Source organism: Mesoplodon bidens, assembly GCF_964165515.1.
Source record: "Mesoplodon bidens genome assembly, chromosome: 7".
Taxonomy (NCBI): Eukaryota; Metazoa; Chordata; class Mammalia; order Artiodactyla; family Ziphiidae; genus Mesoplodon; species Mesoplodon bidens.
Window position 1 is genome coordinate 92,384,613 of NC_138164.1, and position 144,179 is coordinate 92,528,791.

At 37.9% G+C, this 144,179-nt stretch overlaps 2 protein-coding genes across 3 annotated transcripts; one reads left to right on the plus strand and one right to left on the minus strand.

Annotated features, from left to right (window-relative positions):
- Positions 1–961: 961 nt before the first annotated feature.
- Positions 962–19,757, minus strand: APIP (APAF1 interacting protein). The gene is made up of 7 exons (XM_081239136.1): positions 19,686–19,757; positions 12,586–12,686; positions 8,027–8,075; positions 6,678–6,795; positions 5,099–5,234; positions 2,231–2,398; positions 962–1,607 (listed from the first exon to the last, which is right to left on the minus strand). The coding sequence occupies exons 1-7, from the start codon at positions 19,740–19,742 to the stop codon at positions 1,508–1,510; spliced, it is 729 nt and encodes a 242-aa protein (XP_081095262.1). The 5' UTR covers positions 19,743–19,757; the 3' UTR covers positions 962–1,507.
- A 306-nt stretch (positions 19,758–20,063) lies between these two features.
- On the plus strand, positions 20,064–93,255 carry PDHX (pyruvate dehydrogenase complex component X). Of its 2 annotated transcripts, none has more exons than XM_081239742.1 (11): positions 20,064–20,271; positions 32,590–32,670; positions 55,321–55,421; positions 62,258–62,457; positions 65,099–65,197; positions 72,125–72,299; positions 73,916–74,063; positions 83,755–83,813; positions 87,007–87,165; positions 89,561–89,625; positions 92,122–93,255. In XM_081239742.1, the coding sequence occupies exons 1-11, from the start codon at positions 20,112–20,114 to the stop codon at positions 92,378–92,380; spliced, it is 1,506 nt and encodes a 501-aa protein (XP_081095868.1). In that variant the 5' UTR covers positions 20,064–20,111; the 3' UTR covers positions 92,381–93,255. The 2 variants fall into 2 exon arrangements, with proteins under 2 accessions (XP_081095868.1, XP_081095869.1); XM_081239743.1 differs by having other exon boundaries at positions 20,067–20,265.
- The last annotated feature ends 50,924 nt before the right edge of the window (positions 93,256–144,179 follow it).

Genomic DNA, 144,179 nt, shown 5'->3' on the forward strand with positions numbered 1-144,179 from the left:
ACGTGAAAGGTATTACAGCATGTTTTTATACCAGTGGAAGAGGGTAAACAATAAACAATGCAAAAAAGAAATGGGGTACATGTGGGGATCTTTGCAGAAAGCAAAGCCCTTGAGATGGTCAGCGGACATTGGATCCAAGGCATAAGTGGAAGAACGAACTTAGAATTCGGTAGAAGGAAAGAGGCAAAGGCTGAAAGCAGGAAGGTTGATGGAAACGTGAAATGGGAAGATTTGTTAGTTCTTGGGAATGAATCTACTAATCTCTGAAAGTATGAGGAGGTTACCATCTGAGAAGTGATGGGGGGAGGAAGATTGGGTATTTGATGTCAGATAAATAAAGCTGTGAGGAGAAATGGTCACCAGGTAGGGAAAACGAACTTACTAGGGAAGTGTAGTAGGTTTGTTTGGCAGCATGGAGTGCCCACCTGAGCGGTGTGGTCATAAATCTGAAGTGAGATCAGTCAACATAGTTGTGTACTTTTCCCCATCAGGCCTTGCTGCTTTGGTACAGGTGCCAAGTAACTGGCTCACAAGGACTGTGGGTTTTGCCAGGTGAGTATGATGGGGGCTAAGATACAAGGGGGTTAGGATGTTTCCAATAAAGTGGTGAAAATGCTGGGCCATCATCTACGCTTCATAAGGAAGCAAGGATATGAAAGGAGTCATGGACAATGACAAATGGTAAAATCAAGGGACTGGAAGTCTGGATGAGGTTAAAGACTTGCTGGAGTGAAAGAACTGGGGTAAATGAACTCAAATGGTTCAAGACGATAAACCAAGAAGGGGGTGTATGAGGTTATAATTCAGGAGATGGTGTATTATTTTCTCTCCCAATTAAATAAAAGCATTAACCAAATAAAACCTTAAGATCAAGATGATGTTGCTTTTGGCTACATTAAAAAAAAAAGCACTTTCTGATTACATCTCTGGGTTGGTCACAGTTTATTTGGCTAGGAGAGTTTGAGTTAATATCACTTGATTTGGATTTTACAACCAATCCCAATATAAGATGAGTGCCCTGTGCTACAATATAGGGAAGCACTACAGAATATAGGGGAAATCTATAAAATTGTTTTGACATCAACATTGAGGGATATGTATGTCCTTGACTTTTCATGTAAATTTATGATACCAATATTAAAATAAGAAAATGCTCATTCTGTAATTAAGTGGACATTTTCCAATGAATTCTATTATCCTAACAACTTTAAAGAGTAATAGGAATTCTCTGGGAGTATATCTAAAAAAATTAAAGGAAAATATTTTGCTGTTAAGGGGTTTAGAAATAAACACAAAAAGCATTCACTATAAAATTTTTACTCCATTGTATTGCCATTTAAAATACAAGAATATAAGCAAATATCATCCAGTGTCAGAAGATCTGCAGCATTTAGTGACAAATCAATAGCTTTATGGAAATTTTCAATTCATTTAAAAAAATACCTGAGTCATTTAAGTAACAATTAAGATGAGCTTTGTCTCTACATATAATAAACTTCCACTTGGCTTATACAATTCCATTTTCTCCAACGGGAAGCTGTGTAGGATCCAGTCCTACCTTCTTCATTGATACGGCAACATCAAATAAATAGTCATAACACTCACACCTGTTAAAAAATAAATAAATAAAAGCAAAAAGAACTAAAAGTGTTCAGTGAAAAGAGAGTTCTCCAATCCTAACAATCACATTTTTCTTCTGCATCAAGTTAACCCTGTTCCTAGCAGATTTTTTTTTTCTTTCCTCAATTCTAGGCAAAGTTTCTTAGTTTGTCTCCAACATTATTAAAACACGGAATCACACTGAATCATGCCACCATAGTATACACTTCTCAGGAAATAAAAGGGAGTTTAAAATATACTACTTATGTAAATTAAAATTTTTTATTATGTGCCATTTTTTGAAATAAATACAGCAAATCTTTATGTGACTTGGGTTAGCTTTATTCTAGCCCTCAACTCAGAGAACAAGATCTGTATCTCCTTCTTTGTATCAAAGAGCACAGTGCCTTGCCAACTAACAGCTAATCTGAAAAATATTTCTTAACAAAAGAATATATAATACAAATAAAATATCTAGAAATAATTAATGATAAACTATTTAAATTTAAACCAATTTGACCAGTAACACACAAAAAAATCATACTCCGTTTTCAATCATAAAACATATTTCATTCTCTTTTAGAGTGTGGTGACTTGCCCCAGATGTTCTTTGGTTTCGGTTTACACTTACATGCTTTTAGCCTTCTCCCACGTCTCTCCCCAGACGTAGACTCCATGCCGTCTGACTAGTACTGCACAGGAGTCTGGGTAATCATTCATTGCTCGGGCCATTCGCTCTTCGAGGTCTTTCTCCTCAGGTGTATTCTCAATAATGGGTACTACTAACATATCATCATATCTATTAAGACAAAACAAGTCATTTGCTTTCCTTTTTAAAACAAATAAAGACATTCATATATAAAATTTATAATTTTTTCAAATAACAAGTTAGACGTTCTCTTTATATCTGAAAAGCCACTCCAAATTAGGAACAAGACGTTGCATGTTATTCTGTGTATCTTGTATAAACAAATGTATCAAGAGACGCCTTGGGAATTTGGCAGGCATTGTTCCAATCCTAAGTATAAGTGGCAGAAATTTGTACAGGATACCAAAACCTAACAAAGAAATTATCAAGATCATACAAGTATTTCCCTGAAGGATAGAGAATCACAGTAGTTTTAACAGGAGATAAGAAATGATAAATTTCAGAATTAGAAGCATAGGAAGGATTAACAATTGAACTACTTATTAAAGCAGGAATTTCCCAACGTTACAAAATCATTCTATGCTATCTCTGCAGGACCCAAAAGTGTCTTGGATAGACAAATAAATAAATGCAGGTGTGGTTTATGGCCCTGGGATAGCAAAAACCTTTTGGAGCTAACTATTAAAGGTATGACAATATTTTCAGAACGTTCTCAAATCTGTGACATTAGAACCTCTTTACCTTATTTTTAGTAAGTACATGTGATGAAATCAGAATATGCATTTTTCATTTTTGCTTCTGCAGTAATATTTAAGCTTGTTACTGGTAAAACTATGTCTATTTGTGAGGTCATTTACAGCCAATCAAAACTCAGACATGTTTTCCTTTTAACATGAATTTCTCTTGCCTTGTTAATATTACATCTGCTTTTTCACTATCTTTGTGATGGCTAAACTTAACCAAAATAAGTTCTATCCATATATTATCAGAGGTTACTACTTTAGGGAAGGTACCGACTGAGTAGCTGTCATGTGATAAAGAACCTGGCCAACCATTATCAGGAACAGTATGAGGTTGCCCATTATTTCACTTAAGTAAAACAGAGGTAATTATAAAATATCCTTAAATGTGGAAGGAATAAATTGCTAGTCCCAAACCTTTCCTAGTATTGGCGAGGAGAACCACAAACTTATATTTTCCTCTACCATGTACCGAACAGTCAGAAATATCTCCAGGTGCAAAATAATTCACAGCAAAATAAGACCTGAGGAACAGAGCCAGGGTAGTCCTTTGACCATCAAATAGTATTCTTTTCACTCTACCATAGGCGTGTTGCATCCAAAAGGTACAACAACTATATTTAACATGGTAACCTCCCCCGATAAGAATTAGGCATTTGAAAGTTATTATAATTTTTTTTAAGATGGACTTAAAAATTTAAAAAGTAGAATAAAAAATGTAAAAACTCCATCCTTTCTTACTCATCCACCTTTTATTGCCCCTTCTTTTAACTGGACACTTAGGATTCTCCCCAAATACTGACGAAGTATCACTGCCCCTGAGCTGTGATAATGACCCTGTTACTGATTTCCCAGCCAGGTTCAAACAGAATTACAAAAGCATGTCAAAAAACTTTGTACTCTTTAAATTCTGAGACATTCAAAATAATATATAAAGTGTATACGTTGTGATGCATAACAAATGACATCTTTTCATTCATGTCATTTGTTTTTCCACAAAATTCCAAAGGCTCTCTATTGTGCTCCGCTCCTCTACCCACCATCTCCCACGTTCTTCTGACCTATTTTTATTTCTTCACCAAAGCAATCAAATGCCGATGAAACTGATAGCACACATAATGCCTCTCCTTCAAGACCCAGATATGGAAAAGGCAATATGCGGCTATGCTTTTTTTAGTATGTACACTTTCATAATTTAAATATTTAACTTTTGTAAATAGGTGTTTCCCAGCACTGAGGAATGCTTTAGGCACACAATAAATATTAACTAAAATCAAGTCCAATTAACTTCTCAGCACACTAGTTTAAACACATACAGTCTATTATGTGCAGCAACAGTAAGATATTGCTGCAAGAACACTTTAGAAAAACTGGCACCCTTTTCCTCTAAACAAGGCAAAGTGGATTCAGCCCCTTTAGGAAACTGGGAAGGGTGAAGGCTCAGGAACAAGAATGCCTGTATATTCAAACAAAATGCCGAGCCTGTCCCTGAGCCCTGGGAACGTGTTTCTTCATGTCACTGTATTCTAGATTGACGAATAATTGCTACATTTTTGTGGGCTGGTGGGTTTAGCTGATTTTATCCAGAAGGCCTCTGTTCTATACTATCTATGCCAGTTTCCACACTGAAAAATTATAAACGTATAGAGATCTACTTAATTAAAATAATTATAAAACTTTTTTAAAAATGAACATATTCCAGAAATACTACATGAGATCAAAATGAAGCATAAGACTTAGTCAGAGCTGAAACTTCCTGAAGACAAAGTGAAGGTGAGGAGAGCTGGCTCTTGGGGTTCTTCAATAAAGGAACACACTCTTTCCATCTCTGTAGATATCTCAGCCAGGATTTTTGCATTTTACTCTGACAAACATTTAATTATTCATGTTGGCAATAACCTACCAAGGCTGGGTTAGGGATGGGGAAAAGAAGGGAAGGCATCTGATTTGTGTCACTGAGAATAGATCTGGAAGTATAATATTAAGGGGGGGTACTATCTAACACAGATCTACAACATCTCATTAACTACATAAAAAGATCAGTATCCTGTTTATTATAAGAAGGAGAAATACTGTTCAAATTATTTAAGCAAAAAATAGGGGAAAATACCTGTAATACCCTCCCGAGATACATTTCTTTATTCCTTTGATCATCTCTTGATGTGTAATTTTAAACTCCCTTCCTGGGAAGAGAAGGGTGGCCATGACAGCAGCTTTAGAGTGGGTATGAATCACAGCACCTGCTCCTGGAGGGGGAAGAATACAGTTACATGCTCAGTGAAAACTAAATTGCACCTTTTAAAGAAAAAAATATATACACATAAACACACACACTTATTTGTATATGGCTTTGGACTTGTTTTTCTTGGCATGGAATAATAAGTTGGCAGCGGGTAGGAGGGGAGAAAGGAAGATAGGAAAGAGAACTACTGATAGAGAAGTCAGAAAGCAAAAGGAAAAAAAATTAAGCTTTATCCAGCATCAGGACAATGCACGATACTTTATACATGCTCAAGAAATATCCTTTAGATAGTCTGAAGTACAACTATAATGACTGTGGAGATCATAATCATACTACTACTACCACTCAATTAGGGATTCCTATGTGCCAGGCACTGGGCAAATCCCCTTTATAGATGTTATCTCTTCGTATCATCACAACAACCATCTCCCCCATTTAATGGTCAAGGACATGAGGTTCAGAGATGTTAAATAATTTGTCCATAGTTATTTAACTACGTTGTCCAACTGCAGATAGTAGTTGAAGAACTTGGATTTGAAGCCAGTTTAGTCTGACCCTTAATCACCAAGATATGCTTCAGTGTAGGCCATATCTTAATAACATAAGGGGATGGTAGGGATTTTAAGATACAGATGCAAGGGATTTACCTAAAAAATAACTTGTATGCTATAAAACTCAGTAATGGCTATTTTTGCAATGGGAAGTTTATTTAGCTTTTTGCTAGGAAAGATTCATCATGCTGTTAGAACCTGTTGCTGAAGTTTCATCCCTTCAGTAGTAGCTGATAATGTCTGGGAACAGCACATGGCATGATTACTAACTCTATATTGATTCTATTCAGGGGCTATACTAAAGCATGGTTCTAATGACTCCATTGCTAAGGCTGAGCCAGTACTTCAGTTATACTTTCCTATTCTTACATTGTCCTCTAGGATCAACCTTTCCAGGTTGGTATTCTACCACAATTTCTGGGAATTAAAGTAAGAGTCCTATTTTTATCATGAAGTAAATTTTTCAAAAAAGAGGATCACTCCCACTGAAGTGAAGGGCATGATTTTCCCTCATTTGTATTTTGATTAACTTCTACTACAAGTTCCCAGAGATATAACTCTGAACTAAGAGTAGGAATTGGATTGTAAATATAATATTTAGTTGGCTAATTTGACAATCTAGTGGAATCATATTGATCTAGGTTGGAATTTTGGCCCCAATACTCACTGGCTGGTTATTTTGGGAAAATCTTCCCAGAGCCTCTGTCCTCTCATATATAAAATGAAGTAATAATGGACCTCCCACAGAGGCTGATGTGAGGACTGAATGAGTTAACATATTTAAAGCCCTTGCACATAGCAGGTATTCAAGAACTGTGAACTACAACAATAATTGCCATTATTTACAGGAGCCTACTCTGCAAATATTCTTTACGTTGAATACATTTTCTGCCTACCTCTCATTGTGTAAGCATTCATGAAAAGAGGAGTACACTGGCTTTTCTTAAGATTCTTATATGGCGGAGGTCCACTTATGTCCTGTTCATTGATGTCACAAACAAACATGTCTTCAGGCTATTTAGAGGGGGAAAAAGAAAAAAAGAAGGCTTATACAATATCAATTAGAAATGTCCCCTTTCTTGTGTGTGTGTATATATATATACATATATATATATATGTATATATATATACACACACATATATATATATACACAATTCCATTTATATATAGTATATATAAACAGTGCTAATATATATACATATTTAACTATATTTTAAATATTTATATAATTATAGTTTCTCTCTCAAAATTTTTTAGCCATTTTGAGAAATAAAAAAATGTTTTCTACTAATAAAAATCATCTCAAGAAAGCTAAAAAAATCGACCTTTACAATTTGAAGAAAAAAGTGATATGGAAAATTTAATATGCATGTAATGATGTTGATGTCATTTTATCAACTTAGTTTCTCAGCTTTGCCATGTAATTTCACAACTATATTTCAGAGAGACTATATAATCATCATTTTATATGATGGGTGTTATAATTTTTTTCACATTTCATAATATAAGAGGAAAAATACAGAGTAAAAAAATACAGAGTAAAATTTTCTTATCCCTTGAGAAACTTAACTGGTACTCAGAAATGTTAATCTCGATGACATACTCTATTTTTAAAGTTCTAAGGAATTATGTAGATCCACAGGTTCTTCCTAGTAATACATGCATATCTCTGACGTGTAACTTTCGTTTGCCAGGGTTTATTACAAACTACAATATAAATGTTTTATTAATGAAGCACTATGCCTTAGACAGAATTAAGTATTATGTGCTTGTTTTAACTCTATTCTGGGTATTATTCTAGCATTAATACAGAATGGGTCTTCTCAAAATGTTGAAACAAAGTTTTATAACTTTAAATTGAAAGAGCTTTGCCATTATTAAGTATGAATCAGTTTGGTCCATCTGAGACCACCAATCTGATTACCCTATTAGCCTGATAAAGGTGGTGTTATAATGCTGCAAAGTTAGAATCATTTTTTATTATGACTTAAGATTGCACTGTTCACTTTTGCCCTCTAGAGGCTGAATGAGAATTCAAAACACAGGGTTGCAAGCAGGATACCTACCACCTTAAAAAAATTTAATAGTTACTTAACAAATGTTTGTTGATTAGTTATTTAAATTATCACAATATAACCTCCCTTCAAAACTAAGATTTCTTTTAATATTAATTCCATTTCACAAAACAATAATCAAGTAGAGAAGAACAGACATTTGGGTTTAAGAAGTATCCCTTTACCATACCTGAATCCGTTCCTTTTGCACTCCTGAAGGAGCAATGTAGATTTCATTGCTGGTAACACAAAATACAGAAATTGGTATTTATTTAACTCGAATGTTCTGCTTTTGCAAAAAGACAAGTGTACCCTTGCAGTCCAATCATTAATTATCTTTATAAATCAAGTCATACAAATAGCTGCTTTATTTAATTAATGGTGTAGGCTGTATAGAAAGAATACCAAATTAATTTCTTTATAATGCTGGTGACACAGTAAAATGTTGATAGTTGCTTTTGTTACATTTTCATATGTATTTCTTTATTTCCTTTTATGGTGCAAAATCAATGGTAACCAGGCTTTTATCTGGTTAGGGGAAATAAAAATCTGAAAACATGAGTCTTTAGCATCCTTAAGCATGAATAAGCAGAGTTTATCTTACTATACATGGAACACAGTTATTCTAAAGTCCAATCAGCGGAAATATGCTCACTTGGAGTAGATCTCTGCTTGCAAGAAATCAGGGTTAATTTTATTGTTTGAAATGCTCTTACTATAAAACATGACGCTCAGAGACCTCTGCTGGATGGTTTGTTAAATTACAGCATTAACACTGAGCTACTTTTTGGGTGGAACAGTATATGCTTCCTAATTGAAAAACACTTCTATCTTGTGAAAATATTTGCTAACAAAGCCAGAACAATTGCAGAAAGTTAGAAATATAAAAGGCATGGCTACATCTGGAGATCTCTCTGTTACACAGCACATTGTGCTAAGGGAGACGCTATAGCAGTACCACTTACCACAAGGTGCTTTCAAACTTGCTTTGGAAATTAATCTAAAATCTTCTCTAAATTGTCTCCACCCTCAACAAAGGTCCTTTGGCTCACGTATCAGTTTCAGTTGCTGACAGAGGGTGTTAAAGAACTGCCACATAATGCAAATGAATGAAATACCAGCACCTGCACGCTCCAGCTTCTGCCACTGAGGCATGGACGTAGGGACACTGAATAAATATTGTTTCCCAGTGAAAATGAGGATGACTGCCTATATTGAATTGAGCTGTCAAAGTTGGGGTTACTAATAAACCTATAGACTTGGAACTGACAAAAATTTAAGAAAGTTCCTTTAAGGATCTATTGGTAAATTAAGGTCTAGAAAATAAATGCCTGATAATGGGAGTGAAATCCAAAGCAGTAAGCTTTGTTCAAGCATTCATTTTCGCAAAGTAGCTATTGCTTTAGAACTTTGTTGCATAAGAAAACCGTAAAGTGGCACTCCTCTGGAACCAGTGGGAATGCATAGGGATCATTACCGTTAAAACGGCCCCTTATAAATACCAGGGATCCAAATGTTTTGTCCTCATGTAACATGGTAACCTGAAAGAGACTCTAGAATCATGTGTGGTACCTAGTCCAGTCACCTCCGCTGGTAGGTCTTCTTGTGTGCGGAGATATTTATGCAGTCCTGGGAACAGACTCAAATAAAGTTCGAAACAGTCTGCTGGTAAATAAACTCCACCTACAAAGTGGGAAAATCCAGGGTTTTTATTCAGTTTGTTCAAATAATTTGGTACGCTAAATGTCTTTTCTTTTTTTTTTTGGCCTTGCTGCATGGCTTGTGGGATCTTAGTTCCTCGACCAGGGATTGAACCTGTGCCCTCAGCAGTGAAATAGTGGAGTCCTAACCATTGGACCGCTAGGGAATTCCCTGGTATGCTAAACCTATTTTTATTACTGCCTTTATAAAATGGAAATCAGTTGAGACTTTGATCAACTTTGAGTAATGAAAAGATTAGCCAAACAGGTTTTAGAAAAAACTATACCTACAAAGAAGGAGATACGTGGATAAAAATATTAATACAAAGGTGACAGAGCTTTTATTTTAGGAGGGAAACATGCCAAAGACTAAAAGTGAAGTATTTACTTGGTACTCTAAGCCACAAACAAAAGCATTTTGAGTTTCAAGGTATTAAGTTTTAGAATTTATTTTCTCCATACTCCCTGATCTTTCACAATGTGGTGAGCAGGGGAACAAAACAGAAGAGTTTATAATAGGGCTTCCCTGGTGGCGCAGTGGTTGAGAGTCTGCCTGCCGATGCAGGGGACGCGGGTTCGTGCCCCGGTCCGGGAGGATCCCATATACCATGGAGCGGCTGGGCCTGTGAGCCATGGCCGCTGAGCCTGCGCATCCGGAGCCTGTGCTCTGCAACGGGAGAGGCCACAACAGTGAGAGGCCCGCGTACCACAAAAAAAAAAAAAAAAAAAAAAAAGAAGAGTTTATAATACCTGTTCTATTTTTATTTACTTAAAAAAATCCTTTAAACCTTACTATGATTCAATTAACTTGTCTATAATATAGACTTATTAATTTTAATTCTAATAGCATACAACAGGATTAGTGTCTCTGACACATAAAACTATAATGCCGTGCAAGACAGGAATCTAGCCTAAGCACAATGGCTGCTCAGTATCCTGGAATGGCCTTGAGTGCTGTTATTTTCTTGGTCTCCCATTTCTTCCGTCTGATTTAACTCTTGTATGTGTCTTAAGCTATATCTTTTATTATGTGCACTTTGGGCACCACATACACCAGTAGCATAAGCTGAACTGATAGTAGCCAAGCCTTGGAATCAGCCCTAAAGGGCTTAATGTCAGAATTATTCTGGAAACGCAACCTATTGGGTTTGTGCTTCATTCCAAGTTTATCCGCTCTAAGCATCAGATAAAGCAAACCAAACTTTCACTAACATGAGAATAATATTGCTGATAAAATTACCGATATGGGTCTATGAAGTCATTTAAATATTAGGGAGAAAATTCAACATGTTACTACAAATTACCCATTGTACTCCGTAAAGCAAAAATTTAGTAAGATTCCGGATACAGTGCCATAAAACTGTGGCTGTTTTCACCTGTGACCTCCAGGAGGCTCCACACCAATTAAGAAGCTGAGGAAAAAGCATTTTACAAACACAATGCAACTTCCCTATAAATTGACTGCAGTGCCATAAAGCCAATTAATTTTAAGAGGTGCCAGTGAGTGTTTTAGGGTGACCACACATAAGTTTAGTGCATGGTGCTACAAAGAATTTTAGTTTTACAAAGAACATAGTCTTTTATGTCTTTATGATCAAAAAAATTCCGTCTTGAGATCTGCAGTGGTCCCTTACCTGCATTCTATTTTTAACTTAGCTGTTTTTTTGAGCCAGTTGGAAAAGTTATTTTAACTCAGTTTGCTAGAAAGCTCTCTTTTGTACATATACAAACTATTTCTGCAAATGCAAAAAAAAAAAAAGCAGTTAACCGAAGGCAATATTTAGAATATAATTTATTATAAGTAATACAGGTGAGAAACCAAATTACTAGGACTCAACTCCTAAATGAATAAATGAAACGATAACAAGTGTTGTTATTATAGGACTTTGCTGTGAACAGATCAACTTGAAAGTTTTGGCAAGATAACTTGAAAACCTGCAAAATGCTGATTGACACATTAGCACTGGGTTGATGGTAAGAGAGGATGCACGTGACGGATGTCCCATGTATTGATACCATGTGGAACAGGACGTTTCCAGACTGAGAGCCTCCCTACACATGAACTGTGACATTTGTTGACTAAGGGCTCTCCTGTCATTTCCCACAGTTTAATTAATATTTCATGAATTCCTTGGTAATTTGAAGCAGATGAAATTTCAATGGCATCATCTTGTGGTATGTTATAAAATCCCCTTTGTTCAAAATGTTCTGATTACATTCCATTCTTTTCTAAACAATTCAACATTACATAAATATTGTAGCAATCCAATTTTGTTAAAGAAAGTGAATTAGGATAAAGAAATAAATCAAGTTACTCAGTTTTAACATTCAGCCTCCAGACAATATTATTCCTAAAATATTTCAGGAGCAAATACATTAATCCTGTTCCAGAAACACTTAAGAGAGTGAGATTCTACAACCTCTATTTTCATTGTTAGTAGGTTACTTATTTCTTCACCCTCTTAAAGGAAAGACAGTGAGTAAGTCTAAAGAACAATTAACTACTATTCATTCCTTCTGTTTCAAGGCCAGTACCTCTTGTTTTGTCCTGTGAACAACATGGACCTGCAGGTGCTATGTCCATTAATAATGATACATGTATTTAGAAAGGCATATTGCCTTTTTTTGGACTCAAAAAAATGTAATTTTTAGAATTTTAGGTGGTTAGTCATCTGTATTTAAGTGACCTTAAAATATGTATCTGAACCTTTGAAACAAATCCTGTCTATCTAGAGGGGACCCTTCGTAGTTCCAGACATATGAACATACCCAGCAACATGTTATTTAACTTTGGTACTCCATGGACTGGGGACCAAATTATTCTGAGTAGAAATTATGGTTCTTAAATCCTTAGATATTTATTATATCTGCAACATCTGCACACTTATTCCATTCAGTTATGCAAATACCTATTTCTCTATTTAGAAACTAAATACCTTCAGTATCATAAAACTGATCATCGGTTGTTCTTTGTACATAATACATGTTAGGCTTTCTGTGGTCTACTTATATGGAGAATTCTCAGAAATGAAATCAGCCAGAAACTTACCCATGCTTCACGCTAATTCCTCCTCCAGTCCCAGTGACCCAGCCCAAATGATAAAACTGTTTGCAGAGCTCTGGGATCAGGTATTTTGGATGTTCCTTGTCCTTAAAAAGAAGATAATGATTTCTAAAATAGACATTATTTTATCAAATGACTACTCTAGATGCTATCTCTATTAAGAAACCAATTTAAGGAAGGTTAAGAAAATCTACCATAGAGAGGGTACGTACGGTGAGGGAGAAAATTATTACAAAATATATTTTGTTTTTAATGTTTGGAATGTGGATCTACTATATTATTTTGCAACCAGAATTATTCAGGGCCATACAGTCTAATATTATGGAACAGACTGCAAGAACAAGGTGGAGAAATGCCCAGATTATATTACAAAGTATCTACTGAAATGGCTGAAATAAAATAGGATCTAGTGCTGAAAGGAACATGCTTCAGTCTGTCCAGAAAATTTCTTTACACATAACATCTTATTCAATTAAGGCATGATATACATGATATACTATCATAGTTATTTGTTTATTATCTGCGTTGGTTCAATTTTATTTTTATTCTAAAAATGTCCTTTGTTTCATAGCACTTGTATTGTTTTCTCTTATTACAAAAGCAATATATACTTATTATGGAATTATAAAGTCAAGAAAATAATATAAAAAGCACTCAGAAACAATCATAATACTTTCTAGGCCCAATCCTATGAAGATAGATGTTGGGATAAACACTGAGCCTTATTTATTTATTTATTTATACTGAGGTATAATTGACATAGAACATTATATTAGTTTCAGGTGTACAATATAATGATTCCATCTTTGTATAGATGGTGAAATGATCAGTACGATAAATCTAGTTGAAATAAGAGCCTTACTTTTAAATGTCTAATGATTACTTCTTTAGAAAACAAAACGAGGCATTTCCCCCTCTTTTATAAAGCTAAAATTAATGAAAACAAAAAGTATAATAAAGAAATACAATGAATTCCATTTTGGCAGTATAATATACAACCCTTACCTTGAAAACAAGTAAATCTGTTGAATAAGTCATTCAAAAAATATTTCAAAATATACTGCTGAGCTGGCAAGAAAATAAGGTTTCACAGCCATAAAAGAAACAACAGTGAGTCTACCTGGGAGGGAAGTGAGATCCAAAGCCCTAATTTCCCTGAAGGTATTTGCAAATCTCTGGTGACCTCTTCAATTTTGATCGCTATGCATGTCACTAGAAACACAAGATAAAACCTAGGGTGTGCTCAAAATAGGGCATCTAATAGAAAATCCCTACATATGCATGGGACCCCAAGGGGCTATACCCTCCAGGTGAAAGTGAACAAGTAGTCACACTGTGCAGAGAAGCACAGCTAGCAAACCTGCATATATAAATCTTGGCACTGGGTAAAGGGGAAAAAAACATCTTTGAGTCCAAAGAGGGATTATTATTGAACAGACTAAATTTTCAGCTATTTAATTGGATTTCTGAAGTTATGATATTTTCCCAAATTCACTGTTAATATTTTACATAGACATTTTATTTTAGATAAGTACTACGAATGATCATTTGATGGAGTAGACTTAAAAATATAAAATTAAAAACATGGGAATGTTGACATTTTTTAAAAGTTCTGATTGAACACAGGCTTAGGAGTTAATGGGCACAAAGGCAAATCCATATTACACCATTTATTGCTTACGTGACCTTGGGCCTCAGTTTACTCATCCATTAAATAAGAACATTATGAGGATTAAAATGAGATATAATGGATACAAAGCATGAAGCACAATGTGTGACACAGTCAACATTCGTTTCCTTCCCATTTTAACGAGTTAAAAATTCCTGAATTAAAATTAAAAATAAAGTTATATTGGTCTTTATTATATCTTTCCTTATGAAATCTAGCCAAAATTACCCATGCCCTGTATAATTTGCTATTTCCTTTTTTAGGGATACGATATTTAATTACATATTAAATTACAGCTAATGAATGAGAAGACTCCTGCAGATTTCCAACCCTTAACCATCAACTTGCAGGGCACGTTGCAAACATTATAGAAAACAGTCTGTTATTAAGGGCCTCCCCTTTCCCTTTTGTCTTTCCAGTACTGAGGTATTAGAACAATTAGCCTGCTTCATGCTACAGGAATAACAATAGTAAGGCAGCTGTGGTTAGTAAAGTTTCATTCAATCGTTCAAACCCACAAAATTACAATTTCAAGAAAAATAATCACTTAGCAGCAGGAACCAACAGAGATATATTTAGTAAAAATGCAGTCATTTAAGTTATCCAGAATGATAAGAAAAATAAAAATTAAAATATGTATTTTAATAAGAATTCACAAGAAAGAAAAGGTTTAGTTAGTATTTAGCTCTTCCCTGAATATCAATATTACTTGTCTGTTATTGTTAGGTCTGCTAGAATAAGACTTTTGAAAGACATATCTAAAGATGGATTACAATCAACTTCTTACAGTAGAGGTTCCATACAGTGAGGAAGAAACATTTAACAGTATTTTGAATATACTTTCAAAACACTAAAGCCTAAACAGTTTTTGAATCAATACTTCATTTCCCCAATTTTTCAATCTAGTTATTTTAAGGAAATCAGCCTCGAATGTCACTGAGATACCTGCTCACAGCCAACAATGGCTCTAATCCCCTCCCCCACCTTTTCTTTCAATTTAAGCGTAATAGAGGCATTATTCCTCAGAGGTTTTCCCAAGGGACTCTTACAAACATAAAATGAACACGTGTCAAATGTATTTAGCCCATCAGCTAAATGAGGGAACCAAAAAGATGACACAACGGTGTCCAAAGAGAATTCAAAACACACACATAAAACTAATCAGGAATCCTGGATTTACAAATAAATGATATAGAAAAACTGGACAATATCCGCTGCAGCAATAAGTTGAATCTCTATAACACGACTTGCATTTCTATGAAAAATAATCATCTGCATTACTGTCAGCATTCTACAATTCACAGACCTGTAAAATAGCGTAAAGATAGCCCCAAGACACCTAGTAGTCTTTTTTGATCATTTCAGTCTTGCAGAATTTTTCCTCGCCCTGGCCTAAGAATGGACTGGATACAGGCACAGTCAAGGTGTCAGCATTTTCTCTGTCTCTGGTCTTTGTTTCCTTCTGCACTTCTGATTCATTCTCCTTTCTGCACACTGGTTTTCTTTGCAACTTCACCTCCACTCAAAGCCCTATTTCTCCCTCCTACCTTCATTACATTTAAAAACTCTTCTTACAGGGCTTCCCTGGTGGCGCAGTGGTTGAGAGTCCGCCTGCCGATGCAGGGAACACGGGTTCGTGCCCCGGTCCGGGAAGATCCCACATGTCTCGAAGTGGCTGGGCCCGTGAGCCATGGCCTCTGAGCCTACGCGTCCGGAGCCTGTGCTCCGCAACGGGAGAGGCCACAACAGTGAGAGGCCCGCGTACCGCAAAAAAACAAAAAAACCAAAAACTCTTAACCAGTTAAGCACTGACTAGAAATCAGAAGACAAGGAGGCTGGCTTTAGCTTTGACCCCCACTACAGCGAGTCTGTGACCCTTTCTGGCTATCAGTGTCCTTATTTTAATAATCTGGATCCGTGATGCCTAGACTTCTGAATTTCAAGACCGGTAGTTTTTGTTGCTGTTTTTTAAATTTTAGGGACTGACATAAGGTTACCAGTTAATGACATTGGTTATATTTAACCATCCATTATCACATTTTTCAAAAAGGAAAGTGCATTTTTTACCTAAAAAGAGCAGGAAGGATAAGGTCGGAATGAAACATAGTCCTTTAAATGAATGCAATTAATTCTGTGAAATTCAACTTACCATCCTCCTGATTTTTCTTATTTTGCCAGAATTGAGTAAAAGCTCTCACGGACACATATTTGGGGAGGATTAAGGTTATTTTTTCCTATTTGGTCTCCTTGCCTACAATTTCTCCTTTTTCTTCTCTCTCTTCTCCAGCTTACCCTTCACTCTATTATTAGTACTAAAATAATAACACACTTTGATGGCTGAACTCCCTTCCTCAAATCATTTAATGTTCAAGTATCACCCCCGGGTCTCTTATTTAAGTCCATCTGCATTCTTGCTCCAATTTAATTTTTCACATATTTTCTTGCACTTTTTTACATACAGCTCTCAGTTCTAGTCAACCTAGTTGTGGTAATCAACGCCAGGATGGCTCTTAATGATCCCTGCTTCCTGGTATTCGCATCCTCGTGTAGAGTTCCCTCCCACATTGTACCAGGCTGGTCTGTGTGAAGACAGACTAAGACGTGGCAGTATGTCACTTCTGATGGCAGGTTACTAAAGCCTACAGCTTCTGTCTTGGTTGCTCTCTCTTGGATCACCTGCTCCGGGGGAATCCAGCTGCCATGATGTAAGGGTACTCAGCCTATGCAGAAGGCCACAGAGCGAAGAACTGAGGCCTCCAGCCAATAAAATGTGAGGAACAGAGGCCTGCCAATAACTTTGTGAGCTTGGAAGCAGATCCCAGCTGCAGTCAAGCTTTCAGATGCCTGCAGCTCCAGCTGACAGCTTGACGGCCAACTCATGAGAAACCTTGAGCCAGAACCCTGAGCTAAACTCTCCTGGATTCCTAATCATCAGAAACTGTGAGACAATGATTGTGCATTAAGCCTAAGTTTTGGGATACTAGCTGTGCAGCAATAGATGACTAAGACACATTTTCTTGCCAGCCAAGAATACATCTTTTTCTCTTTGCACTGTTAATGCTCATGCTGGATCTCCAATTATCCCACCTCTAGCTATCAAACTCTTGCTTGTCAGTCTTTACACCAGGCTTCCTACCCACTTCCCCTATGATTCCTTCTCTCATCTCCACAGGAAGTGATCCTTCCTCAAACTCTGTGCCATGGCATTTGCACTGTGTACCTTTTTTGGGTATCTATTATATAGCCCTCTCATTCATTCATTCATTCAACAAACCTTTACTGAAGGCCCTGAAGAAATAAATACGAGTAAGAGAAAATCCTTACCCTTGAGGGCTCAAACTCTAGTAAAGAAGTTAACAGCTGTGAAACGACAAAGCAATATATAAAACAAGATGATCCAGGGCATTATGGTAACAGAAGCTACTGGTGGGAGGGGGCGGGAGTTGGGAAAAGCTTCATAGAGGAAGGGATGCTGAGCTAAGTTTTAATGAAGGATGGCCAAGCATGCAGGTAGGTGAAGAGGAGAAAGGGCATTTCAGTCAGAGAGAACTCTGAGTAGCTGGAACCGGAATTAGGTTCTATGGGATGGAGGGGGGAAGGAAAAAGACTGTAAGGACCTTTCATGCCATGCACAGGAGTTTGCACTTCATGCTATAGATGGTTGATAACTGCTGAGTAGTTTTAAGTAGAAGATGATAGGATCATACTTTGTTTTTGAAACGTATCTACAGTGGCAATAAAGAGGCTGAAGCATGACAACCAAGGAAGCAAAAGACCAGACCAGAAGAACGCTGTGGAAATAATTTCAAAATGAAATTGTAAGGTGGTGATGGATTTGGAAGATAATTAAGAAGTTAAAAAGAAAGGATGGGCTTTGGGTAAGAAGACTGAAAAAAAGGAAGGCTTAGAGGAATTCTAAGTTTCAGTTGGCTGAGTAGCTAAGTGGGTAGTGATATCAGTCATAAGTATTCCTTGAGTGTCGATGTACCAAGCACTTCCTGGGAATTCAGCCATGAACAAGACAAAGTCTCTGCACTAAAGGAGTTTATACGCTAGGGGGTAGTTTAAAAAAAAACGATGTCGACTGAAAAAAAATGCACAATGTGACAGTTAAGTTTAATTGGGGGCAAATTGAGGACCATAACCCGGGAGGAAGCCTCTCAGCTCTGAGGAACTGCTCTAAAGCGGTGGGGTGGTGGGGAGGTCAGTAGAGACGTGGTTTTAGTGAAGGGGGGTTACATGGAATCAAGCACACATTTTGGCAGATGCCTGCTGTTAATCACAAGAAGTCTGCCGCTGGTCACGAGATGTCTCCTTTAATCCTTTTAGTGCTTTTCTAGATATAAGATGCAAGAAATTGGGCTCATAATATGTTCTCTTAAAAATAACTATCTGAAGTCCTGTTCTTCCTCGAATATCTCATTCCTACCTCCTCTCTGAACTCCTTTCAGGGTGTGTTGAAGGTCAACCACTCCAGTAGATAGTGACCTAAACCTTGTAGAGGCAAACAGTGTGCGACAATTTTTAGTTGGCAGTGAAAAGAGGAAAAAATAAATAAGCTGTAATAAGTGGGAAAAAGGAAACAAACAAGGGACCTTGCTAATCTGTGTTGTCACTTATTCACACAAGATAGTGGTTGACAAGTATTTCCCAATAAAATCTGTCATGTTACTACTTTTTAATTGGGGCGTTCAGCCCCGAAAGAGAATAACAGGAGGAATAAGGACTCTCCCTGTCTCCTAAGCAAGGCTTCTCACATTGTAATTGTTTATTCGTCTAGCTCTCCTCCAGACCCCAGGCCATTGTCTTAATCACCACCCTGAGCACGTGGGTGTTCCATAAAATTCTTAGAGCGCAGAAGTGAATGAAAAGTTATGTGCAGCCAGAGGGTGGATTTTCCTTTGACTTCTGCTTAAGGAAAAATCCTTTTTACGATCATCCCATAATCAATCTAAACCGAGACAGGCAAAGAGCAACTGTGCAGATGAAAGGTGCCGGCTACAGTCCGCAGATCTGGCTCGGCGTACGTTTCCGAGTATCTACTAGGCGGCAAACGTCGGGCTGGTCGCCAGGGCGCAGAAAAGAAGCTCGAGAGCACAGTCTTAGCTTCATTTCCACTCCAGAGCTTCACGTTTCCCAGCTTGGTCTGTCTTCATGTTAAGTTGTTTTGAAACACACACGAAAGACGCCCGACGCTCTCTTCCGTTATTTTTCCCTTTTCAAAGTCTGGTGCCCAACCCCCGCCATCAAAGAATCCCAGCGCTGGAAGGAGGCCCGCCTCGGGGCCCGGGGCCTCAGGTCTGCACGAGGAACGGGAGCGGCGGCGCGCGGCGGTCGCACCCGGACCGGCCTGAAGCCCCACCCGACCTGCACCTCGTCTCCTGGGAATAGAGTGCATCGGTGGCCCCGCCCCTACCTGCGCGCGACACTGCAGTGAGCAACAGCCTCCCTCCGGAGCGTGACAGCTAGACATGGCCCGGACGAGGGGTACCCGCGCCCTCCAACCTTCTCACGGCTTTGCTTCTGGCGCTCCGCCTGGGCTGACGCGGCAGGGGCCGAATTGCAATCAGGCGGCCCTGAGGGCACCCCGGGGGCGGGGCGGACAAGGCGAAAGGCGGGTCTGGGAGGGCCTCGCTGCCTGGAGACCCAACCGCGGAGCCGCCTGACCGGGAGGCGGGGCCAAGCGGTTGGAGGCGGGGCTAGAAGAGCTTGATTCCAAGGCTCAGAGGGGCGGCTGGAGTCCAGGGGGCGCGTCCAACAGGGTGGGAGGCGGGGCCTGAGAGGGCCTTGATGGCTGGGCGATCAGGCAGTGCAGAGGGCAGCCCGGGAGAAGGCCGGGAAGATGGCGGCCTCCTGGAGGCTAGGCTGTGATCAGCGGTTGCTGCGTTGCCTCCTGGGCTTCTGCCGAAGCCCAAGGCTGGTTAAGGGGGCTTCTGGGTGGTCTGCCGGCCGTGGAGCTAGTTGGAGATGGTTTCACAGCACGCAGTGGCTGCGGGGTGAGTGTCTGGGGCTCGCTCAGCTTCTGTGTATCTGAGCAATGGGGCTGGGGCTGGAGCTTTTTGATTGAAGGCCTGTATCTGAGTGTGAGTTGCCAGGGGCTCACTGTTCCCTTGGCTTTTTCTTGGGGAGGAGTCTGCTGACTTGGCCTACTGCATGCCGCAAAGGGCTTTTGGGGAAAGTAGGAGAACTTGATTCCGTCCCTGTCCACCTTGGTTGATACGGCTTCTCTGTGACCTTGCCTTGGAATTTGGGTTTTGAGGCATCTCTTAGGCCTTTTCCCAGTCACATTTCAGGTTTCTTTAGAGTTGTTAGGTTGACCAAGTTTGTTGAGATTCAGACGTCACCGTTAGCAGTTTTTATTCATTCTCCTGACCTGTCTTTGTTGGAGACCTTCGAGGCCACTTGGGTTGCTCCACGCGACCACTATGGTAAAGGACCCAATTTGTAAATGTCCAGCCATTAGACATAGGTCGGGAAGAATGTTTAACCAAAACATGAGCCTGAAAGAGTGAAAATTTAGGAGGGGAATCTTACCAAGAAGGTGTCGACTTAAAGACATACAACATAAGAGTTGTGAGTTTAAGTTTTATTCAGCGGCTTACTGACGGTTATAGCACGAGAGGCAGCCACTCAGGTCCGAGGCACTGCTCTGCAGAGGTAGGGGGGAAGCCAGATTGTATATGAATTTTTTTTGTCTAGGAAATACATACAGTCAAGCATATATCTTGGTAAAAGATTACTGCTAATCACAAAGAACAGATAACTCATGTTAATGGTTTTAGTATATTTCTACGAATAGGAAGATGTAAGAATCCAGGGTCATTGAAGTTCTTCCTGAGATATGCTTCGAACTATCTAAGGGCCTGTTTATCCAAAGCAGAGTGCTTCATCCTGAATTCCTCTCGGGTCGCACTGTGGCTGGGCAACTTGAGTGGGTTATGACTTAACCCTTGTAGAACTGGATAGTCATTGAAATTCTTGTTTGTTCACAAAATTTATTATAGAAAGTCGTCATTAAAGAGTGGTATTGACACAATTAACATAATTCTTACAGTGTTTGATACCATGTAATATAGTGTGCCCGGCATTATTTTTCTTCACATGGGTGGCGGGCAGGTACTGAGTATTATTACCTGCGCATCATTCAGTCACTCCACAGGATGAATTGTAATATAAAAAATTAGGTGCAGTAGGCATTGCCTACATATTCTGAGCTACTTTAGGCTCAGAAAAAAATGTTACACGAAGTTAATGTTAAGATGCGTGCACAGAGATTTTACGATCCAGTGATGAAACTTCTTTTTTTTTTAAGAGGTGATATTTTCTGGTAATATCTACATTGTGAAATGGTATTTCAGCGACAGTCATGATCTCATTATTTTAAATAAGATACTAAAATTCCAGACTGTGTATAAAGGATGGTAAGACCATTTAAGAGTTAAAGTATATGTCACTGACCTCTCTGTAAGTTTCTAAGATGATATACTCTTAAATACACCTTATTGTTGTCTTGAGCATCATTTGCCTTTACGAAAAAATGTATAAATCCCCAAACTGTTATGCACGTGTTCATTCTTTTCCTACACTCTTGAGTGGTGATTTCTTTTTGCCCTTGTTCCAAGATTGCAGAATAAACTGGGATTCATGTAGAATTTAAATTTTATAGTTTAATACCAAGAAGACTGATATTGCAAGCCGAAACCTCTTCTGAAGTGTTTGGTTTATTTCACCCAGAGAAAATAGTTCCGCAGCCATTCTGACATACCTTACAATTCCAGCAGGGTCTTTGTAAATGTATCATTCAGTACTAAGTGTATGAAGGAATCAACAGATTCTGTAAACAAAATGGAGTGTATGGTGACTCTTTTTATTTTTTGTACTTGGTAAGCAGTTTACTATAGCTGGTGATCTACTGGATACTTTTTTTCAATCAAGGTCCTTCTTGTGTTAATGAAACTAGGGAAGAATTAAGGTTGGTAAATTTAAATTCAGGAGAGTTTCTTTGGGAATCTACTAGCACTGACTTTTAGAGAGGCATAAACCTATTTGAAAACTGATAAAAACTATACCACTTCTTCAGAAAAATGCATACATGCAAAATTTTGTATGTGATTCCAGGGAACTTGTAGATCTCCCTGTAATTTATCTATAAATGCCACCTAGTCTCCAGGCTATTACCATGAACATTTTGGTCATTTCCTACAGAAAATAATTGTGCTACTTTGCAAGGGTATTTGCCATATCTGAGAACAAGAAAGGTGCATTTTAATATAGGGGTTCGAACTATAAACAAATGACTCTTGGATACATTTACCCAAGTGACTACAACAAAGGCAGTAATTTGGAAATTTTGATTCAGATCTGGGTTTGGGCTAAGCTTGTGCATTTAGGCCCATCCGATCATTCACCTTTACCTAAACATCTGTACTTATCTTTCCTTTCTTTGCTCATGTTGTTCCTTCAAATGGAGTGACCTTCCTTGTGGTTTGAAATTTTTCTTGTTACTTCAATGCCACCCTCTTAAATCTTTTTACAGGCTCCTGGCAAGGGAATCAATGACACTCTAGAAAGGGGTAATTTGACGAGAGTTTTATAAGTGACTATTTTTGTGAATTTAGGGTGTAGAGATGGTGCTGTACTAATGGGCTGTTTTTTGTTTTTTGCTTTTTGCGGTAGGCGGGCCTCTCTCTGTTGCGGCCTCTCCCGTTGCGGAGCACAGGCTCCGGACGCGCAAGCACAGCGGCCATGGCTCACGGGCCCCGCCGCTCTGCGGCATGTGGGATCTTCCCGGACTGGGGCATGAACCCGTGTCCCCTGCGTCTGCAGGCGGACTCTCAACTACTGCGCCACCAGGGAAGCCCCTGGGGCACTTTTTATAGAAAGAAAAATGTTCCTTTTGGAGCTATGGCATCTAATTTGGATTTTTGGGTTTTTTCTACTTGTACTCCTAACTCAAGTCATCCTTGACTCCTGACTTTCATATGCCACATCCAAACTATCAGAAATTCTTGTTGACTCTACCTTTTTTTTTTTTTTTTTTTTTTTTTTTTTTTGTGGTACGCGGGCCTCTCACTGTTGTGGCCTCTCCCGTTGCGGAGCACAGGCTCCGGATGCGCAGGCCCAGCGGCCACGGCTCACGGGCCCAGCCGCTCCGCGGCACATGGGATCCTCCCAGACCGGGGCACGAACCCGTATCCCCTGCATCGGCAGGCGGACTCTCAACCACTGCGCCACCAGGGAGGCCCGACTCTACCTTTTAAATGTAATCTGACCACTCCTCACCACTTCTGCTACCAACTAGACTGGTGCAAGCTACCACCACCTCCAATCTAGATTATTGCAGGAGTGTCCCAATAGATGTCTCTACCACCACCCTTGGCCCAGTACAGGCCATTCTCCGTGCAGCTTTCAGAGTGCTGCTTTTAAATTATAAATCAGATCATGTTACTCCTCTGCTGAAAACCCTCCAAGAGCTTCTCATTAAACTCAGAATGAAATCTGAAGTCCTTAACTGTGGTTTACAAAGCACAATATGATATGAATCCTCCACCTCTCTGAGTTCAGCTCTGACCATGCCTCACCTCACACTCACTCCACTCCAGCACACAGGCTCCCTGGGTGAGTTCTGAACATACCAAGCATGCTCTCTGCACATTCTTTTTTTTTTTTTTAAACTTAAAAAAAATTATCTATTTTTAATTTATTTTTCTTATGTGGGTAATCATACAATTTATTTTTTCTATGTTCTTATTTTTTAATATTTTTAATTTATTTATTTTTGGCTGCATTGGGTCTTCGTTGCTGCATGTGGGCATTCTCTAGTTGTGGCGAGCAGGGGCTACTCTTCATTGCGGTGTGCAGGCTTCTCATTACGGTGGCTTCTCTTGTTGTGGAGCATGGGCCCTAGGTGTGTGGGCTTCAGTAGTTGTAGCACGTGGACTCAGTAGTTGTGGCTTGTGGGCTCTAGAGCACGGGCTCAGTAGTTGTGGCACACGGGCTTAGCTGCTCTGCAGCATGTGGGATCATCCCGGACCAGGGCTTGAACCTGTGTCCCCTGCATTGGCAGGCGGATTCTCAACCACTGCACCACCAGGGAAGCCCTCTGCTCATTCTTGTGCTTGCTGTTTCCTCCGTTTCTAAGGCTCTCCATCAGAGATTTGCATGGCTACCTCCATTCAGCTCTACTCACTTTGTCAGAGGACGCCTTCTCTGATCAAACAATAAAATAGTTCCTCTACTGCAACTAGGTCCCCTTCCTTTCCTTTCTTTTCTTAGAAGGATCTGGTCCTTACGTGCCTTTTTAGTCTCTCAGGACAAGTGTTCTAAGTCAGTAAAGGAGAACAGGTAACATGTTCATGGGTATCTTCACTTTGTATTTAAAATCCCATTATTTTAGCTTTTCTGCAGGGTTTATAGTTGTGACCGTCTCAAAGCATGTGCAGTTTTTCTTCGTTTCTTTTTTGTAAATTATAGCCTTGTGAACATGGCTATGTCTGTGGAACTGCAAACAAATTCAATTTTTTTATTGTTATTATTTCTTCTACTTGCTCGAAATTTTTTTCATGTCTTTCCATTGGTATTTAAATAATGTCAAACCCATTAACTAGGTGTTAGAGTGTACTAGAAGGTACTATGGCTACCTACTATAAGGCAGTAGTCCCAACATACTTTTTCTAACTTACATGGCCTACTTTTCATTTTCATTACGTTCTACTCTTTAGCCAGACTAAGCTGTAATTCCCACCTCTTTATTAGCATATGATGTCTCCCTCACCTGGAATATCTCTGCTGGTCCCTCACCTTGTTTTATTTGCTCAGCAGATTTTTAAAATTAAAAGTTATTTTTTATTGTAAAATATATATAAAATCTACCATTTTAACTATTTTTAAGTGTTTAGTTCCAGGGCATTAAGAGTGCTCACATTGTGTGCAGCTATTACCACTGTCTCCAGAACTTTTTCATAATCCCAAACTGAAACTCTGTACCCATTAAACAACAACTCCCCATTCTGCCCTCTCCCTAGCCCCTGGTAACCACTGTTCTACTTTCTCTGTGAATTTGCCTCTTCTAGGTACCTCATAAAAGCAGAACCATAAAATATTTGTCTTTTTGTGTCTGGCTTATTTCACTTAGCATAATGTCTTCAAGTTTCATCCATGTTGTTGCAGATATCTGAATCTCATCCCTTTTTAAGGCCGAATCACATTTTATTGGATGTATATACCACAATATTTTGTCTATGCATTCATCTATCCACGGACACTTGGGCTGTTTTCACCTTTTGGCCATTGTGAATAATGCTGCCGTGAACATGGTTGTGCAAACTCCTGTTCGAGTTCCCGCTTTCAGTTATTTTGGGTGTATACCCAGAAGTGAGGTGGCCTGATCAAATAAATGGTCATTCAGTGTTTAATTTTTTGAGGAACCATTGGGTTGTTTTTCCACAGAAGCTGCATTGTTTTACTTTTCCACCAACAGTGCACAAGGGCTCTAATTTCTCCACATCTTGCCAACACCTTGTTTTTTTGATAATAGCCATTCTAATGAGTATAAAGTGGTACTAGCACACAAATCAAGATTTCCTTTTTTGAACAGCTAGAATCTCGACTCTCAGCTCTTTGGCATTCTCACGGCATGTTTATATGCTACCGTCTAGTACTTGTGTATTTGTCTTGACTTCCCATTTAAAACTATAATCCTTTGAGGTCAAGATTCTGGTCTTATGTGGGTCTAAGGCTAGGATAGCAGGAGCTCAGAAAGCATTTGCTGAATGCCTACATTTACCCTTTAGCTTTGGTAGTCAATATGACAGTACCACAGAAAGTAAAACATTTGCCAATGACATTAATGAGAGTTTGGTTTTCAAATGTGCAATACAGTTAAAAGAGAGTTCAAGAGTTAGTGTACTTTAGCAATGAGGACAAGGCTGGATAAGGTAAAGAGTAGAAAGGAAACTTTCATGTTTAGATTGGGAAGGTGAAAGGAACCTGTGAATCCATCGCTCATTACCTGAGGAAGGAATTGTAAAGTAGGATATTTTGCAATTCTTAATTAAATCTATATTCAGTGCTTACACCAAACAAATAATGCTTAACTGAGAATTGTCCTATATCGTCCCATATTATGATTGTTACCTTTCTTACTTTTTGCTTTTTTCAAGTCGTTGCCTTTAAAATTTTGCCTTCAGTTTTCTCTGTAACTATTACTAATTCATCCCACACCATCTAATATCTTTTTAGCACAATTTCTGGTATTGTCAGTCACTTCAGCTGATCTCTCAGTTAACTTACTTTTGCAGTTTCTATATACAGTATCTCCAGGTGTGTAGGTTCACCCTCTGTTCCAAAGGTCTTCTCTTTTACCTCTGCAGAGGAAACAACCTCCAGTCTTCGGTTGAATGAGGGTGGTGTTACCCAGCACTTAAATAGCATTCACCCAAACCTCCCACTGCACCGCCCCCAGTATTTCCAGAGGTCCTCCGTACTGCCAGTTCTTGGGCCTTTGGGAAATTCTTGTATAAACCAGGTTGATTATCTCAGCTTTCTCCACTTCTAGTTTAGCATTCAGCTTTCTAGTCTCTCTTTAGTCAATTATTACTATCTACATTATTTACTTTTCTGCTTCCAAAATTGTGTTCTATTGTTCCTTCTTTTCTCCCTGTTCTTGTGGGTTTTTGTTTAAAAGTAACAAGAAACAAAGAAATAAAAAGCAGGTATAATAAAACCATCAACTAGAGATAGGTACTATTGTCATTTTGGAGTATATCCTTTCAGTCTTTGTGTACATACAAGCTAAGCAGGTAGAAATTGGATTATGCCATGTATACTGTTTGTGGGCATCTTTCATTACATTTATTACTCTAAATGCTATTTTCTCACAAACTACTATGCATACATTTTCTATTGTTGTTCTTTGACATTTTCAATGTATTCTTATACCAAAATGTATTTGTGACATTTTCAATCTATTCTTATACCAAAGTAAGTATTTGTGACATTTTCAATCTATTCTTATGCCAAAATAAGTATTTGAACAAAGAAGACCCATATGACAAGCACTTATCTTTTAAAAAATTGCTTTACCTTTATTCAAAACTGCAGTATTAATATTATTCTATGCCCTGGTATTGATTTTGAAATTACCTTTACGTCTTATGGCTTTATTTCATCCAGCCTGCAGATGGCAGAATTGTTTAATTTAAGCAGAAATTTTAAAGGTCAATTTTATTTAATGAGTTCTTGCATTGGAAAGAGAGGTGATTAAATGAGCAGCATCTCTTCCTATTTAAAAAGAAGCAAATTAATGTAAGGAACAGAGAGCTGCACTAAAAAAGTACAGGGTAATTTATTTCTTCAATTTGTCTGTCTTCATTTCATGATTTTTGTGTTTGGATTATAGTCGTATTAATGGACTAGAGCATGACGTCCAAGCAGTACCATAAGTAAATTGTGGAATTTCCTTAATTACTTCAGTCAGAGTAATGGAGCTTAGATCTGCTTCATTATTAGCCACAAAGCTGTTTGTTCTGCATTTGTATTTTAAGAGTTTGCTTATATTAATCTTTTTTTTAAAAAAATCTGGAAACCTTTTAGAATTGATGTATACATCATCAATTTAAAGCTTTTATAGGTTTTGCTAAAGTACCAGTGTTTTGAGATAAAAGAAATACTCTAGAGAACAAGAAATTAGATTAGTGTAGGTTGCTGTAAGATTCGCTGATTGATCAATTGCTCATGTGCCTGATAAGGAAGGTAAAGCAGCAATATACTGAGTGAAAAATTTCAACTTATTGTGTCATTATATTGAGGCAAAAAAAAAAAAGAGATTAAGACAGTTGTGATGGATTTGTGAGACTCTGCTGTTAAAATCAGTATATTTAAATATAAACTGGAACAATGTACATTACGGTAGTTACCTTAAAAGTTTTTAAGTATGGTTTTTAACTGCTATAGAAGGGCAGACTTTATAGGTATACTTAGACCATTAGGTATACTTTGTTAGCTTGATGAAAAGAAATAGAACACTAAAATGACTACAAAAGGGTTAAAGTCTAACAAAATTTGGGGTATTTTTTGAGTACTAATTGAAATAACCTGTATGACCAGTGGAGTAAAAAACCGCATTTCCTTTATTCTTACTATAGTTGTGCCCAGTTACGAGTAGGAACTGTAATTGGTGCCCATTTCAAGGCCTCCTCAGTTTGACAGGAAAAAGGTAGAATGTACTGCTTATTGGAATGAGAAGGGAAGCTACATATAATTCCTAATGAAATTAAACAACATTATGTGTAGGTTAAAATTCCAAGGAGTCTAGAAAAGCCAACACTATCTTCAGTAGAATTGATGGCAGCCATAAAGGCCAGATATTAGTTATATGCAGCCCTGTCATTCAAAACTGATATTATGATTATATAATTACCTTCCCACTGGAAAAAATATATTTGGAAAAGATGTATGTAATGTTCAGGTTGAAAGAGGATCCACTAGAATGAAATATGCATTATTATTAATAAATTAATGCTTCCTTTTAAAAATCATTTTCTAGCATGAGCATCTGAGGATAGGTTAGTTAGATTAATCAGAAAATACATTGCAGGGCTTCCCTGGTGGCGCAGTGGTTGAGAGTCCGCCTGCCGATGCAGGGGACACGGGTTCGTGCCCCGGTCCGGGAAGATCCCACAGGCCTCGGAGCGGCTGGACCCGTGAGCCATGGCCGCGGAGCCTGTGCTCCGCAACGGGAGAGGCCACAGCAGTGAGAGGCCCGCGTATCGCAAAAAAAAAAAAAAGAAAAAGAAAATACATTGCACATTGTACTCTCCATATAAGTCAGTATAAGCAATCAAGAGATAGTACCAAATAATGGAAATGTCCAAAATGTCTGTCTCTGGTTTTTGTCACCTTCATTTCGGAGTAAGGATAGTGATCTATTACAGAATTTTTATATTTTTCAGTCATTATTCAGAGAAGCGATTTCAGTTCATCTATGAAGGGTGGCTGTATGAGGAGTGATTATGTTCTTTTTATTTTTAAAATATGAAAAATTTTAAGGTTCTTGATGTGGTAATTCATAAAACGCAAAAAGTTTCATAATGAAGTACTTAGTGTCAGGAAAAACGTGAAGGTCTCGTAGGTGAGAGATTATAATAGGAGAGAGAATCATAAAATAAATATTAATTGTATCATGGTAACTAGAACCAAGGTATAAACATATTGAAGAGAGACTTTGTTTTGAGAGAACTGAGTTGATATTTGTCATAAATTGGAATCTGGACATAGAATCATAGAAGTTCATTTATTTTGCTTCTTTGTAGTGGAACTCTATTTGATGTATAAATTTACTGTGTATATGATTTTGAAATATTGCATCTCGTAATGCCAGGCTTGAACTTTTTGATAGAGAGGGATTGTTAGGCTGCTTGATTGGACACGTGAAGAATGCTCACATAGATTTGATATGTCTGGTTTGTTCTGTATGAATTTCTGGATGAATAGGCTATAAATAACCAATGATTAATTAGTTGATAATCCATAATGGTAAGGATCATCAATTATTGATGAGCAGTAGTACAGTGTAGGAGAGGACAGCCTTGAGAGTTAGGCAGAATTCAAATCCCGTAATCAGTGGATTGTAGTTTTCTCATTGATGAAATGGGCATGTTGACTTAGAATTTTGTTCGGGCTCTATCATTGTTGGGGTATTGAGAGTGATGATTCTACATTTCTATCCTTGTAGATTGGTACCAATTGAGAAGGCAAAAACCAGACAGATGGAGATCAAAGTAACAGTTTTAATGTTGATGGTTTTGTTGTATTGGAAAATGTGACTTAAATCTGTGGCCTTTTACAGTTGGACTCCTGAGTACAACCCCTGTTTAGACTTTGGGCTTTTGTTTGAGAGAGACAGTTTGTGTATACAAAGCAAACACACATCCTGAATTGCTTCCCAGCACCCACTGGGCCCTGATGGCAGGAATAGAGAGAGGTGGGCTTACTACCTGCCTTTGAAAGGCAGGTCCATTTATGCCTAGTGCATAGAAGAACTGAAAGGAAAATACAGGTTCCCTATAGGCAGGCAGGTCTTAAAATGAGGAAAAGGCTGAGGCAGATGAATTGCCTGGATCCTTTTCCCAGTCCTTTAGAGGGGAGTGAATGAACAGTGATGGGAGGATAGAAGCTTCCTTCCAAATGCTTCAGAAATGGCACTTCTTTACCATGAAGCCATAGGAACTCTCCATTTGAAATTACAATAACATTAGTTCAGTTTCCCAAAGGAAATATTTAACTACATTTAACATTAGTATTCAATTCCTTTATTTTTTAACACATCTTTATTGGAGTATAATTGCTTTACAATTGTGTTAGTTTCTGCTGTATAACAAAGTGAATCAGCTATATGTATACGTATATCCCCTTATCTCCTCCCTCTTGCGTCTCCCTCCCACCCTCCCTATCCCACCCCTCCAGGCGGTCACAAAGCACCGAGCTGATCTCCCTGTGTTATGGGGCTGCTTCCCACTAGCTATCGATTTTACATTGGGTAGTGTATGTATGTCCATGCTGCTGTCTCACTTCCTCCCAGCTTACCCTCCCCCCCACCCCCATGTCCTCAAGTCCATTCTCTACGTCTGCGTCTTTATTCCTGTCCTACCCCTAGGTTCATCAGAACCTTTTTTTGTTTTAGATTCCATATATATGTGTTAGCATACGGTTTTTGTTTTTCTCTTTCTGACTTACTTCACTCTGTATGACAGTCTGTAGGTCCATCCACCTCACTACAAATAACTCAATTTCGTTTCTTTTTATGGCTGAGTAATATTCCATTGTATATATGTGCCACATCTTCTTTATCCATTCATTTGTCGATGGACACTTAGGTCGCTTCCATGTTCTGGCTATTGTAAATAGTGCTGCATTGAACATTGTGATACATGTCTCTTTTTGAACTATGGTTTTCTCAGGGTATATGCCCAGTAGTGGGATTACTGGGTCATATGGTAGTTCTATTTTTAGTTTTTTAAGGAACCTCCATACTGTTCTCCATAGTGGCTGCATCAATTTACATTCCCACCAACAGTGCAAGAGGGTTCCTTTTTCTCCATACCCTCTCCAACATTTATTGTCTGTAGATATTTTGATGATGGCCATTCTGACCAGTGTGAGGTGATACCTCATTGGGTTTTGATTTGCATTTCTCTAATGATTAGTGATGTTCAGCATCCTTTCATGTGTTTGTTGGCAATCTGTATATCTTCTTTGGAGAAATGTCTGTTTAGGTCTTCTGCCCATTTTTGGATTAGGTTGTTTGTTTTTTTGATATCAATTCCCTTATTTTTAACCCTAAAACATCAATGGGAAAAAAAAAGCCTTATTCTACCCTTTTCCACATTTGAATTATGTCAGATGTGGTGTGTTTTGCTTTTTTGGGTCAGAGAGTTTAATAATCTGAGGAGAGAATAGGTTTTGTGGAAGATTTCAGGCAATGTAATTTGTTACTATGGCTACTGCTAAATAAGCACTGGAGCACTCTGTGAACTATTTTATTAGTATAAACTTTATGTAAATTGTAATCTAACAGCTGTGCGCTCTTTAAGTATGGTCCTGGACAGTGGAATTATCGGGAAGCACATCTGGCCAAATATATAGCGTGTCTCCTTTTTTGATATCTAAGGGAAAAGTAGCTATGCTTTATTGAGAGGTCACCTGATTTGAGTCTATCTTTTTGGATCCCTAGCTGAATTGTGGTATGAAACACAATCTGAGATTAATTTAACTACTTAAGTTCACTTGCCCTGTCATTCTTGACAAAGCAAACCTCTGCTTTTCACACTTAGCAGCAAGAACCTTTGATTTCTGAATAGTGTAATATTAGATTAAAGTAAAAACACAACAAGTTTCTAAAGTTTAATCTTGATTATTCTGTTGTAAGTCTAATCTTAATTCTTCTGTTGTCGTTTATCAGAACTCTAGTTTTTTTGTTTTTTTTTTTTGTCTTTTCCTTTGGTCATTCTACTTGTAAATATTTTTTGCAGCAACAAAAGGGGAAGGAAAAGAAGATGAAACATAAATCAGCTTTTCTTTTTTTTAATCCTGTAAGCACCTGGCTTGAAAATATGCATAGAGGGCTTGGGGAACTATGAAAAAGGAGTTGAAAATATTCCAGAAAAGATTACTGAACACTTAGTTTGACCAGTTGGGTGTCTTTCAGACTGGAATATTTTTTTTCTCAAATTGAATTCGATATTAATTTACTTGAACTTTTTGTTGCTGCCTCATGAGGTGCATTATTTTTTGTGTTTAATCTTTCCTTTTTTCAATTTCAGCTGATCCTATTACGATACTAATGCCATCACTGTCTCCTACAATGGAAGAAGGGAACATTGTGAAATGGCTGAAAAAGGAAGGTGAGCAATGCATTTCTAATACCTGTGTTATTTGATCATTTTGTTTTTTTCCTAATCAGCTGGTTTACACAATACATGATATACATGAAATGATTGGTTCCTTTGCTTATTAATCTTAATTGTTTAAATAAAAATTTCTCATGGTAATGTAGCAAAGGTTTTCTGGGTTCAGCCTGTATCTTTTCACAAGCAGAGAATGGTAAACTATTTTAATGCTTTTTTCCAAGTTTTAGTTCTTATTCGTAGCTTTTAGTTTCAACATCATAAATTTGTCAATCCCCTAAAGTTAATTTGTGACTTTATAATGATTCTTTGTGTGTGCTTCCTGTAACTAGGCAAGCTGATTATAAATTTCATTGGAAAGAATAAATAAGTAAGGATAATAAGAAAAACTCTCATTAAAGAAGAGCAGCAGAGGAGAGTTGTAGACCTACTAGATATTGAAACATTTTATTAAGCCTTTATAATAAAAACTGTGGTATTGGTGCTTGAAAAGACAGACTAACAGAACTGAATGGAAAATGAAGAAATAGACATGAATAGTGTTTAAATAATGAAGGAAGATGATATTAGATTTAGTCTTTGTGCTATCCCAATGATAAATTACAAGTGAATCAGTCACTTAATATACAAAAATGAAACCAGACAAGTACTAGGAAAAAGGCTGGTGAATTCCTCTGAACCTGGAAGTGGATAAACACTCTATAACTCAAAATCCAGATGCAATAAGGGAAATATAGATAAATTTTATGGTAAAAATAATAACTTTATTATAGCTGAAAACATAATAAATAAAGTAAAAAAGATGACAAATTGGAGAAGGATATTTTCAGTTTTTAATCACAAAGGGTTAGTATTTCTAAAAAATAGGGAATAAGAAAACTATCAACTCAGCAAGAAAATGGGCAAGATATAAGAAGATATAAGATGGTTTGCAGAAAAAGAACTGCAAATTGCCTCTAACATATGAAAAGCTATTCAATATTTGTACTAATAAATATGCAGATTAATACTACACTGATACATCATTTTTTACCAATCATATTGACAGAAATTAAAAAGTTTGACAAGTTATTCTGTTGATGAGACTGTGGAGGGAATGGGGGGAAGCAGGCACTCTCAAACATTGCTGTAGGAAATGCAAAATGATATAAGCCCTAGGGGAGAGAATTTGTCAATACCTAGAAAAATTACATTTCTATTTACCCTTTCGCCAGGCAGTTCTATTTCTAGAGATCCTATCTCAAGGCAAAAATAAGAAAAGATGCACGTATGAGGCTATTTATTGCAGTGGTGTTTGTAATAGCAAAAGTTAGAAACAATCCATCTGTTGGTCAGTACACAATTTGATGAATAACATATACTACATCCACAACTATAGAAAGGAATGGAGAGTGTCTCTATACTGTTGTAGAGTGACTTTCAGGGGAAAAAAGCAGGGTGGTGACTAATAGATATAGTGTGTATCATTCATTGAAGAAAGGAATGGGAATACTAATATTTGGAAATTTTTTTTAAAAAAGGATAAAACAAAAATTTAACAACAAAAAAATGGTTATTTGTAGTGTGATGGAGGAAACAGTGTGGTGGGTGGAGAGAGGAGTAGAAGCTAGACTTCTCTGAATACATCTTGTTTTGTCTCCTTAACTTGGAACCATATACATATTTTGCATAATTTTAACACAGAATTTAATTTTCAAAGATCCCTAAAAATGGAAACCAATTGAAACAGAAGCACCTAATTATAATTGAGTTGCTGATATAACAACCATGCAGGGAGGGGCTATTTCAAATGTCAACAAACTTGACTATCTATCGCTACTAGATTGTTATTAAAGGACAATGACATCTCTAAAAATATCTTAAACTGTTTAGAGTAATAGTATTATAGTGGTTATGTTGGTATTGTTATTCTAAGGTTTTTTAAAAATGTATTTTATGGGCTAAAGCAAATGAGTGATTAAGATATTGGGAATCCAGCCTTTGAGTGTGGTTTAAAGGAAAAACAGATGAAAGATAGCTAAGGTTAAGGAAAGATCCTGTGATGGTAAATTTTCTAGCTCTTCTTCATGGCAGGGCCTGGAAAAATGACAAACCCACTAGCAATGAGCACCCCTAACAATGAGACTATAGTATCTAAATACCATTTCCTACTAAAGTAAACCAAAGCTCCTTGGAAAATAGCTACTTCCAGGTCTGGGGCAGGAAATGTACAAGATGAGCTTGGAACATCTTGTCAATTTAGAAAGGAAAACAGTTATAAAAACTCCTAAGGGTGTCTTAAAGGACTCAGGAGCCAAAAATGGGACAATTTGAGGATCAGTAAGAATAATATCTACAGTGTATTGAAACATATTAAATATATTTAAATTTGAAGCTCACAATACTAAAGAAAAATACTAATAGTTGGTCTGCTTTGGGGGATGCTAGTAAATTAACTCATTTTGAAAACTGGTAATAAGTGGAAAGACTCAAGTATTTTTCCCTACCTTTCCTATATGAACTGTAGCTTAGAGTAACCAAGTAGTTGGTGATGATAAGTTTCTAATTATTGGCATATTCCAACTCTTAAAAGATGGAGGAATGATAGAATGTCACTGTCTCACAATTTTGCAATCTCTAATGAATTAAGGGATATAGCCAGTGACCATCAATGGTTGCTAATATCACAAAAAGAGAGAAAACCAGATAGTACCACCAGCTATAAGGTTGTGTTGCCGGAAAATGGAGCTGAATTGATCAAGCCTGTAGTTCTTGCTACCAATTTCCAGGAAATATAGGGGAAAGAGGCACGTATCCAATGACACCATGAGGAGTATATCAGCATAACCCAGACGGTGGGGATTTCTACAGGCCAATTTCATCAACAAATAAATGTCAAGGAATGGGAAGATGGGGAAAGGAAGAGGTAGGGGAACCCGTAGCTTCAAGGAGATTTAAGAGACTGGTTCCAATGTAGGGACCTTATTTTGTTTATGATTCAAGCAAATAAAAACATTTGGGGAATTTGAAAATTATATGTTTAATTACATTAAGGAATTAATCATTTTAGGTGTTTAATGATACTAGGCTAATAATTTTTAAAATCTTATCTATAAGAGAGGTGAATTGACGTATTTATGTATGACGTGATACAGTGCGTCTGGCCTTCACTTCACAGTACCTCTGGTGGGAGGATGAGAGTGTAAGTATTCATGAGTGAGTTGACAGTTGTAATAGTTGTAAACGTTGGTTCCTTAACTTTCCTTATAACTTGTGTGTATCTTTGAACTTTCTGTACTAATATATATTTGGTGAAGTTGTCCAATCAGTAGCCTTTGGGATGTAACTTGGAGTGAGAAACTACTCTTTCCTCAGCGTTTTATAAGCTCCCAAGTGAATTTGAATCTTGCTGTTACTAAGAAAATACTTGCTACAATACTACCTACAAAGCTATATTAATCTATTGTTTATAGCAACCATTTTGCCAGTTTTTTTTAAATTAATTTTTTTACTGAGGCAACGTGGGTTTATAACATTGTCTGTTTCATGTGTACAACCTTATATTTCTACTTCTGTATATGCTATAGCATGCTCACCACCAAAAACTTAGCTTCCGTCTATCACCATACAGTTGATCCTCTTTGCCCATTTTGTCCTCCCCTCCTTCCCCTGGCCCTTCTGCTCTGGTAACCACTACTCTGTTCTCTGTAGCTATGTGTTTGTTTCTGTTTGGTTTGCTTTGTTCATTTCTTTTGTTTTGTTTGTTCTATTCTACATATCGTGAAATTCTACAGTATTTGTCTTTCTTTGACTTATGTCATCTAGCATAAGACCCTCAAGGTCCATCCATGTCTTTGCAAATAGCGAAATTTTCATCTTTTTTATGGCTGAGTAGTATTCCATTATATATATGCATATATCTCACATCTTTATCCATTTATCCATTGATGGACACTTAGGTTGTTTCCATACCTATTATATGTAAATTGTATGCTATTGTAAATACTTATTTTGCCAGATTTTAATACTTAGTATGGTGCTTAAAAAATAAGACTAAGGATATGAAGGCCAAAGACAAGGATGCTACAGCGCTCATGGTACAGAATGAGGACAGAGGAAAAATTACTGTGAAGGAAGCTGGAGAAGGAGACTTTTTATTTTTCTGGCAACTGCTTTCTTTTCCTTTTTCCGTCCTCTGGTCATTGCCATATGTGTCTGTAGAGTAACCAGGTACTGACTGTGGGATGGATTCTTTTAGCCATCTCCCTATGCTTTACTCATTCTGCAACATGTTAAACTTTTGGGGAGATGAATCTCCAGTCCCTTATTAGGGCTTGTTGGACAGATGCACAGAGAAATTGACCAGATGAGTTCCCCATAGCCATTATTATGCTTCAGCGTGAGAAATGGTAAACCAAGTGTTAAAAATGGAAAGAGAAGAGGGAAGAGTGAGTTGAGAATGAAGGACATGGTCTGGGAGGATTTGACTGATTTCAGAGACTAGCCCTGGCAAGGACTTCTGGGGTCTCTATATGTGATTCGGTGGGCATGGGGGGTCATCCAGGCAAATGTTGGTATTGAGTGGTCCAGGCTAGCGCTTATAAAATTGTATAGATTAAAAGCTTTTGCACAGCAAAGGAAACCATAAACAAGATGAAAAGACAACCCTCAGAATGGGAGAAAATATTTTCAAACGAAGGAACTGACAAGGATTAATCTCAAAAATTCACAAGCAGCTCATGCAGCTCAATATCAAAAAAACAAACAACCCAATCAAAAAATGGGCAGAAGATTAAATAGACATTTCTCCAAAGAAGATATACAGATTGCCAACAAACACACAAAAGCATGTTCAACATCACTAATCATTAGAGAAATACAAATGTAAACTACAATGAGGTATCACCTCACACCAGTCAGAATGGCCATCATCAAAAAATCTACAAAGAATACATGCTGGAGAGGGTGTGGAGAAAAGGGAACCCTCTTGCACTGTTGTTGGGAATGTAAATTGATATAGCCGCTATGGAAAACAGTATGAAGTTTCCTTAAAAAACTACAAATAGAACTACCATACGACCCAGCAATCCCACTACTGTGCATATATCCTGAGAAAACCATAGTTCAAGAAGAGACATTTACCACAATGTTCATTGCAGCACTATTTACAATAGCCAGGACATGGAAGCAACTTAAGTGTCCATTGGCAGATGAATGAATAAAGAAGTTGTGGCACATATATACAATGGAATATTACTCAGCCATAAAAAGAAACTAAATTGAGTTATTTGTAGTGAGGTGGGTGGACCTACAGACTGTCATACAGAGTGAAGTAAGTCAGAAAGAGAAAAACAAATACCATATGCTAACACATATATAGGGAATCTAAAAAACAAACAAAAAAAGTGGTTCTGATGAACCTAGGGGCAGGACAGGAATAAAGACGCAGACGTAGAGAATGGATCTGAGGACACGGGGAGGGGGAAGGGTAAGCTGGGACAAAGTGAGAGAGTAGCATGGACATATATACACTACCAAATGTAAAATCGATAGCTAGTGGGAAGCAACCACGTAGCACAGGGAGATCAGCTCGGTGCTTTGTGACCACCTAGAGGGGTGGGATAGGGAGGGTGGGAGGGAGGCTCAAGAGGGAGGGGATATGGGGATATATGTATGCATATAGCTGATTCACTTTGTTATGTAGCAGAAACTAACACAACGTTGTAAAGCCATTATACTCCAATAAAGATGTTTTAAAAATTGTATAGAAAGAACTTAGGCAGTGAGTAAGAGTTCAGAGTCTGACACAGTTATGCTGTGATTCTACGAGATGAGCCATTCATGGCAGTGAGGACAGGTGTTGGGCGTCGGGAAGAAGGCTGCAAGTATTTAGTAGCTTGGGAGTTTGAGAGAAGGCCTCAGTTCTTGCAGGTGGGGTGGGCAGGGCTGGGGTGCTAGGAAAGTCAACAAGAGAAATTACAGAATGGGCCTCACAGCAGGAGTTTGGGACTGTGGATTGGGCCAATTTAGAGGATAGGACGTATGGCACAATGAGGCTATCCAGATGACCATGACTGGTCCTTGATGTGCTATGTACCACCTCTGATTGGAAGCACAACTTAATTCTGTTCCTTAGTGGCAAACATGTTGATATGTTTCCTTTTGTGGTTATGACTAGCATAGTAATAATCAATAGAACAGACCCAGCAGCACTGTATGTGGCTGATCAGTAAATATATTGGCAGAGGGGAGAGTAAGGCAAGAGCAGGAGATGTGACAGGCATCGAGAAGGCTTTACAGATGGGGTACTATTTGAGTTGGTCCTTATATAATACATGGGCTTTTTTAAAAAAAAAAAGAAAGAAGGACATTATAAGTAATGTAAACAATTTGTCAAAATCTTGGAAGTGAGATGTCATGACATGTATTTTGGCAACCGTAGGTAGTTCTGGCTACATTAAGGGCATGGTGGATGTGAGATAAGATAGGTTACAGGAAGGGTCTTGAATATCAAGCTGCAGTTTATCAGTCTGTGAGTGTCCTTATCCTAAAGCCAAGAGGTAACGACACTCATGGTTATTTTGTAGGAAGTGGTCTTTACATGCTTTCTTGAGCCCTGACAGTAGCCATGCACTGAATGGAACAGGCCCTAGGAGTGCTCTGGTATCAAGAGCTAACTGTAGGCAATTTAAATAGCTCCCTTTACAGGCTCACATTGGAAAGGCCAGTCCTGAGGACTTCTAGTCAGTATGACCATCTAAACAGATGCGGTCAGGGTTCTCCTCACTTCTGGGTAGAAAATTATAAGACAGATTTTTTAAATGTAAGTTGAGCTTAAACACAGGAAAGAGGAATCACCAAATCCAACAATATCCAGAATGGTGAGCAGGAGTTGACTACATGCCCTGCTGGGCCTGAGCTGGAAGGGTAGAATAACTGAGATTGGGAAACAGGGGTGTTTTTTTGTGGGCAGGCGGGGAAATTGAGAATTAGGTTCAGGAGGAAACTTGCACAAGCCTCTTAGCCTCATCCACCAGAGGGCAGAGAGCAGAAGAAAGAAGAACTCAAATTCTGCAGCCTGGGGAACAAAAACCACATTCACAGAAAGATAGACAAGGTGAAAAGGCAGAGGGCTATGTACCAGATGAAGGAACAAGATAAAACCCCAGAAAAACAACTAAATGAAGTGGAGATAGGCAACCTTCCAGAAAAAGAATTCAGAATAATGATAGTGAAGATGATCCAGGACCTCAGAAAAAGAATGGAGGCAAAGATCGAGAAGATACAAGAATTGTTTAACAAAGACCTAGAAGAAATAAAGAACAAACAGAGATGAACAATACAATAACTGAAATAAAAAATACACTAGAAGGAATCAAGAGCAGAATCACTGAGGCAGAAGAACAGATAAATGACCTGGAAGACAGAATGGTGGAATTTACTGCTGTGGAACAGAATAAAGAAAAAAGAATGGAAAGTAATGAAGACAGCCTAAGAGACTTCTGAGACAACATTAAACGCAACAACATTCGCATTATAGGGGTCCCAGAAGGAGAAGAGAGAGAGAAAGGACCCGAGAAAATATTTGAAGAGATTATAGTCAAAAACTTTCCTAACATGGGAAAGGAAATAGCCACCCAAGTCCAGGAAGCACAGAGAGTCCCATACAGGATAAACCCAAGGGGAAACACACTGAGACACATAGTAATCAAATTGACAAAAACTAAAGACAAAGAAAAATTATTGAAAGCAACAAGGGAAAAACAACAAATAACATACAAGGGAACTCCCATATGGTTAACAGCTGATTTCTCAGCAGAAACTCTACAAGCCAGAAGAGGGTGGCATAATATACTTAAAGTGATGAAAGGGAAGAACCTACAACCAAGATTACTCTACCCGACAAGGATCTCATTCATATACGATGGAGAAATCAAAAGCTTTACAGAGAAGCAAAAACTAAGAGAATTCAGCACCACCAAACCAGCTCTACAACAAATACTAAAGGAACTTCTCTAAGTGGGAAACACAAGAGAAGAAAAGGACCTACAAAATAAACCCAAAACAATTAAGAAAATGGTCACAGGAACATACATATCGATAATTACCCTAAACGTGAATGGATTAAATGCTCCAACCAAAAGACAGAGGTTCACTGAATGGATACAAAAACAAGACCCATATATATGCTGTCTACAAGACACCCACTTCAGACCTAGGGACACATTCAGACTGGAAGTGAGGGGATGGAAAAAGATATTCCATGCAAATGGAAATCAAAAGAAAGCTGGAGTAGCAATACTCATATCAGATAAAATAAACTTTAAAATAAAGAATGTTATAAGAGACAAGGAAGGACGCTACATAATGATCAAGGGATCAATCCAAGAAGAAGATACAACAATTATAAGTATATATGCACCCAACATAGAAGCACCTCAATACATAAGGCAACTGCTAAGAGCTCTAAAAGAGGAAATAGATAGTAACACAAGACTTTAACACCTCACTTACACCAATGGACAGATCATCCAAACAGAAAATTAATAAGAAACAAGCTTTAAATGACACAATAGACCAGATAGATTTAGTTGATATTTATAGGACATTCCATCCAAGAACAGCAGATTACACTTTCTTCCTAAGTGTGCACGGAACATTCTCCAGGATAGATCACATCCTGGGTCACAAATCAAGCCTCAGTAAATTTAAGAAAATTGAAATTGTATCAAGGATCTTTTCTGACCGCATTGCTATGAGATTAGAAATCAGGTATGGGGTAAAAAACGTAAAAAACACAAACACATTGAGGCTAAACAATATGTTACTAAATAAGAGATCACTGAGGAAATCAAAGTGGAAATTAAATACCTAGAGACAAATGATAATGAAAACACGGTGACACAAAACCTGTGGGATGCAGCAAAAGCAGTTCTAAGAGGGAAGTTTATAGCTGTACAAGCCTACCTCAAGAAACAAGAAAAATCTCAAACAATCTAACCTTACATCTAAAGGAACTAGAGAAATAAGAAGAAACAAAACCCAAAGTTAGCAGAAGGAAAGAAATCATAAAGATCAGAGCAGAAATAAATGAAATAGAAACAAAGAAAACAGTAGCAAAGATCAGTTAAACTAAAAGCTGGTTCTTTGAGAGGATAAACAAAATTGATAAACTATTAGCCAGACTCATCAAGAAAAAGAGGGAGAGGACTCAAATCATTAAAATTAGAAATGAAAAAGAAGTTACAACAGACAACGCAGAAATACAAAGCATCTTAAGAGACTACTACAAGCAACTCTATGCCAATAAAATGGACAACCTGGAAGAAATGGACAAATTCTTAGAAAGGTATAACCTTCCAAGACTGAACCAGGAAGAAATAGAAAATATGAACAGACCAATCACAAGTAATGAAATTGAAACTGTGATTAAAAATCTTCCAACAAACAAAAGTCCAGGACCAGATGGCTTCACAGATCAATTCTGTCAAACATTTAGAGAAGAGCTAACACCCATCCTTCTCAAACTCTTCCAAAAATTGCAGAGGAAGGAACACTCCCAAACTCATTCTATGAGGCCACCATCACTTGATACCAAAACCAAAGATACTACAAAAAAGAAAATTACACGCCAGTATCACTGATGAATGTAGATGCAAAAATCCTCAACAAGATACTAGCAAACAGAATCCAATGACACATTAAAAGGATCATACACCATGATCAAGTGGGATTTATCCCAGGGATGCAAACATTCTTCAATATATGCAAATCAATCAATGTGATACACCATATTAACAAATTGAAGAAGAAAAACCATATGATCCTCTCAATAGATGCAGAAAAACGTTTTGACAAAATTCAACACCCATTTATGATTAAAAAAAAAAAAACTCTCCCGAAAGTGGGCATAGAGGGAACCTACCTCAACATAATAAAGGCCATATACGAAAAATCCACAGCAACCATCATTCTCAATGGTGAAAAACTGAAAGCATTTCCTCTAAGATCAGGAACAAGACAAGGATGTCCCCTCTAGCCACTGTTATTCAGCATAGTTTTGGAAGTCCTAGCCACGGCAGTCAAAGAAGGAAAAGAAATAAAAGGAATACAAATTGGAAAAGAAAAAGTAAAACTGTCACTGTTTGCAGATGATATGATACTATACATAGAGAATCCTAAAGATTTCCACCAGAAAACTACTAGAGCTAATCAATGAATTTGGTAGAGTTGCAGGGTATAAAATTAATGCACAGAACTCTCTTGCATTCCTATACACTAATAATGAAAAATCTGAAAGGAAAATTATGGAAACACTCCCATTTACCATTGCAACAAAAAGAATAAAATACCTGGGAATAAACCTATCTGAGGAGACAAAAGATCTGTATTCAGAAAACTATTAGACACTGTTGAAAGAAATTAAAGATGATACCAACAGATAGATATACCATGTTCTTGGATTGGAAGAATCAATATTGTGAGTATGACTATACTACCCAAAGCAATCTACAGGTTCAATGCAATCCCTATCAAAGTACCAATGGCATTTTTTACAGAACTAGAACAAAAAATCTTAAAATTTGTGTGGAGACACAGAAGACCCCAAATAGCCAAAGCAGTCTTGAGGGAAAAAAACAGAGTTGGAGGAATCAGACTCCCTGGCTTCAGACTATACTACAAAGCTAAAGTAATCAAGACAATATGGTAGTGGCACAAAAACAGAAATATGAATCAATGGAACAGGATAGAAAGCCCAGAGATAAACCCACGCACCTATGGTCATTCAATCTATGACAAAGGATGCAAAGTTATACAATGGAGAAAAGACAGTCTCTTCAGTAAGTGTTGCTGGGAAAACTGGATAGCTACATGTAAAAGATTGAAATTAGAACACTCCTTAACACCATACACAAAAATAAACTCAAAATGGATTAGAGACCTAAATGTAAGACTGGACACCATAAAGCTCTTAGAGGAAAACATAGGAAGAACACTCTTTGACATAAATCACAGCAAGATCTTTTTTGATCCACCTCCTAGAGTAATGGAAATAAAAACAAAAATAAACAGATGGGAACTAATGAAACTTAAAATCTTTTGCAAAACGAAGGAAACTACAAACAAGACGAAAAGACACCCCTCAGAATGGAAAAAAATATTTGCAAACAAATCAATGGACAAAGGTTTAATCTCCAAAATATATAAATAGCTCATGTGGCTTAATATTCAGAAAACAAACAATGCAATCAAAAAATGGGCAGAAGACCTAAATAGACATTTCTCCAAAGAGGACATACAGATGGTCAAGAAGCACATTAAATGCTGCTCAACATCACTAATTATTAGAGAAATGCAAATCAAAACTACAATAAGGGGGCTTCCCTGGTGGCGCAGTGGTTGAGAGTCCGCCTGCTGATGCAGGGGACATGGGTTCGTGCCCCGGTCCAGGAGGATCCCGCATGCCGCAGAGAGGCTGGGCCCGTGGGCAATGGCCGCTGGGCCTGTGCCTCCGGAGCCTGTGCTCCGTGACAGGAGAGGCCACGTCAGTGAGATGCCCGCGTACCGGAAAAAAAAAAAAAAAAACTACAATGAGGTATCACCTCACACCAGTTAGAATGGCCATCATCAGAAAATCTGCAAACAACAAATTCTGGAGAGGGTGTGGAGAAAAGGGAACCCTCTTGCACTGTTTGTGAGAATGTAAATTCATACAGCCACTATGGAGAACAGTATGAAGGTTCCTTAAAGAACTAAAAATGGAATTACCATATGATCCAGCAATCCCACTACTGGGCATATACCCAGAGAAAACCATAATTCAAAAAGACACATGCACCCCCATGTTCATTGCAGCACTATTTACAATAGCCAGGTCATGGAAGCAACCTAAATGCCCATCGACAGATGAATGGATAAAGAAGATGTGGTACATATGTACAATGGAATTTTACTCATCCATAAAAAGGAACGAAATTGGGTCATTTGTAGAGACGTGGATAAATCTAGAGACTGTCATACAGAGTGAAGTAAGTGAGAGAGAGAAAAACAAATATTGCATATTAGTGCGTATATGTGGAACCTAGGAAAATGGTACAGATGAACCAATTTGCAGAGTAGAAATTGAGAAACCGATGTAGAGAACAAACGTATGGACACCAGGAGGGGAAAGCGGCAGGGGGTGGTGGTGGTGGTGGGATGAATTGGGCGATTAGTATTGACATGTATACACTGATGTGTATCAAATGGGTGACTAATAAGAACCTGCTGTATATTAAAAAAAAAAAACAAAGCTGGAGAAAAAAAAGAATTAGGTTCAGGTTTGGATGTGGTAAAGTTTGAGTTCCTTATTAGATATTCAAGGGAATGTATTCAATAGACGGTTATAGGAGTTAAAGTTTAGGAGTGAAGTCTGACTTGATAGACATTTTAGAGTCACCACCATATAGATGGAATTTAATGCCATAAAAGGGCTAACAGACAAATATATTTATTTTTCTTGGAATAAAAATGCTTACCTTGTTGAAAATGTTCTCTCATAGGCATTTCTTCATGAGGCTTTGGGGTTCAGATTTGTAGTATTTGCATTTTCTGGGAACCCATATGTAGAGGTAAAGTGGTCCTGGGCTGATAATCTCTTCCTTGGTTACTTGGCAGAAGCCATTATTCTGGAAGAACATAGTCTCTAATCCAACTCACACAAGATTCCCAGATAAAGTCCCACTTAACCACAAATTCACAGTTCCAAATTTAATAATTGACATGGAAGCTGCCCTTTAGGGGCAAACGTTATTAGGCCTAACAAGCAACAGGATTAGACCTCCAGGAACTTCAGCTAGTTGGAATTACTAGATACATAAAAACGTATGTTTGAAACGACAAAACGTGTAAGAGAAGGAACTGAAAATATGAAAAAAGACAAACGCTGTCCAAAAAGTCCGACAGATTTGAAAAGAACAAATAGAACTTCTAGGAATGAAAAATGTTGTCTCTAAAATTAGAAAATGAAAAACTCAAGGTTGGGTTAAGGTGTGATTAGACGTGTCTTACCAAAGGATTTGTGAAGTCCAACCTGTTAGCCTGCATGCAGTAGCAATAGATAAAGCAGTAGAGGATATAAAAGAGGAGCTAAGACACGAAGAATAAAATGAGAATCCTCTACTAACCCAATAGGAAGAATTCCAGAAGGAGAAAAAAGAGAGAATGAGGAAGAGGTAATATTCAACAAAAAAAAAAATGGCAGAGTTTTCTAGAATTTGAGAAAGACATATGTCATATAAATGAAAGAGACAGTGCTTCATTAGGAAGCATTTTGAGTAATCGGCTCTGCATGGCTGCTGCCGTCTTCTAAAATAATTATCAGTATCTAAGAAAGTTTCACCTTTATAAATAATGCAGTCAGTTGGAATCTATTTTTAAGTTTCTTTTTCCTGATGAATTACAGAGCTTTGGCTTTTTCCATATCCGGTATGACAGAGTGTTGGTGTCATTAAAGAATGATTCAGACACAGACCAGCCTTTTAGGATTATTATAAAAAGATTAAATTTCTTCACACTTTGAGACCTTGATAGGCAAGTAGATAGGAGGATTCTCTGGACCACATTTATCTCTCAGACTTCTAGCTCGCTGACAGTCTGATAAGTTATTCACACCCATTAGAATATGGTGAGTATAATGCAGAACCAGGAGACAAATGGTTTCATCATTCTGTTCTTTTTCCTTTTGATTACATGTGCTATTTTCATGCAGGACAAGCCAGGGTGTACTTTAAGGCCCTGGAGCCTGTTTCCTTGAAGGTTGCTTTTAAAATTCTGTGTTCTGCCAACTCAGAAGAAATGTTGTTTACCAGTACACATAAGTAATTGAGAGCAATCTAAATCGTTAGCTGTCCGTAATTCACTGGCTTCGTTTTTAGTTCATCACCTTTGTGATTTTTTTGAGCACAATTTAGTTTTTTTTAAGAATTTTAAAAAATTTATTTATTTATTTATTTATTTGGCTGCGCTGGGTCTTAGTGCCGCATACGGCATCTTTGTAGTGGCGTGTGGGATCTTTAGTTGCAGCATGCGGGAATCTTTTAGTTGCAGGATCTAGTTCCCTGACCAGGGATCGAACCCGGGCCCCCTGCATTGGGAGTCTTAACTACTGGACCACCAGGCACGTCCCTCGTAATTTAGTTCTTTAACATTTATGTATTGTACACATGGGTATGACTATATATGTCTAAGTATGTTTGGTGCTTGGTACATAACTTGGTTCAGTCGTTATGTATTAAAAACATTTATATTCTACAAGAAAACTTTTTATATACTTTTTTCTTATTAGCTATGTTTTTAAAATTTTTTATCTTGAGATCTTTATTGTATGGTCACTGTTAGACCTTCAAACATTAAGGGGATTGAAATTTTTTTCATGAAAAAGAATAGTGTTGTATCTGATTTTGAATCTAGTTTATTTTTAAGCTAATGCTAATGATCTGATAACCTTTAGTGGATGGCAGTTTGGTCTTACAAACCTTTAAGGCTTCTTGAAAATCTGAGACTCTGTAATTCACAGCTGTTACTAATGTGTGCGTGTGTGTGTGTCTGTTTTAAGCCAAGGCAATAAGGGTGCAGTGAAAAGAACTCTAGTCTAGGTTTGTCCTTTGGTGTTCCCACTCTGTCGTGAAATATCTGGGAGTGAGTTGAATTAGATGATTTCTGAGATATATCCTTGACTTTAGAATTCTGTGATAACTCAGTTTCCTTTTCTTTTTTGAAGTCATAGCATTGTATCACAACCTCCTCAGGAGCTTCCTGGGTGTAATCTGAAATCAGCCCCATACATGGAGGGTAGGGAGAGATGGAAGAAAGAGGCTCCAGGTTGGTAGGTGGCAGGTTTAATAAGCTAGGGGACTTTCATGTGAGGCTTGCCTCTGGCAGCCACAAGATGGGTAGATCCCCACACTGCCTGCCAGAATCTTAAAAGTGTACAGAGGCCTTAACTGGGCTTGATCACGTATTCTGTCCAGGTGGTCTCAGCACCACAGTACTATCTCAAGGCTATGTCCTTGGGCAGCTTCCAGCACTGGGAAGGCAAGCGGAGCACACATTTCACGGATGGGGAGGGGTGAGTGACCTCCAGTTACTCTTGCCCAGCTAAGTGGTCACGTCCTCTTGATAACCTGTCTCATCACATGGAAACATGCAATAATACAGCATATAAATTATTCCCATCTTTGTTGATCTAATGAATGTTAGAAAAGTAGTTTTTTAATGAATATTAGAATACTTAATTTCAGTCTGAGGATTAAGTAAAGAATATGCGTTATTAAGTTAGTAGGGAAAACAGTTCAAAAGTGCCAGATAACATGTACAGTTTCAAAACCTGAAAGGTGAATTGAGCCACATTCCACAATTTTATTACAAACTTGTTATTTGGTGGGGGAAGTATGTGTCAGATTATTTTTAGTTTAATTAAAGTGTATATAGATTGTTTTTTTTATCAGTTGTAAGGTCATATCTGTTAAAATAACAAAAAGGAAGAAAATACTCTTGTTCTACCCTTTTGTGAGAGAATATTTGAGGGTATGAAAAACATTGTTTTCTTTCTTGAGATATTTAAGAGCTTATCCTGAAACACTGGAACAAAACTAGACTGAGATAGTTACCTGAGGTACTTGGCCACACATTGTCTGGAACAGACGTAGAACTTGCTTCCTTAGCCGTGTTACCGCTCTTGGTGTTTGTTATCCTTCAGAGACTGTCACTTTATGTGGGCTTTCCTTTTTTCATGGGACTGGGAATCTTGAATATTTAAAACAATTTTTGTGTAAATCTTAGATTGTATTTAATTATACAGTGTGTAAAATTCAGAAGTAAAACTGTCTTAAAGGTGTTGATCGCTATTTGAATTGTTATCACCAGGTGCTACTAGAGAGTTAAATGGGTCTCTGGCTTCTATTGTAGATGAGGCTTTGGTTTCTGTTATATCTGGGGATTTGTATACATGTTTGGATGCTAAAATGGAAAACTTCTGAAGTGTGCATTTCACAAATAACTTCAGTGTTTTTTCAGTACACTACTATTTTAACAGCTTTTGAGGTATAATTTACACACTATAACATTCACCTATTTTAAGTGCTCAATTCAGTGATTTTTTAGTGAATATATAGAGTTCTTCAGCCATCACCAAAATACAACTTTAGAACATTTCTATCACCCCCAAAACTCCCTACTGCTTGATTGCAGTCACTTTTTCTCTTATCCCTGTCTTGATCTGCTTTCTATCTCTAAAAATTTGCCTTTTCTGGGCATTTAATGTAAATAGAATCATGTATTATGAACTCTTTTGTGACTGGCTTCTTTGATTTAGCGTGATTTTGCAGTTGATCCATGTTGTAGCATGTATCAACAGCTCATTCCTTTTGTTGCTGAATAGCATTCCATCATTAGGCTTTTTTACATTTATTGTTAATATTTCTATTATGTCAGAATTATAGAATTGGTGAGTGGAATTGGTGAGATTACAGTATTATTCAATAGAGCTTCCTGTAGTGATCGAAATGTTCCATGTCTGCACTGTCCAGTGTAGTAACCACTAGCCACATGTGTGTTGCGCACTTGAAATGGGTAATGCAGTGAAATTTAAGAGCCAGAAGGATGTAAGGGAGGTTAACTTTGCCTAGCAGTTTCCTTCTCAAACAACTACTCCTGCCTTGAGTCCTCAGAGCAGAATGCCCTCGGAGCCGGGTCGCCTGGGGTCTTGGGCCATGCAAGTAATATCTTTTCATGTGTGATGAAAAGAGTTGGCAAACACTGACTCGGGCCCCCTTCTCTATCCTCCCACGCTGCCGTAGGCACTGACTGGATGAGATTGGCATTGCCAGCTTGTTTGTACTCTTCCTCAGTCAGACTCTGTCTTATTTTATTATTATTTTTGCCATAGGGTCTTGCACAGTGTCGTGCACATAGGGGCAGCCAGTAAATATTTGTTGATATATGATTGAATTATCTTTGTCTCTAATCATAGGTGTCATTATGGTTCACCTTAGCACTGAGAAGAGGTTTCTTCCATTAACGTTCATGTAGATGTGACTTGGCCTCCCACCATTACCACCACACACACCTTTTAAATAAAGACTTTTATTCTTAACTTTCGACAGGACAAGATTATTTTGTGAAAGTCATAGGATGTGTTTAGTTGATAAACATCACCATTAACTGTGTTTGATCAAGACTACATTTCATACCCAGAATTTAAAAGAGAAAGGGAAGCCTCTGTATACTCCAGTCCTCAGCTCTGGCAGCTGCCCACCTGGACAAAGGCACAGGATGATGATGATGCTGGCTTCGGTGCTGGGGAGCGGCCCCCGGGCGGGCCTCTGCTCTGGCCCCTCCTGGGGCCCGCACTCTCGCTCCGGGCCCGCTCCACCTCGGCTGCTGACACGCACCACGAGGAGATGGCACAGGGACACGCAGGAACACGGCAAGGCTGCCATCTCCTTCTACAACCAGTCGGCCCTCAACGTGGCAGCTGAGGAGCCGTCTGTCACCTCACACCAGCCATGATGCTCTGTGCTATAGCTTCTAAGTCTTCTCCTCTAGACTCTGAACTTGTTGGGAACAGAACCCTATCTTATTTTGTTGATACCCAGTGCTTACTTATAAATGCCTTATATACTAATGTATGATGAATGATCTGTCTGAGATGATGGCGTATGGAGTAGGGAGCTAGAATGAGTCTTGGTTCTTAATAACATACCTAACTTGTTAATCTAAAGATGTTGTGAAGTGTTATTTGAAGAGGTTTGTGAAGAGTTAACATTTGCAGTTCCATGATTTTTTTTTTTTTAATAATAGCTGCACATTCAAAACTTTCCTTAGAGTCAGAGAGATTAAGTAACTTGGTCAAGATTACCAGTAAGTGTCAGAGCTTGGGATAAACCTGTGTCTGAGTTGGAAGAGCTCCTTGTAACTACTGTGCCTTGCAGGTTTTCCAAGTTACAGCACTAAATTGTTGACCAGGGCTGAAACTGTGTATATTTGGGATCTTCATGGCTCGTTATGTCTCAAAATTTTTCTTTGACATTCACATTATGTTTGATTGTTGATAGATAGAACCCTAGTTTTGTGATATTAGGGGTAATGTGCCTTATATAATAATACAATGTTTTAAACCTTGCTGTGGTTTCTGGGGAAGGTTCACCACACAATAGATGCTTTTCTCTATGTTTCTTTACATTTTATCTCTCTCTCAGGATTCTCATATAGCTAATACATATATATGTTTTGTGAATAGGTGTACCTTTAATTAAAACAAAATAAAAAGGAAACAGGATACCTAAGTTTTTAAATGTCAGAAACATGCTACAAATCGAATGTTAGAACTGAAAGAAGCATAAAGGACAGTTTGATGTATACCTTATGAGGAAATGAGGACTTGTGATATTATTGCAATTTTTTTCTGAAGTGTTTTAATCTCAAACTCATTATGTATGAGGCAATAGCTGGAGTCCTGGGGAATGAGGTAGAATGTAAAACACTTAAACTGTGTCCTGTTCCTATTATGAAGAAGCTCATAGTTTGGTAAATAGAAGAAAACCAATTTTTAAAAAAGTAATTAATGGAAGTTAACATAACATTTCATAGTACAATTTGTGATTCATTTCAAATTAATTACAATTACTATAGGAATTCAGGAATAGGAACAAAATCATCTAGGTTGATCTATGGCTGAGGAAGAATTTGTGAATCGTTCTCAAAGGGTGTTTGGAATTTGAAATAGGCAAGCACAAGTGATAAAACATTATTTTATTGTTTTCCTATGGCCAGAATTTCTTTTCTAGGTGTCTAAAAGAGGTATTTAATTGCTAGGTTGCCTGGTTCAGTTGTTTTTTCCATGGTTACAGCAGAAACATATTAGGGTGTGATTCCTTTCCTTTTGAAATATAATCTGTCTTCACTGCCCTAGGACATCTGTCATATAAAGAAGTGATGTGAGATTGTATAATCTGGCACCGTAGCTTTCTCTGTATGACAGACAAGTTTCCCTTTTGGGTGGGATTTCTGCTTACCTCACCAGCCTAATCTCTCATCACTTCTCTCAGGTAGTATTAACCACATCCTCCAAAGTTTCCTGTTTTCTTTCTTGAGAGCTTTGGGTGTGTTGTGCCTTCTGCCTGGATCACTTGCCCCTTTATTTGATTGTCTCCTCCTCATCTTTTCAGGCTCAGACTAGATGTCTTTTTTTTTTTTTTTTTTTTTTTTAAGGAAGGCTGCTCTCACCTTTCAAAAACTGAATTAGAGGGCCTCCCTGGTGGCGCAGTGGTTGAGAGTCCGCCTGCCGATGCAGGGGATACGGGTTCGTGCCCCGGTCTGGGAGGATCTCATATGCCGCGGAGCGGCTGGGCCCGTGAGCCATGGCCGCTGGGCCTGCGCATCCGGAGCCTGTGCTCCGCAACGGGAGAGGCCACAACAGTGAGAGGCCCGCATACCGCAAAAAGAAAAAAAAAAAAAAAAAAAAAACTGAATTAGATACCCCTGCTGAGTGTTCCCATACCATCCTGACTTCACCTAATTCCACTGTTATTTCCAATTAATTTATCACAAGATAGTAAGGATGCTTCTTGAGGTCAGAAATCTTAACCACTTTTTTCCTCCCACCGCTGTATCCTCAGTGTTCTAATACATTTTCAATAAATATTGGTTGAGTAGGAAAATCTCTTTGGGGTTAGACTGAGCACCTTTCAGGTGTTTGATAAATATCTAACAGATAAGTTTATTTCATTAAAATAGTTTGTATTGGTGGTTCTGAACTATTTTAACTGAGATATAGTATAACCTTCTGTGTGAAAATCTTGATATACAGTGAAGGAGTTTCAGTACAGTGAACTTTTAGAGCATATTTGTTATGTCAGTGTTTTAGATTTTCCTTCATGTTCTTTTATTGAGTGTGCTTATTCATATTGCTGTACCAGCTGTTTTTGGTGTGTATATGTGAGGGGGTGTATTTGTATGCTTCACATTTTTCTATATCTTACTTTTTATTCTGTTTTTGTTTATGTCTGTCTCTTATAAGCAACATTTAACTAGATTTTATTTTTTTACTCATTTTGATAATCTCTTACTTTTAGTTGGTGGTTTTAATCCATTTATGTTCATTGTAATTACTGATATGTTTGGACTTCTACCATTTTTGTGTTTTCTGTTTTTATCCTTTGCTTTTTTCTTTTCATGCATCTGCCTTCAATTGGATAATAGTTTTTGTTATTTTCTGTATTTCCTGCTTTTATGAATGCTGTAGGTTATGTTTCCATTTTTATATTTTTTGGTATACACCATTAAGTTTTTAGGATACATATTTAATTATATTTTGCCAGTGCAGTCTAGAGTTACCCAGTATTTTTTCCTCCTATCTGTATCAAAGTTCTTAGCATGTTTTATCACCTAAAAATATCCTTATCCGTCTTATTGTTTTTTTTAATGTTTGAGTTGTAAACTTTTTTAACTACTCAGAAGTTACCTTTTAAATGATTAATAGTTAACCCTTTATCAGTTTCTGTGGTAACTTGTTTTGTGTAGCCCATGGGTCCCCTCTGCGTCTACCTTTCTTTTTGATAAACTGCATTTTGTAATAGCTCATCAATAAGTGGTAAATTTTCTTAGCTTTTATATGTCTGAACTTTTCCTTCGTTCTTGAATGATGGTTTGGCTGCATATAAAATTCTAGACAGTTATTTTTCCTCAGCTTTTTGAAGATATTACTCCGTTGTCTTCTGACCTCTATTGCAGCTGCTGAGAAGTGTGCTCTCAGTCTGTCATTCCATTGAGGTAATCTATTTTTTTCCCTCTGATAGCTTTTAAGATTGTGTTTCAGTTGTTGAAAGTATGTAATTTCTATACAGTGTATGATGTGGAGTCATGTTTATACAGTCTAATACTCTTTTTTTCTGTTTAATTCTTTTTATCAAGGTATTACCTGCACAAAGTGTAAGCTCAATTAATTTTTACATACACATATATCCAGGTTACCAATACTTAGTCAAGATACAGAATATTTCGAGCAAGTTCCAAGGCTCCCTGTGCCCCCTCCTAGTCAATACGCTATAGATAACCACACTCTAAACTCGTTCAGTACTCTTTCATTTTGAGGATATATATATATCTCTTTTCAACTCTGGGACATTCTCAGCAATTATCTCTTCAAGTATTGCTTGTCCACTATTCTTTCCCATCTCTTCCCTTGGAACTCCATCGGACAAACACTGCAGCCTCAATTTATGTCCCTTAACTGCTCTTTTCTGCTTGTCCTTTTGTCTGCCCATATTAAGTTCCAGGTAGTTCATTGAAGCTATCTTTAATTTACTAAATTATTCTTTCGCTATGTCGACTGTAGAATATATCCCATTGATTGTTTCTTATTATTTCATTCATTGTATCTTTCATTTCCAAGATTTCTAATTAGTTTTTTTCCTTTCAACCTGATGGTGCTTTATGTCTGTACATTATTTTTCTTTTTTATCTCTTGTTCTTGTGATGGATCTTATACCTTCATTTCGATATCTGAACATCCTTAAGATACTTATTTTAAAATCTTTGGTGGGTTGCACTAAATAGATTGCATCTGAAATGCATTTCTGTTCCAATTACTGATTTTTGTGGTTTTCTTTCCTAGCATTAAATTTCTTCATCTTTTGGAACTTTGTTTTGCAATTTACTTTTGAGTGGAATGTTTCTGTTTTAGTTTTGATGTCTTCCCACCTGTCCCCTGAGTCTCCCTTTCCCCACCCCTCAATCTGGGGATTTTGCTATTGATATTTGGGATATTGGCAGATAAAGTAATGGAACCAGAGGGTGGCTTGACTCTGTTCTGGTATTGAGGTAGTGTTTTTGTTCCCTACCTTCTTAGACCCGCATTTCTGATATAAAGCCATAGTTCTGGTCAAAGGGTTTGGTTGCAGCCAGCCCTAGCTTTAAGCAGAGAATCGATTTGAGTCCCCTGCTTCACCAGGCCACTTTTAGTTCCCTTTGCTCCAAAGGAAACTACTGTACTTCACCCTTCCTCCCCACAACCTGCTTTTAGCTCCAGAAACCAGCAAGTCAGGTCCTGCTCAGCATTTTTGAATATCTATACTGTTTCTGTTGCACAGAAATATTTATTTGACCTTGGCTGTGTCTTTGATTTTCTCTCTTTATGCTTAATATGTTTTTATTCATTTGTGCTCTGTGGTGCCGACAGGGTTTCTGAACTCGCCTACAGTGTTAACCCAGAGGTGTTATTAATTGTAGAACTGTCTTCTTAAGGAATAATAATGAAAATATATTAAAAAGGAAGAAATATGGGGTCTGGAATTGATTTGTTTGGAGGAAGATACACATCCCTTGCTATTCTCTATAAAATGTGATTTCATTTTTAATGTTTGCTTAATAATCTCTATAATCACTTTTTTATTATAACAGATATAATTTAGGTCCATTATTGAGCTTTTGGAAAATGCAACAAAGCATACACATATACACCACAGAAACACACACGCAATATGAGAATTACTTGTAATTCTACAGCCCAGAAATAGCTATTGAGTGTTTTGGTACTTATTATCATGTTTTACGCACTTTCCACACACCATCTCACATAACTAATATTCATATTTTAAAAAACAAAACAAACCCAGTCTTGTTTTCTAGGTGAAGCTGTGAGTACTGGAGATGCCTTATGTGAAATAGAGACTGACAAAGCTGTGGTTACCTTGGATGCAAGTGATGATGGCATCTTGGCCAAAATAGTGGTAAGTTTTTATTTTGATTGTCTTCAACAGGATGAAGATTTCTTAAATGTAAAGTTCCTTGAAATTGAGTTACTGTTTATTTTTACCTCTTTCTTTATAGTGTTATAGTATACATAATACATTTTAAATTCAGATGTTTAAAATCTTTTAGTGTTAAGGTCTAATAGTAGCCAGTAATGATCAAACAACATAGAACTATTTCAACCATGGTAAAGATACTCAGTGTTTTGGGTTCCCTAGTGGAAAATGAGAAGCATTCTGGCCTGAGGGATGAGAGAAGTCTATTTGAGGTGGAATTTGAAGACAAAGAAAGCAATAGGTTAAAGCTTAGAGCTAGTAATTTCCAAGTTTATAGTTGGTAAAATTTTAAAAAAGAAATGTTTTACTCTAATCTCATGAAAGCAAGAAACCCTGTCTTCATCTATCCCCAGGACTCCGAAACCTGGAAAGTGTGTAAAGTGACTGTCTGCTCAGCTCCTTTCTCTAGATGAGACTATCTGGAGTCGTCCTATGCATAGTCTTGCTTGTGGGTTTCATAGCCACACTCAGTGTCCTGGTCTACTTCTTACTCTTTCTTACAGTTTTATTCATCCTTTACATTTTTATAATTATTTAAAAATACAATTATATAAAAAGATATGTGTATGGAATATTTCATATACTTGAATGTAGTTGACAGTCTTATCTTTTGATAGCATATTTTCTGTTTCATGAGCAAAAGAAATATACTTGTGGGTCTAGCAAAACCAAAGTCATTTCCTTTTAGATCTAAATTTTAATACATTGCAGTAATTTTGAAGGCTCTTCTCTGAACAAACTTTGCTTTATAACTAATTAAAAATGTGAAGCTGTAACTTGGATACTTTAGTGGCATTATTACAAGCTGAAGTTAGTACAACCCTTCAACCAAAATGTGTAGCAATACAAGAGAGGTTACTTAATTAATGGAAGGAAATACAGAATATCATGTAGCCAATGAAAAATTGTTTCTAGGAAAAAAATGTGATTTCTTTATAAGTTAACAAAAATTCAAAAAATGTTTGGAAAAATGCTTTTACAATTGTGTGTGGACAGTGATTACAATCTTGTAGAACTTTAAATAAAAACATAAATACAGAAAAGATTAGAAAGAAGTGTTACAAAAATTTGAGTATTTGTGTTTGGGTAGTGGAACTAAGTGATTCTCCTGCTCTGTTTTTTTCTGTTTTTCTCTATATTCTACATTTTCTATAATAGGCATGTTATTTTTATAATGGAATATTAGAATTTATGTGAAAAGTAAAGTAAAATAAAATGCTTAAAGCCTGTTTAAGGTTACATGGTATACTCACTGATGGAGCATGTTTGTTTCTTAACGTGTAGGACATTTAATAGACAGCATGGTATAGCAGCTAAGATTGTAAGCTCTGGAGTCACACTGCTGCCTGATTCATATAGCTAGTAAGTTCTGTGGGTTACTAGTTCTGTCGTGATTGGCAAATTCTTTAACCTTCATAATAAAGTGGAGATAACTATAATACCTAGGTCATGGGGTAGTAGTAGAGATTGAGTGAGATAATGCATATACACTCGTCACAAGACCTATCACCCACCAGGTGTCAATAAATATCACTGTTCCCATTATTATTACAGTTATTCATTCAGTCTTGGTGACCATAAGCCCCCATTTCAGTCTGTATATTTGTCTAATAATTTGTGTTGGTTGTGACTAGACAGTAAGCATCCATTTATGCCTCTGTAGTTTGATTCGTACAGATAAACTGCACGTCTATTAGTAGTCCATTGTTGATGTGGTTTTAATTCTGGGCTACCAGCTTACCTCTGCTTTGACCATGCATATAATGCCTTCCTTCATACATTCTATTCAAATACCATACCTTGGGATGTCATACTTGATGTTCTATTTTTTTACATTCTAATTTGTCAAACTTCCTTTACTTGTCATCTTCAATATTAATAGCCATGTTAAAACACATTGTTGAACATACTTCCTAGGAGGAAATGTGAATGGAAGGCTAAAATTTCTGTACCTTTATAGCTAGGAAAAAATAAATGTTCGTACCAGAGGTAGTTTCTTTCACTAATTTATGCAGCATTTTGAAACGGAAAAAGGTTGTTGGAGTTACCATATGTAATAAACGCAAGTACATCTTATTGTGTGTGCTTTTGGCAAGCTGTGTCTTTGGCCCTGGTTCTGGATTGTTTGGCTGTGAACGTCTTCCAGAGTTGACAGCATTTCCCACTCAGGTACTTAGTAATGCATTTCAGATTACTAATGATGTCATAGGTCGGTAGTGACTGTTCATCTGGCCCCAGAGCTCTGAAGCGGTGTGGGGGGTGTGATTGACAGCAGCTTGAGCGGCACAAATAGCTATTTCCTTGCCAAAGACTGTATGTAGTTTAGGGCTTTGTGCTTTATTATTATTCCACATGCATTTTGGATAATAGGAATAGGAGTATGTTCATGTCACAGTGTGTGCAATTTTATGGGGAAAAAATGGAGAAAAAAATTATGGTGGTTTTACTGATAGTGTTTTGTCTTTGTCTTTTTTTTTAGCCTTCCACCCCACTCCATTCTCAACCACCCCACTAGCAAGTTACAACTTTGTCTTTCATTGTGGAATAATTCTCATATTTTAGCACACATAATAAATGATTCTTAAAGGGATACATATAAGAGATCTTTACTTTCAGAATCAAGGAGTTGGATAATTGAGCTTGTTAAAAGGCAAGTGATGATATAAAACTCTAGTTTTTAGTTTGCCCACATTTTGAAAGATTAGGAATTATAACCTATTTTGCTCTTCATAGGGATTTATTTCCGTAGTCTGTGAGAGGTTTTTATACTCTCCCTCTCCTCCCAATTTTATTCTTTTCTTTGTACTCATAATTTTTACATCTGAATTCCATTTTAAATGTAAAATAATATTATTACATTTCAGTTAGAGCCAGAAAAAAAGCTTAGAAGCTCTTAATAATATTAATAAAGAATAATTGGTATCAGTGTAGATAATTTTATGATTTATTTCCAATTAAGTTAATTGGAGAGTTGTTAAATTCTCATTTAATCACTAGTAACTTGTCATGCAAAAACCTTAAATCATTACACATATATCAGTTCATAAGTTTAGTCTTAAATTTATTCAGCAAATTGGATAGCAGGTGTTTTAAATGGTAATATAGAATATTAGGATGACATTTTTGGAGAGTTTATTAGAGATTGTGTAGTTTGGCGTCAAATGTATTTAGGGTTACTATATAATTTGTCATACAAGTCAGGATACTTTTGAGGGTGAGGAGGGCGTAGGATGTTAGGATTATTTAAACTTATATAATTAAAAAAATTTAAACTTACATAATTTTAGAAAATTTTAGTTTATTGACTGGCAATGCATTCACTGATAGAGTTTTATTTTATTGGTAGGCCGTTACTCTTCAAAACAATTTTCAAAAACAGAATTCTTTCTAAAACCTACCATCCATGGATATTAAAACAGATTTTTAAAAAACTATTGATCATCTGAATATTACAAAAACAACAGATCATAATTATTTTTGGTATTGTTCATCAAATTCAATCAATTTCTTGATTGTTTCTCACTCCAGTACTGTGTCACTGGTGTTTTCGAAAGAATGGATTTTTTCAATAAGGTTTTATTTTTTGTTAGATTCCCTCCTCCCCTCCATTATTTTTTATTAAATTGCCTGCAGTCTCCTTCAGCGTTGTATTTTGTAGTTTGAAAGTTAATGGTTGAAATTTGAAGTTGTAAGACCTTCAGTTGATTCTTCTCTGTAGACTATAATGTTTTTAACTAAGAAAATATCCTCTCAAAGCTCAGAGCAAATTCTACTAATTGGGAGATACTCTCAGTTCTAATTTTTTTATACTGAAATGGGTAAAGGACATTGAAGTAGTAAATGAGTCTATGTTCCCCATGAATTAAAAACTAAATCATTTATAATCTACTCTTCTTTTTTAAGCTTCTTTGTAAAAATAGTAGCACTGTCTTGAGGTGCTGTATGATCATTTTGATTGAGCGAATATAATTTACAGATTTGGTACTGATCGTATTGAATGTTGTCTCTAGTGTCACACTGCATTGACTCCTTGCTAACTAGCCCTGTGATCTTGAGCAAGTTATTTAACCTTTCTCTGCCTCAGTTTCCTTATCTGTAAATGGGAATAATAATAGCACTTCATAAGGTTTATAAGATAATTAAATGAGTTAATACTGTGCTAGAATAGTGCCTGGCACTTGAGTACCAGTCAAACTCGTATTCAAGGACTTAGTGGATGTCTCTTCTCCCCTCTGCATTGTAGCTTATCATTGATTTGTTTTCTGCTTCATTGTTTCTATGTGTCTTCCTTTTAAACCAAAGTTCATTGTGTATATAAGTTAAATATATATATTAAAGAATAAAAACAAGTTAAAACTGTATAATGGTTCAAACTATGATGGAAAATCTGTACTGTTTGCAAACCAACTAAGCCAGTCATGTGACTCAGCTTATCTCCACTAACCATTGTGCATGCTCCTTCAGTACTCACTTAGCAGCTCTCAAACTGTTCTGTTTTAAAGAAGAAAAATATTTAAATAATTTATTAACTTACTGATTATTATTATTATTATTATTATTATTTTGCGGTACGCGGGCCTCTCACTGCTGTGGCCTCTACCGTTGCGGAGCACAGGCTCCGGATGCGCAGGCTCAGCGGCCACGGCTCACGGGCCTAGCCGCTCCGCGGCATGTGGGATCTTCCCGGACCGAGGCATGAACCCGTGTCCCCTGCATCGGCAGGTGGACTCTCAACCACTGCACCACCAGGGAAGCCCCTAAAAATAAAATTTACTTGATATTTAGATATGGTAAAAATGGAAATGATACTAAATGCTCATTATTGCCCACTTGTGAAGGTGTCAATAAGTAGGGTATATATGGAATCATTTATATGATTTATTGTAGTAAATGAAACAAGGTGAGGTGTCAGTTTCCGATTCTATATAGTATCTGATTCAGGTTTTAGAAACCTATTGATATTTTTAAAATAAAACTTTCCTTTTTTTTAAAGAATGCTTTTTATTTGAGTGAGGTTCTTTGAACTTGGATATTGATCCTATTTCTGGTTCAATTTTGATAGGAATTAACATCAAGTGTACTTCATATCACTTAATGCTTTTTTCTATCAATTTTTTAAGAAAATTGATCATTTTACTTTGTGATTTTGAGTTACCAGTTCATAAGCAGGTAAATAGACATTTTCAGAAGAAGAAAAAGTGTTAACCCATTAGTAATCTTAACTCATTTTTTTGACATAGTAAAGAAAAATGAGCAGACCACAGAAGTGAAACTTTTTAGTATGTGACAAACAACTAAACAAATTGTTCTTGGGTTGTTTAGCATTTTTCTTTCCTCAGCCGCAATTCATTAAACATCCTTATTTAGTTTTTTTTTTTTTTTTTTTTTTGCGGTACGTGGGCCTCTCACTGTTGTGGCCTCTCCCGTTGTGGAGCACAGGCTCCGGACGCACAGGCTCAGCGGCCATGGCTCACGGGCCTAGCCGCTCCGCGGCATGTGGGATCCTCCCGGACCGGGGCACGAACCCGTGTCCCCTGCATCGGCAGGCGGACTCTCAACCACTGCGCCACCAGGAAAGCCCCTTATTTAGTTTTATATACCCATTTCTTATATATATTTACTGTTCTTCTCCATCAGTAGTTAGTAAACTTAGAAAGCTTCCTAACTCTCAGAATTTATGGCTTATTATTTTAATAGTGCACATAGTAATAAGCATGAAAATTACTGTTACTTAGAAAATGTCAAACCCATTCTAAGAGTTACGCTTTTACTTATAATTACTATATTAGTGACTGTCCTGCAGTCTGTCATTCTATTATTCATTAGATTACATCTCTAATGAACCTTATTTAAAGTCATTGAAAGGGAACAATAGAAAACTTTGAAGGAATGACATTTTCTTCCAGTACTGAACTTATATTATCATCTGAAGGTTCTCTAGGGACTTCTTTTAATAAGTAAATAAGAATCAACTCTTTCTTTATAAATTAATGCTGCTGAAATGCTTAAAATATATTTGAGTTTAAAAAAATCATCTTCGATTTTATTTATGTTTTTAGTTAGCATTATCTATGAAAAACTAGTCCGCTGAGACACCACCATGTTTCTCATGTACTTACAGAAAATTCATGAGGTTTTTATTTCTTAGGTCTTGCAAATATAAATACAAGGAAGAAATTAAATATAGAGAAATGTGGAAAGTATATTTAACATTATTAACCACAGTAGTTAACCAATTCTGTCTATACAGTGGGACGTCCTTTTTTCCAGAGACTAAGTTTACTGAAAAGATCTTACTTTAAATTAATTTTCATAAATATGACTTATTTGAAGGAGTTAATCCCTTATGAAATCTTGGAATTCTCTAAGCCATTGTGGAAACTGTCTGGGAAAGACAAATAGTTAAGATATGTTACTACAACTCCTGTTTTGGATTTGTACTGAATGACATCAAAAGGAAGATAGTAATGGTAGCTCTTATATATTTGAAGCCTGTCAGAAAGAGGAGAGATTCTAGGTTTTTTTTTTTTTTTTCAGGAGGTAGAATCAGTAACTGGAAGGAGGAGAGTAGTGAAGAAAGGGGTAAGTGCGGGAAGGTAGGCGGGGCACATGGAAGGCGGAGGCAGGCTAGCTCAGATGTAGAATTTAGCTCACGTTAAGAGAGATTTCTGACTGGTACAGAATTATCCAAGGAATAAACTACTTCATGAAGTCATGAGTCTTTCCATCTCTGCAATTATTTTCTTTTTAAAATATAGGTTGCTGAAGGATCTAAAAATATACGGCTAGGTACACTAATTGGTTTGCTGGTTGAAGAAGGAGAAGATTGGAAACATGTTGAAATTCCCAAAGATATAGGTCCTTCGTCACCAGCTTCAAAACCATCAGTGCCTTGCCCTTCACCAGAACCACAGATTTCTACCCCTGTCAAAAAGGAACACACACCGGGAAAACTGCAGTGAGTATGTTTATTCGAATGATGTTATTAAAAAAAAAAAAAAAGTTACAGCAACTTTTTGAGTATTTTAATCATTATCCTTTTTAAAACACCTTTGTACATTAAGTAGGAAGTTGCTGCTCTTCCCTTTTTTTCTCTTAGGAAACTGAGGTCTAGGAATGATTATTTTACCATCATTGTTTATTCCACAGACAAATAGTATTGAATACCTACTATATTCCAGGTACTGTGAAGGCCCTGGACACCTTGTGGAGAAAAAGACAAATAGTCTGTGTCCCCACTGAGCTTGAGTTAGGTTTTAGGATTCCAGAATGGAATTCAGTGTACCAAACTTCATACTGTGTTCCCATTCATGGAATCCTAATTACTGTAATGTGAATTACAGTTTCAAATGTATAGCTGATATAAAATGAAATTAGCATTTTAATATGCATTCCTTTTCTAACTACCCTGCATTTGAGTTTCTGACATGTATTAGAGCTCAGTTTTGTCCAGTTGTTCTGTAACAACACAGATACTTTGTAAACATCGTTTCACTTTAGCTTTCCATAACTTTAATCGATGGACTCTGAAAATTATGTTTTATTTTAATATTCTCTATAATTATATGAAATTCCTTTTTTTTGTAAAAAAAGTTCTTTTTGAAAAATGGTCCTGTTAAGAACGCTTTTGAGCGTAAATAAAAATGCAGACACTTTCATTTTTATACTTTTTTCCAGTCGTTTACCATTGTCAGTTCTTGTTAGAAGTTGCCAGTGTATTTGAAGTACTGAGTTTTAACTTTCCATTATCATACAGTATTTCTGACTCCATTGCCTTGACTCCTCTTTATTTTCCATGAAAATCACAAGGTAGGCTCATGGATGCTTTGTACTTAATGCTCTTTTCCCTTTTGCAAAGGTAGTATACTCTGTGATTTTGCTAATATCCAATGTTAGAAATTTACATGGGTCTGAAACCCCATGGTGTAGTTTAAAAACCAGCTGACCTGTGAACCTGCACAGTGTTGGCCCATGTAGTGATTTAAAAATTTTTTTTTCAGTTTGTTTGTTACTAGTTAATCTTACATTAAAATCTAAAATTTCAGTTTCTCTTGAAAAATCTGAAGATTTGGTACCACTGAGCCCATATCAGCTAGAGCTGTTTCCCAGAAATGCAGAAAATGCCACATTTGTTCCTCTCCTTTTTGGAGTTATAAACTTCTGGATCTAGCCCGTTTTACTTATTTTTAAAAATCTGACTGTGTAGTTATTTGTGTTTGCTATTAGGCTTAAAGGTCTTATTTGAAGAGTAGACACTTAGTCATGTGACCTTTTGGTGTGTGTCTCAGTTTCCTTGTCTATAGAATCAACATAATTATGTTTGCCTCTCCTCTTTTTATATGAAGTAAAAATGCTTGCGTGTAAATACTAAGGACTTGAAAAAATATGTTAAGATGTAATTCAGCAACAACAACAAAACAACCCAATTTAAATGGGCAGAGGACTCAAGTGTGCATTTCTTCCAAAGAAGATGTACAGATGGTCAGTAAACACATAAAAAGATGTTAGGGAACTGCAAATCAAAACCACAGTGAGATATCACTTCGCACTAATTAAAATGGCAGTTATCTAAAAACAAGAAAAAAAAACCCAAAACAGAAAATAACAAGTGTTGCTGAGGATATAGAGAAATTACTATTTCTGTGCACTGTTGGTGGGAATGTAAAATGGTGCAGTCACTCTGGAAAACAGAATTGCAGTTCCTCAAAATATTAAAAATAGAATTACCATATTATCCAGCACTTCCTTTTCTGGATATAATCAAAAGAATTAAAAGCAGGGACTTGAAGAGATATTTATATACCCATGCTCATAGCATCAGCATTCACAATTGCCAAAAGATGGAAACATCCCATATGTCTAAAATGTGCTATATATATACAAGGGAATGTTAGTCTTAAACAGGAAGGAAATGCTGACACATACTGTAACATGGATGAACCTTGAAGATATGCTAGGTAAGATAAACCAATCACAAAAGGACACATGATGAATGATTTCACTTATATGAGTTACCTAGAGTAGTCAAATTAGTAAGGACAGAGAGTAGAATGAATGATGGTTGCCAGGGGCCGGGAGGAGGGAGGGATGGGGAGTTACTGTTTAATTGGTACAGAGCTTCATTTTGGGAGAATGATAAAGTTCTGGAGATGGGTGGTGGTGATGGTTGTACAACATTGTAATTGTACTTAATCCCACTCAGTTCTAACACCTAGAAATGCTTAAAATGGTAAATTTTACATATATTTTACTATAATAAAAAACCATGAAGGAACAACATAGTTTCTTATTGATGTATGTGGTGAGGAGCCATGTGACAAGTGATTAGTCAAAATAGAAGCTTTCTCCCTATGAATATTTATTCTTATTAAAAGAGTGTTTTGAAATAATAACTAGTTAAATTTTTATGAAAATGTTTTCATAGTAAAGTAAACCAGGTTAGTACAGATTCATTTATTTGACTGTCACTATCTATGGGAGTCATTTTAGCTCTATTATGTTTTAATTTTTCTAATTATCAGCAAAACTGTGGACATTTAGAGATATTTGAATGAAATATAAGTGTTAATTGGTTCCATTAATTTTCATGTTTTCTTTAGGTTCCGTTTAAGTCCAGCTGCCCGCAATATTCTGGAAAAACACTCACTGGATGCTAACCAGGGCACAGCCACTGGCCCTCGGGGGATATTCACTAAAGAGTATGTGTGTACTTTTTGTAATAACCAGTTCCATTATTTATCATGATCATCTTTTTCTGAAAGTATTTAAAGAAGGGCTTATTCACTGTTAAGATTTAAAAGGAAATACACTGTTCTTTTGTACTTTTAATTGCTTTTGTCGGCATAAAATGTATTTTATGCAAGGGTTGTTTTTTGAATAATTGCAGCGTTTCTGAAAAACAGTTCTAATTTGATAACTAAGCCAGAACCTTAGAAATGATGATAAATGGAGAAAATTAGAGTGCAGAATGGTGAATCTTTATATTGTTTTTAAGTTTGTATGAAATAATCATGCAATCACATTTAAATTTCTGAAGCATAGTTTAAGAAAAAATTTCATTCTTAACCCATTTGGATTTTGCTCATGTGTATGATTAAAGCAATTTCCATATGCAGTTGGGTCTCATTTTAGATTTTCTTTTCTATTCCGTTGATCAGTCTGTCTGTGAATTAGTACCTCACTTTTTTAGGACCACACTCCTAATTAGAAATATTTTATAGTAAGCTTTAAAGTCTGATAGAGCTATGCTTGCTCTTCTTTTTCAGTAAACCAGTTTTCTTGGTTTATTTTTATTGTACTATTCTTCCAAATGAATTTTAAACAATTTGTCTAGCCCTACTGGTGGGGTTGGGCAGGAAGACTATGTTCTTTTTATTGGGATTGTATCACATTTTAAATTAACTTTGGGAGAAGTGACATCTTTATGATGTTGAGTCTTCCTATTCAAGAAGGCTATGTGTTTCTATTTGTTTAACTTTTGTGTCTTTCAAGAATATGTTAAAACAGATGACCCCTGCTCTATTGAAAATTAGTCTGGTGAGGAAGACAAAGGTTAATCAAATAGGCATATGAACTAATGTGAAATTGCTATAGTGGTGTCTGCCACATTTCTACTAGAGTAATATTAAATTTTCTAATTGAGTTAATGTTTTAAAGCAATATGCTTATTCCCTGTTTATCTACTATTGATAAAAGTGATCAGTAGTATTGGCCAGAAATTTTTACAAGTTGAGGTAGAGCTAAGTTATGAAATTATTAAGCGGCAGACCAGGTGACTTTTCTCTCTTTTCATTGGATTATTTTACTCTTCATTAAAGCATTGGTTTATTGTTGGATATTTCTTTTAACGGAAGCAATACACTTTAATTCTTAGATATCCTCATTTATCTGTACTTCAGCCTTACTGATTTGTTAATCAGACAGGTGTGTGTGGTTTTCTTAAACATATACTGTGAAGTTTGTGCCAACATACTCACATGAGTTGGAAATCAGCCATTCTGACCCCTGGCTGAAAGGCAACATCCTGGACTGGATTTTTAATTAAAAGACTTAAAAGTTTCACTTAGCCATAAAAAATTAAAGTAAAGAATCCTGATAGGTAGTTAAGCCTAGTTTTTTCCCCACATTAATCCTTATTTAGTATATACCACTTGTATCTTAATTTTGTTAATCTTCTACCAGTCCATACCTTATGAAAAAGTCTCTGTAAAAGTGGGAGAAAGCAACTTTCTTTATATCATGGTAGACTTACCCATATATATCTGAGGGATAAGATAAAGAGTCTATATTTAATTCATTAATTGTTGAAGATTTGGTGAAATGTAAAATAATCATAGATGTAACTTAGAAAGATCAATTTTGCAAATTTGTGAAAGATAAATTGGAGCAGAAAAAGACTTGAGGCAAGGAGGTAAATTAATAGGCTCATAAGGTAGTCTAGCTAAGAGAGAATGAATACTCGAATGTGGGTAGGAACGTAAAAGAGAGATCACTGATGGATACCGCATTATAAGGAGAAAATCCAGAAGCCTGTAAAGGATAGAATGTAGAGCACAGACCAGGATAGCAACGAGTCAAGGGAAGAACTTGGGATTCTGTTCCAGGTGATGACATTTTGGCCCCATAAATAGAAATAAGGGATTTGCGGAAGCATTTGTCTTGGTGGAATAACTAATGTGTTTGGTTTGAAGCTTATTGTCAGTGCTGACAAACCAGATTCCAAATATTAGAAGCAGTGAGGTGAAGATGCATCTTGGGAGATAGTTTGGTCCTAGAGAGGTGGGTTTGATAGATAATAAAGTGATAGTTCCAGTTGAGACCATCAGCAGGTAAACATTTCAGAAGGCCAACATTTCTGTGTTGGAGGCTATCTAGGAGATGGGTGTAAGCCCAGGAGGAAGGGATCTGAGGAAAGGCTCTTGAAGTTGGTGAGTAGTGACCGTTTAGAGGGCACACCAGTGGTGTGACAGCAGTGGGGTGAAGACGTAGAGTTTTCCTTTTCTTTCCCTGCTCTTCCTGCGTGTGCTTAATACATACACGGTGAGCAAGTATCTGTTTTAAACCCACGTTGAAAGTGGTCATAGTAGTCTGGCATCTCCTAAGGAGGACAGAGTGGTGTTCTCTTCTTGGATACCCCAAGGAAGCACTATTACAGAGTTATGTTTCTGACATCTTTGCTATCTTTGTCTGCCTATTACCCAGTCCTTTAACTCCCTACCATAAGAGGGTCAACCTTCGGTCTTTAAAGTATGACGTATTACAAAAGATTTCATGAGGAAAGTGGATCCTGGAAGCATGCGTTATTGAGAATATTTACTTTGTATACTACTAAAGATACCTTGTTTTAAGGTAAACACTGAGGTGAGCTTTGGAGAAAAATTTGTCCTCGTGTCATCTACAGAAATGTCATCTTCTGGTAAGATTGACAAATGGCAGCCTTCAGCATAAGCTGTGCCCCAAATACCTTAGCACACATTCTTGAAATAATGAGGGACATCCTTCCTTCTTACCTTGTCAACTAAATGTGCAAGTAGAAGAGAAAAGTCAGTTGCAACAGCTGAGGAGGTGTCTCTGACCCATTGTGTTTATGAAGAAAACCATAAGTGTCATGTTTGCTATTTTAATGTTGCATGAAAGCAAGCATATTGCTCAGAGTGTATGTTGTGCAAAAACATGTAGACTTTGCTTTGCCTGTACATGTAACTGTTTTAGGAAAACAAGTGCCAGGGACACTGTTGGAGGTTCTTGGCCTATAGCCTAACTTCTTTGGCATACCTACGTCTTAAGTCATACTTGTAGCTAATGCTTGTGTTCGTATCACAGCATCACAAATATAGTAGGCATGACAGTCATGTCTAGGATGTTTTCAGTGTTACTTCTTTTTAAAACTACTTCGTAGCACACCCAAATGACTTAAGGGATCTGGTAGAGAAGGTTCTGCCTTAAGTGAATACCCAAAGCAGAAGTGAATGGTGTATCAGATTTTCTCTAATTTTTATAGCTTTTAATATCTACCTGATTCTTCAAGCTTAGACTGATTAATTACTTAATGGACAGAAATCATTAAAAATCATTCTCTGCATTACAGAAACTAAATTATTGGCTGTTATTAAACAATAATTAACATTCATACTTTATGAGGTATATAAGTGTAAAATCAGCAATAAAAGTTTACTGTGAGCCCATGGCCAGAATTGATTTTCTGCTTGTTTATGATTGATGACTCCTACATACTTTTAGGGATGAACCTAAACTGCCTTTTCTTGATAAAAATAGTAAGTAATAGTAATGCTGATAGTGAAATAAGAATATGTCTATTTAGTGTGACCAACCTTTAAGTAGAATGTATTCAGGCATTATTTTAGATTTTTTTACTCTCCTCAAGTGTTCATTGTTTTCTGCTGTTGTTTGTTGGTTTGTTTGTTTTTAACCGATTACTGAGGGTACACTAGTGATCCCTGTATAAAGAAATCAATGTGTTTTGTATATGCCACTCTGATGCTAAACTTTAAAACCCAGATTAATAATAGATTTTGTTAGAGAGGTGTATTTAATTACCTTATATGATGAAAGGGGACTAGTAATGTTAGATTGTGGCTTGTAACAGCTCTTAAACGCTAAATATCTTCTGTTGAAGGCATTTTTCTAAAACAAAAGGCCTTATCTTATATCAGTGCTCACACTTTTATCTATGTGGCCAAGGTTTTGACTCATGACATAAATCCCCAGGAATTGTAAGGCAGTCATTTACTTCACATGTAAATGTTATCGCAGTTAACTGGAAAAATGGTGCTTTGGGTTATAAATGTCATAAGTAAATTTAAAATTAACTTCCAAATAGGAGTAAGCTTGCTGTTAAAAAGCCTTAAGAGCACATAAGCTCATTCCCCAGGACACTCAGTCTTTCTGCCGTTACCATCAGGTTTGTGGCTCATCCTTAGAGAACCAGCCTTGCCTCCAGTTATGTTCCTGTTACTTTTTGTGCGGTGGGTGAAGGGCCTTTGTCTGGAGGTCCTACTTTTAGCTACTTCAAACTGGGTAGATAACTATTCTTCATTCAATCACGGAATTGCTGTTAATCTGAGATAATGTTAATCTAATAGAATAGATAAATTCTATTCTAGCCTTTTCGTCTGAGAAAAAATTGTTCCGACTCTGCATAGTTTAATTGGCATACTCTGCACAGGTATTAGAAGGGTAGTAGGAAATACACAGGCTTTGGAGTTGGCCATACCCAGGTTTGGTCCCAGCCCTGGCAGCTCCTAGCTGTCTACCTCTTCAGCTTCATCTTTAAACCCTCTCCACTTTGTTCACTGCCCTCCTTCTATGCTGGGCTTCCTTCTGTTCTTAGAAGCCCTAATTTCCCTGCCTTTACACTTGCTGTTCTCTGCTTAGAAACATGCTTTTCCCAGCTGTTCTTGAGACTTGCTCCTTCATGTCCGTCCACAGAAATATTATTTCTTCAGGCCTTCCCTCACCGCCCTGTTTTAAAGTAACACCTCCTCTCACTCATGGCTCTCAATCTCATTACTCTGCTTTATTTTCTTCACTATCTATTCATTTGTTTACTTAATTAATGTATGACTCTCCTATAGAATAACACTCCTTGTTGGGAAGTGTTTTAACATTATATTTTCAACACCTACAGTAGAGTAGGTGCTTGAGGACTACTGACTTAGAAATGGAATTTAACCTCTTTGAACCTACTTACTCATTTATAAAGTGGGAGTAATAATACCTCCCTCACATGGCTGGTGTAAGATTACATTAACATAACCACAGTACATACACAAGAGGCTCACTTTGCCACTTTTATTCCCTCTTTTAGTAATTAAAGATCAAGGATGATACAACCTTTAAGATTTCTTTGTCAGTCTGACCTCTTATCTTAAATGTCAGATCTTTAATTTTGAAACAAGTGACTTACTTGCACTTAATGTTAAGTTCATGTATCCCTTTCTGGACCTGATATAGAAATCATAGACTCTCCTTCCTTAAAAATGCACCAGTACACATTGGGAGAGCCCTCCCATGATGCCTCGCCAAGCTAGAGCGTTCCTGCCTGTGTCAATTTTCTACTGCTGCATGACAAATTGCAACAAACTTAGTAGCTTAAAACAACACCCACTTATTATCTAACAGTGCTGTGGGTCAGAAGTCCTGGTCCAGCATGGCTGGGTTTCCAGCTCATGGTCTCACAAGGCTGAAATCAAGGTGTCAGCCAGGGCTAGGGTCTCCTCTGAAGATTGGAGCACTCTTCCAGGTTCACATGGTTGTTGGCAGAATTCAGTTCCTTGGGGTAGTAGGACTCTGAGCCCTGTTTTCTTGCTTTGCTGTCATCCGAGGATTGCTGTCACCTCCTGGAGGCCTCCTTCAGGTCTTTGCCACGAGGTCACCTCCATAGACAGTTCATAAATGCCTGTTTGTTTCTCCAATGCAAGCAGGAGAATCGCCATTCAAACTTCTTCTTTTAGGGATTCCCTGTTCCTTTTAAAGAACTTATCTGATGTGTCTGACCCTTTCAGGATAGTTTGCCTTTTGATTAACTCAGTGTCAACTGCTTTGGGACCTTAATTAGGTCTACAAAATCCATCACCTTTGTCATGTAATGTCACCTAATCATGGGAGTGACATCCATCATATTCACAGGCCCACCCACACTCAAGAGAGATGATATGGGGTATGTACACCAGGAACAGGAATATTGGGGCCATCTCAGAGTTCTGCCTGGTATGTGATAACATCAAATCATTAACTGTGTTTAAGAAATTTAAAAAATATAATTTGCCTTTAGATTTGTGTTACCCTGAAGTTGTTTTTAGACTATGTAAAACCTTTTTCATTTGAAAAATTTTTAGATTTAAAACATTTTTAATAGAAAACATTTTTAAGTACTTTAGAACTGTCAGATTAAAATTTTTGAAGAAGCTGTTTTGTTTAAGGAAGTACATGACTTTATACCACTGTAACTTCGAATGGATTGAGAGTTTGAATAGTAGTCTAATTATATCCTTTTAATAAACAAAGACACCTTTGTTTTGCAGAGTAATACAAAGGCAAGTCTGTTACTTGTTTAGTTTTCATTCTAAATGCTGCTATGGGTTAGGTTTATTACATTAGATTGTGCTGATAGCATTTGAGGTATGATTTTCTGGCCATAAACAAGCTAATTTACACCAGGATAAACAATGCTTTAGTAAATATTCTAATGAAAGTCATAGGTACAGTAAGCTTGACACTTTCTGAATGCTATATGAAAATTATTTCACAAATACCATGAATGAGGGTATGGCTTAATTTATGAATTGCTCATCTACCAAAAGACACCGCCCCCAGAAAAAAAGACTGATTTTCCTTTAAAAAATAACTGTCTACACCCAATGCTTTGATAAAATCTGTGTGTTGTTTTGTTTTTAAAATGTGCAAATATTGTAGCCATTGGACAAATACGAATCAGTAGAACAGGTAAGAGACAAGATATTCTTGTCTAGCTCAAATCGTTTTGCGTTACAGCCGTGACATTAGTATATTTCTTCATTTCCCCTTCACATCTGGCCTCCATTTTCTGAAAGTTCTTATATTCCTGGTTGCTAATCATGGTTATCTAACTCCCTTCTTATCTCCAGGGATGCTCTCAAACTGGTCCAGTTGAAACAGATGGGCAAGATCACTGAATCCAGACCCACCCCAGCCCTGCCAGCCATTCCCACAGCATCTTTACCCCCACCGGCCACAGCCAGGCCATCTTATCCCCGGCCAATGATCCCTCCAGTATCAACTCCTGGACAGCCTAATGTAGCGGTAATGTCATCTGAGTAGATTTTTATTTTTCAGATTTAAGTGAGAGAGGAAATAAGAACCATTACTCTCTGTTTCATGAGTTCTTTTACCAGTCCATTGTAGTAGTAGCTCAAAGTGATGAAGACAGAAATTCTCTAAATGTTTTGTTTTGCATATTTCCATAAACCAGATTTGTTTGTACAGTGCTAACTTCCAAATAGAATTATGATTCAATTTAAATTTGCCACAGGTTCCACAATGTCAGTGCCATGTATACATGCTCTATAATCGTGATACTTTTCATGTCTTTTTTTTCTTGGGTGTGATACTAATAATTGGTAGCTGACACCAGCTCCCTTTTGTGGATATGTTTTATTTTTTGACTAAGGGAGTTGATAGTCTTACTGTGAAGAACTATGGAGATTGTATAGCTAATCATTCTTTCCTTCTTGGATACACATAATAGCCCTTTTTTGTTTTCAAATTACTCCATTTTGCCTCTGTCTCCCTTTCTTAGTACCTTTTATGTCATTTGCTTCCCATCAGAAGAAATGCAGGATAATCAGGTTTGTTTAAAGCTGAATGGGCACTGAAATAAATAAATAAATAAACCTACACTGCTTTTTCTGATGGAGAAATATATTCCAATATAGTATTTTAAAAGAATTAAAAACAGTACAAGTTTCATGAGAAACAGATTTTTTAAATGTAGATTAATGATTTGTGGCTACATACACAAAAGTTTATGAGTAATCAGATCTTATTTCTTTAAAAAGTAAGTTATTCAAATTTGAAAGATAAACCTTTAAAATTCTTACAGTATGTAGACAGCATTTATTTTATTTGATCAAGTATTTTGCTAACATAAGATGTTTAATTCCCACAGAAAGCATTTATAAAAAAAGAAGTCAGCTGTACTTTTGGCTGATTTGTATTATCCTAAGTGATTGTAATCCAGTCCCAGAATGGAGTGAAGGACAAAGAAGGAATTAGACGTAATTTAAGGTCCATCATGTTTTTGTTAGAGGTTCAGGGAACAGAATGGAGAAGCTACAGTAAAGTTACAGGAAGATTTTATTATCCTGTTCATACTTTATGAGTTTCTTGGAAATAAGATGCTCATGTGATTTTTTATTTTTAATTACAAACCAAAATAGAAATAATTTGGCAGATTATCTAGTATTTTGGATTACCTTTTTCTCATGTATGCCATTTTTATAAGTAAAAATTGCCTGTAATTGTTGATTTATTGATTGCTTTGAGTTTTATTAAGAAGTGATGTTTGTAACAGAAGCTACTTACAGGCTTGTAGGTGATATCTCAATAAGCACACCCATGAGGGGTTTATTCATGATTTGGTACATTTCTTTTTAATCATCTTAAACATGGTAACATAGATGTTCCATTCACAACTGAAACATGAATTTTTCTGCTTTTTTTCTACAGGCATATACTATAAAGTTAAAATTCCTCAGATTTCTTATATTTCTTCTTATACTAAGAATTTTTCATAACAGTTTTACTGTATTAATCTTTATTTTCATAAGTTAGGTCATTGAGACTAGATTTCAGTTACAGTTTGTTTGCTTTTTTTTCCAATTCTATTTATGGTTTAATAGACATGTTATTCTTTGCAGGGCACGTTCACTGAAATCCCTACTAGCAATATTAGAAGAGTTATTGCCAAGAGGTTAACTGAATCTAAACGTACTGTACCTCATGCATATGCTACTACTGACTGTGACCTTGGAGCTGTTTTAAAGGTTAGGCAAAATCTGGTCAGAGGTTAGTAAAGTTGAGTTTATTTAATGTAATACACATGCTAAACTAACTATTATGAGATCCTTTATTTATGAAAGGCACATTGTGTAGCTTTTTCCGTCAGTTTCATCATCTGGGCAGGTTTTAGCACTAGAAGAGAATTGGTTCTCTCTTCCTATAAGAAATAACTTGGTTCCATAGTATTGAATACGTCATACTTTTTGGTATGATATCTGAAGAAGCAGTTCTTAACATTTTAGAAAGCATAAAATCCAAAACTGATTTAAGAATGTTTTAGATTGTAAATATATCTTAGATATCACTCTTTATACATTTTAATGTTTAGTTCCTCTTCAAAATGTACTTTCATGTTATTAAATTTGTAATGTTCCTTCTCCACATCTATTAAAATTAAGGTTGCTAAGAGACATACGAATTTTTAGAATGATCTGATGTTTTATTTTTTCTTTCCAATCTGTATGGCTTTATTTCATTTTCTTGCCTTATTGCACTGTCTAGGACCTCTGTTACAGTGATCAGTATGTGATAAAAGCAAACATTCTTGCCTTGTTCTTGATCTTGGGGGAAAGCATTCAGTCTTTAACGTTAGCTGTTGATTTTTTGGAAGATTCCCTTCTTCATGTTGAAGAAATTTGTATTCCTAATTTGCCAAGAACTTTAAGCATGAATGGATGTTAAGTTTTTTAAAATACTTTTTGTGTATCCTTTGAAATAATCTTTTCTTTCCTTGTTAATATGATGAATTACATTGGTTGATTTCAAATGTTGAATCACCTTTGTTTACATGAGTGATTCCTCATTAGTAAGTGAGATTAAAATTCATTTAATCATTAAAAATTTTCTCATATATTGCTTGATCCCGTTTTCTAGAATTTAGCTAAGAATCTTTACACCTGTGCACATGAGAAATACTGATCTGTCGTTTTTCTTTTATTGAGTTTTTTTTTTTACTGGGTTTGTTATCACAGAATAAGTTGGGAAATGTTTCTTACTCCTTTATTTTCTGGAAGAGTTAGTAGAATTGGTTTTACTTGTTTTTTAATTGTTCGGTAGAATTTACCAATGAGGCTTTTTAGGGCTGCCATTTTCTTTATGGGGATTTTTAACTACAAATTCAACTTTTAAAATAGATTAAGAGTTATTATTTTTTCCTGAATGACCTTTGGTAGTTTGCGTTTTTCAAGGAATTTGTTTATGTCTTCTAAGTTATCAAATTTATTGCATTAAGTTGATCATATTACCTTATTATACATTTAACATTTATGTATACAGTTGGCCGTTCATATTCACAGCTTCTGCATCTGTGAATTAAACCAACCATATATTTTTTAAATTCCTGAAAGTTCCACAAAGCAGAACCTGAATTTGCCATGCGCTGGTAACTGTTTACATAGCATTTACATCATATTAAGTATTACCAGTATTCTAGAGATTTAAAGTTTACGGGAGGATGCATGTAGGCTATATGCAAATACTACACCATTTCATGCAAGGGACTTGAACATTCTTGGATTTTGGTATCCAAGTGGTGTCCTGAAACCAGTTCCCCTCGGATACGGAGGGATGACTGTAAATGAAGTGAGATTACCATTTTTTATATTAGTAAATTGTCTTCTAACTTTCTTGGTCAGTCTGGCTAGAGGTTTATCAATTTTATTGATCTCTTCAAAGAATCAGTTATTTGATTTTACTAACTTTTTCTATTTCTATAGTTTTGTTTTTATTGATTTTTACACATCTTTATTATTTCATTTTTTCTGTTTGCTTTGGGTTTAATTTGCCCTTTTTTTCCCAAGTTTCTTAAGGTGAAAATCGATGTCAATATAATATAATAAACTTTATTTCTAATGTAAGCATATGATACTTTTAAGTTCCCTTTAAGCAGTGCTTCAGCTGTATCCCATAAATTTTGGCATGTTTTATTTTCCTTCCTACTCAATTGAAGATGTTTTCGAATTTCCCTTGTGATTTCTTCTTTAATTAATCAGTTATTTAGAAGTATAAGTTTAATTTCCAAATATTTAGGGACTTTTCAAAGTTTTCTTTCTTTTATGATTTCTAGTTTAACTCCACTGGGTTTAGAGAACACACTTTGTATGATTTAAATCTTTTTAAGTTTGTTGAGACTTATTTTATAGTCATAATGTTACCTGGTCCAAGCTCATACTGCTCACTGCACAACAGGCCAATAAATTGAGAGAAGAGATGTTAGGGCAAGTAATAGCACTTTATTCAGAAAGCCAGCAGACCAAGAAGATGGCAGACTGTGTCCCAAAGAACCATCTTACCCGAGTTAGAATTCAGGCTTCTTTTATACTAAAAGGATCAGGGGATGTGACTGGTTGTTGCAGTCTTTTTGGTGCTGGAATCCTTTGTTCTTACAGTACCAGGGTGGGTCTGGTCACAATGTTTCTGTAAACCTCCAACAAGGCAGTTGCTTTCTGCTCTGCAACTTTTTATCTCTATGTGAATGAAAAAGTGTTACACCTTTAAAAGGTCAAGCCTCTGGGGGCAGAGCATTAAGAAAGGGCTATTATGTATATTTCAGGCTATAGGCAGTATTCTTTTACAAAGGTGCAGAGCCAGCACGACTAAGCACAGGCAATGGAGCACAAAGGTTAGTGTCCTTGAAAAGAATGTGTGTGTTCTACTTTTGAGGAGTGTTTTATGAATGTTGGTTAGGTGAAGTTGGTTGATACTATTTTTCTTACCTTCTGTAAACTTACTGATTTCCTGTCTCTTTGTTTTATTAATTCTTGAAAGAGGAGCGTTAAAATCCTTAATTATAATTGTAGATTTGTCTGTTTCCTCTCAGTTTTTATCAGTTTTTGCTTCATGTATTTTGAAGGTCTGTTATTAGGCATATACACATTTAGGAGTTTTATGTTTTCTTGGTGAATAGACCCATCATGTAATGTCCTGTCTGTTCCTGGTATAATATTCCTTATCCTCAAACCTCCTTTGCCTGATATTTGTATAGGCATCCCAGATTTCTCTGATTAGTGTTTTTATATTATGTCTTTTTAGATCTTTTTACTCTGAATGTATGTGTATCTTTATACCTCACAGATATCATGAGTTCAGTTCCAGACCACCACAATAAAGCAAATATTTCAGTAAAGCAAGTCACACTTTTTTGGGGGGGATTTTCATGTGTATATAAAAGTAATGTTACGCTATACTATAGTCTGTTAAGTGTGCAGTAGCATTATGTCTAACAATACTTTATTGCTGAAAATGCTAACCACCATCTGAGCCTTCAGCTGGTGGAGGGTCTTGCCTTGATGTTGAGTGCTGTGGACTGATCAGGGTGGGAGTTGCTGAAGGGTGGGGTGGCTGTGGGCATTTTTAAAAGAATAAGACAGCATTGAAGTTTGCTGCATTGATTGACTGACTCTCCTCTCACAAACGACTCTATGTAGCAGCGATGCTGTTTGATAGCATTTTGTCCACAGTGGAGCTTCTTTCAAAAGCGGAGTCAGTCTTCTTAAACCCTGCTGCTGCTTATCAACTAAGTTTATGTAATATTCTGAATCCTTTGTTGTCATTTCTACGGTCTTCACAGCATCTTCACCAGTAGATTCCATCTCAAGAAACCACTTTCCTTCCTTATCAGTAAAAAGCAACTCCTTATCTGTTCAAGTTATATCATGAGATTACAGCAATTCAGTCATATCTTCAGGTTCTACTTCTAGTTTTCTTGCTGTTTCTACCATATCTGCAGTTACTTCCTCCACTGAAGTCTTGAACCCTCAAAGTCATTCATGAGGATTGGAATCAACTTCCAAACTCCTGCTAATGTTGATATTTTGACCTCTTTCCGTGAATTACAAATGTTCTTAATGGCAGCTAGAGTAGTGAATCCTTTCCAAAGTTTTTCAACCTACTTTGCCCGAGTCCATCAGAGAAATCACTATATATGGCAGCTGTAGCCTTATGAAATGTATTTCTTACAAGAACTTGAAAGTCAAAATTATGTTTGATCCACGGGCTGCATAATGGATTGTTAGCAGGCATGAAAACAACATTAATCTTGTTGTACATCTCCGTCAGAGCTCTTGGGTGACGTGGTGCCTTGTCAGCGAGCAATCATATTTTAAAATGAATCTTTTTTTCTGAGCAGTAGGTCTCCACAGGGAGCTTAAAATATTCAGTAAACTGTTCTGTAAACAGTATGTAAACTGTATGCTGTCATACAGGCTTTTTTGTTCCATTTATAGAGCACAGACAGAGTAGATTTAGCATAATTCTTAAGGGCCCTAGGATTTTTCGAATGGTAAATGAGCCCTGGCTTCAACTTAAAGTCACCAGCTGCCTAACCGGAGAGTCAGCCTATCCTTTGAAGTTTTGAGTCCAGCACTGACTTTTCTCTAGCTATGAAGTCCTAGATGACATCTTTCAATAGAAGGCTGTTTCATCTACATTGAAAATCTGTGGTTTAATGTAACCATCTTCCTTAATGTTCTTAGCTAGATCCTCTGGATAACTTGCTACAGCTTCTACACCAGCACTTGCTGCTTCACCCTGCACTTTTATGTTATAGAGATGGCTCTTTCCTTAAACCTCATGAACCAACCTCTGCTGGCTTCAAACTTTCCTCTGCAGCTTCCTCACCTCTCTCAGCCTTCACAGAATTGAAGAGTTAGGGCCTCGCTCTGGATTGGGCTTTGGCTTAAGGGAATGTTGTGGCTGGTTTGATCTTCTGTCTAGGCTACTCAAACTTTCTTCCTATCAGCAATAAGGCTGTTTTGCTTTGTTATCATTCATGTGTTCTCTGGAGCAGCACTTTTAATTTCCTTCAAGAACTTTTCCTTTGCATTCATTTGCAGCTTGGCTAATTGTTCAGCACTAGAGGCCTAGCTTTCGGCCTACCTTGTCTTTCAACATGCCTTCCTCACGAAGCTTGATCACTTTTTGCTCTTGATTTAAAGTGAGAGATGTGTGACTCTTCCTTTCACTTGAACACTTAGAGGCCATTGTATGGTTATTAATTGGCCTAATTTCAACATTGTTGAATCTCAGGGAATAAAGAGAACTGAGGAAAGGGAGAGAGACAGGGGAACAGCCAGTCAGTGGAGCAGTCAGAACACACGCAAATATTTATCAATTAAGTTCACTTTCTTCTATGTGTGTGGTTCGTGGCACCCCGAAACAATTACAATAGTAACATCAAAGAGCACTGATCTCAGATCACCATAACAAATATAGCAATAATGAAAAAGTTTGAAATATTGAGAGAATCACCAAAATATGACACAGAGACATGAAGTGAGCAAATGCTGTTGAGAAAATGGCACCAGTAGACTTCCTTGAAGCAGGGTTGCCACAAACCTTCAATTTGTTAAAAAAAAAAAAAAAAAACACCACAATATCTGCAAAGGGCAGTAAAGCAAAGCACGATAAAATGAGGTATGCCTGTATTTAGATGGTTCCTTGCAGACAGCATATAATTGGTTCTCACTTTTTTAATCCAATCCTGTGGTTTCTGTCTTTTTATTAAGATTTAAACTGTTCACATTTAATGATTTGTTCTTTGTTTTTCCTTTGTAAAACTTTCTTTCGTACCATTTATTGTCCTTTGTTTTTGTCCCATCATTCTTCCTGTTTTTCCTGTTTCTTATCTCATTTTGGATTACTTGTTTATTTATGATTCCATTTTATTTCTCTCTTTTTACTCTCTCTCCTCTCCCTCATTATTTATTTATTTATTTATTCGTGTTTATTTATTTTTGTGGTTCCTTTAGGGTTTACAGTATAATTCTTTATCACATCTACCTTCATACTTTTATTGCACCACCTCATGTATAATGTAAGCACCTTCCAGTATGCCTGTATTCCCTCCCTCATCCTTTATGCTGTTATTCTTATGCTTTACTTCTACATATGATGTCAGCAGAATATATGTATAATTTTTTTTTACTTTAGCAAATCAACTATATTTTAAAGTTTTAAAAATGAGGGGAAAAAATGTCTTTTTATACTTGTATGTATTTTTACCAGTTTTGTCATTCTTTTCTTTGTACAGAACCAGAGTGCTAGCTATCTGCTATCATACTTCTGCCTGAAGAACTTTCTTAATGTTTCTTGTACAGGTTGGCTGGCAAAAAATTCTTGCAGTTTTTGTCTGGAAAAGTCTATTTCTCCTTCATTTTTTTCCATACCTTGAATTATGAATTCTGGTAAACATATGCATAACATAAAATTTACCATCTTAACCATTTTTACGTATACAGTTCTGGGGTATTAAGTACATTCATATTGTTGTGCAGCCATTGCCGCCATGCATATTCACAAAACTCTTCATTGTGTAAAACTGAAGCACTGTACCTGTTAAACAGTAACTCCCTGTTCCCCTTTCCCCTCAGCCTCTAGCAGCCACTGTTTTACTCTCTGTGTGTATGAATTTGACCACTCTGCATCTCGTTTGAGTGGAATCATACAGTACTTGTCCTTTTGTGACAGGCTTATTTCACTTAGCATATTGTTCTCAAGGTTCATTCACAATGAGCATATGTTAGAATTTTCTTCCATTTTAAGACGCAATGATATTCCACTCTATGTATATACCACACTCTATGTATTCATTTATCTGTCAGTGGACACTGGGTTTCTTCTGCCTTTTGATTTTTATGAATACGCTGCCGTGAACATGGGTACAAATCTCTCTTTGCGTCTCTACTTTCAGATCTTTTGGTTAATATCCCCAGAAGTGTTACTGCTGAGTCAAATGGCAATTCTAACTCTAACTTTTTGAGGAACTAACATACTGGTTTCTGTTGTGGCTGCATCATTTTACATTCTTATCATCCGTGCACAAGGGTCCCAGTTGCTCTGTATCCTCACTAACACTTTTTATTTCTGTGATTTTGATAATAGTCAGTCTAATGGCTGTGTCTCCTTCATTTTTGAAAGATATTTTTGCTGGGTATAGAATTTTGAGTAAACAGGTTTTTTTCCCCAATATTTTTACTTAAAGATACCATTCCATTATCTTCTGACTTGCAGAATATCTGCTGCCATTCTTAATCTGTGTTTCCCTGTATATGATGTTTTCTTTCTCTCTGGTTGCCTTCAAGATTTTCTCCAATAGCAGCTTGACTATTATATGCCTAACATGTGTTGTTTTTTGTTTTTTCCCTAGTGCATTTATCCTATCTGGGTTTCTCTCAGCTTCTTGGATTTGTGGTTTGTTGTCTTTCATTAATTTTGGAAAACTCCCAGTTACAGTTATTTTTAACTATATCTTCTGCTTCATGTGGTTTCTCCTTGGAACTCTAATTATAAATGTTAGACATAATTGTAAAGCTTAGATATAACCTCAGCTCCCTAATAAGCTCAAGAAAGTTATGATTTTGTAGTTTATGTTGCTTTTCCTCCCACCCTATTTGGATGGGCACAACTTTCTCTTACAGCTTTCTACATCCTAAGTGAAAGCAGAACTGAAAAATCAGTATAGGTACAGGCTTTCAAACCTGACAGATTTTAATAGTTCAAGGAACTAAATGGAAAGCTATTTTAGACAGAGTGATCAATGTTCACAAAGTTAACCCTGGAAGCTCCCCTTACAGGTTTCAAATCATACTTGCTAGTTATGATATAGAGGTTATTGTGGGAATAATTTTCCTGCTTCCTTCCTCTCATGAGGCAGGAAACAGTACTGTTTCATTGGAGGTATGGATTAGTGTAGTATCTTTGCATGGACTGGGTTTGGTATGTCCTTTCAATTAGGGATTTTTTGATAAGTCTTCATAGGGCCCACGTTAAAGGTTATAATATATAACATTCTATAAGTATGTTCCACACTTTGTTTTGTAACAGTATGCAAAGGAGAATATTTGATATTCCCTCACAATGTATTTCCTACTCTCTTATTAATAAATGTTACCAGTGGTCTTTCTGTATGTTTGAAAATGTCCACAATAAAAAAAAAAGCAAAAAAACCCTTTTCTGTATGTTTTAAATTTTATTTAAAAATAAAGGAACTTGAAAAAAATCTCCTTTGCACATATTAGATTTGGGATGCCTATCAGACACGTAAGTAGAAAATGTCATGTGAGAAAGAGGGTGTATGAGTCTGAAGCTCCAGATACACCAGGATTCAAGATAGAATTTGGAGGAATCATTATCATATAAATGGTATCAAACTGAAAGTTCTCACCTGGGGTGATGTCAACGTTGAGAGAAAGGGACTGAAAGTAAGTAAGCGGAGAGTGGAATAAAACCAGGAGAGTCTGTGACACAGAAGTCAGAAAGAGAATGTGTTTCAAGATGAAGAAAGTGGTCAAATGTAGGAGTATGATGAGGGCAGGGAATTTTAAGTGAGGACTATGGACTTGGGCGGTAGATTTGGAAATCATCAGCTGGTAAATGGTTTGGGAAGTCTTCACTGTGGACACCTATGGATAGTAGGTAAAGTGAGAAGGAGGCTGAGAGAGGCATGAGAGGTAAGCACAGTGTGCTCATAAAATATTCTGTCTGCGTGTTTGAATTTATGCAGACCAAATTTTCTGTATGTGGGTATCATTAAGTCTCTAAGCACTGGAAATCTGTTTGTTTTTCTGCTCCCAAAGGAGTTTTAAACAAACAAAAATGTTTGTGTCTCTGGAAATCTGAATTGTAAGAGCTGTGTATTAGAAGAGCAGCTGACAGTTACCATGACAGTTTGACGGTGTTTAGGTTTATGGTAATACATCTAATCCCTTTCTGAAATCTTAGCATGCCTTTGGGATGAGATATCATTCATGTAAAATTCCATCATAGTAGAGTAACAGGATTTGTGTATCCTGCCACATACCATCAACTGACTAGATCTTAAAGTCTTTTTATAGAAGCCCTTGCAATAAAGAATCAAATGTAGTTTACATTTTCAACACTTTCATATGCACTGGGAAAAGCAGAGGTATAAACAAAATGCTTTCATTAAGATCAGCTCTTTGGGAAGGGAGGGGACCCCAGCTTTATCTTAAAACATTATACTGGAAAAAAAATGATTTAAATGGATTCACCATAAAACTAGACCGAGAACCTCATTTTATTCATTGCATTAAGACCCACGCCAGCATTGCTTCATCTTTGGCATTTGCTGTATCCTGTTTTGTTAAGTTAAAAAGCAGCTCTTATTTAATGCAGTGATCTTAAATTTTTTCATTGTACACTTTGTTAGTAAAAAGAAATTTCTGAACATCCCCTCTTTCTATATATATATATCTATGTTTGTTTCTTTAAAGTGACTACAGCTACCACTGTTCTAATATAATCCATGTATTATAAAGAATACACAGAATACGGACGTTTGAAAAGGATGTGGGAAAAAAATGAATCACCTTGTAAACTTCCTGACTATGCCATGGACAGACCATTTGTCTTTTTCAAGACATGGGACTTGGATCTTTTCTTTCTGCTTATGGTTGTCATGTATCTTTTAAGTTCTTGTGTATGATATCTGAGCAGTTTAAAAGAACTGTAATCAGGATCAGGAGAAAACTTTTATATTCGTGGTTAATATTATTTATCCAGGACCTCATGTAATGCAAGTTTTTCTACTCAGAGGAACCATGACTAAGCGAACAAAACCTGTAATATTTTTTATCATTGTTTGTCAGTGCAGTCCATAATTTAAAAGTTTGAAATCATAATGGTTAATTTAAAAGTTTTATTATGAACACTAATTTTAATACACTTGTTTTTCTTTCAGATGACATCAAAGTATCAGTAAACGATTTTATCATCAAGGCAGCAGCTGTTACCCTTAAAGTAAGTAGCAAACCCCAAATAATTTTGGCTTCCAAAGTAGTCTCACAAATTGGGATTTTATATAATAAATAGAACCCTTATTTTTAAGTGACAAAAATTTTATAATTTTAATGCTAAAAATATTCTGTTTTTTAATCTCACTCAGTTTTGCAGATGGAGAAACTGAGAATCACAAAGGCTGACAACTAATTACAGCAGAATAAAGACCATTTATTCCACAAATACTAATTGATCCCCTAGCATGTGCTAAATACTAGAGATATAGTGGTGAGCAAAGCCAACATATTTTCTGCTCTCATGGGGCTTATATTTCTAGTTGGGAAAGGCAAACAAATATATATGTCAGATAGTGAAAGTGCTGAGGAGAAAAAGAAAGCAGGTTAAGGGAACAGAAGTACTAGAGGTGTTACTTTCAAAAGTTAGCCAAGGAAGGCTTCTCTGGCAGGATGATAATTGAGACAAGGCCTGTGGAAAGAGAGGGAGAAAACCATGTAGAGATGTGGTAGAAGATGCTCCAGGCAGAGGGAACAGCAAACACAGAGGCTGTGAGGAGTGGATCGTGTCACCCAGAGACATGGTGCTGGGGATGAAGTGTGCCTGGAGTGGAATTAGTGAGAGTAGGAGGGTAAGAGATGAGATTAAACATAAAAGAAGAGGGAGAGGGGCTAAGGGGGTCCCGAAGTACACGAGGCCTTGGTGACTATGGGAAGGAGGAGGAATTTTATTACGAATGAGAAGGAAGTCTTTGGAGGGTTTTGAGCGAAGGATTAACATGATCTGACTTAAAACTTTAAAAAGAAAAAGGAGAGCCTGCTGCGGCGTTGTGTGGAACTCAGCTTGCAGAGAGGCAAGGGTGGAAGTGGTTACGTTTCAAAGGCAGAACCACCAGGATTTGCTGGTGGATTGGATGTGGAATGTGAGAGAAAGAAGGACAAGGGTTTTGGTCCAATCAGTGGGAGGAATGGAATTTCCCAGGTACTAAGACTGGGAGAGGAGCAGGTTTGAGGCAGGGAATCTAGACTTCAGTTTTGGACAAGTTAAGTTCAGGAAGCCTCATAGTGTCCCAGTGGGGTGGCAGGAAGGCAGGTGAACATCAGAGCCTGCAGTTCAGCGAGGTGTCCGACTGGAGATGTAAATCCAAAGCCCAGGCTTCCTGAATCCCTGCTCAGCACCATTTGCTGTCATGCCGTCTTTCTATAACTACGCTATTTTCTGCATCACTGCTTACTAAGTGCTGTATTTAAAGTATTTTTATAAGGAATTTATTTTTAGCTCTTGGAGAGTACAGCTATAGATAATTTTAAAGGCATGCCTTTTCAGTCATTTGGTATCTCAATGTTCATATGGTTTTTCTTTTTTGACCAAATAATATTTTGGTTTATATTAACGGTCTTCCCATGAATCATTCTTGCCTTCTTCAAGTGAGTCTCTAGTGGTCCATTAACTGTTTGTTAAGATTTCGTTTTATGATTTTGTATCAGAAACCGTAAGTAATTGTAATTTAAACTGTGTGCTCGCTTTTTCAGGCTTTTCTTTTTTCTAAATCATTTGCTTCATAAAATGAATTTGGTTGTATTTTTCCCTTTCCTTTCTCTGTGCTTGTTTCAGTATTACAAAGATTTGTATTTCTTGAAGTTTTATAGAATTCACCAGTAAAAATATCGGAGCCTAGTTCTATTTTGAGGAAGGGGCCTTGGCAGCTTTCCCATTTTTTTCCCCTATAATTATCAAGCTGTTTGGTTTTCAGCTTTTTCTTGAATCAATTTTAGAAATTTACATATTCCCAGGACATCATTCATCTCACCTGGATTTCCAAACTTATTAGCCTAGAGTTATTTGAATTTGTTTCTTATACTTATTTTAATGTCCTCAATGCCTGGGTTTATTCTGAACTCTGTCTCACTTTTATTATTGCACATTAGCTTTATCACTCCTTTTACATTGTTTCATTATGTGTTCCCTCCTTCATTTCCCTAGGTTTATTTTGGTTAGAAATACCTTGTTAGAAAACTTGAATGTGTAATTCATTATAATTATTTTTTATTAATAAGAAAGTTTAAGATGAATTTTCCTTTGAATACAACTTAGGCTTTATCCTAGAGGTTTTTGTTACATAACTTCCTAATTAAATTTATTTGCCAGACATTCTTCATTTGTGAGGGTTTGTTTGTTTTCTTTTCTTTTCTTCTTTTACTTCATTGTCCATGAAGAATTTAAAATCTTCTGGGAGACTGGGACTTTATTATTTTGACATAGGGGCATTGTTGAATGAAAGAGTTGAGCCTTGAAAGAAGAAGTGAAAATTGCAGTTGAACAGTGGTGAAATAGAAATGAGTGTAGCATAAGAACGAGAAGCCTGAGTAAAGTGGAAATTCATCTTAGGGGAGTGGTCAGGAGTAAAATTAGATTGGATGGAATCAAATTGTGGATTGCCATGCTTAAATGACATGCTGGGAGGCTTGGATCTTACTCTGCAGAAAGCAGTGAATTTTTGAGAAGAGAAATCAGTTTTTGATTTCTGTTTTTCAGCATCATTTTCTCCGGTGATGTCTGGCAACGTTATCAGTACACACTGTTTCCAGGCATTTAGTCATCTCCTCTGGTTTTTTTCATCCTCAGTGTAGTTGTATGTATATTAAATATATACATGCTCATATATAGTATATAGCATATGTTTATGAAGCCTAAGAAATCTCTCTTAAATAGGGCAGTCATTTATTAAGGGCCTGCTAATATTTCCCAGGGCTGCACTAGAAAGTCAGGCATCCTCATGCCATAGAAGTAATGTGGTTGGATGTCACTACCCCTCTGCCCTCCCCTCTTCTCCTCAAGGTCATGTCGGTCATCATATGAGACAGGAAGGTTAACAAACGTTAAATTCTTCCTAGCAATTAGGTTTAACAAAGGAAGCCCTTTTCTTAACCATGATATAAAGAGATCAAAACGTGTACATCATCAGAATTTCCTCAAGCTTGCTTCAAAAAAGATGGTATGTTTAATTATTCTTCCCAAGCATAAAAGATATTTAATATAGAGGTCCAAACCACTTTTTTCAACTCCAAGTTTTATTTATTTCCTTCAGTCTAGCTATATTCACTTTCAAAACTACATAATAATGTTAGTTATTTTTCCGTAACAACTTTGGTCTAAAGCTACTTCTTTAGCAACATTTTTCCCTACTTCTGCTTTCTAGCAAATGCCGAGTGTTAATGTAAGCTGGGATGGAGAGAGCCCAAAGCAACTGCCCTTTATTGACATTTCAGTGGCTGTGGCAACAGATAAAGGGTTAATTACACCAGTCATCAAAGATGCTGCTGCTAAGGGTCTGCCAGAGATTGCTGACTCTGTGAAGGTAGGTTAGCATACTCTGCCACACTGTGAGATAGGTGTGTGTGTGCGCGCATAATATATATTTTTGGTATTTCCAAGTGCTTATCAATTACGTATATAGACTTTTAAGCTTTTATCCAGGTACAACCCATTTTAAGAACATTTAACATTTAAAAATTCAGAAATAACAGGCGTACAAGTTAGGGCCAGCTGTGTTCCAGTTGGCTGCTTTGTTTCCCAAAGTCTATGATGCAACTCTAGAGATGGTATTTTAGATAAATTTTAAAGTTAAAGCTGAAACTATATCTCTATCAGTGTGGTAATGGACAGACCTCACTTTTCACAGCATTTTATTCTTAAAAGTTTATTAATTTCCTCTCTGCAGTCGAGACCACTAGAAGTACTTGGTATTCCAGAAGCAAAAACACTTTCTTTTTCCTGGGGTCCAATATGGAAGAGTCAGCTCTCACCAAAAACATCACATTGAATAGGCGGAACGCAGGCAGTAGGCCAGCTTCAGTAGTAGGCCAGCTTTTAAGAGGCAGAGGCAAAGTTTAGCTCCTTAATACCCAGTAAATTTTTTGAATAAATTAGTAAGGCATGTGATATATTTTAGAAATATTTGCTAGTCAGCTTGTATTATGTCTTGTCAACTGGATGGTTCAGGAAACACAAGCTTTGATTTTTAAGTTCACATTCCCAGGAAATACCAGTGAGAATTAGTTACTTTCATAACCAGTTATCCTCATCAGAATCTATTCTTATTCCACACTCTTAGGAGTTCATTGACAGGAATATCCTGCTGATGTTTTGGGTCTATAGAGATTTTCTTAAAGTGTATTACGTGTGTTTATCATCTGTTGGGTTTTTTTTTATGAATATGTTTTTTATTTGTTGTAGCCTGGTAACTCATCAGGATGTGTTACAATCATCTGCCTTTAGAGAAATGCCTTTTAGAGTTCATGTGATATGTGCTTGTTCAGATCATGTGAAGTTATATTGCTTAAGGCAGGAGAAATGCATTTGTAGATTGTCCTCTCTACTAATATTCCAAGGACTATACAAGTCTAAATTCATCTCTTTTTTTTTTTTCATTCTGGATCTAAATAGTTTTATAAGTAACTATATCCAAATAATATAAATCTGTAATTGATTCATTTGGCAGTAAGTCACAGTGATACGTTGAGATCGTTTTTTGATTTTTAAAGAATGTTTTATTTTTCAAAAATTAAATCATCTATGGTTCAAAATTAAGTCGTTTTCAGTGGGGATTGTAATTGTACCTTTGTTAGCTATACAATACAGAATATTAAGTAAACCCCAGATTCATATCATCTACCCAATGACAGTAGCTTATCTCTACTCTCCCCCTCATAAAGTAATTCTTCATTAATTTTTCGTATGTAATGACTCAGTCTCTGACCCCTTGCTTTTGAAGCATTGAAAAATAAAAATTAAGATGTGTGGTTAATTGCAAGTAGAGGGAAACTCAACTACTTTTCCTCATATAGCTCTCAGAGTGTTATCTGTCTTTCCCTCTGTAAGTTTTTAGACATCAGTTTTGTCAAAGGTGTTATGAAATTACTACATTTTTACATTCCTTGTAGCAGGGTAGACTAGCTCACAGGAAATGTTTTAGCTATAGGATCAAGAACAAAAAAAAAAAGTTCATTTTCGAGGGCTTTGTAATTCCATTTCTGAGAATTTATATGAAGGAATTCAAAAGAAACAAATGAACCAAATTACAACACTAGGAAAATGACTAAATTGTGGCAGATGCAGTATTTAGAATGTTAAACAGACATTTAAAAATCAGTTGTAAAGACTAACAATACAGACGATGCACATAATATTGGAAAGTAACTATAAAATTCTGTTTTTTTTAACAACTGCTTGAAGTTATATATATGTTATGGGTGAAAAAGAAGCAAACACTGAAATGAAAATCGATGTGTTGGTTGTGAGATTGTTGCCGGTGAATAATTTATTTAAAAGCTACTAGAGTAACAAGAAGGGTTCTTCTAATACTTTGTCTTACAAGAAAAAATTTTATAGGCAAAATGGAAAATTTCACTGTATATATAAAAAACACTGAAATATTCTGCATAGTGTACAAGGTAATTCCAATATTTGAAGAATCTTTAAAGGGAAATGATTTTTCTAGAGTTCTGATTCACATGTGTATAGCTTCTTGGATTATCTGTGCTCTAACTTATTTTTTTAAGTGTGTTAGAGAAAATTTTATATATATAATTTTAAAATATATATATATACATACGTATGTACATATAGTCTCTTATAAAGTCAGGTCAAGGCATATCAAAGATGAGAGTGTACCCTATAAAAATATTTTTAAGTGACAAGATCAGCCATATAATGTAGTGTTGGTTGTCATGCTCTGTTTGTATTTTTCTCAGGCTCTATCAAAGAAAGCTAGAGATGGAAAATTGTTACCTGAAGAATACCAAGGAGGATCTTTTAGGTAAAATTTAAACTTAATTATTTGTAACATCAGACATAAGACTTATGAAGTCCTTGTTAACCTGTTTTCATTTATTTTCTGAAGAATTTCTTTAAAAATTTAAGCTAAATATCATACTTTATCTGGACAAGAGAATATGTGAAAATGTTCTTCAGACTAGTTAGTCTTTCATATGAATCAAAGCTAGTAGGAAGCCGTTAGGGTTAGCTAGTTAACCCATTTAGATGTTCATAGAATGACATTCAGGGTCTGACATACAATAGATTTATAAACGTCAACTATTTTTTTTCTACTTGTGATTAATTTTAAGGTCCTTTGGGGTAAAATATTAACACATAGACTCTTGAGTTATTATCAGCTCTATTTTTGTTTTAAGTATAACTTACAGTACAGTACACGGAGTGTAGCTGGAATGTTTTATAAAGCGAAGAAAGCTGTGTAACCAACCAAAGCAAGATAATGAATATTATCTGCATCCCATAAGCCTCCCTTTACCCTTCCTAATTCTCACCCCCTTGAGGGTAGCCATGATTCTGAAAATTATCACCAAAGTTCTTTGGTTTGCCAACTTTGATCTTTACATAAATACATATTTTTCAGTGTCTGACTTCTTTTGCTCAACATTAATGTCTGTGAGATGAACCATGCATGTTGTTGTGTGAAGCAGTCATTTATTTATTATTGCATTATAGTATTCTGTAGTATGCTGTATAAATATGCTAGTGTCCATTTCACTGTTGGGCATTTGTGTTGTTTACAGTTTGGTGCTCACGAACATTTTTGTTAGTATCTTATGGTGATTATATGCACAGATTTTTGTTGTAAAGACCTGAAAGTAGAATTGCTGGGTTTATAGCTTTAGTAGATCCTGCCAGATAGTTTTTCAAAATGGTTCTACCATTTTTTTCTTCCATCAGCAGTGTATGAAGAATTCCCGTTGCTTCATGTTCTTGTTAACTCTTAATATTGTTAGGTTTTAAATTTTAATGAATCTTGGTGTGTGTAGTGGTACTCTTTGTGGTCAGAGGAATGCAAATTAATGATGTTGAATACTGTTTTCATTTAGCTGTCAGACATTTGGGTATCTGGTAACTATTTTCATTTACTTGTCAGCCATCTGGGTAACTCATCGGATAAAATACCTGTTGAAGTCTTGTGTCTGTTTTTAAAAATGTTTTACAGTAGTTCCTTTTTCCTGATACACAGACTTTTATAGGATATATATTATTTGAAATACCTTTCCCACTTTTTACCTTGCCTTTGAAACTTTCTTGATGGTGTTTTTTAATGAACAGGAGTTCTGAATTTTAATAAAATTCTATTTATCAGTATTTTTCTTTATAGTTAGTACTCTTTGTTTTCTGCTAGGAATTATTGTCTATCCCAGAGTCATGAAGTTATTCTTCTGTGTTATCTTCAGAAGCTTTGTAACTTTTCACATGTAGGTTGCAATTCATCTGAAATTAGATTTCATCTTTGATATGGAGGTAAAGGTCACGATTCTCTTTTTTTCCCTTTGTGGATAATTAATGGACTAAGCCTCAATTATTGAAAAGATTACTATTTCTCTGTAGCACTGAGAAGGTAACCAAGTGTGTTTGGTCCTTTTCTGTATTCTCTCTCCTTTCCAATTGACCTGTTTGGCCTTCCCTTGCTTAATACCAGCAAACTATAACTTTTGATATATGATAATGAAAGTCTTCCAAATTTGTTCACCATCAAGATTGTCTTTCCTGGCTTTGCACTTCCAAATAAATTTTAGAATCAGCTTGTCATTTTTCATACACACACACACACACACACACACACACACACTAATCTTGCTCAGATTTTTATTGGGATTGCATTGAATTGTTTGATCAATTTAAATTTAAGGAGAATTGACATCCTTATAACGTTGAGTCTTCCAGTGAATGAGCATGGTATAAACCATTGTTTACTCGTTCTTTGATTTCTTTCAGTTGTGTTTTATAATTTTTTGTTTAGAGGTCTTATATATGTTTCATTAGATTTAATCCTAGATATTTTGTATACTATTGTAAATGGTATTATTTTCTAATGAAAGCAACTTGTATATAGATATAAATTTTTATATTGACTTATTATCTAGTGACTTAGCTAAATTCATTTATTAATCTTACTAGTTTATCTATAGAGGCTTAGATTTTCTTTGTACACAATCAGTTCATCTGTGAATAATAAAGTTTTATTTCTTTTTTCTAGTCTTCATACCTTCTATTTCTTTTCCTTGCCATATTCCTCTGCCTAGGATTTCGAGTTCAATGCTGAATAAATGTTTACATTAGATACAATATTTGTGTGTTTATACTTGTTTTTTTGATCCTACTGTAAATGGTATTCTTTGTCTTTGGTCTTTGAGTAACTTGGAATAAGGTTCTATGGCACAGTTTTTTAATAAAGTAAAACTATATGACTCAGGAAAAGGGTTCTTTGATCAAGGACATGCCATCTTCAGAGCTTTTTGTTTTCCCTTAGTATTTCCAACTTGGGGATGTTTGGCATCGATGAATTTACTGCAGTGATCAACCCCCCTCAGGCCTGCATTTTGGCTGTTGGGAGATTCCGACCTGTGCTGAAGCTCACTCAGGATGAAGAGGGTAATGCCAAACTGCAGCAGCACCAGCTCATAACGGTCACAATGTCCAGTGACAGCCGAGTGGTAGATGATGAACTGGCTACCAGGTTTCTGGAAAGTTTTAAAGCAAACCTGGAGAATCCTATTCGACTTGCCTAATCCTCGAAGATGAGACGTTGGTCTTTGGCATAGTTAATTGTATCGTTGTTACTGAGAAACATACACTATAGGAAAACAATTAGGTGTTTAAGTGTGAAGTGAATGAAATGTTTATTTAGGGTGAAAGAGTTTGACCTGAGTTGTCTTCATTTTCAGTTTGGGTTCAGAGTTATATAAATAAATAACAAACTGTAACTAATGAAAGGAAGAGAACATTTGGTCAGTCAGATGCATTTTTAATTTAACCACTGGTGCTGTACAAAAGGGATGTTCAGCTAGATGTAAATTAAATTAGATGTTTGGCTCATTGGAGCATTTTAGAATATTCAAGGATGTATGATAAGTTGTAAAATCAAAAAATTTTAGAACTCTACCTTAATTGTGTTGAAATTAGAAGTGGTCTTCAAAGAGATGCCCGCTAATGTAGCAGTGGGACGTCACTTTTATAAGCACTGCTCTAGATATACTTGAACAATTTAATATGTACAGAAGTTTATTCTGGATACTAGTAGATAAATAAGAATCACTCTATAGGGGTTGTAGCAACATTATTGAATTTTTTATGTATATAAAGCCATATGTTTAGAGTGGTTTCTATCAGTCTTATTTTACACTTCTATGACACTGTAAACTAAAGAAGAAGAATTAAAAAGAATCAAAGGTGAAGAAAGAGACCAAAATATTTTGTTTGCTTTGATAATAAACTACAGTTAAAATATCTGAACCTTCAGAAATAAGCTGCTCACCTTCATACTGAGTTGGAATATATTAAAGTAAGTTATGCTATTTCCTACCTAACATTTTATGTTAGTGTTGATTTAAACACATGTTGTTACTTAGTGCATTTTAATCGAGTTTATACTGTGCAATAAAATATGAGAAAATATAAAAATTTCTATTGTATTTTAAATGTTATGACACAGAAGTTTAGTACCTGGAAGTATATTAGTAATTTCCCTGGAATAGCTTAAAAGGGATTCTGCAGGAGGAGAGAAGGAATTTAAAATCACAGTTAACCCTTGTGAGGGTGAGGGGAGCTGATCCCAAGCAGTTGAAAGTCTGCGTTTAAGTTTACAGTTGGTTCTCATATCCATGGTTCTGCATCTGGGCATTCAATCAACTGGGGATCAGGTAGTACTATACTAGGTGTTTATTGAAAAAACTCCACGTGTAAGTGGACATGCACAGTTCAAACTCCTTCAAGGGTCAACTGTAATATGACATTAGGAAAAAATGGATGTGAAATGTAAAACTTCAGAAAGAATAGAAGGCCTGTGAAGCAGGTGAGAACTATCCTTTTTATTCCATTGATAATATGAAAATTTGACTAATTGTTGTAAAGGTTAGGAGAGCTTATTTCTCTCTTTTAACAACTCTGCTACGACTGACAAGCTAACTGTAACTGGAATTGGATGGTGATTTAATTAACTAGTCACAGAGTCGTGTTACTCTCTGCTGATGAGAATCACCAGAAGAAAGACTATGTGGTACAAGTTGTATGCTATGACATGATGAACTACTTATGCTCTAACAAAAGAGCTTTCTAAAATAATTAGAGCCCCAGTATATCAATTGCTAAGAAGTTGCTTAATCCAATTAGTTTTGACAAGCTGTTCTTTAAAAATAGTCTTCAAAACTTTTGTCATATTACTGAAAATTGTAACCAAATGCTGTTTTCAAAATAACTTTCATGAGTTAAATTATTTCAATCCGTTTTAACTGAAATTATTATTATTTTTTTCTAATTTTTAAATCTGAGGAATAGAACGTGAGACAGCTGTAAATCACCCTTGGCTTGGAGTTCTGTTTTTCCAACGGACTGACATGCTTAAACTGTAGTACATCTGTTTCCCTGTAGGTGAAATGGGCGGTGATACCCGCCCCTGCCTGCCTTACAGAGCTGACATGGACTACACAAGAGAAATGCTCTGTAAATTCAAGACATTTTAATTCTTCATGGACATCACAGCCAGGCTTTTCATATAATCAGTTGCTTCTCATGGTTTGACTTTTCATGGTTTGACTTCTCAGCTGTTGGTACAAATGCCCATTCATTCTGACCAAAAAATATTTTCTATAATATTTCTATACTGCTTAGGTTTATGTAAGAAAATCATCATTTCTAAAAATAGTTCTGTTGCAACACGAGGTCATAGAATAACACTGATTTGAGAAAGGGGTATGGTGTCTTGACTGGGATCCTTAAACAGAGGATGAACTGTGTGCTGTATGAGCAGGCTGTCTTCCACGTTATAAATTTATACTTACTTGTAGTACTGATAGGGATCACACTGAGAGCATGTGAAAATGAAATTTTATACCTTTTTTTTTCTTATTTTAAACACGGAAAATGACCAAAATGTTGGGAAGACTTCTAAGGAAAAGGCAACACACATTCTAGTTAACACTTGGGCATGAAAATATCAATGAATATTAGAATTTATAAGTCAAAACGGCCCTGCTTCTCCCTGATTGCGACTTCGAGTTAACATCCTCAGGCACAGTTTGTTCACTGACTATTTTGTGGCAGATTAATATCTTCAGTATACTGCTGGCCAGACTCCTTTGTTTGAAACGTTACTAAGAAATTGATACATACTGGTATAAGTGTTTTATATACATGTCAAATGGAACTTCTATCTTTAGATTTTTTTTTCCTTCCTGCATTTAAACTTAATTTCACACTAAATTGTACAGGCCAGATATTGGGGCATTATGCTAAAAGTAAAACTAGTTTCCTAACCTTTTAGTGAAAGATAGGTGGTGCTGTGAGTTAATATATTGTAGTTAGAGTGTGGGAGAAAAATAAAACTGACAATTCTCAGTTTTCAAGGAAAATTTGTCCTTATTACTCATTGCATCATGATGGACTTTTTCTCAGGTGCAGTGAGGAAATGAAAGGACCAGACGTATTGCTGGTAAGAATTAACCATTATTTTAAATGTGATGTTATTAATGGGAAACTTTTGTTGACTTTTGAAAAAGGAAGTAACAGGGCAGAATTACTTTCAGGTTAATCTGGCCACAGTATGCAAGGTAGGTCAAAATGGAGAGGACAGCCATCAGCAGGACCAGCTGGAAGCTTTTGCTATAATGAAAGTGTCCATTGATTAGATTCTGTACCAGGTCAGGGGCTTTAAAGAAGGGAGAAACTTAAGAATATTGGACATGTTCATTTGCTGTGTATATTATGAATATGTGGGGTGGGTGTGTGCTATAGGATAATGCAGCAACAATGATGCAGTTTCCCAGTCCAAAACACCACCCTCCATGGCCCCCATCACCAGTGTACAAAAGGTTAAGATTCTGATAAGTTATGTACAGCAAGTGGTATATTTCAGGAAACATTTAAACTTTTTGTAAATGGGAAACAACAGTTTTCTAATAAAATCATTTGAAATAGTTTTGTGAATTTTTAAAATTTATTTTCTAGTGTCTGTTGATTTCAAGAGATGGGGACGGGGAGAACTGAAGGAAGGTGTGGTTTGTCTAGACTTGTAATATTGAAGACACCATTGAATTGAAATTGTAGGGTACAAAGATGTATTTTGAAAAACCATTTGCCTCTGTTAGTGGCAGTCTTTTATTTCTTTGACCATACAAAGTTTACTTTCACATTTACTTACTTATATTTTTTGCAACAAATCCAAGCAACCTTATTCTTCCTAGCAAAGTGGCTACTTTTTAAACCTCTAATTTAACCTCTTCTATATATGATATATACAGTTAAGAGAAACTTGGGCTTTTATTAAAAGTTGAGAAATTATTAGCAAAATCATTAATTAGTCATGATTTTCCTTTATTCACACCTAAAGTAATTTATTTTTTCTGAAATTCCTTAGTCTATGAAATTACTACTCCTATAACTAAAAAAATAGGTCTTTTAAAGATAAGGCTACTGTGGTCCGATTAAATTATATTAGTCATAGCACTTTATAAAGCATAAAGTATTATATGAATATGTTAAATTTTTAATCACGTAAATTGCACTTGTTCTACACTTATGGCATTTATCAGGCAGCTATAATTTATTATTTACTTAATAAATTACTATCCTTATCAAATGGAGCTACTGGTCTTTAGTACATAGTTCATTTCCCAAGTTTGCATGCTTAAATCAAGAGTATTTTAAGCCTAGTTTCAACTTTATCTGTAAATTACTGTGCTTTTGGTAAAAACTTTATCTCTGCACCTCAGTATTCTCTTACCTATAAAATGAGGAAACAGGAGGGAAAATTAATCACACTAATGGTTGCTTACCTTGTTTAATCTTCTCAGTTTTATAAGGTAGGTATATCTTACTTTATAACCATCATCACAAGACAGGATAAGGAAAGAAACTCAGGGATTATGTTATTTGGCCAAAGGCACACAGCTCAGAAGTGTCACAACTGGGATTTGAACCTAGGTCTTTGCAAGTGCCAAAATTCAAGCTCACCACACTGCAGTATATAACTTTCTAGGTTGTGTTATTGCTGCAGGTATAGTTCTGTACTAACAGATAGCATTTTCTACTTGCAATAATTGGAAGGTCCTGTTGTTCAATAATAAAATGTGTCTACTACATGGCCACTCTTAACTCATATTTCTCTGTAGTGTAGTAGTTCACTTTGTGCCTTTCTGGTGATTGATGCAGAAAGTGCTGAGGAATTTTTGTTTTCATTATGGACAGCTATTAACCTGCAATGCTGAAGTTAAGTGTTGTAACTTCTACCTCCAAATAGAAGGCTTAGGAAAATAGAAGCTTAAAAAAATTAGGGGCTTAGTTTCCCTAAGGATAAAAAACATGATATAGGACATTTTACTTTAATAGATATCTTTGGTCCGAGTTCAGAGCCAAAGGTAATTAATTACCTCAGTTTTTATTTTGGAAGCTCCAGGCTCCTATCTTGACAACTGTATCCCAGGGTCAAGCCTTCTATATTGACCACCTTATCAGTCAGCATCCAATATTTGCAGCCCACTGGGTGTCAGAGAAGTTCATTGCATTGCCCAGGACAGATCTGTCTGCAGTCGCCAGGGAAGTATGAAGCCACCCACCAGGGCGCGGGTCAGCCTCAGCTGAGAGGGTCACAGTGCCACTGCGGGTGGGAGGCCTGGAGCACCTGCTGTTTGTGTGGGGAGGGCCATGTGGGAAGGTGGTCATCAGGCTGAGCTGGAGCTGCCATTCTGGGCACAAGGCAGGGGCAAAGCATCACTGTGTGTTCTACGCCCACTGAGCAGTCTGGCAGGAGCTAGAATTGGCAATGTCTCCCAGGCGCCTTCTGAGAAACTTACTGTGCTTGCTGTAAAGGAGAAATGCTTAGAAGAATCATCGATCAGTGCAGAAGTTCAGAGCAGGCATTGAAGGGTACAATTGAATCCGAGAAATTAATTAGTGGCTGGCACAACAACCCAACCAGACAGGCTGGGAAATAAAATGTGATCTTGTAATTTGGAATAACTCCAAATGATAAGACATCTTAATAAGGGGTAGCAGTCTATGTTAGATCTACTTTGTGGGTAGGAATTATTTCAAGTAAATTCCCCTGTTAGGTGAAACATTGATTAAAATGTGAAACAAAAGAAGATGTTGAGATATTATTCATTCAACAATGGTGAGCATCTACTGTGTGTCGGCACTGAGGATTCATAGTAATGGCCCTTAACCCTCAAGCAGCTTAAACTACAGATAAATGAAATGCAATTCAGAGTTGCAGTAATCAGAGTCTGCATAGGACCTGGGCTGAGAGGACAGCGTCACAGAGGAGGTAACATTTGAACCAGGTTTTTACATTACTGGTTATAACCAGCTCCTTATGGTTTCTGGTTTCTCTAATTTTAGTAACCAAATATTTAGCACTTGTTATACAAGCTCAGCAGTTCATTTTCCATGACCTTGACTCAGTATCTGTACCTATTACTATAATAACTTTAATCCCAACAAAGCTTAGAAACTTAGTTGGGAGGAAAGCTACCTAGTGGCAAGTTGCATGGGCAGAGAGAGCTTTACACCCTACTGCTCACTAAGAAAATATTCTTTGCCAGCTCATCATGCCTAAAGAAAGAGGCTGAGTTTGGAAGAAACAGTCATGCTTTGTATGATGGAAATGTGTTTCATACCTCCACTCTCCTACCTCTTCTCCAGGCCCTACTTTTTTGAAGGTGTTTTGTGTGTGCAAATGCATTTTGTTAATAGAATAAGTCATCTGCCAGGACAGCCACTTCTTTAGGTAATCTTCACACCCATTGTTTTGCTTCTCAAGGGACCATCCGTCGAATTTATTTTCAGAGAATCAGGATCCTATCTTGAGTTCTCCAGCTGAGCAAAATTATAGGAGCAGGTAAAAATCAAGTTTTACTTTTACCATTCGGTATTTCTAATGCTAAATATCAAGCTAGTTTGTTCTTTAAATTTATTAGTTGAGAACGAATGCTTGTGAAGCGGAAGCCAACTTTACTCAGCAGTGAGCACATGTAGCTCTTGCCATGCTACACAGCCACCACTGTTAACTAGGTTTCATTACTTAGTAAATAATTTGTGGGCATTCCATTTTGACGCCAAATCATCTATTAATTATTGATGAATTAATAAGAATATCTTATCTCAACCTGTTAATTAAGTACCTGTTAATTAAATAATTAGAATATGATGTTGAGTTTCCAAGTATTCTCTTTATACCTATGCTTTGATGCAACTTTAGAAGAATGGAAATAGATGCTAAGATGTATAGATGTAAGTGTTCCTGAGAGCAAGCTCTGTCCTTTTAAAATTTCAATTTCAGTCATTTTTCAGAGAATGCTTAAAGTCATTATTCCTTGCAGGTGAGAGTATATGAGCCTATGAATTAGGCAAAATTGGAAACTTGATATTCAGTGGGGTCACGGGGCTTTTGTGTGTTTTGTTTCCTGAATGAGTCATCACAACTTTGGAAAATATTGGGAGGAATAGCTTCCTAAAAAGCCTTAAAAATGGAAAAACTGGTAAAATAAATTAATGTTTTAAAAGTATCATTTGAGAAATTCTCTACAGTACTCTTATTTTCTAGGTAGGTATTTCAATATAATTTTCTAGTTAACTTCGTTCCCACTAAGTAGATACAGACCTTCAAACTATACGTATGCTGACCATGAAAATACAATAATACAATAGTAATAGCTAACTTAGTGGGTTTCAGGCACTGTTCTCCATGTTTTATATGTATTATTAACTCAAAAGTTTTCATCATAACCTCGTAAGAAAGGTATTAGTATTATCAGCATTTCACAAAAGACATGTTAAGTAACTTGTCTAAGATTACACAGCTAACAAGCGGCGATGACAGGATTCAGACAAGCAGGTTGGTCCCAGAGCCTCACAAGAGATTCTTCTTTTAAAAACATCAATTTAATAGGAAATCCTGGAGGTTAGCACATTAAAAAGACTTATGAGTTGGGGAAATGCCTCTCTATTAATGTAGTGAAAACACCTTGCTGAACTTCTCGGTAGCACCTGCTACAGGACTATAGAAATAAGAATATTACAGAAATAAGTCTGTAGCTAAAGCCACAGAAATCTAATGTCCTCTAGATTTCAATATTAATGAATTATATATTCCTTTAGCCTTCTGATTCACGAAGAGGTGGTAACTGGTGTGGATTAATAATTAAGGGTCCAACAGGAAAACACCTCAGTGTTCTCACTTAAAGGGCAAGTTATTGGGTGATGACCAAAAAGTTCTTTAGTTTTGCTATGAGATAATGAGCTATGGAAAAAGAAATGTCTAATAAATTTTAATTTAATAAATGTCTCTGTGGTTGAAAGTACATGTTCTTTCTATACAGATACCAGAGCTTGGTAAGTAGAAATATCTCCTCAATTTTCCCCAGATTGTTTTGCAAATGTCTTGAATATGTTTTTCTTTGAAGTGTATTGCTCCTCCACCCTCATCCTTACTACCACCAAGGCAGTTATTAGTTTGTAAAATATAACACAAGGCTCATACCTTGTAGGATGCCAGGCTGATTGGGTTTCTCCCACTCTTCATCTTTCGCAGCCTCTAAATGTGTCAGTTTAACCTTCACCAAACACACTCCTTTTTTAAGGACCTGAGGAATCTTGTTGGAGCAGTTCTGTGCCTAGGTTTCAAGAACATGCCGATTAAGTAGAAGTATTAGCATTTGTCAGGACTAGCCCATAATGTTGTGTTTTCTCTAAGATGTTCTGAGGCCAGTTTCCCTTTTATGGTGGGTAAATATGTGAACATTTTTATGATGGTAGCATTGACTCACCTTTTATTAGGAGGTTAGAGAAGTCTTTTTGTGCGTTTATATTTGCAATACCATAAGACATTCAAAAGGAATTTACCGGAAGACTCCTTATCTGCATCAGTTGTGTTTTTTCATAATTGAAAAATTACACTTTAATTGGAGGATGGCTCTTTAGTAGAAGTTTCTACCACATGGTACTCAGATAAAAATAACAGATATTTGGTGGACTTTTGCTTCTTTAGTTTTTAAAGAAAAATTAAGAAGTTGGAGAGGGGATAAGACTGTGACAAATGTAAAAGTACTCATAATATTGAATAGATTCATGAACTAGGACACACCAGTAATATGGACAGTCAGAGATCTGATTTGATTAGGGAAAAATTTTGTTAAAACTTTAAAGTTTCATTGCAATTTTTTTTTCCCAGCACTAAAGGAAACTCCTTAGTAGTTAGTGTTGGCTATTGGCATTGGCCTAAAGTTTCAAACAACAAGATTACCACGCAACAGAATTTTTAAAATTTCTATACATCTTGATTTGGTAATTGCATTTTATTTCACCTTTAGAAAGATATGTTTAAATCATAAGCAATGACAATATTCGTGTACACTTTGCTTGGTGAAAGGTGGAGATGCTCACTGACCCTTATGTACCCCAAACATGTTCCAAATTTGACAAAAGATCAGACTCCTTATTCACTACTTTGACGCCTCTACCCACCTCTCCTCTGCTCCCAAGGAGCCACTGATGTGGATTCAAGGGGGAGGACATTTATTAGGCTATGGTGCCAAGACTGCCTGCCACCTGTTAGGATTCTCTTATTTTTTCCACATGGCATGTGTGGTCAGATCAGCCTAAAGCTGTCCCTACTTGGAAGACAGCCTCCTTAGGAAAGGCTGGATTAGGCAGATTCAATTATGTGCTTTGCATCTTCAGGAAAATCTCTTTTCCTTTTGATTTGTGTTCTTGTACAATTCTTTGTGTTTTTCTTGACAGAGGAATGGTAAACTGAAGAGCTGAGATAAGGGCGTGGACCTATAGGATAGAAGGCATAGAAGCTGTTCAACCTGTTTTTGTTCTTGGGTTAGGCAGTGGTGTGCTGGTAAATGTTTTAACAACCAGCTCTCTGGAAAACAAATGTATATACATATATAATCAACTGTAAGTCTATTAGAAATTCTACTGATATACAAAAAATAATGTATACAATTTGCAAATTTAATGGAATATACAATACTATTAAACAGTATATTATAAATACAGTAAGAATTCAGTAAAATATACAATTCACACACAATAGAATGTACAATACTCTATTGTAAATTTTTTATAGCTCACCAATTCTCAAAGAATGCTTTCATTGATTTTATGGAAGCCTTGTATCTGTAGCCAAGCTATGATTGCAGTTGATGAATAAGTCTGATTCCTGACATGAATGTTGGTTGATGTTTTTCTTTACATGAAAGAGTAAGATGATAGTTAAAACAACAAAGATGTCATATTTGGGGATTTCACTTGTTTGTTAATGAAGAGAGTAGCATCCTTTCTAAAATCAGACAATTTTCAAATATTTAAAGAACATTTCCTCAAATTTTGTGCTATTCACAATGTACCAGCTACAGGCATGACATCTTTTAAGCTTTAATCTGCATTATTTATATTTTTCCATCACTTTAAGTCTATAGACAACAATAGATCGAGCCCCAGTTTTTTAGCGTTTGCTGATTTCCATGATATAAATGTTCTGATCTCAAGCTACCAATGTGTTGTCACTGAACATGGAGTTGGGAAGAGATGCATGGCCATGCACCATTATATAGCATTTCCCACCAGTGCATATACAACAGATGTAAGAACCTCAAGAACATAGATAATAGTAAAATGTAGTAAGTGATTAGGACATGATGAGCTTTGCATATTAGCTTTGTTTTTGATATAATTTATTGAATAGTAAGCTTATATAATTAACTTTTGATAAGGGTTTGCAAAATTCCTGAAAATTCAACAGTCAGCTTCTGTGAGCTGGTACAAGCCAGTTTCAGCACACTACTGGCCTTACACCTTCCAACTCAGATTAGTGGTCCCCTAATGCCAGTGGTGATGGGGGCAGGAGAAGACATGCCAATATGCCATGCTTTTTAAAATACAGAATCCTGGCCCCCACCCCTGGAAATAAGTCTGAGATGAGACTTGACACTCCAGTTCAGAACAAAACCAAACCTCTCCGGGTGACACCTATGTGCGACTACATTTAAGAACTGTCCCTCTGGCAAGAGTGCTTATAGTTCAAGCCAGCTCACCAGGAGAGTCTTGAGTCAGGAGTCCCGTTAACAGTATGTCTTTCTTTGCCTGGCCTTGCTCTCTGCTCATATATTGTTTCCCTTTGGAACCTCAGCAGGGAGAGAGGAGAATGGGGTCTGAGGAGAACGAGTTCTCTTTTTTGAGATTTTGGGGCTCAGCCAGTTTTTCTTCCCCTGTTAACATGGGGTATCTTGGCTAGCACCACTATGGATCCTACAGAAGTAGAATCTACCCCGCTTTCTCAGTTCCTGACCAGAAATTAGACTCTTAAAAGATACTCAAAAAGCAGAACTAGATATGAAAGGCTGTGGGCTAATTAGTTGGAACCATGAGATCTTTGGCTGGCTACTGACTCATGGGGAAGTTCTGTCTCAGTAGCCCCCATTTTCATGTCTTTGTTTAGTAAAGCTTAACAGCAAAGCGTGATTGGCTCTTGTGTTGCCGTGGAGCCTGCTCAAACAAATGTAAAACAATGGTGGCCTCCATCATTTTTTTGAAATTAATTCATGAAAACCTGAAACCTGAAATTAGAACACATGAAGTAGGGAGTGATGTCATTGTTTCAAAAGGGCTTTTGCTTTATGAGGAGAAAGTCACCTAGAAAATACCCTTCAGATTTTAAACGGTGCTTACAAAATCCTCACTAATGTATATATTTGTGGAAATACTATAGCATTAAGCATACTGAACCTATGTTCATTGTACAGTATCCAGAACATGTTTTCTTATAGCTGGGAAATAGAAAATATGGTCCAATTGGGGCAGGGTGGGGGTAAGGGGGAGAATAGGGGAATTACATACTAGCATAAGTGTATCTTTGGAGACAGTCACACCACCAAAACTGTCGTCTTCTTTGCTAGGCTGAGAGTTATTTGCGGGCAACGAGACTGAGCCAGCAATTTTGAAACTGCTTTTGTCCCTGTAACACATCCTGGCCAATGAAATTACTAATGCAAATTAAGGAACCTTGGCTTGAGTGAAAGTTTTAAACTTTTCATTTAAATTCTTGAAAAGTCCATCATAAAACATATATATGAGGGAAAAGATTATGGGTTGTGGAGCAGGGAGGCCAGTGCATGAAGTCAGATAAACCTAAAATTGCATGTACTCATAAAGTTCTGTTATTTATTAATTCACTTTACCTAAAACCTCTCATGGACAATTTAAAAAGCCAGTGTCCAGGGGTGGGGCGGGGGGTGATCTGTCCGGGACCATTAGGAGTCAAATTGTTTTCCTCATCAGTTCCCAAGTCCTCTGGTGAGCCTTAAGTACATTAGTGCACATGAGCTATGCTACGGATAGAAGCGAAAATAGGAGATGATTAGGGCATTACATTTTTTTTTTAAGTAATGACATTTCTATCTAAAAGCTTCCTTAAGATCTGTGAATGCATAATTTCAAAGGGAGAACGTCTAACCTGATATGACAGGCAGGCTGCTCTTGGGCAATGGAGAACAGAGATTGGAAGCAAGAGCAAGCCAACTATGTGACTGGTTTTACTGATTTGCTAGTGCCTCGCATTTGTGCTGAGATCCTTTACTCTAGTTCCTTCTACCTTAGCTGCTCCAACTTGGACATGTGTAATGTTCTGTGCAGCAATGTGGTCGTGGGACAAAGGGAGCCAACAGATCTGATCCCTTTCACCACGTTTCCTACCTCTTCCCCTACCCCTCTGTATTTCACATGTCACACGTGGGGCTTGCTGACCTGTGTCTCTGCCTCTGTGCATCCCCTGTCTTCCCATCTACAACGGCTCTCTGCCACCTGGATCCCTCATTTCATGACCTTATGCAAAGAGATCTTGTTCCAGGAAGGCTTCCAGGATAATCACTATCCTGTAACCCTCTGCAGACCAGACTACAGAACAAGCACAGCTCTCTGTGCGAGCCTGAGGAAGGTCATTGCCACAAGACTCTTGGAGAGGTAGACTGGTGCCGTGAACTGGTGGTAAGTCCTGACTAGTCCCCACATGCTCTGTATGCTGTCCCTGGGGCCAAGAAGCAATGCCAGATGAAGCACATGGGGACACAGAATCTTATCATGAACTTAGCAGGGATATTGTCCTTTCATAATACCATTCTGTGTTACAATCCTGCTGTCTCTTTCCTTCCGTGGCTCCGTTTTAAGATAAAGTTAAAATTTCTTAGCCTAAGGGACAAAGCCCTTCATGATCTGGCCATGACTCTCCAGCTTCTCCCTTAATTATGTCCCTCTGCTGCATCCACATAGATCCATCTGTTTTTTGGATTCCCCCGAAATGACCACTACTTGCCTTTTAAAGTAAAGTTCAGGCAAGCATCAATTCTTGGCCCTTGGATGTATTCTTCTGGGATCTTCCAGGTGGAGTCAAACAGTCCTCTGCACACCTATAAATGCCTTGTGGATCTTTCCTTGGAGCCCTTCTTGCTTTGTCTAATCATGACCTTTCTTATTCACCATATTGTGAACTTGCTAAAAGCAGACCATGTTTTTTTAAACTATCTCCAGCACCCAGGCAGAAGTGCCAGACACGTGGTAATTCCTCAACTAGTGGCTAAATGATGTCCTGTTGCATACCTGGGAATTAAAATTAATGAATATGAAGAGAGGAAAGAAAGAATAAAGATAAGAGATTATCTCTGAGCCCAACTCCTAAAAGACATCAGAATTTTAACACTGTTCAGTGACCCGTGGGAGTGACCCCCGCCTGTGACTGATGAGTGCTGGCAGTCTAACAACATGTGACTCAGGTATTCCTAGGAGTAGAAAGCCTTGAGAAAGGGCAAACACACTAGTCAGGAAGAGCTTGAAATAAAAATTATCATTAAACACTGAGGGAGAGCCGCCTTTGATAAGAAGTCATGCCCTAAGAATTCATCAGGATTCAGAACAAATAAATCTAGATAAATAAGAGATTGTATCAAAAGGAACCTGTTTCGTTAGCTGGAAAGGGAAGAAGGGTGATTCATAGCTCTCCTGGGTTGACAAAGTACAGGAGGTAAATCAATGACATGGTAGCAAAGAACCTACAGCTTCTTATTACAGTGTACTTTTAGCTCAGGAGAAGAAAGGTATTTCATTCAGTATGATAGCATGTATGCCACATGGCCATTTGGTTGATAAGGTCAAAGAAAGTATCAATATATAGGACTTTTTCCAAGTTGGTGGTAGTACCTATCAATGACCACTAGCAGCCTAAAGCTGCATAAAACAGCACAGTTGTGTTGGTTTCCCCCAAAAGGTAGTGTTTAACTTGTGGATGTGTTGGGTTGCATAAGGACAGCTGCAACCAGAGTTATATTGTGGTGTTCCCAGCCCAGCCCCACCCTGCCCCAAAAGGATTAATGATGGAAAAACCCGAAGGGCACAGAAATAAACAACACTCCGTTTAACGAAACTGTTCTATAGCAATTAAGCGTTGAAAAGAGGCCCAATTCAGGATCTTGGGCCCTCACGCTATGAGCTTAGACTCCAGATAGGATAAATTCTCATCACTACCTTTCTTCAGTGAATTGGCAAGAACTTTCCTGGTAGAGAGTCTTGCGGTTCTTACCGGACGTACTTTAAAAATGATCAAGTATGTTGTCTTTTCCTCGACAAAGATCTTGCCGGACTGGTGTTGGGCTCAGTGAAAGGCACTTGCTTTTGAGGAGGCTAAAGCTAGGAGTCCAGAATAGGGCAGTTAGCACCTCAGTGGCTTTGTTTGGAAGACCCCTGGAGACAGCTTATTTTTCTAAACTAGTCTTGAAAGTAGCTCTCTTTGCCTGGCCTCTTGTGTTCCCTCGTCTAATATCATTTGACCGTTTCCCCCAAACCACATCAATGCACTGATAGGTCAGTAGGTGGCAAAGAGATCCCAAGCTGATCAGTTTATTTTTTAATGATTTTAGGCTTCACTGCCAGAATCATCCTAATTTACACCATTGCCATGAAGTGCTTGTGTTTGTCTATGGTGATGTGTGCGCTGAATAATGCAGGGGAATCCAGCAGGTGGTAGAAGGGGCGCTGTCTACCTTTTGTCTTGGCTCTTTGTACATGCTGTTGAGGTAAACTGCGATTCTCACACTTCCTCTCTCACCTAAGCAAGCAAAGAAGAGGGAAGCTGAGTCCTCCAATCCGCCTGTTATCCTGTATCCATGGTTACAAGCACTTAGAGCCAGACTGCCTGAGTTCCTACCCCCACTCCACCACTACTGTGTAACACAGGGCAAGCTGCTCAACCTCTCTGACTTTTACCCCGTCTGAAAAATTGGGGTCATCATTATAATACCTTCCTCATAGGGTTCTAGAGAGGATTAAATGAGTTAATATATGTAAAGTACTTGAATGTTAGGTACTATTATTTTTAAGCCCTTCTGGCAGGCACAGATTCTCAGATCATCAGCCTTGCCATTGCAAAACATAGAATTTATAGCTGAAAGAGATAGGGCTGATGGTCTAGACAGCTTCTCTTTTTTAATAAAGGAGAAAACTTAAATCCAAAGAAAAGACAGGCCTTTCCTAAAGTCAAATGGATGTTAGGGATAGAGGGAGGACTGGCATTTGGACTCTCTGACATCCGAGGCATCTTTTTAGTGGTCCATGGCTCTTGGACGGTGAGAGGATCAGACTTCCATAGAGTAAACTGGCTATTTCTCAGACTAACTAGTCTTGTGTGCTTAGGCCTTCTGAATGGGCATAAAGGGGAGGACTTTATAGTTTAAGAATATAATGCCAGAGTCAATGTGCAAACTCAGGAGACACAAAGATTTCATAGGGCAAAATTACAAATAGCCAGTGGCCAGAACTCCCATACTTAGAGGGCCTTGGAACTCTGCTTTGGTAGGAACTAATGGCTGCATAGGGACCAAGGTGGGCTGCATAGGAGGAGCAGGAAGTGGATTTGCCAGCCAGGGCTTAAAAAAAAAAGACCTGTGGTCCATACACATATTCAGTTTGGCATCCAGGCAGTAAAATCAGTGTCTTTAGTTTATAGTCCTGTTTCACATATGACCTACACAAAATCCTCACCATCCCTCTCCCAAGATCATGACTATCCATATCAATCAGACAAAGTAGGCATTATGGCCCTCTTTACTACCTGTTCTTCCCCCTTCTCCCGTTTGTGGCTTCTTGACCACCCTTAATGTCCATTTCAGCGTGACTGAACCTCAATATAAAGATCAGGATGAGGCACAGTGTGAACTGCCATGATAGGAAAAAAAGAATTAAAAATCACCCTTTAAATAAAACTAGTCCACAGGCCCAAGTTGCAAGTGGTTACAAGGGTTATGCTTTTTTGTGTGTGGGGGAAGCTGTCAACCTTGCTGGTCAAGTGGTGTCCCAGAGCCAGGGACAAGGGGTTACCCCCAGGACAGGAGGAGAGTTCCTCTCCAAGACTGCAGAGCACAGCATTCCTTTATTTTTGTTGCATCAAGATAGTCTCTTCATCCACCTGCAGGGTGAGGATAACTTACTGTTTATCTCTTGGGTTCTCAGGAACTGGCATTTACCAGATTTTGTCAGTTAATTTAATTCTTTATGCCTCTCTGAGCCCTGACAGGTTGGGAAGTAAGTGTAGTGTTTTCTTCCGCAACTGAGCCTGCAGACCTTTTGCAACAGCCTAGGGCAGCCCTGGTGTTGGCTCCCAGGAAGAGGCATGTGGGGTTCCCTCTTTCCCTCTGAGGTTGGGGCAACCTCCAGTAGACCTTCTCCCCCTTTCCTTCAAACTAGGATGTTGCAGTTGAAGGTGAAGCTGGTATGAAAATGATTAGCCTGAGAAAGCCCAGCAGGATGTGAGTAAATTAAAGAATTGGGTTTTTTTCCTTTGGGTTTTTAGGCAGGGGGAACATATCTACTATCAAAACTAAATAAAAAGTACCAACATGAATGAATGTAGGGGCAAGTCCAAAGCCAAGATACCATTTTTGCTCTAAGTAAATCCACAAAGGGAATTTCCTCCCTTTAAAAAAAAAAAAAAAAAAAAAAGCAAATTATTATAAACTACTGCTTTCACCATTCTGTCTATGCCTAATTTTCCACTTTCTTCTGGGGTGGGGGTGGGGGGGGTAGGATGGGGGGGGTCTTGGAAGCTAATCAAGGAGAATACTGTCGTTGGGTTAGATGGTTGGGGAAACTAATAACCATATATTTGGAGCCTTTATTGAAGGGGAAAGCAACTTGCTGCAGTTGACATGGGCCAAGGTGCTTGAATACAAGGCCAAGGTGACAAAATAAGGATGAGGCCGCAGTGAGGGAGTATACCACTATGTTACAAATGAGTCTGGTGGCCCCGATTTCTTAGAGGGAGAGGGCGTCTAGATTTGGAGTTGCCTGCCTCAAGCATTAGAAAACACTTTACCTGCTGACTCTGTCCAGAGAGATAAAACTGGCTAAATATCTCAGTAGCCCAAATTCTAGGTCCCTGTTTGTTGAAAGAAGTCAGCCAGCATTCTGACCCTACTCAAGTTCCTAATTACTTTGAATTAGGTGGCCTGGAAAGCCCCAGAGATTTTACATCTGATATCTGGAAGTCAGTTGAAAGAGAAACTTAGCAACAGGATCCTGAAAGAAAATATAAAAGTCAGCACCTTCTAGCAGTGGGTTCTTGGTCTCTGGAGTTTGTGTCTACACGTGGCCAGCGCCATGAGGAGTCATGCCTCTTGGTTTGGGGAAGGGCACATGGCATTGTCTCACACTGGGCAGTATAACTTTTACTTTCTCTCTAAGATTTGCCTGCCTGAGAGAGATGTTGCTTCCTTTATTGTTGTTGCTTTGAAACACAGTTGTCTTTTATTTTGCTCTTGCCATGGAAACTGTAATAAATAAAGAGAAGGGTGATTTCTTAATGGTCTCCATCTTCAGATGCACTTTTCTGCCTGATTACATCAGAGCATGTAGCTCATGGGAATAAAGAAAGGGGAGATGGAAGGTGAGTACTGGCAGGACTAGGTAATACATTCATGTCTGGAAAACAGTGTACTCTTAGGCCAGTTTCTGACATTTGGTGTGGTTTTGTTTGCAAAAGGATATGGTGCATGCATTGTACAATTTAAAAAAAATTTTTAATTGAGTTAAATCCAATTTTTTTTTTTTTTTTTTTGTATTTTGGCTATCCTTCACGTAACTTTCTTTAGGGGGGTGGTTTTCAATTACTTCAGCGTGGTGTTGCACAGACTCACTCCAGTGGAATCCAGTTAGATGGTCCAAATGCTTTTGTTCCAGAGGTAGACATGTGTTTTGATTTACATTGTGCTTGGATGGACCATGTGTATGCTTCATTCCTATGGAAGACATAATTTGCAACAGAAGACTCGGAATAGCAGCATCCTGCTTGCAAAGCTATTGAAGGAAAAATAAAGAAAAAGAACTTTCCGATTAATTCCAAAATCTAATACTGCTCTTCAGATAGGTACCATTTCAAGTAGTTAACCCAGTGTGATTCTCAATTCTGGGTCTACGACAACCTCACTTGAGTGCAACATTAATCCCGCCCACCCTTATTCTACCAAGCCCCATCACTCCCAGTTCCAGAGAGTCCCAGTCTGTCTTGGGTAGGGGCCTTGGGATAGATAGGTAGGTAGATAGATAGATAGATAGATAGATAGATAAATAGAGAGATAGATAGGCTGATTGATTTTATTAAACACAAGTGAGTTTGAGCCTCAGCCATGGTTGAGAGACTGAGTTTAAAAATGTGTTTTTTTTTAAAGGCCATTTGCTTTAATGACAAATAATAGATAAACCTAAGGATACAAAAAGAAGGAGATGTTTACAGAAATAAAGACAACCAAATAATGTCTGTGGTCACAAGGCATCTTGCTTTTATAACCAACTGCTCCCTTATCTCGTGGGGTAATTTGACTTTACATAAAGGTAAGTGCTATAAAACTATAAAATTCCATTATGTTTTTGAAATCAAAAGCATGGAAAAAAGTCACCTCCAGCCATTAAAAAAAAAAGACTGCCATTTCACTGGGCTAAATCTGGCCTCACATACCAAGGTGACATGTATTAGTCTACAAATAAGGAGTGGTTAATTATCTGGATAGTGGTTGGCTGGTTCCTGGTAAATACAGTTTCAGTTGGATATGGACCCAAGCTTTATAAGGATTGTTTGGTACATACAACAGATAACCTGATAACAACTACTTACCGTGTGCTGGGTACTCTTCGAAGGCTTTACGTACATCACCTCCCAACATCTCTACAAAGTCGGCATTGTTATTCCTACTTTACAAATGAGAGACTAGGTACAGACACTTGTCCACATCCTCTTGGCTAGTTGGCAGAGATTGGAACTTGGATCTGTATGGCCCCAAAGCCGTGCTGCAACCACCAGACCACTTTGTCTCACCCCTGCCCTGTGGAGTGGACCACAGTGGAACAATAAAGACCATGGAGCTGACAGCTATGCAACCACTTCAGAGATTTACACACAAAGATGTGTTCTTGGGCTTCCCTGGTGGCGCAGTGGTTGAGGGTCCCCCTGCCGATGCAGGGGACACGGGCTCGTGCCCCGGTCCAGGAGGATCCCACATGCCGCGGAGCGGCTGGGCCCGTGAGCCATGGCCGCTGAGCCTGCGTGTCCGGAGCCTGTGCTCCACAACGGGAGAGGCCACGGCAGTGAGAGGCCCGCGTACCGTGCAAAAAAAAAAAAAAAAAAAAAGATGTGTTCTTAAGACATGTTATAGCAAAAAACCAAATATTCTTGTAAATGTGGCAGTGATGACTGAAGGGTTTTATTAAAAATATATTAAGTATGTACAGTGGAGTGTTAACCTCTGTTAAATCCGGGTGGTTTTATTTACCTCTCTATTTTTCTGTATGTTTGAAATATTTCATGGCTAATCATTCTTGGGCAAAAGGAAATGGAAGAAAGCTGATAAGCTCTTCTGCATTGAGTTACTCAGGTAGTTTTGCATAAACTGGAGGGCAGATAATTGCTGATATGACCTCAAAAGAGATAAGGAAGAGAAAGGAATGTTTGCTAATTAGCTACCAAGAAAAGAGAAATGTTAGAAATAATTAATTCACCTGGTTCTGTGTACTCCTCCAAAGTATTCTCCCTGTATGTCTCTTCTGACCTAATAACTAAGAGCAATCAGCCAACAATACACTCCGGGAGAAAAGAGATCTTGTTAAGCTTTGAATATCATGCCAGTAATGCATGTATTTTTTTCACAAATTACATTAGTGCTCATGAACTGTAATTGCTCCACTTTAAACACTCAAAATTATGAGACCAGCTGTCCCTAGTGGTTGCCTGGTGTTTGCAGTGAACCTCAAAGGCAATCCTTGGCTAGGAAAGATTCTTCCAGATTCCAGCAGCTTTTGTTAAAAGCAAGGCATATCTTATTTATGCTTCCTTCCAAGTTCAGTGTAACACGGATGGTTGTGCTTTGATTTTTTTCTTTTGGTTCATGGAAGTTATAAATGAAGTTTAATTTTCTAATCTTGCCCTTCAGAGCAGCTGACACATCTCAGCCAATGTTTGTTGTACGAGCAAAATATAAAGAAGGAGTAGCCGCTTCTCAGTGTATTTGGCTGTGGGGCATTAATGTGCATGTCTTGTTAGTGGGAGCTGTTGATTTTAAGAAAGCTACTTATATAAATAAGCTATGACAGAGGGAGTTCGTCCAAGTTTTAATGAGACATGTCAACTCTCCCTCTGCTAAATTAATACATCTACTTTGAGATTTTAATCTCTAGGAAAAGTGACAACAGAAAGAGCAGTTGAAGAAACACTTCTTGTACACATTCAAGATATTAATTTTTACAAAATCAATGCTTTACGATAATTCCACTTTGTCTAAAAAAAAGTGTATAAATGCAATTAAGGCTAGAAGAATATACAAACCAGAATGTTCATAGTGACTAATTTTCTCTTGAAGGTGATATTTTAGATGATTTTTATTTGATTTTACTTTTCTGTGTTTTCAAATTTCTCTATAACAAGCCTATATAACTAGTTTAAATGGAGAAAAAATACAAGAAATGTTTAAGGGTCAAGAGAAAAAGAAATATAAATATGCCCCTACATGTGACAGCTAGACCATTTCTAGTGCTGGAATGTCTCAGGCTTCATTGCTCCCTTTGCAAATGAAGAACACAATGCACCTGTGACAATAGCTACTGCGATGGCCAGGAGTGACTTCTGGCTGCCCTGCAGCTTCTGCAATGGAAAGAGTCTAGACAAATCTTCCTCCGCAAGGAAGGCTTTGAGGAGTGGAAGCTTCAGGAGGAACAGGCAGAGAGACGTATATATATATATATATATATATATATATATATATATATTCATATATGTGTTACACACGCAGAGGTAACGAAAACTTGATTTACCATAAGATATTCATTTACAAAATGAAAAGATATCACAGGTTCTTATCTGCCCACACTGGTCCTGCCACTGTACTTGTAGTCACAGTAATATTACCTATAATTATACTGATGTCTACACATATTCAAAAACAGTATTAACAATGAGAATTGTTATCTGTGGGTACAGATAGGGTTGAACAGAAAACAGTGGCCCTTTCTACCCTCTTGACCACTGCACACATGTAGGCTGTTTCCCCCCCATTTTGTTATGAACATTTTCAAACAAACAGTACAGTTGAAATAATTTCCTAGTGAACACTCCGTATCCACCACCTAGGTTCTACCATTAACCTTTTTTGTTATGCTTAGTTTATCCCATTTATATCTATTCTTCTCTCCATCCATCAATCCATCTTATTTTGTAAATTACAAATGTCAATATATATCACCCTAAATATTACATCATGCATATTTTTAACTTGTTACTTTGAGATCAAATTTATATACGTGAGATGTACAAGTCTTATGTGGGCATTCACTGAGATCTGACAAATGCATACAGCTGTTTAATCCAAACCTACCAGGCTATAGTATATTACCATCACCGCAGGAAGTTTCCTCATGCCTCTTCCCAATCACCCCGTCCTCACTCCCCAGGGGCAACAAATGCTGTCATCTTTTTTCTACCATAGGTTAGTTTTGCCTTTTGTAGAATTTTATGCAAGTGGGATCATGCTTCCACTCAGCATAACTAACGCTCTTACTAGGTGAGCTCAGATAGAAGAGTGTAGGGACAATTTACTTCCTTCTGGTCTCCGGTGTGTTGAGACACTCATTTGCTGCTGCTGCCACCCCGGCTGGCCACTTGATGTAGCAGCTAGTTGTGGGTCTTGCCACAGTCTGTGAAATTGATGATAATGCCAGGCCACCATTCACTGGGATCAGAGGAAAATGGAAATCCTGATTTAGGCATTTATGGAATGCGTGCAGGACACAGACACTGCCCAATCCTACTGGAGAGTACATAGGGAGGAGTCAAAATAGTCTGGCGCAGTGGTTTTTGTCATTAATCAGGTAGTGCAAATCTGCAACTCTCTTATTGTTTGATAATACTTTTATTTTGCAATAAATCTGGGCAACAATGAGCCGATTTTTTTAACATCTTTATTGGAGTATAATTGCTTTACAATGGTGTGTTAGTTTCTGCTTTACAACAAAGTGAATCAGCTATACATATACATATGTTCCCATATCTCCTCCCTCTTGCGTCTCCCTCCCACCCTCCCTATCCCACCCCTCCACGTGGTCACAAAGCACCGAGCTGATCTCCCTGTGCTATGCGGCTACTTCCCACTAGCTATCTATAACTAAACTAAAAGTATACATTTAGTGAACAATTAAATACTAAGCTTCTGTATCTCAAGAAAAATGATGATGAAAGTGTAACGTGCACAAAATATGTTTGGCATTTACTATCAAATCCCTCACTACCAAGGGTAAGATCCCTTTTAATTAGGGTGTCATAGCCATATCACCAACCACTTGAAAGCCAGAAGGCACAAATCTGCTGCAGGAGAAGCATCAGCATCTGCTTAATCCTAAGTGGATATTTAAAGAATGTGCCCATAGATAATGACTACAGCTACAGAATGTACATTTACAAATCACTTTACGAAGCATAGCATTTTCACTTAGATCAATGGAGTATTTTCCTAAATTAATTTTACTTGTTTGCACTTTCAGGTTTCTTGTGCACATTTGAAAAGTAAAGTATTGAGCAACTGAGAAGGGAAAATATGGAGAACTTTGCAAACAGTTAAATAATTCCAGTTTTACCACTGTCACTTGATACTTCAGATAGAAAATCAGTTTAGTTATTTTCTGTTATCGGATTTCTTTTTAAAATCCGATTCATGGAGTCCAAGGAAAGCTTTGGAAGCTCATCCTGTCCAAAGGGAAACACTTGAGGATTTTTTGAATGTTACTATAAATTCAATTAAAATGCTTAACGACGATGATAAACTTATTTGCTTTTCCATTAATAATATAAAAGCAAATTTTGGTGAAGCATAGCCATATAGTAAAAACTGTTCTTACTGAATGAAAACAGCCTGTGGAGCCAAATTGTACTCAAAATTGGTAGGGTGAACACATAAGCCGTAATTTTGTACAAACAAGTCACAGTATTTTACCAATTTTAAAAAAGCTGTAATTGTCAAACTTTATGCGCACACATACACACACACAACAACTAATCTACCAAATGTTTTGTGACAAGGTTAATGTTGAAATTTTAAAAACTCCAACACGTTGGCACAGTAATATGAGCTTTATCTCCTTGCTGCTCGTAATCAGATTTAAAACATTTTTAAGTCTTTAAATTTTTATTTTATAAATCAACCTAAGTGTCCTATAATGTATTGAATTTTTGTTTATTTATTTTAAAATGAGAGCTCTAAAATTTGATTGAACTTAATTTAAAATCAGTTGGAAATCTTTAAAGTATGCAATAAATGGAAAGCTCCCAAAGTGCAACTTTTGAAACTTTTGGAGAACTGCCATGAATAAAAGCAAAGCTTGCAAACAAGAAGATCGTGAAATATTTTCTTATTAAAGCAAAGATGGAACGAAACAAATAAAATAATGATCACTCAAACAGTATATGAGATTTGATTTGGAATATTGGTAATTGAGTTCAGAATGTCTCAACATGTAGGAAGAATAATTTGATGGGGCTTCTGTTTTTTAATTAGATAAATTGGTATTCTGTGCCAGAATGAAGTAAAAGTAAAAAAAAAAAAAACCTATGATTTTTCACCATTTAAATCTGATGAAGCATTAAAAATAATAATAAAATACAGGCAATCTTTACAGTAAATTTTGTCTTTAAAAATATTTGTCAAAAAAAGTTACTCCAAATGGAAGCTGAAAGATAGTATCTGAAATATTTAGGCTGAAATATTTAGTTCTTTAATATAGAAAAATATTTTTGAGAATATCCTTCATCCAGCAAAAATCACCTTGCTCTTACCAGCATCTATAAGTTATTTTCTCAATTAAAAATATTTTTTTACTACAAATGACTCAGCTGAATATGTCAAGAATTTCTAATTAACCATAAATTACAATTTGAAGATCTCAGAAATCTTATGAAAAAATCCACACAAAAATAGAAATATACTGAAGGGACTTCCCTGGTGGTCCATTGGTTAAGAAGCTGCCTTCCAATGTAGGGGACACAGGTTTGATCCCTGGTCAGGGAACTAAGATCCCACATGCCGCAGGGCACCTACTGAGCCCACGTACCACAACTAGAGAGCCCACTTGCCGCAACTACAGAGCCCATGCACTCTGGAGCCTGCACGCCACATCTAGGGAGAAGCCCGAGAAGCCCACGCACCACAGTGAAGAGCCTGCACGCCACAAGGGAAGATCCTGATGCCACAACTAAGACCTGAAGCAGCCAAAAATAAATGAATAAATAAATATTTTAAAAAAGAAACATACTGAAAAAAATTCTTCGGAAAAGTACCTGTGACACCGTTTTAGAGTTTAAAATGGATAAGAACGAATAAGCAGAGCACAGAAGATTTTTAGGGGCGTGAAAATACTCTGCCTGATACTATGATGGTGGATACATGTCATTACACATTTGTCCAAACTCATTGAATGTATGCCTCCAAGAATGGACCCTAATATAAACTATAGACTCTGGGTGGTAATGATGTGTCAATGCAATAAATGTACCACTGGTGAGAGATGCTGATAATGGGAGATGTGGGCATGTGGCGGGGGGCAGGAGGTATAAGGGCAGTCTCTACACCTTCTGCTCAGTTTTGCTGTGAATATTACTCAGCCATAAAAAAGAACGAAATTTTGCCATCTGCAGCAACATGGATGGACCTGGAGGGTATTATGCTTAGTGAAATAAGTCAGACAAGAGAAAGACAAATACTCTGTATTTTCACTTATATGTGAAATCTAAAAAGTAAAATGAGCAAATGTATATAACAAAACAGTAACACTCATAGATAGAGAACAAACTAGTGGTTACCAGAGGGGAGAGGAGTTGGGGGGAGGGGCAAGACAGAGGAAGGGGGTCAAGAGGTACAAACTTCTAGGTATAAAATGTTAATAAATAAAATACAAAGATATATGCAGCACAGTGAATATAACCAATATTTTATAATAATTTTAATATTTTAAATGGAGTATAATCTATAAAAATATCAAATCACTGTTATACTCCTGAGAATAATATAATATAAATCAACTATACTTCAATAAAAAATATTTTTTTAAAGGATAAAAATCATTAAGGGGCTTCCCTGGTGGCGCAGTGGTTCAGAGTCCACCTGCCGATGCAAGGGACACGGGTTCGTGCCCCAGTCTGGGAAGATCCCACATGCCACAGAGCGGCTGGGCCCGTGAGCCATGGCCACTGAGCCTGAGCGTCCAGAGCCTATGCTCCGCAACGGGAGAGGCCACAACAGTGAGAGGCCCGCGTACCGCAAAAAAAAAAAAAAAATCACTAAGAAACTGATTGAAGAACAAGGATATGTACCAAGAATAACTATTCTAATTATTATTTTTAATGGTCATATAATCAATATTTAGACATTTAAAGTTTTTGCATAAATATACATGGATACATGTTACTTTCAGTTTATTAGAAATAATTTTTGAAAATATTTTTGAACAGGAGTTGTCATTCTATCAATATAACAAAACTTTTCTCAGTCAATAAATACTTCAAAAATATGTAACAAATTATTTTAGCACTCCTTTCTCCTCTCTAAAGTATGTTGTCATCCTACTTTTGAGGGCAGTTAAAAGAATGCTATGCATTCTGAAAGCAGTCCTAAAAAGGGAGCAAAGGCAATGGGATAACCACCGCACTTCTGAAGCAAGACACTTGATGAAGGACAATAGTCATGTAGAACACCCAGCATAAAAAAAGAAAAGGTCGTTTACATTGACTCTGTTTTCTTGTCTGAAAAGAAAAGTTTGTCTTAAAGTAGATCCTACAAACCAGAGTGTGGGAATCACCTGGAATGCTTTAAACAAACACTGAACCCAAATCTCCATGAGTGATGGAGAAAATGCAGAAAGACGCATTTTCAAAGGCTCCCAGGAGATGCTGAACCAGCTGCCTACTCAATAGTGTGCATATACATATGTATATGATATATGTGTGTGTGCATGCACACAGACGTATGTGTGTGTGTACATATATATTTAATGGATATACACCAAAAAGTTAGCCATAGTTACCTTTGGATGGCAAACTATGGGTGATTTTTTTAATGTATTTTTCTCATTTTTGTTTGCCCATATTTTTTGAATTTTCTACAAGGAGCATCTATTTCCTGTGCCATGTTGTAAATTTTCAAAGATGTTCTTTATTAAATGGTTTTTAATAAAAGCAAACAAAATTTTTCCATATGTGTATAAATACTTTATTTTGACCTTTTAATTTAATCTCTACCCCTTGAATTACTTTTCTGTGGAGAATACTTGGATAATTTTTCAAGTGATGGTAAAATACACATAACATAAAATTTACCATTTTAACCATTTTTAAGCGTACTGTTCCGTGGTATTAAGTACATTCTCATTGTTGTGCAACCATCACCACCATCCATCTTCAGAACTCTTTATTGTGCAAAACTGAAACTCTATACTGATTGAACAACTCCATATTCTCCCCTTCCTCCAGCCCTTTGCAACCATCATTCTGCTTTATGTCTCAATACATTGAGTACTCAAAGTATCTCATATAAGTGGAATCATACAGTATTTGTTCTTTTGTGACTATGATTATTTCACTTAGCATAATGTCCTCAAGGTTCATCCAAGTTGTAGCATGTGTCAGAATTTCCTTCCTTGTTAAGACTGAATAATATTCTATTGCATGTATATACCACATTTTCATTATCAATTCATTCATCCATAGACACATTGCTTCCATCTTTTGACTGTTGATAATAATGTTGCTATAAGCATAGGTGTACAAATATCTCCTTGAGTCTCTGCTTTCAATTGTTTTAGGTATATACCCAGAAGTGAAATTGCTAGATCATATGGTAATTCTGTTTTTAACTTTTTGAGGAACTGCCATGTCAGCTTCCATAGTGACTGCACCATTTTACATTCCCACCAACATCACACAGGGTTGCAATGTCTCCACATCCTTGCCAACAGTTGCTCTTTTCTATTTTGTTTTGTTTTTGTAGCAGCATCCTAATGGATGTGAAGTGGTATCTCATTGTGGTTTTGATTTGCATTTCCCCAGTGATTAGTGATTTTGAGCATCTTTTCATTTACTTTTTGGCGGTTTTTATAGCTTCTTTAGAGAAATGTCTATTCAAGTCCTCTGCCTATTCTTTTAATTGGGTTGTTTGGCTCTTTGTTATTGAATCATGGACATTTTTTGTATATTCTGCATCTTAATGCCTTATCAGATATATGACTTGCAAATATCGTCTCCCATTCAGTGGGTTGCCTTCTCACTCTGTTGATTGTGTCCTTTGATGCACAGAACTTTTAAATTCGGATGTAGTCCAATTTATGTTTTCCTTAGTTGTCTGTGCCTTTAATGTTATATCTAAGAAATCATTGCCAAATCCAATGTCAGGAAGCTTTTCTTCTATGTTTTGTTCTAAGAGTTTTACAGTGTGCTCTTATATTTAGGTCTTTCATCCATTTTGAGTTATTTTTTTTGCAGGTGGTTTAGATAAGGTCCAACTTCATTCTTTTGCATGTGGAAATCCAGTTTTCCCAGCACCATGGATTGAAACCACTGTCTTTCTCTCCCTATACGGTCTGGGCACCCTTGTCAAAAATCATTTGACCATATGTGTGAGTGTTTCTGAGCTCTCTATTCTATTAAACTAGTCAAATGTCTGTCTGTATGCATGAACCACACTATTGATCACTGAGTTTGAAATCAGGAATTGTGAGGCCGCCTGCATTGTTCTTCTTTGTCAAGTTTGTTTCGGCTCTCCAGGGTCCTTTGAGATTCCATATGAATTTTAAGGTGGATTTTTCTATTTCTGGAAAATACATCATTGGGATTTTGAGAGAGATTGCATTGCATCTATAGATCACTTTGGATAGTATTTACATCTTAACAATGTTAAGTCTTCTAATCTGTTAACACTGAATGTCTTTCCACTTTTTGGTGTTTTTTTAAATTTCTTTCAGCAACATTTTGTAATTTTCAGTGCATAAATCTTTTGCCTCCTTGGTTAAGTTTATTCCTAAGTATTTTATTCTTCTTGATGCTATTGTAAATGGAATTATTTTCATTTCCTTTGAAATTCCTTTTTAGTATATAGAAATGAAACTGATTTTTGTGAGTTATTTGGGGGTATTTTCCCCCTTTTTTTGGAGTTGGAAATGTTCTATATTTTGATATGAGTGGATTACACTGAAGTATACTTATATAAAAATTCACCAATCTGGACAGCTAAGATTTTTGTGCTTTACTGCAAGTAAATTAATCCTCAAAAAAGTAAAATGTTATGAAATATTCCAAGCATCAAAAAAAGTGTGAAGGGGCTTCCCTGATGGCACAGTGGTTGAGAGTCCACCTGCCGATGCAGGGGACAAGGGTTCGTGCCCTGGTCCGGGAAGATCCCACATGCCTCGGAGCAGCTAGGCCCAAGAGCCATGGCCACTGAGCCTGTGCGTCCAGAGCCTGTGCTCCGCAACAGGTGAGGCCACAACAGCAAGAGGCCCATGTACCACCAAAAAAAAAAAAAAATGTGAAGAATCATCCTTTTACAGAACACTTTAAAAATAACAACTGAGTCCGTTGAAGTCTTAGGTATAGACAGGTTCTTTCCCACTCAATCCCATCCCATGCCAGGTAACCTCCAATCTGAAATTGCTGAGTATTATTCTCTTCATGGTTATTTTAATGGTAAGTTCACATTATGGGTTCTCCACCCAAACCTAGAAGTCCTTGTTACTTCTTCTATTTGAAATTTTAAGGTCAGTTATTAAGTTCAATGATGAAAGTTATCGGAATACTTTTCCTGAAAATTATTTTTTCTTAGGAAAAAAAAAAAAGGAAAATCAAAACCCTCTCAGCATAGCCTCAAATGCTGTACAGTCAAGTCACCCTGCAGATGGGGATGGGCTGTTGGTCATTCTCTGGGTCAGAAGAATTATTACTTGGACCATTCTCTCCTCAGCCTCTTGCTCCAAGTCACCCTTATACTGGCACAAAGCCTCTCTGACCTCTATGTTTTGGCAGCATCTTCTGCAACGGGATCTCAGATATGTCAAGATCATGATTTGTTTTAAATCACTGTTTCCCACTTAATTTTTTCCTGCTTGTTGTTCTTCTTCCACTCATTTCTTTTATTTGACATTTTTCTTGTTTCCTGAGGCAGGCTTGCATCACTATAAACTTCCCTTTTAGAACTTTTCTTGTGCCCCACAGATTTTGTATCATTGTGTTTTTATTTTCATTTGTCTCCAAGTATTTTTTTATTTCGTCTTTGATTTAGTCAGTGACCCATTGATTGTTTAGTAGCATTTTGTTTAGCTTCTATGTGTTTGTGTTTTTGAAGTTTTTTTCCTGTAGTTGATTTTTAGTCTCACAGTTTTGTGGTCAGAAAAGATGCTTGATATGATTTCAATTTTCTTAAATTTACTGAGGCTTGTTTTCTGTCCTAGCACATGATCTATCCTGGAGAATGTTCCATGTGCACTTGAAAAGAATGTGTATTCTGCTGCTTTGGGATGGAATGTTCTATATGTATCTATTAGGTTCATCTGCTCTGATGTGTTGTTTAAGGCCACGGCTGCCTTATTAATTTTATGTCTGGATGATCTGTCCATTGATATAAGTGGGGCATTAAAGTCCCTTATTATATTGTGTTACTGTCAGTTTCTCCTTTTATGTCTGTAAATATTTGCTTTATGTATTTAGAAGTTTCTATGCTGGATGCATATATATTTACAATTGTTATTCCTTCTTCTTGGATTGATCCCTTGATAATTATGTAATGTCCTTCTTTGTCTCTTGTTACAGTCTTTGTTTTAAAGTCTACTTTGTCTGAGATAAGTATTACTATCCCATCTTTATTTTTGTTTCCATTTGTATGGAATAACTTTTTCCATCCCCTTCCTCACTTTCAGTCTTTGTGTGTCTTTAGATCTGAAGTGACTCTCTTGCAGACAACATATAGATGGATCTTGTTTTTGTATCCATTTAGCCACTCTATGCCTTTTTATTGTAGCATTTAGTTCATTTACATTTAAAGTTATCATTGATAGATATATACTTCTTGCCATTTTGTTATTTGTTTTGGGGTGGTTTTTGTAGTTCTTTTCTGTTTCTTCTTCTTTTCCTGTCTTCCCTTTAGATTTGATTACTATCTTTAGCTTCATGTTTGGATTCCTTTCTCTTTTCTGTCTGTGTATCTATTATAGATTTTTGGTTTGTGTTACCATGAGGGGTGTGTGTGTGTGTGTGTGTGTGTGTGTGTGTGTGTGTGTTTTAAGTTGCTGATCTCTTAAGTTTGAACACATTTTAACAACCTTGCATTTTCACCCTCCTCATCCCCACATTTAATGTTTTTGATATCATATTTTACATATTTTGTGTGTGTGTATCCCTTAACTACTTATTGTGGATATAGATGATTTTACTGCTTTTGCCTTTTAACCTGCCTACTAGCTTTATAAGTGGTTTGTCTACTACCTTTACTGTATATTTGCTTTTACCAATGAGATTGTTCCTTTTTTAATTTTTATATATCTAGTTGTGGCTTTTTCTTTTCTTCTTAGAGAAATCCCTTTAACACTTCTTGTAAAGCTGATTTGGTGGTGCTGAACTCTTTTAAATTTTGCTTGTCTGTAAAACTTGATCTTTCTGTAAAATCTGAATGGTAGCCTTGCTGGGTAGAGTATTTTTAGTTGCAGGTTTTTTTTCCTTTCATCACTATAAATATATTGTGCCACTGCCTTCTGGCCTGCAGAGTTTCTGCTGAAAAGCCAGCTAGCTGATAGCGTCATGGGAGTTCCCTTATACATAACTAGTTACTTTTCCCTTGCTGCTTTTAAGATTCTCTCTTTCATTTTTCTCATTTTAATTACAATGCATCTTGGTGTGGTCCTCTTTGGGTTGATCCTGTTTGGGATTCTCTGTGCTTCCTGGACATGGATGCCTGTTTCCTTTCCTAGGTGAGGGAAGTTTTCAACTATTATGTCTTCAAATTTGTTCTCTGCCCTTTTTCTCTCTTATCCTTCTGGAGACCCCTATAATGTGATTGTTAGTATGCTTGATGTTGTCCCAGAGGTCTCTTAAACTGTTCAAATTTTTTAAAATTCTTTTTTCTTTTTTCTGTTCAGCTTGAGTGGTTTCCACTACTCTCACTTCCAGTTTGCTGATTTGTTCCCCTGTATTCTACTGTTGATTCCTTCTAGTGTATTTTTATTTGTTGCTGTATGCTTCAGCTCTGTTTGGTTCTTCTTTATATTTTCTTTTTCTTAAACTTGTCACTGGGTTCATCCATTCTTCTCCCAAGTTTGTAAAGCATCTTTATGATTGTTACCTTGAACTCTATTGGGAAGTTTGCTTATCTCCACTTCACTTAGTTCTTCTTCTGCAATTTTATCTTGCTCCTCGATTTGGAACATATTCAGGTGTTGCCTCATTTTGCCTAATTCTCTGTTTTTATTTCTATCTATTTGTAGGTTGGTTACACTTCATAATCTTGGAGAAGTGGCTTTATGTAGAAGATATTTTATGGGGCCCATCAATGCACTCCCCTTTGGTCACCAGAGCTATATGTACTAAGAGTGCCCTCTAAGTGGGCTGTATGACCCTTCTGTTGTGGTGGACTGACTACTGTGGGCATGCTGGTAGGTGTGACTGGCCCCTGGTCTGGCTGGTTGCTAGTCCCTGCCTAATGCAGAGGCTGCCTGCTTCTGATGGGTTGGGCCAAATCCTGGCACAGCTGGCTGCATGGCCCTGGGAGTCCTGGTCCTGAGGCCAGCTCATTGTTGAGCAGGGCTGTGGAGCACTAGGGGTCTTGGGGCTAGTTCTGGCCCACTGATAGGCAAAGCTGGGTCCTGGGGTAGCTGGCTGCAAGTCTGGGGGTCCTAAAGCTAGTATCATCCTGCTGGTATGCAGGGCCAATTCCTGACATGGCTGACTGTGGGGTCCTGGGCATCCTGGAGCTGGTGTCAGCCCACTGGTTGGTGAGGCCATGTCCCTGGGGTTGTTGGGGGCTCAGGGGTCCTATGGAAACTGGCCTGCTCATGGATAGAACTGTTTCCCTGCCTGGCTAGCTGCTTGGCCTGGGGTGTCCCAGGACTGGTGCCTACTGGCTGGTGGGCAAGGCCAGGTCCTAGTGCTAATAAGCTACAGGGAGGATTCCAAAATGGTGCTTACCGGTACTAGTGTTCTCATGTTAAAATGAACTCTCAAAAATGGCTGCTGCCAGCATCCATGTCCCCAGTGGGAGTCCCAGTTGCCTCCTACCTCTTCTTGAGGCTCCCCAAGATCAGCAGGTCAGTCTGACCAAGGCTCCTTTCAAATTACTTCTGCCCTTGGTTTCAGAGCATGTCAGATTTTGTGTGTGCCCTTTAAGAGTGGAGTCTGTTTTCCACAGCCCTCTGGCTCTACTGAAAATAATTCCTTCTGGCTTTCAAAGCCAAATGTTCTGTGGCCTTATATTCCTGGTGCAGGAGCCCTGGGCTGGGGAGTCCAATGTGGGACTCAGACTCCTCACTCCTTGAGGAGAACCTCTGCAATTGTAATTATCCTCCCATTTGTGGGTTGCCTACCTGAGGGTATGGGTCTTGACTACATTGCATCTCTGCCCCTCCTACCCATCTCATTGTTGTTCCTTTTTATATTTTTAGTTGTGGAAGATCTTTTCTGCTAGTTTTTTTCTGTAGGTCATTTTCATAGATAGCACTCTGTAAATAGTTGTAATTTTGGTGGGCCCATGGGAGTAGGTGAGCTCACTGTCTTCCTACTTTGCCATCTTGGTGACCAGAGATGTGTGTTGATTTTGTATCCTGCAACTTTGCTGAATTTGTTTGTTAGTTCCAACAGTTGTGTGTTTGTGTGTCTCTGTGTGTGTGATTTTTAGGGGTTTTACATAAAAGATCATGTCATCTGCAAATAGAGATAATTTTACTTCTTCCTTTCCAGTTTGGATGCCTTTTATTTCTTTTTCTTGTCCAATTGCTCTAGCCAGGACTTCTAGTATTATGTCAAATAAAAGTGGCAAAAGTGGGCATCCTTGTCTTGTTGCAGACCTTACAAGAAAAACTTTTAGTCTTTCACCATTTAGTATGATGTTATCTGTGGGATTTTTATATATGGCCCTTATTATGTTGAAGTAGTTTTTTTCTGTTCTTACTTCCTTGAGAATCTTTTCTTTATCATGAAAGTGTGCTGAATTTTGTCAAAGGTTTTTTCTACATCATTTGAAATGACCATGTGGATTTTTTTCTTTATTCTGCTGGTGTGATGGATTACATTCATTGTTTTTCATGTGTTGAACCACCTTTACACTCCAGAAATAAATCCCACTGGTCCTAGTGTAAAATCCTTGTAACATGCTGTTGAATTCTGTTTCCTCATATTTTGTTGAGGACTTTTGTATCAGTATTCACCAGGGATATTGGTCTGTAGTTTTCTTTTCTTATAGTGATTTGTCTAGTTTTGATATCAGAATAATGCTGTCCACAAATGAGTTTGAAAGTGTTTCCTCCTTTTCTGGTTTTTGGAAGAGTTTGAGAAAGATTAATGTTAATTCTTCTTTCAGTGTTTTGTAGAATTTACCAATGAAATCATCTGGTCCTGGACTTCTCTTTAAGAGGTTTTTTGTCACGAATTCAGTCTCCTTTCTAGTTATAAGTCTGTTCAGATTTTCTATTTCTTCATGATTCAGTCTTGGTAGGTTTTGTGTTTTAGGAATTTGCCCATTAAACAAAAATGTTAAAGGGGTAATCAGTGGTATAATCAGTGAGAAGTTTGCTCTCACTTTTATCCTCATCAATTCAGTTCCTACATTCCTCCACAGGTAACTAATTATATTTATTCCTTGGGTAGTGTTCCAGTGTTTTATATACCATTACTATGAATTGAAGTATATAGTTACTTTTCCTCCTTCCTAACACAAAAGCACCTTTTGCTTTTGTTTATTTTCTATTTAAGAATGTAGTATGAGGCTCTCTCCATTGTGAGCTTCCTTTGTGTGAATAAATCATACTTTATTGTTGAATGAAAACATATCTTGGTTTAGCATTCTTAAATGACAGAACTGTTGCCTCAGCACTTTAAAGATAATGATTTCATTGTTCTATGGCGTATATTGTTGCTGATAAAAAGTATTCAGTCATTTTGATTGTTCATTACTTTTCAGGTAATCTTTTTTATTTCTGGTTGTTTTCCATTGTCTTTGGTGTTTTTCATTTTCCTCACAAATTGTTTAGGTGTGAATTTATTTTTATTTATACTGTCCAGGACTCTTCTGTACTTGTTCTGTCTGAGAATTGAGAACTTGTGATTTTCTTCAGTTCTGGAAATTTCTTATTTATTATCTTTTTCAAATGATCACTTTATCCTGTATTCTCTAGTCTTATCTTCTGGAATTCCTATCAAATAAAGGATGACATATAAAAATTCAAGCAACACCATTTGTGTTGGACACCTTATGAAGAGTAACCTTTAGAACTGTACAACATAGCAGCCCGATTTTATATCTGCTGGATTTTCTCAATCCACCCTCCATATTTTCTATCTGTTCATTTGTATTTGCCATCTGTTCTCTGTGATATAGTCTAGGCAGTTTCCTCAGTTTTATCCCACAATTCACTAATTTTCTCAGCAGCTTTGTCTAGCCTTCTATTAATTCTTTATTTTATTGACTGCATTTCCTTTCTGTTCTTTGTCAATGTATCTTATTTTACTGTCCTCTTCTTTCACTTTGGATCATATTTCATTTTCCCCTGCACTTCTTAAAACTTCTTAATTGTTTGAAACATACTTACTTTGTTGTCTCTTTTAGATTGTTCTACTAGGTCCAGCTCCTAGGAGGCTAACTTTTTTGTTTATGGTGCCTTATGACTCCTATGGTAGCTTATTTACTCACATAGTTTCTCATTTTACTGCTTTTGATGTTGTGTGCTTGTCTTCAGCAGGAGGCCCATGTACTCTGGATTTTGGAAGATGGCTTTCAATAGTTCTACACCAATTTTATGTTAATTGCTTGGATAGGATTTCTGCAAAACACAGGTAGTTTAAATCCAATTACCATACCCTTGCTTTCTACAGTCTTGGAGTATTTATATCTCAAGTACAAATTTATTCATCACCTATGACCTTGACAAATGACAGGCTTCCTTTATCTTTTTTTTTTCTTTCTCTTTTTTTTACTTTTATACAAATCATTATACTTTCACACAATGGATAAACTCTTGAAAATTTTCATGAATATCAAAATCATACTTTAAATGCAATGGTAGATGTTTTCAAAAAGTAAATGATCACTTTTTACTCTACCAAAAAGTAAATAAGGACCCAGTAAGTAGGATGTTGTTTTAAATTTAATTTGGTATTGCTCATTTAAAAAGTGATTGGGCCATCTTGATATATCCCCCTGTACCGCTCACACCACCCCCCTACAAAGCAGAAAATTCAGCAGAAATTTGAATATTATTCAGTGACTCTCAGCTGTCATTAAATACCGTGGATAGATATTCACCAAAAAAAAAAAAAAAAAATGAGGAACTAAGGGTTTGGGTTTGCATATGAATTCAGAAGTAGCCTGGGAATTTGGGGTTTCCTAACTGTGGGTCCCCTGAGCCCTCTTTTTGGTGGTACTGACAGCTTCTTGTGAAAAGTCAAAATGCCTGTGTTTTGGGTGTGGCTCCCAAATTTGCTTCTGTAACTAGTGTGACTCATTTGTTGGGCTCACTTAATATATAGTTGTGGGAAGTTGTGGGAAGTGAGCTACTTACCAGGAGAAAAATATAGTACTTTGGGGGTTTCTAATGGCTTTCCTGAGACAAGGTGTCTGTTGAAATGAAATGGCATTAACACTTTGAAGGGTGTGTTCTGTGCCTGGCAGAAGACCTGAAGCTAGTATCATCTGACGACTTCCACTGGGAAGGAAGGAAACTGACACTGATTGAACACCCATCATATGTAGGATCCTGAGCCAGGTGCTTTGCATTAAAAGATATTATTTTTTAATCCTCTTAAAAACTTCATTTTATAAATAAGGGGATTAAGGTTTAGAAAGTTTGACAGTCTTGTTCATGGTCACACAGCCAGCAAGTAGGTAAGGGAGCTGGGATTTTAAAGTTCATATTCTTTCTGAGTCCACTGGGCCTGGAAGGATGTACAGTAAAGTCATAAATTAAATTCACTGCTGGGAAAGTATGTAAAGGGCTGAAATTAGCAACTGTACCACCTTAAGAAAAATTAAAGAGAAACTGTGTGTGGTGAAGGGAAATTTTTTCCTAGTAAAAATTGTTATCACTTTTTTGGACTTCCTGTGTCTGATACCCTGTCTTCATAGTGAGGCCAGGCCCAGCATGAAGTCCTTGTGCTCTGTGAATATTACTCGTCTCTAATGTATTCCCTTGGTCCTTGTATGAGGCTGAATTCTGACACCTGGGATGAACCTCAGCAGACGTCAAACTGGTGTGTCATTTTATGAGTGAGAGCTTCTGAGTTAACTCCCATGAGCTGTGACTCACTGGGCTTCTAAATATAGCTTGTCATGGCTTCTCAGATAATGGGTTTGTCTCAATGGCTTCCAGGGACGGATTAGATCAGTCCTATATTTTGTGGGTCTTGGGTGTTCAACAAACTCGTGATATTCTTTGTGGAAATAGAGAAAAATCTGACACGCTGTCCAGAATTTGAGTGGTGTCTCCAGAGTTTTCACAGTGACTTGACAATGCCTCTTAGCAAGTGCTCCCAGGGTTCAGATGTCAGTGGTGGAGTTTGGCAATCTTGCTTCAGGCCTCAACACAGGAGTGTACAAATCCTGAAAGAGCTTTGGTATCACAAGGACATTAATACCCCATGGCTGTGATGGTGGTGATGGGCGATAGACTTTACACCCCACAGATGCAGCAACTCAGGGAACAACAGAGGCAATAGCACTAGAGAGGGTGAATAGAGGGCAGGTTCAGAAGAGGAAAGAGTGTCATCTGTCCTGTGGAAACTGACACAACGTGTACTTGCGGGGCACCTCCTGGTGACTTTGGGAGTAACTGGGGAGACACTGCCGGCAGTTAGTAGCCCTGAAAAGCAGATAACAACAGCCTCTGAAACACAGGCTACATTGCCACACACTGCTGTGTCTGAAAGGGACCTGAGAGGTCCAACCTTTAATTGTCACCCTTTACAGATCAACCACACCTCACAAAGGCTAAATGATGTTCCAGCATTACACAGCTGGTTAGGAGCCACTACTTTTCAAGCCCCCAATTAGTTTTTTGTTTTATTGTGTGTTTTTTTGGCTGCATCGCGCGGCATGTGGGATCTTAGTTCCCCGATCAGGGATTGAGCCCACACCCCCTGCAGTGCAAGCACAGAGTCTTAATCGCTGGACCATCAGGGAAGTCCTCCCAATTAGCATTTTTGATGCACAACAAATATCTAAGTTTTTCCTCCAAAATTAAAATATTTTTCTGTGTTTCTGATTCAGCTGACTAAAACTGGGTGGGGGGGAAGTTGGGGTCATTTAAAAAAACATGGACAGGGGCTTCCCTGGTGGCGCAGTGGTTGAGAGTCCGCCTGCCGATGCAGGGGACACGGGTTCGTGCCCTGGTCTGGGAAGATCTCACATGCCGTGGAGCGGCTGGGCCCGTGAGCCATGGCCACTGAGCCTGCGCGTCCGGAGCCTGTGCTCTGCAACGGGAGAGGCCACAACAGTGAGAGGCCCGCGTACCGCAAAAACAACAACAAAAAACATGGACAGTGTAATTCAGTGGTATATTTCCAACTGTAGAATCTTCAGAATGTGACACCATGTCTAAAGCTCTGCATTTATACGGTTCACACAGAAATTTTTATAGTGGGCTCAGAACTCAGGATTTGGAGGATGAATCTGCACTGAGACTTCTCCTCTTCTGTCGTTCGTATTGCCTCTACTTTACCTCTGCCCCTCAGATGCCTCATCCAACCCTGAGCAAATAGCTGAGACAGCTCATTATGGGGTGGGGATGAAGAGGAACCAGACAAAGGGCAAGAGGGACCTGGGGGCAAGTCTCAGCCTGAGTCAGACTTGAAAGAGACCAAGACCATATGCTAAGTGTAAAGGAACAAAGTCAAAGTAGATGCAAACTTGGGAGCAAGGCAAAGACAAGGTTCAAAGAGAATAGGAGCAAGCAAAGGAGAAGGGTCTATGGAGGGAAGAGCAGAGAGATTTCCTATCACTTCAGCAGAGACATTGCCAACATTTATCAACTGATAGGAGCTACTAGAGCAATGGATTAGGGATCAAGCTTGGTGGGATTGTTCTGTAATTGACCAGTGATGTCTGCTCTGAAAGACAAGCACAGTGTATTTCCAGTATGTGGGAGTATAGTCAGCTGGTTAAAAGTGCGAACTCTCCAGACTTTCTCATCTCTACCCCTTATGGCTGGTGACCTTGGACAAGTCACTTACCTTTTCAGTGTCTTATTTTCCCCATTGTAAAATAGGATTAAAAACCCATAAAGGTTTTGTGAACGTTACATGCAGTAACGAAAGTATATTACCTAGCACGATGCCTGAGATGGAGGCAGCATTCAATAAATGTTAACCGTTATTACAGTGATATCCCTTATCTTGGACCACCGCCCTGAACAGCTTTGGGGTGTTCATAATATGTAAGGATGAGGATCAGATATAAAAGGCCACAAAGAACATGAGGTTAATTGGACAACTTCACTTTTTCTGACAATGCTTACAAGGCATTTTGAGTCTAGAGTATTTAAAACAAAACTTAAAAGTATGTTTTAACCTGAATGCTGGAGCAGGGGGGTTGGGTTGTGGGGATGCTCTTAAAACAATGTGGATTTCATAAAAGCAGCCTCCACCTAATCCACATTGGTGCTAAGTGTGGGTTTTTGTTTAAACCAGTCAGGACATTTAATTGGCTTGCTCTCTGGTTATTTTTAGTCTTCAAACTTTTGAAAATCCTCCCTCTGCACTGGAATTAGTGGGGTGGGGAGATGGGAGTGAAGAAGCTTTGACCATGCAGGCTTGGACCTCATATTGTGTAACAGATTTTGCTGTGTGCAGATGGGGCTTGAAGGTGGCGTGACCTCTTCTCTGAACACTTGTTACCGTACTGGGACTGGCAGCCTGTGAGTCCACCACCCACCTCCAGGTCTCTTACCCAGAGATTTTGTTCACTTACACCCCTCATACTTCAGGTCAAAGAGGGAAGGAAGCATCCCATTGTTCCCACCTGTCCTTTTTTAAAATTTTTATTTTACTTTTGGCTGCATTGGGTCTTGGTTGCTGCGCACAGGCTTTTCTCTAGTTGCGTTGAGCAGGGGCTACTCTTCATCGCGGTGCTCGGGCTTCTCATTGTGGTGGCTTCTCTTGTTGCGGAGCACTGGCTCTAGGTTCGTGGCCTTCAGTAGTTGCGGTATGCGGGCTCAGTAGTTGTGGCTCATGAGCTTAGTTGCTCTGTGGCATGCGGGATCTTCCTGGACCAGGGCTCGAACCCGTGTCCCCTGCATTGGCAGGCGGATTCTTTTTTTTTTTTTTTTTTTTTGGATTCTTAAAAACTGTGCCACCAGGGAAGCCCTCCCACCTGTCCCTTTAAGATGTATGCTGTTGTGCTATTTTCTCTCTGTCCCTCTCTTTCTCTCTTTGCCTTTCTCTGTCTCTCTGTCTATCTCTCAGTATTTCTGCCCTCAATGCTGGCCATACCTTGTTTTCTGAGGATGTAAACCTCTGCCTTCCTCTCTAAGTCAAATCCCATTGTTAGTCTCAGTGACGCAACTTTCAGCTGGACAGTTACTAGTTCCTTGTGTTCCTAGTTCCTTGGTTCCTTGAATCCCTCATGACCAATGACCACCCCTCCACCCCACCTCAGCCACCCACCCATCTTTTCGCTGTCATCACCAGAGAGTATACCACCTTTGAAATCTGTCAATATCACTCTTTCTGACCATCACCTCTTACCTTCCATCTCACCTCCTCTATCTGAGATATACTTTATCTCAGAGACAAACCTTTTATTCCCCACCACTCCCTCCCTACTCAGCAGCTCTCTCCTTTACTCACATCCCATCTTATCCTAGCTTAGATTTCATGGCCCACCATTTTAATCTCTCTTGCAAATACTCTCAACTTCCTTGTGTCATCCTTTGTCCTATTCACCTGACACAACTCAAACTCCTTAACGAATTCAGCTTTCTATCTTCTGCCTTCTCTATGCTTATATATGAACAATTGGACATTGCAGGAGAAAAATCAAAGAATGCAGTTCACTGGTTACACTATAAATTCATGATCACAATTATAAAAGATATCTAGTAACCCTACCACTTTTTTTTTTTTTTTTGCGGTACGCGGGCCTCTCACTGCTGTGGCCTCTCCCATTGCGGAGCACAGCCTCCGGACATGCAGGCCCAGCGGCCATGGCTCATGGGCCCTGCCGCTCTGTGGCACGTGGGATCTTCCCTGACCGGGGCATGAACCCATGTCGCCTGCATCGGCAGGCGGACTCTCAACCACTGCGCCACCAGGGAAGCCCCTCCTACCACTTTTTGAATAGAAGTCTGGCCTTCCCAGTTTCCAAGGTGACTATTTAGTATTCAAAACACACTGTCTTCCTTTCCTTATTTCTGGGGTCCCTCCCCCCAAACTTCACTAATAAAAGTGGCCAGACATGCACAACCTTTATTTCCCTAACATAACATAAAAGCTACAATCCTGTCTACATGCTGTCCTTCTCCAAACTTCCTGTTTCAGAGCACAAAGTGTCTCATCTAACCAAGGGCCACTCTTTCTGGTCTTCTCTCATTTTATCAAGGATACTTTACTCATCTCCGTTCTATATTTCTAATGTATCTCTCTTCTACCATGTTATTCCCATCACTATATAGATATAATGTAATAGTATTTACCTTAAAAAACAAAACAAAGAGAAAAACTCCCATCCTTCATTAACCTAACAGTCCTGCACCAGTTCTGCTCTTAGCCAAAATTCTTGAAAAGCTCCGACATACTCTGTCCTGTATCTTCTTCTATTTCATCTTCAACTCATTCTGGCTTCCATCCCCACTTCTTGAATGAAATTGTTTTATCAAAGTTACTGATGACCTTGAAATTCAAGAGATACTTTTCTAGCCTCTTCTTTATCAACCCAGTTGAGCATCTGCTCCTTGGAATGCTTTCTTTTGCTGACTTTCCTTACCTCATCACCTGACCCTTCTCATTCCCTCAATATCCTAATGATAGGACCAAAGGTTCAGTCCTAGACATTTTCTGTCTACACACTCATGTCAAGACCTTAAGGGTCATCTATGTTGGCATAGCCATCTCTATGACGGTGGTTCCCAAATTCATATGCCCCACTTTGATAGCTCGCATGAGTTCCGGGTTCTAACAATAACAATAATATTAACTACAGTAACAACAACAAAAGTAACTAACACTGGACTGCTGACCACATGCCAGCCCTGTGTGAGGCACTTATATGATCGAATCGTTGATCTTTATCACATAGCTTTGAAGTAGATCCACTCTAATCCTCACCTTATAGATGGGGAAACTGAGACACAGGTGCTTGTGTATCTTGCCACCCCCAATTTGTAAAGCGTAGATCTGGAATTTTAAACTAAGCAATTTATTTCATCTACTAGACAGAAATTTTAGTACCTATCCATCCAACGTGTTTTCATGACATGTTACACAAGACAGAAATCTGAAAGCCATCTTTGGATTATTTCTTTCTCTCACTCTCCACATATAATTTCTTTGGAATTCCTGGTAATTTCAGGTTAAACACACATCTTGAATCCAATTACATCTTCCCATTTCTCCTGCCATCACCTAGTCCAGGTTTTGTCTACCTTGGGACAATTTACATTAGGGGTTGGATAAATCCTTGCGGTGGGGACCTCTCATGTGCATCTGTAAGACGTTTCGCAGAATCCCTGGCCTCTCCCACTAGAGGCCAGCAGCACCGGCCCCCTCCCCCAGCCCCAGTCACGACCACCAAAAAGGTCTCCACACATTGCCAGGTGTCCCTGGAGGACTGAGGACCACTAACTTAATCCAAGTCCTCACCAGTTCTTGACTGAAGCTGCAACGATAGTCTTCTGCCTGGACTTCTTGCTTCAAGTTTTATTCCTATTTTTATTTTGTCATCCACAAAAACAAACAGCAAATGAAAATAAGGTTACAGTATCCTTCTGCCTAAAATGCCTTAATGGTTTCCTAATGGTTTCCTAGTTTACTTGGAAAAAAAAAGTTTAAGGAAAACTATCACATTTTTCAAAGGCTTTGTGTCATCTGGCCCCTGCAAATTCACCAGTCTCATTTTATATTACCTTCCCTTTTGCTTCAGCCACGTAAGATTTCTTTCAGCTCCTTGAATCAGTTGACTTTTCTACCAACATGCTCTTCCCTCTGCCAATAAAGCTGCTGCCTTCCTCACCACACACCCACCACACACCCACCACACACACACCATACACACCACACACACACCATACAAACACCACACACACCACACACACCACACACACCACACACACACCATGCACACCACGCACACCACATGCACACCACGCACACCACACACGCCACATACACGTCACACACACCACACATACCACACACACCACACACCACACACCACACAACCAAACACACAGCACACACACCATACACACACCACACACACCACATCCACCACACACCACACCCACCATACACACACCACACACAACACACACAACACAGACACCACACACACACCACACACACCACACATGACACACATACCAAACACAGCACACCCACCACACACACCATACACACACCACACACACCACACACACCACACCCACCACACACACCGTACACACCACACACCACACACCACACACACCATACACACCACACACACCATACACAAGACACACCACACATACCACACACACCACACACACGTCACACACACCACACATACCACACACACCATACACACACCATACACACCACACACACCATGCACACCACGGACACCACACACCACACACACGCCACACACGCCACACACACACCACACACACCACACACACACCACACACCACACACACCATACACACAGCACACACAACACAGACACCACACACACCACACACGTCACACACATCACACACATCACACACACCCCACACACACCATACACACCACACACACCAAACACACAGCACACCCACCACACACACCATACACACACCACACACCACACCCACCACACACACCATACACACACCACACACACCACACACACCATACACACCACACACGCCACACATGCCATACACCACACGTGCCACACATGCCACACACGCCACACACGCCACACACACACCACACACGCCACACACACCACACATACCACACACACCACACACCCTACACACCATTCCTACTCTATCCTGTTTCATAAAATTGGTCCTTGTTGGGCTTCCCTGGTGGCGCAGTGGTTGAGCGTCCTCCTGCCGATGCAGGGGACACGGGTTCGTGCCCCAGTCCGGGAAGATCCCACATGCCACGGAGCAGCTGGGCCCGTGAGCCATGGCCGCTGAGCCTGTGCATCCGGAGCCTGTGCTCCGCAACGGAAGAGGCCACAACAGTGAGAGGCCCGCGTACCGCAAAAAAAAAAAAAAGAAAAAAAGAAATTGGTTCTTGTCATTCTTCAGGTCTCTGCTTTAATGTCACCTTCATGGAGAGACCGTCTCTATTTACTCTATGAAAACATGTTCCCATCGCCCCTCGTGTTATTCTCCATCACTGCACTGCACTCTGCTTCTTCTGTTATTTCACTCACTGTAGTTATGTATTATTTGTATGCTTTCTGTCTCCCACATCAGATTGTAAGTCCCATGCAGGCACAGGACATGTCAGTCCTGTTCACTGTGGTGTTCCTGACATGCGGCACAGAGCCTGCCACATACAGACAATAGTCACTCAATGGAGACACTGATAAAATGCATGGCACTTAGAATGACTAAATAATTTCAAAGACTTCCCCAAAACCCCTGATGATGGAGCGCAGTGCAATTTGGGAATAATGATACGAGTAAAGGAGGGGAATTTAACCACAGCCAGTTTCATCAGAGCCAACATGGTTTGTCTTGGAAAAAAGGAAATCCTAGCTGGGTCACCACTGTGCATTCCCCAGCACTGGTCTCTCCCAGGTCAGGCTTGTTATTTCTGGCCCCAGTTACCCACTGGCTAAGTCCTTGGGTAGCATGGTTTTTTCCCTTTCAGTTTGTGGTTTGTAACTTGGGGAAGTACCCCATTATCAGTTCTGCTGGGCCTCCCATTCAGGATGTTAGGAAACGGGAATCAAGTATAACTCCCTTGGGACCGTTTTGACAGCTGTGGTTTTTGAGAAAGTTTGCCTCTCCCAGCGCCAGCCTCAGCGGAGAGGACATGCACAGCAGGGACAGTATTCTATGACTTCTTCTGGGACTATTGCATCACTCCCGCCACCATCCCTGGTGTGGTGTGTGTGTGTGTGTGTGTGTGTGTGTACACATGTGCGCATACGCATATACTAGAAGTGGCCTCATCACTTCTAAAGCTGGAAGAACCTTTAGGCATATGTAGCATAACCTTCTCATTTGATGGAAAGAAATTTAGGCCTTGAGAAAATTGACTTGTCTAATGTCCTGCACCTAGTTAATGAAAAAGCTGGAGTCAAACAAAAGTCAGGCCTCCTTCCACCATATCTCACTGTCTGAAAGGCTCATTTCAAAACAGAATATTTGATTATTTTTTCTGATGATAGAGTAACATGTGGAGGAAGATTCCGAGTGCTCTGGGTTCAGTTAACCCTCAGAAGGACCACTTCCAGCTTCCCTTCTAAGAGATGGCCCTTGGCAGAGGCATGGTCAGCAGGAGCCTGTCTCTAGGTGAAGTTCCAGCCTTGTTCTCTGACCTCAGCTCAACCCTTACACTCCTACCCTGTTGGTTTCTTTGTTTCAACCATGAGTTATCAACCACCAGCTGGCCTACTGGGGTTCCTCCTCTGGCCCGTTGTCAGTGGTCCTGCCTTCTCCACCTGGCCAATCCCCGCCACAACTCCAGCCCCTTTATCTGGCCTAGTTCTTGCTTATCCTGAGCATGTACTAGTCACACACGACACCTTTGGACGCAACCCATCAGCCCTTTTCCTTAAAACACCTATCAACCCAGACCCTCGATCACCAAGGGAACACAAGAGCCCAGGCTGACACCCCCTTCCTGGTCAGCCTCCTGCTTCCCTGGAAGTACAGAGAGAGAGGCCACCATACAGAGCACAGGGCATTTTACATAGGTACAAACTGATTTGTTTCCATTTTTCATTGAACTGTTTTACCGTGCATGAAATTTTGTGAGCTGCCCCAAATCCTCCTCGGAGGCGCCCAAGGGAATAATAGATGTGAGCATAAACAATTATTTATTGTGCCAGAATTTGCTAAAGGGCACCAAATAATGTGAGAGATAAGGGCTATACCCTACAGCTCAGAACGGGCCTTTTGATTTGCACAATATCAGATCATAAGAAGATCCAACTGCAGAGACTGTTGTATAAGGAATGAACTGTAGATTTGGCTGTTTTGGAGAAGATTGAAATATGTGGTGGACACTTACCCTTCTGTTTTTTTGGGTTCTCTACCTTTCTACTCCCTCTATTTTGGGGCATTTTCCCACCCTGATGTGTTTTGTGTTGGTAGAACCCAGTACCCTACCTCTTCCTATAGAAGTTGAAAGAGGAAGCTTCTGAGTTTTGCCACTGGGGCTTGTAGCCTATACTTATCCAATCAGATGCTCCTCTGTAGGACATGGAGTGTGACACAAGGCTGGAGGTGGGGGGACACGTAGAAAAAGTTTATCACAGCAGGAGACAAGAGCTACACCCCTGGCAGTATCCACAGCATGTCTTAAAGTAGTTCTTCCTCAGACGTGATCTGGACAGTGCTTACTGTTCCCTGAAGCTCAGGAGCTGCTCTTGTCCTCGCCTTTTTCCAAACCTCACTCTCTCGCCTTCCTTTCTATTCTGTGAACTTCCCTGAACTCTTCTGCTTCTGTTAATTCAGAGTTGATTTCTGTTGCTTGTGCTTAAGGACCTCAGATCATACAATGCAAGTGAGGTGAATTCACCCTCCCCGGAACTCTTCTATATGGAATACTAGAGATTCTCAAAGGCACACTTAAGTCATTGGTTTTAGAAAAGAAAAAGGGGGGCGGTGCTAGAGAGGTGCCTGTATGATCTATGCTTTCCAAAGAGATAAGAGAACTGTGGGCATCAATAACAGTTTATCCTCAGATCTACATGATTACAAACATAATATTAATTGAATGAATGAATAAATGAGTGAAATCTGTCTCCAGAGAAAATTTGGCTCATATCTGAGTTTCCTGCCCAGTTGGGAATGACTGTACCTAGCACTCTGTATCTTTATAAGTGCCTCAGAGTCTTACTTTACAGCAAAAATGCTCTTTATCTAATAAATGTCTTGAGATGCAGAAGGCAGCTGGATCCTGGAAGTCCTGATTCCTTAAGCTCTGTTTCTTTCATATGTTCTAGAAGTAAGTCATCAGAAGAGGGATGGATTTGCCTATGGTTACTTGAATCATTGTCATTATCTAGCACCAGGCTTATGACATATTCATGGATCAACCCTGAAACAGGCTTCTGTACTCCTGGGAAGCTCTCCCGAGTTGGAAGCTAATTCCTAAATATGATTGAACACGTTTCAAAAAGGACATTAGATGACCTGCAGTGTACCATCTGGAAGCCACATGGAATACAAATTCTTCTTTGAGACCTGGTGACTAGGCAAGCAGGCTACCTCCAGGGGCTGTACCCCAACAATAACCCCACCAGCATCATTTCTGGTGAAACATCTCATTTCGTTCATAGGGGACTGTTTCACACACCCTCCTTTTCTGTTTGTTTTGTTTTATTTCAGTGGTCTTGTAATGGGCATGTGTGGGAATCCCTTACCAAAGGCGAAAGATGGCATTTTCTCTAAAGTCGAAGCCAAGACATGAAGAAGTTCCGGAATATGAGAAAGCACTTCCTTTTCTGGAAAATGAAGGTGTGGTGGACTAAAGAATTTCTCAATACATTCCTCCACAAAGGCTGGTGCACAACTACTCATCAGCTCTGAGGAGTTTTAAAGGCACAGGCTGCTACACATGCTTCCCTCCACTTCCCAAATCAAAGAGCCAGGCACATCCTGGGAGAGGTGAAACCTGAGGGCATGCTGGGGTCACTGCTGGAATCAATAGGGAACAAGCTTGGTCTTGATCAGAGAGGTAGGGGTATGAGGGAGTATGCTGAACTGATTCTGAGTCATCAGGAGGCTGACTTCTCAGCTGGGGAGGGATCTAAAGAATCAGTCCAGAGAAAAGGGAGTGTCGGAAGCTAGGAACACTCAGTTCAAGCTGGTTCGTTAGGAACCTGGGAATAGTTAGGAGGACAGTCTGACTGATTTTGCTGAAAGCATCTTTCACATCTACCACATGCTACTCTTGAATCCATGTCTTAGAGGGGCTGCCTTGTGTGTATCTGATAAAAGAGCACGTACACATATTTAACATAAACATGTGAGAACTTTCATCTTCAGGTATCCACATTTAGGTCTCTTGCTGCTTCTCACTGGGGCTGGGAGAATAGAGTCAAACTCACTTAGCTCCCAATTCACAGGAAGCCTTGGCTTGTCTTTAGTATACTATTTAGCTTATAAGATGGAATTGACCGTGGTCTCTCTATTTTTACTGTGCCATTTCTCTAAGGATCTCTGAGTCTTATTTTAACAGCAGAAGTGTGTTTTCCTTTGCTGATCAAAAAAAAAAGTCTGAGATTCAAGAAACAATGGATCCTGAAGAGTCCTAGTTCCTTAAGCTCTGCTTCCTTCAGAAAGTTTGGAGGGTAGGCATCAGAAGAGGGATAGAGAGTCAGAGGGTTTTGGGAAGGTGAGGAGGGAATCCCCCCTTAAGAGTCTGTTTACACACATGGTGGCCCAGACCTACGCAGATCTGGGTAGAGACAAGGGTGAAGTAAGACTGTGTTTTGGAAACTGTGGTAATAAAGAATCGATGAGTCAGTGCTTACTATCCCCAGAAAAAGATCACTGGGGAGGCTTTGGGGCAAAGCCTGTACATTTATCTGGGGGTGGGGTTGGGAAAGGCAGATTGGCAGGTGGGAATTTGGAGGGAAAGGAGTGGGGGGAGAGAGAGTGTGAATGAACAAAAGGTGGAAAAACACATTGGAGAAATAGTACTGAAAGTGGGACTCCAAGCAGAAAGAGCTGTCAAAACAGAAACAGAACTCCTGTGTTGTGCTGACAGTGCAGGGAGATTTGCAGGTTGTATGGGAAACCCACAGACTTAATTTCATTTTTTTTCATGCTTCTAATTTTAATTTCTTTTCAATCCAGCATGTGTGAAATAATTGTTGTTTAGAGCAATGTTGTCTTGGTCACCTTAGGGCTATACTTAATGTCCAAGTTTAGGGGTTAACCAAATATAGCATACCTGGAAACAGTCCTTTATTTATCGGTAGCTGAAATAGAAGCTGAGTCACAGAAGTGACACAAACACATCTGGTGCCTGTCTCAGACCTCCCGATTCCCCGGGGTGCTGATGAGCTTGCTCTTCACTTGCTTGGGTCTTCAATTCTCCTCTCTGTTGATATCCTCACACCTGGCTCAGGGATGATCCCCCTTACACTGGTCTTTCTCTAGTTATTCTCCCAGACATCAGTGATTAGATATTTATGGGTGACTTTCAGAGTTGAGCTATAGGGCCTCTGATTGACTAAAGTGTCAGCAATTCCAGTCACTGGTCTAAACATGGATGATGGACTAGAGCTCAGCTTTGAAATTTCAACTTTGCTTAAACTGGATTTCATCTGTGCTTGAAGGGAAGGAGGAAGCAGAATCCATCTGGCTTGGAAAAAAATGTGTACCCTTTTCCCACCTGGTAGTAATCAACTACAATCACTGTAGGTGATTATCCCCCCAGGCCCTAGCGCTTGTACAGAGGAAGGAATAGGCTGGGATGGAGAGTACCACTATCTCAGTGGCTCAGAGTCCATTAAAAAAAAGTGGGATGGATTTACATCTGTAAGTCATGATAGGTCATCTCCTTATTTCCCAGACAGTCTTTCTATCACAGATAAGACTGTGAGAATGCTCCAGTGTAAGATTTGCCTACATCAGGGGAAATCAAGATGATCCCCTGGGTGCAAGAAAATACTAGAGCCTCTATTATATTCATTTTTATCTTACCCTTTAAAATTTTTTCTTTTTGTGTATATGTTATAATACGCATTGCATATTACTATATTGGTAGATGTATGTTATCTCTCATCTATCTATCATCTAATATCTCTCTATCTCATTTGTCATCTATCTATCCATCCTTCTATCACAAGGTTCGTTGAGCAGCATTTTTGGAAGGGCAAATTCATGTGAGATTCTATTTTAGTAGGCTTCAGGTAAGACCTAGGAAACTGTAGTTATCTGATTCATTTATTTTCATTAAGGAACCTTTCCTTAAAGGTAACCTTACATAAAATCCTACCATGTAAAGGATAAAGCTGGGATCACTCTTTTGAAGGGGGGCTGAAGGCAAGAGTAGGGCATGGTCCCACCCTCCAAAGTTTCCCTTCCATTTGTTCTCCCCTCTGCTCTCCATGGTCTGTGTAAACTCCCACTTGGAAACCACCTTGGTAGCTTCTGAAAGATGCATCTTTGGAGATTAACTGGTTCAGTGTTTCAAACTGGACTAACAGGACATGGTTCCATTCTCAGGTTTGATCTTGTAAATATTTCCCATTAGCCGGATCCATCCCAGTCTGTTTTTCATGCCACGTGCCAAACACCCCCTCACAGCCCAGGCTAAGCAAAGGGACTGACATCGTAAATAGACTCCTTCTTCCTCCTAAGAAAAGGCCCCTTCCCAGGTAATTTCCCGCCTTGCAGTTACTTCTTCATTTTTCCTAACATAGTGACTTCCCCACAGTAAACAGCCAATGTATTCATGAAGAGTCATGTTCAATGCAGAGTATGATCAGACTTCTGCAGCAAACATTTCTCTGATCTTATTTCAGACTTGCAATTAGCTCCCTCTGCAGAAGGAGATTCTGCTTAAACTAAATGCAACCCCCTATCCGAGGAGCACCTCATCCTGTAGCTAATGCAATTATGCTTATGCATGGTTACAATTTTCTTTCTGATTTTATTTAGAGATTGCCTATTTCCCAAGGGCAATTCACACTGTCATTTACAAAGTTATGTTGTCTTCATGCTTAAGCTTGAGGGAGAAAATTGCCTATAGAAATAGGGGAAAACATAAGGTGTAGCAGACGCAGATAAAATACTCAGATCCCTGGGCTTCCCTGGTAGCTCAGTGGTTAAGAGTCCGCCTGCTGATGCAGGGGACACGGGTTTGTGCCCCGGTCTGGGAGGATCCCACATGCCGCGGAGCGGCTGGGCCCATGAGCCATGGCTGCTGAGCCTGGGCGTCCAGAGCCTGTGCTCCGCAACGGGAGAGGTCACAACAGTGAGAGGCCTGCGTACCGCAAGATAAATAAATAAATAAATAAATAAATAAAATAATACTCAGACCCCCTTTCCAGAAAGGACTCACTGCCCAGCTACCAGGAGGATAACTAGGTGACAGCCTCTCCTGTTAGCAACTTTTGAGCTAAATTCACACTCTGCTCAGAGTGGCCCTAGCCCATAACTGAGCAGGGCCATGGGATAAAGTCATGGCCATTTCCACCTGATGGGGATGCACTCCAACAGGTAACCTTGCTCTGGAGCAACCTTTGGGGCTAACAGAGCCTGTACCACGATAAAGTAGCTTCCTCGTGGCCATTCCTGCTACCTCATGTTTCCTTTCACAGGTGTTACTCCCCACAAGTCCTCATGCTTCCTAATTCTGTGTTAGAGTCTGCTTCCCGGAGAATTAGAGGTTGAGGGGGAGGGGGAGGAAGCAAGAACCAAATGCAGGTTGCAGTGTTCTCCCAGATTCCTTGAGTTTACTATTCCCAGCCTGTGGATATGAATAGCTCCTGGGGAACCTCAGAGTTATTGCAAGGGGTCTGCAAATATACCCACGTGCCCAACATTGCCTATAGCCCGAATACATAATATGTCCAGGTATTTTGAATAATATATGTGCTATTTTTCAGATATATGAATAACAATTCACTAAAATAGTTTTTTAAAATAGTGCATTTTTAGATCAGTGGGCTCTAATATTTACACACACATGCACATATGCACATCAGGGGAATTTTTTGCATTGAAGAGGTGTCTTCATGTTAAAAGGGCTGAGAACCACTGTGTTAGTTGATGCGGCCCTCTGGTCTTCAGACATGAACTGGGAATTTCCAATGTAATTTCCAGATAAACTTTGGGAAAGGCTGTGTAATTCTCAGATGGAACAGCTCTAATTTGACAAATGTTGATGGCTGAGGGGTGCTAGAATGGTCAACTTTAAAGGGTAATGAGATATCGTGTGGCCTCTTGGTACAATATCAAACCTCCTAAAACGTGCTTATGTTCTGACCTTCCTGTTCAGAGACATGAGTAGGTAAAAAGTGTTTCACTTGGGTTCAACATCTCTATTTGTTTTGGGATAAATTGCCTTGTCTTAGCATACAATAGTTATCTTTAGGGAGCAGGTACGATGTAATTTGAGATTATTATTTAGGTAGAATCTTATAACTGAAAGAGACCAGCCCTCCTGTC

Bases quoted from the DNA above. Each gene is read 5' to 3' on its own strand.
- PDHX (XM_081239742.1), top strand. From the start codon at position 20,112: ATGGCGGCCTCCTGGAGGCTAGGCTGTGATCAGCGGTTGCTGCGTTGC. The intron at 55,422-62,257 runs GTAAGTTTTTAT...TTTAAAATATAG, and splicing joins GCATCTTGGCCAAAATAGTG to GTTGCTGAAGGATCTAAAAA. The intron at 72,300-73,915 runs GTAATGTCATCT...TATTCTTTGCAG, and splicing joins CTGGACAGCCTAATGTAGCG to GGCACGTTCACTGAAATCCC.
- APIP (XM_081239136.1), bottom strand. From the start codon at position 19,742: ATGTCTAGCTGTCACGCTCCGGAGGGAGGCTGTTGCTCACTGCAGTGT. The intron at 6,796-8,026 runs GTATGGTAAAGG...CCCTCTAAATAG, and splicing joins TGCAAAAGGAACGGATTCAG to CCTGAAGACATGTTTGTTTG. The intron at 2,399-5,098 runs GTATTTTCCCCT...TTGTCTTAATAG, and splicing joins ATCTCGGGAGGGTATTACAG to ATATGATGATATGTTAGTAG.